At 44.4% G+C, this 144,179-nt stretch overlaps 1 protein-coding gene across 1 annotated transcript; it reads left to right on the top strand.

The window, feature by feature from the left end:
* Positions 1-50,227: 50,227 nt before the first annotated feature.
* Positions 50,228-137,621, top strand: LOC110532240 (multiple epidermal growth factor-like domains protein 6). The gene is made up of 34 exons (XM_036988181.1): positions 50,228-50,629; positions 76,375-76,497; positions 79,382-79,507; positions 82,774-82,896; positions 83,023-83,145; positions 83,534-83,671; positions 83,817-83,939; positions 84,437-84,559; positions 84,832-85,005; positions 88,137-88,268; positions 88,725-88,853; positions 89,046-89,174; positions 90,710-90,844; positions 91,263-91,397; positions 106,544-106,669; positions 107,996-108,127; positions 108,221-108,349; positions 108,888-109,019; positions 109,205-109,333; positions 109,519-109,647; positions 111,332-111,460; positions 112,382-112,510; positions 119,893-120,021; positions 128,089-128,217; positions 128,471-128,599; positions 130,629-130,760; positions 131,023-131,151; positions 131,398-131,526; positions 131,647-131,775; positions 132,130-132,258; positions 132,363-132,491; positions 132,684-132,812; positions 133,045-133,173; positions 135,724-137,621. The coding sequence occupies exons 1-34, from the start codon at positions 50,461-50,463 to the stop codon at positions 135,798-135,800; spliced, it is 4,416 nt and encodes a 1,471-aa protein (XP_036844076.1). The 5' UTR covers positions 50,228-50,460; the 3' UTR covers positions 135,801-137,621.
* Positions 137,622-144,179: the final 6,558 nt, after the last annotated feature.

Raw genomic sequence — 144,179 nt, 5'->3', positions numbered from 1 at the left:
TCCAATGTGAATTATTTTAAGAGATGGGCGGGTCTAAGGCTTTAGAGGGTGTGAACTATGCTAAATGGGCGTAAACAAAGAGCAGCACTGTAGCTGTTATATGTGAAAGGTTATCTTTATTATACAGTAATAGGCAAATGTAATACTGTAAATGGTTTGCCTACATGGGTAACTTGGTGAGATCCTTTTCAGAGAATCCATTTTTAGCAATTTGGTGAAAGTATTCCTTTTCGAAATATATGCTTCCTAAAGATTAAAGTAGAGCAAGTGAGAAAATCACAGCAAAATGTTTGAATGTCTTTTTTACCCAAAATGTGATTATACATTTATCAACATTTAAACCAACATTACTTCCCCATGTTTCCTCCAACTACAGTGTATGTATGATATACCATTTTGAAGCTCTGAGTCTGTGCTAAAATCCAATGTAAAAAACGCCATTTCAAATGTTGGAACATAAGACTGAAAAGAGATGGTCGGTCACAAATACCGTATATATAACTCTAGAAAATATGGATTGCAGCTCCATATTGAAACACTCAGTGTAAAAGCAAAGTGAACAAATGTGTACCAGAGATGTTCTGTAGTGTTCCCCTGTAACAGTCTTTGTTAGTACTCTGGATGGGTTTTAACAGGATGATAATGGTCCTTTTCCTCAGAAGATGCTGGTCCGTGTTTTCCCTGATGGTCTCTCTCTCTATGAAAGTGTGTGAGAAAGAGGTCCTGGTATGAAGCCAGGGTCTGAGGAGGCAGCTAGCCTAGCTAGCGCTCTGCCTTTTTAAGTGCCACACTTTTATATGAGGTGTCACGGGGGCCGTGAGACGTCCACTTCTTCCACAGCTGCAAGTCCTCAGCAGAATGGGGGGTGCGTGTATGTGTGTGTATTTGGGGAATGTGTTCCATCACTCTGTTCAGCAGTGGTCACTGACCTTAGATTACAGCTTTGATCAAGTTACTCCAGTGTTTCCTAAACCGGTCCTTGGAGACCAACACGACCGACCCTCAGCAGTCCACATATTTGTTAATCCCAAACAATAGCAAAATGTATTCAACTAATCAAGGTCTTGATATGTTGATTATTTGAATCAAATCAAATCAAATTGAATTAGTCACGTGCGCCGAATACAACAGGTGTGACCTTACAGTGAAATGCTTACTTACGAGCCCCTAACCAACAATGCAGTTAAAAAAATATATGAATAAGAAATAAAAGTAACAAGTAATTGAAGAGCGGCAGTAAAATAACAATAACGAGACTATATACAGGGGGGTACCGGAGTCAATGTGCGGGGGTACCGGTTAGTTGAGGTAATATGTACATGTAGGTAGAGCAATTGAAGTGACTATGCATAGATGATAACAACAGAGAGTAGCAGCAGTGTAAAGGGGGGGGGGGGGGGGGGGGGGGGGGGGGGGCAATGCAAATAGTTTGGGTAGCCATTTGATTAGGTGTTCAGGAGTCTTATGGCTTGGGGGTAGAAGCCTCTTGGACCTAGACTTGGCACTCCGGTACTGCTTGCCGTGATGGAGCAGAGAGAACAGTCTATGACTAAGGTGGCTGGAGTCTTTGACAATTTTTAGGGCCTTCCTCTGACACCGCCTGGTATAGAGGACCTGGATGGCAGGAAGCTTGGTCCCAGTGATGCACTGGGCCGTATGCACTACCCTCTATAGTGCCTTGTGGTTGGGGGCGGAGGAGTTGCAATACCAGGCAGTGATGCAACCAGTCAGGATGTTCTCGATGGTGCAGCTGTAGAACCTTTTGAGGATCTCAGGACCCATGCAAATATTTTCAGTCTCCTGAAAAGGTGTGCTAGTGCTGGCTGGAGTACTTCAAATATGTGGAAAGTCTGGGGGTTTGTGATCCACTTTGAGGTTCGTCTTTGACTTCCTCTGGGCCTGCTATAGGGAGGACAGGATGTTTTTCTTTAGAATTCCAAGAACCTTCTCCCAGGAATACCGGGACTAATCTAACATGCATCTCAACAACAGCAGGCAAGCTAGCAGACAGACAGTCAGTTGTGTCAGTTATCTGCCATCACCTCTAGGCCAGTAAGACCATGACCAATGAGAGCACTCCTAACGGGACTGTAGGCGGAAATCAACCGCAATACTACGAGAGAGCAGAACAAGTAATCAGGGAGGTGATGGATGAGAGGAAAGTCAGGGCAGTCAGGTCATGGCCAGTCCTAACCACCATAAATGGACTACAATGGTTTTAGGGGTTTGCCAACCTCTACTGCCACTTTATTAAAAACTTCAGCTCCATTCCCTTTCTCTTACCTCTCTATTCAAGTCCTGTGCCATAAATTGGTGTGGAGTCCTGCACCAGATGAGACCTTCCGCCTACTGAAGGGGTATTTTACATCAGCCCCGTTGCTGAAACACCCAGATCCTACGCTGCCCTTTGTGGTGGAGGTGGATGCCTCAAAAGGGGGCATGGGTTCCGTCCTGACCCAACACCAAGGTAACCAACAGAAATTGTATCCATGTGCATACTACTCTAAGAAACTCTCTCCTGCAGAGAGGAACTATGATGTCGGCGACCTGGTGCTCCTGGCGGTGAAGTTGGCATTAGAGGAGTGGAGACACTGGCTGGAGGGCGCCAAGGACCCATTTCTCATCCTTACGGACCATCGGAACCTGGAGTACATATGGACCGTGAGACGGCTGAACCCGCCCCAAGCAAGGTGGGCCCTTTTCTTCACTCGATTCAACTTCACCCTGTCATATCACCCAGGTTCAAAGTACATCAAAGCCAATGCCTTGTCCCGTCTCCACGATTCAGGAAAGGTTCCTGTCCTGAGTGCGCCCATCACTCCGCCCGAATCATTGCCCTGTGCTTTGGGATGTAGACGTGGACATCTTCCAGGCTCTAGAGAGGGAACTGGAGTCTGCTACCTGCCCTCCGGCGCGCACCTACGTCCCCACGGAGGCAAGGGATCGACTGTTGACCTTCCATTCCATCTCCGCAAAGTACTGGTGGGCACCTTTGCGCAGGACTTTGTTCGCTGCATCAACTCCTGTTCCGTATGTGCCCCAAACCAAATCTGCCCGCCACACTCCAGCAGGGAAACCTTCCCCTTTCCATGCCTCAGCGGCCTTGGTCCCATCTGTCTACAGATTTCATCACTGATCTTCTCCCGTCTGATGGTTTCACCACTGTTATGGTTGTTGTGGACAGATTCTACAAATCCTGCCATTTTATCCCTGTCTCTGGTCTCCCTACTGCTCTCCAGGTTTCTGAGGCACTGTTCCAGCAGGACTTCTGGCACTATGGCCTTCCGAAAGGCATCGTCTCGACCGTGACCCCCAATTCACGTCTCGAGTATGGAGAGCCTTCTTGGAGAAGCTGGGGGCCATGGCCAGCCTCACATCTGGATGCCAGCCTCAGCCCAAAGGGCAGGTGGAGAGGACCAACCAGGAGCTGGGAAGGTTCCTTCAGAGTAATCCTGTCTGGGGGGGGGGGGGCAACCCAGACAGGATGATCACATCAGTGACTCAACCCACTCAAGTGATGCACCCCTCCTAGGGACGGCATGAAAGAGCACCAGTAAGCCAGTGACTCAGCCCCTGTAATAGGGTTAGAGGCAGAGAATCCCAGTGGAAAGAGGGGAACCGGCCAGGCAGAGACAGCAAGGGCGGTTCGTTGCTCCAGAGCCTTTCCATTCACCTTCACACTCCTGGGCCCAGACTACACTCAACCATATGACCCACGGAACAGATGAGTCTTCAGTAAAGACTTAAAGATTGAGAGCGAGTCTGCGTCTCTCACATGGGTGAAAATGGAGCTCTATAGGAGAAAGCCCTGCCTCCAGCTGTTTGCTTAGAAAATCTAGGGACAAATAGGAGGCCTGCGTCTTTTGACCTTAGCGTACGCGTAGGTATGTACGGCAGGACCAAATCAGAGAGATACAGTGGGGGAAAAAAGTATTTAGTCAGCCACCAATTGTGCAAGTTCTCCCACTTAAAAAGATGAGAGAGGCCTGTAATTTTCATCATAGGTACACTTCAACTATGACAGACAAAATGAGAAAAAGAAATCCAGAAAATCACATTTTAGGATTTTTTATTTATTTATTTGCAAATTATGGTGGAAAATAAGTATTTGGTCAATAACAAAAGTTTATCTCAATACTTTGTTATATACCCTTTGTTGGCAATGACAGAGGTCAAATGTTTTCTGTAATACTTCACAAGGTTTTCACACACTGTTGCTGGTATTTTTGCCCATTCCTCCATGCAGATCTCCTCTAGAGCAGTGATGTTTTGGGGCTGTTGCTGGGCAACACGGACTTTCAACTCCCTCCAAAGATTTTCTATGGGGTTGAGATCTGGAGACTGGCTAGGCCACTCCAGAACCTTGAAATGCTTCTAACGAAGCCACTCCTTCGTTGCCCGGGCGGTGTGTTTGGGATCATTGTCAGGCTGAAAGACCCAGCCATGTTTCATCTTCAATGCCCTTGCTGATGGAAGGAGGTTTTCACTCAAAATCTCACGATACATGGCCCCATTCATTCTTTCCTTTACACGGATCAGTCGTCCTGGTCCCTTTGCAGAAAAACAGCCCCAAAGCATGATGTTTCCACCCCCATGCTTCACAGTAGGTATGGTGTTCTTTGGATGCAACTCAGCATTCTTTGTCCTCCAAACACGACGAGTTGAGTTTTTACCAAAAAGTTATATTTTGGTTTCATCTGACCATATGACATTCTCCCAATCTTCTTCTGGATCATCCAAATACTCTCTAGCAAACTTCAGATGGGCCTGGACATGTACTGGCTTAAGCAGGGGGACACGTCTGGCACTGCAGGATTAGAGTCCCTGGCGGCGTAGTGTGTTACTGATGGTAGGCTTTGTTACTTTGGTCCCAGCTCTCTGCAGGTCATTCACTAGGTCCCCCCGTGTGGTTCTGGGATTTTTGCTCACCGTTCTTGTGATAATTTTGACCCCACGGGGTGAGATCTTGCGTGGAGCCCCAGATCGAGGGAGATTATCAGTGCTCTTGAATGTCTTCCATTTCCTAATAATTGCTTCCACAGTTGATTTCTTCAAACCAAGCTGCTTACCTATTGCAGATTCAGTCTTCCCAGCCTGGTGCTGGTCTACAATTTTGTTTCTGGTGTCCTTTGACAGCTCTTTGGTCTTGGCCATAGTGGAGTTTGGAGTGTGACTGTTTGAGGTTGTGGACAGGTGTCTTTTATACTGATAACAAGTTCAAACAGGTGCCATTAATACAGGTAACAAGTGGAGGACAGAGGAGCCTCTTAAAGAAGAAGTTACAGGTCTGTGAGAGCCAGGAATCTTGCTTGTTTGTAGGTGACCAAATACTTATTTTCCACCATAATTTGCAAATAAATTCATTACAAATGCTACAATGAGATTTTCTGGATTTTTTTTCTCATTTTGTCTGTCATAGTTGAAGTGTACCTATGATGAAAATTACAGGCCTCTCTCATCTTTTTAAGTGGGAGAACTTGAACAATTGGTGGCTGACTAAATACTTTTTTGCCCCACTGTATTTAGTGCCTAATGGCTCTCCAAACCAGTTTTTTTTTATTATTCATTCATTATTATTCATAAATACTTTAACCCTAAATAATATACAAGATCAGAGTATTTTTTTTATTCACCAATTGGTGCTGAAAAGAAGATGAATATGTCTGTATTTACATGGCTTTCTTTCATTGATCAATTAATATTCTGAACTGTTCTCTCAATATATTCTAGTGAGTCTGTCGAGAAAATTGGAATTAAAGGTACACCAAATTTTAAAAGGATGGCTTTAGATACATGTACTGAAAAACCTATTGAATGAAAACTCCACAAGAAAATCTATTGGCCAGGAAGTGGGACACTTTTCAGCTGTTGAATTACATTTATTCAGCGAGCGCAAGGGAACCACTCCTTCAAAGCCCGTTACGCGCCTGCACAAGGTAAATCAAATATAATTATATTTGTCACATGCTTCGTAAACAACAGGTGTAGACTAACAGTGAAATGCTTGCTTACGAGCCCTTCCCAACAATGCAGAGAGAAAGAAATGAAATTGTGAAAAAATGAAAAATAATAACACAAGGAATAAATAGTCTCAATACTAACTACTCAGAAGTGTGTAGGAAAGGCGCAAAGTCTGCCCAAACTGAATTAGAACCAGAAGCACCATGGAAATAACAAATCTCCTTCTTGACTGTTTTATATTGATTCATGTTCTTGACCTTGGAGGCATCTCCCACGTATCTTCCATGCTTTTGCTAATGGATGGTTTGGGAGAGCCAAAGAACACAAGATCTCACAGTTACAAACTCCTTGGCCACACTGGAGAAGGCATCATTTTACTCAGTTATTGTTTTTGTACAACATCTGGTGGTTAGCATGCACTTCATTGTGGGTTGGTTCTGCTAGCATCTAATCTGCTTCCATTATAAACCCCTGAAAGGAGGATGTCATAACCTTCATGTCATAACCATAAATCAAATCAAATCATCAAATCAAATTTTATTTGTCACATACACATGGTTAGCAGATGTTAATGCGAATGTAGCGAAATGCTTGTGCTTCTTGTTCCGACAATGCAGTAATAACCAACAAGTAATCTAACTAACAGTTCCAAAACTACTGTCTTATACACAGTGTAAGGGGATAAAGAATATGTACATAAAGATATATGGATGAGTGATGGTACAGAGCAGCATAGGCAAGATACAGTAGATGGTATCGAGTACAGTATATACATATGAGATGAGTATGTAAACAAAGTGGCATAGTTAAAGTGGCTAGTGATACATGTATTACATAAGGATGCAGTAGATGATATAGAGTACAGTATATACGTACGTATACATATGCGATGAATAATGTAGGGTATGTAAACATTATATTAGGTAGCATTGTTTAAAGTGGCTAGTGATATATTTTACATCATTTCCCATCAATTCCCATTATTTTATTTTATTTTATTCTTTTTGAATTTTACCCCTTTTTCTCCCCAATTTCGTGGTATCCAATTGTTGTAGTAGCTACTATCTTGTCTCATCGCTACAACTCCCGTACGGGCTCGGGAGAGACGAGGTTGAAAGTCATGCGTCCTCCGATACACAACCCAACCAAGCCGCACTGCTTCTTAACACAGCACGCATCCAACCCGGAAGCCAGCCGCACCAATGCGCCGGAGGAAACACCGTGCACCTGGCCACCTTGGTTAGCGCACACTGCGCCCAGCCCGCCACAGGAGTCGCTGGCGCGCGACTCTAGGCCAATTGTGCGTCGCCCCACGGACCTCCCGGTTGCGGCGGGTGGTTAGCCCTTAACCACTGCGCCACCTGGGAGGCCCTCAATTCCCATTATTAAAGTGGCTGGAGTTGAGTCAGTGTGTTGGCAGCAGCCACTCAATGTTAGTGGTGGCTGATTAACAGTCTGATGGCCTTGAGATAGAAGCTGTTTTTCAGTCTCTCGGTCCCAGCTTTGATGCACCTGTACTGACCTCGTCTTCTGGATGATAGCGGGGTGAACAGGCAGTGGCTCGGGTGGTTGTTGTCCTTGATGATCTTTATGGCCTTCCTGTAACATCGGGTGGTGTAGGTGTCCTGGAGGGCAGGTAGTTTGCCCCCGGTGATGCGTTGTGCAGACCTCACTACCCTCTGGAGAGCCTTACGGTTGTGGGCGGAGCAGTTGCCGTACCAGGCGGTGATACAGCCCGCCAGGATGCTCTCGATTGTGCATCTATAGAAGTTTGTGAATGCTTTTGGTGACAAGCCGAATTTCTTCAGCCTCCTGAGGTTGAAGAGGCGCTGCTGCGCCTTCTTCACGGTGCTGTCTGTGTGAGTGGACCAATTCAGTTTGTCTGTGATGTGTATGCCGAGGAACTTAAAACTTACTACCCTCTCCACTACTGTTCCATCGATGTGGATAGGGGGGTGTTCCCTCTGCTGTTTCCTGAAGTCCACAATCATCTCCTTAGTTTTGTTGACGTTGAGTGTGAGGTTATTTTCCTGACACCACACTCCGAGGGCCCTCACCTCCTCCCTGTAGGCCGTCTTGTCGTTGTTGGTAATCAAGCCCACCACTGTTGTGTCGTCCGCAAACTTGATGATTGAGTTGGAGGCGTGCGTGGCCACGCAGTCGTGGGTGAACAGGGAGTACAGGAGAGGGCTCAGAACGCACCCTTGTGGGGCCCCAGTGTTGAGGATCAGCGGGGTGGAGATGTTGTTGCCTACCCTCACCACCTGGGGGCGGCCCGTCAGGAAGTCCAGTACCCAGTTGCACAGGGCGGGGTCGAGACCCAGGGTCTCGAGCTTGATGACGAGCTTGGAGGGTACTATGGTGTTGAATGCCGAGCTGTAGTCGATGAACAGCATTCTCACATAGGTATTCCTCTTGTCCAGATGGGTTAGGGCAGTGTGCAGTGTGGTTGAGATTGCATCGTCTGTGGACCTATTTGGGCGGTAAGCAAATTGGAGTGGGTCTAGGGTGTCAGGTAGGGTGGAGGTGATATGGTCCTTGACTAGTCTCTCAAAGCACTTCATGATGACGGAAGTGAGTGCTACGGGGCGGTAGTCGTTTAGCTCAGTTACCTTAGCTTTCTTGGGAACAGGAACCATGGTGGCCCTCTTGAAGCATGTGGGAACAGCAGACTGGTATAGGGATTGATTGAATATGTCCGTAAACACACCGGCCAGCTGGTCTGCGCATGCTCTGAAGGCGCGGCTGGGGATGCCGTCTGGGCCTGCAGCCTTGCGAGGGTTAACACGTTTAAATGTTTTACTCACCTCGGCTGCAGTGAAGGAGAGTCCGCATGTTTTCGTTGCAGGCCGTGTCAGTGTCACTGTATTGTCCTCAAAGCGGGCAAAAAAGTGATTTCGTCTGCCTGGGAGCAAGACATCCTGGTCCGTGACTGGGCTGGTTTTCTTCTTGTAGTCCGTGATTGACTGTAGACCCTGCCACATACCTCTCTCTAACCACATCAGGCTATGTCATACATCAAATACACTGTAGATTGTGATACAGTATATTGATGATTTCAGAGATACATGCAGTGTACAGCAGATGTACAATATAGGTGGTTAAGAAAAAATAACCACCCATGTTTTAGCCCACATATTATGGAAATAATATCCCTCCTTGCGCCAGGACTTCCCTGCTTAGGGCAGGTACTGCACAGGGATGAGGTATTGTGGACAGTGATTAGTCCTGTAATCTCATCTGGAATTTGAATCTCTCCTAATATGTGGTTGAACCAGTGTGCATCCTATAGGAATCACACAGTTTCACACTTCAGGTTTAGACTTGAAAGTCTTGTCTGCTCAAAACATGTTAAGCATGCAACTCACCCCATTCTGTCTTGTAACTGCTTAGTTTATGCTTGAAAATTATATTTTATGGAAACAATACACAAACTTCATGCTGATCACTATCTCAAATTCCAGTGAGTACTCTTGGTTAAGAGTACTCACCTGGCTTCCGGGTTAAACGAGCAGTGTGTCAAGAACCAGTGCGGCTTGGCAGGGTTGTGTTTCAGAGGATGCATGGCTCTCGACCTTCGCCTCTCTCCCAAGTCCATACGGGAGTTGCAGCAATGGGACAAGACTGTAACTACCAATTGGGGAGAAAAAGAGGTAAAAAGTAAAACATACAAATATACATGCAACATGTAAAGTGTTGGTCCCATGTTTCATGAGCTGAAATAAAATATCCCAGAAATGTCCCATATGTACAAAAGCTTATTTCTCTAAAATGTTGTGCACATATTTGTTTACTTCCCTTTTAGTAAGCATTCCTCCTTTGCCAAGACAATCTATTTCTATTTCTAATCTATTTCACTTGACAGGTGTGGCACATTAAGAAGCTGATTAAACTGCATGATCATTACACAGGTGCACCTGCAGACAATAAAAGGCCACTCCAAAATGTAGTTTTGTCACACAATGTCTCAAGTTGAGGGAGCGTGCAATTGGCATGCTGACTGCAGGAATGTCCACTGTTCTCTACAATAAGCTGCCTCCAAGTAATTTTTTGAGAATTTGGCAGTACATCCAACCAGCCTCTCAACCGCAGACCACATGTAACCATGCAAGCGCAGGACCTCCACATCTGGCCTCTTCACCTGTGGGATCATCTGAGACCAGCCACCCGGACGACTGATGAAGCTGAGGAGTATTTCTGTCTGTAATGAAGCGCTTTTGTAGGGAAAAACTCTTTCTGTTGGCCGGACCTCCCAAGTGGGTGGGCCCATGCCCTCCCAGACTGCGCCCCTTCCCAGTCATGTGAAATCCATAGATTATTTAAATGGACTTTATTTAAAGTCAGTAAAATCGTTGAAATTCTTGCAAGTTGCGTTTATATTTTTGTTAAGTATATGTATAACTTTATAAGCTGGATTACCTGTCTTTGCAATTTAGTTAATTTTTCATTTGCGCTCATTGGCATATTTAGCTAGCAGCCTCTATGGAAATGTGCCATTACTTGTGCTAAATTTGTTAACATTCTGGTAATATACTCCCAATGGCCTTTGTGTTTTCAGCGTCCCCTTGTGTACTAAGCTGGTAAAACCATAAATGCCCATGAGGGAAGGACGGTATGACGATTTGAAAATCTGGATAACGATAACCCTAGTTACCAGGTCAAAGTATTCATTGTGAAGAGTTACCACAGTAATTCCCAAATATATCATTCAAAGATGCCTTTGAAGACTGTCTCAATACTTCTAAAGTAAAAAATGTAATCGAGGACCAAACTATGTGTCAGAGTTCCCTCATGGTCCGATGCCTTCCAATAAAGCCTTTGTATTCATTAGCATTTCCAAGGTCCTCAACCTAGCCACCAAAGTAACTCATCCAGCACTTTGACCAAAATTACAAAATAACATCCCAGGTAGCACATTTGGTTCCTTGAAAGTTGTGGGAATGTATGTTTTTTGTTTCCAATTGGTTCTGGGAACAAAGCCATAAGTTTCCTAACCGTTTTCTAAACATTCTGAGAATGGAAGTGAAAATGTCCCCTTTTCTGGGAATACTAATTACTTAGCTTAGGTTTTGGGAATGTTAACTATTTAGCTTAGGTTAACTATTTTGAACACCAAGCACAGATGGAACTTAATTTCCTTAGGCATTAATCATTCAAACACATTTCTTTATTGTTGTGGCATTGCACCAGTGAGATGCAAACCTATGATCTTCTGCTCTTTATCCATGGAATTAGTCCACTGCGCCAACAGGATGGAGCTAGAGCATGCCATGTATTTTTTAACTCATACAAAGCTGTTCATTTTAGTCTATTCAAACAGACCGTTTCAAAGGAAAAAAACACTCATTAAGATCAGCTGTGGCCAATTAGTGGGGGTGGCCAACACACCTGAACACACTTTCTTAGGGCTGAGATTCCGTTAACGGGATTGATATGACAACAGCCAGTGAAAGTGCATGGCACCAAATTCAAACAACATAAATCTCATAATTAAAATTCCTCACACATACAAGTATCTTATACCATTTTAAAGGTAATTTTGTTGTTAATCCTACCACAGTATCTGATTTCAAATAGGCTTTACAATGAAAGCACCACAAACGATTTTGTTAGGTCAGAGTCACAGAAAGTCACAGAAAAACACAGCCATTTTTCCAGCCAAAGAGTGGAGTCACAAAAATCAGAAATAAAGATAGAATTAATCACTAACCTTTGATGATCTTCATCAGATGACACTCATAGGACTTCATGTTACACAATACATGTATGTTTTGTTCGATAAAGTTCATATTTATATCAAAAAACCTCAGTATACATTGGCGCGTTATGTTCAGTAGTTCCAAAAACATCCAGTGATTTTGCAGAGAGCCACATCAATTTACAGAAATATTCATGATAAATGTTGATGAAAATACAAGTGTTATACATGGAACTTTAGATAAACTTCTCCTTAATGCAACAGCTGTGTCAGATTTCAAAAAGCTTTACAGAAAAAGCAAACCATGCAATAATCTGAGTACGGCGCTGAGACCCAACAAGCCAAAAAGATATCCGCCATATTGTGCAGTCAACAGAAGTAAGAAATAACATTATAAATATTCACTTACCTTTGATGATCTTCATCAGACTGCACTCCCAGGAATCCCAGTTCCACAATAAATGTTTGTTTTGTTCGATAATGTCCATCATTTATGTCCAAATAGCTACTTTTGTTAGCGCGTTTTGTAAACAAATCCAAAGTCACAAAGTCTAGGAGCAGACGTAATGTCAAAAAGTTCCGTTACAGTCCGTAGAAACATGTCAAACGATGTATAGAATCAATCTTTAGGATGTTGTTAACATAAATCTTCAATAATGTTCCAACCGGATAATTCCTTTGTCTTCAGATATGCAATGGAACGGGAGCTACCACTCACGTGAACGAGCATCACGAGTTTGTGGCACTCTGCCAGACCACTGACTCAAAGAGCCCTTATGAGCCCCTCCTTTACAGTAGAAGCTTCAAACAAGTTTCTAAAGACGGTTGACATCTAGTGGAAGCCTTAGGAAGTGCAATATGACCAATATCCCACTGTATCTTCAATAGGGAATGAGTTGAAAATCGACCAACCTCAGATTTCTCACTTCCTGGTTGGATTTTTTCTCAGGGTTTTGCCAGCCATATGAGTTCTGTTATACTCACAGACATCATTCAAACCGTTTTAGAAACTTCAGAGTGTTGTCTATCCAAATATACGTTATGCATATATATAATATAATATGCATATATTAGCAACTGGGACTGAGTAGCAAGCAGTTTACTCTGGGCACCTTCTTCATCCAAGCTACTCAATGCTGCCCCCGGCCAAAAGAAGTAGATAGTGGCTAGAGAGTTTTGTTGACGCTGAGAACGGAATGTATATGTTTTTAAATAACGTTTGTTGAATGTTACTAACGTTTTATTTTATTTTAATCCTTATTTTACCAGGTAAATTGACTGAAAACATGTTCTCATTTACAGCAACGAACTGGGGAATAGTTATAGAGGAGAGGAGGGAGGATGAATGTTTTTTATGCAAAGTTTTCTTAATGTTTTGGGAACATGCCTTTAAATAGAACCATGCAGAACCTGCAGAAAATGTTATGCTGAATAACTGAAATTCCCACAGAATAACGTTGTTTCTTAACATTTTCAGGAACAAATTGAGAACATTACTTTAGCACCATGAGCAAACCTGTTATATGAAGGTTGTGTGTAAAATAATCACAGGACAACCACACTCTCACCAAGCTCTAAGAAACATACACTGCATTCAGAAAGTATTCATACCCCTTGACTTATTCCACATTTTTTTGTGTTACAGCCTGAATTCAAAATGGATTAGATAGATTTTCACACCCATCTACACACAATACCTCATGATGACAAAGATAAAACAATACAGAAAAATCTCATTGACATAAGTATTCACAACACTTTGCTATGACACTCCAAATTGAGCTCAGGTGCATCCAATTTCCTTTGATCGTCCTTGAGATGTTGCTGCAACTTGATTGGCGTCCACCTGTACCCAATTCAATTGTTTGGACATGATTTAGAAAGAAACACACCTTTCTGTATAAGCTCCCACAGTTGACAGTGTGTGTCAGAGCAGAAACTATACCTTGAAGTCCAAGAAACTGTCCGTAGATCTCAGAGAAGGGTATAAAACAATTTCTAGTGTTGAGAGTTTCCAAGAGCACAGTGATCTCCATCATTGGGAATTTGAACAAATATGAAATTACCCAGACTCTGCCTAGAGCTGGCTGTCTGACCAAACTCAGCAACCGAGCAAGAGGGACCTTGGTCAGGGATGTGACCAAGAACCCAATGACCACTCTGACAGAACTACAGAGTTCCTTGGCTGAGAGGGGAGAACCTGCCAGAAGGACAACAGTCTCTACAGCACTTCACCAATCTGGGCTTTATGGGAGAGTGGCCAGATGGCAGACAATCCTGTGAAAAATGCAAATGACAGCACATCTGGCATGTGAAAGACTCAAAGCATAAGGCAAAATACACTGCTCAAAAAAATAAAGGGAACACTTAAACAACACAATGTAGCTCTAAATCAATCACACTTCTGTGAAATCAAACTGTCCACTTAGGAAGCAACACTGATTGACAATAAATTTCACATGCTGTTGTGCAAATGGAATAGACAACAGGTGGAAATTATAGGCAATTAGCAAGACACCCCCAATAAAGGAGTGGTTCTGCAGGTGGGGACCACAGACCACTTCTCAGTTCCTATGCTTCCTGGCTGATGTTTTGGTCACTTTTGAATGCTGGCGGTGCTTTCACTCTAGTGGTAGCATGAGTGAAAGCATACAACCCACACAAGTGGCTCAGGTAGTGCAGCTCATCCAGGATGGCACATCAATGCGAGCTGTGGCAAGAAGGTTTGCTGTGTCTGTCAGCGTAGTGTCCAGAGCATGGAGGCCCTACCAGGAGACAGGCCAGTACATCAGGAGACATGGAGGAGGCCGTAGGAGGGCAACAAACAAGCAGCAGGACCGCTACCTCCGCTTTTGTGCAAGGAGGAGCAGGAGGAGCACTGCCAGAGCCATGCAAAATGACCTCCAGCAGGCTACAAATGTGCATATGTCTGCTCAAACGGTCAGAAACAGACTCCATGAGGGTGGTAGGAGGGCCTGATGTCCACAGGTGGGGGTTGTGCTTACAGCCCAACACCGTGCAGGACGTTTTTCATTTGCCAGAGAACAACAAGATTGGCAAATTCGCCACTGGCGCCCTGTGCTCTTCACAGATGAAAGCAGGCTCACACTGAACACGTGACAGACGTGACAGTCTGGAGACGCCGTGGAGAACGTTCTGCTGCCTGCAACATCCTCCAGCATGACCGGTTTGGCAGTGGGTCAGTCATGGTGTGGGGTGGCATTTCTTTGGGGGGCTGCACAGCCCTCCATGTGCTCGCCAGAGGTAGCCTGACTGCCATTAGGTACCGAGATGAGATCCTCAGACCCCTTGTGAGACCATATGCTGGTGTGGTTGGCCCTGGGTTCCTCCTAATGCAAGACAATGCTAGACCTCATGTGGCTGGAGTGTGTCAGCAGTTCCTGCAAGAGAAAGGCATTGATGCTATGGACTGGCCCGCCCGTTCCCCAGACCTGAATCCAATTGAGCACATCTGGGAAATCATGTCTCGCTCCATCCACCAAACATTGCGCCACAGACTGTCCAGGAGTTGGCGGATGCTTTAGTCCAGGTCTGGGAGGAGATCCCCCAGGAGACCATCCACCGCCTCATCAGGAGCATGCCCAGACATTGTAGGGAGGTCATACAGGCACGTGGAGGCCACACACACTACTGAGCCTCATTTTGACTTGTTTTAAGGACATTACATAAAAGTTGGATCAGCCTGTAGTGTGGTTTTCCACTTTAATTTTGAGTTTGACTCCAAATCCAGACCTCCATGGGTTGATACATTTGATTTCCATTGATAATTTTTGTGTGATTTTGTTGTCAGCACATTCAACTTTGTAAAGAAAAAAGTATTTAATAAGAATATTTCATTCATTCAGATCTAGGATGTGTTCCCTTTATTTTTTTGAGCAGTGTATTATGTGGCAAAATATTCTGAGACAAAAAATCTAACTCTTTGTCCTGAATGCAAAGCGCTATCTTTGAATAAAACCAGTCACAGCTCATCACCTGTCTAACACCATCCCTACCATGAAGTATGGTGGTGGCAGCATCATGCTATGGGGAAGCTTTTCAGCGGTGGGGACTGGGAGACGGGTAAGGATAGAGGGAACAACGAATGGAGCCAAATACAGGCAAATCCTTGATGAGAATCTGCTTCAGAGTGCAAACAACTTTAGACTTAGATTTACATTCCAACAGGACAATGACCCAAAGCGTGCATCCAAAGAAATTCTGGAATGGCTTCAGAACAAGAATGTGAAAGTCCTTCATTGGCCCAGCCAAAGCCCAGACGTGAATCTCATTGAAAATCTTTGTAAAAACTTGAATATCCCCAAATCCAGCTGTGCAAAGCTGATACAGACATACCCAAAACAACTTTTTGGACCCGTGAAGACCTCTAGTGTGAATACTTATATAAATGAGATTTCTGTATTTCATTTTCAATACATTTGTAAAAATGTGTTTTCCACGTTGTCATTATAGGGTATTGTGTGTAGATGGGTGAGGGGGGGGGGGGGTATAAATGTAATACATTTTGAATTCAAACTGTAGCACAACAAAATGTGGATTAAGTCAACTTTCTGAACTCACTGTATGGTTCCCAAAATGTTATGTGCTGGATGGGATTTGAGGACATCTGGGTGATATAGATCCCACTGAACACAACCCTGGCTTGCCGCACCTGGTCCAAGGAGACTATCCTGTCTGTATGTACTGTAGGATGGGGATTAAAGGGTGACTTACTCCTACTAACCACACAATGCCACCCGTCAGGCACTCTGTTTGGATGTGTTCTCCTTGAACTTGTTGATCACTATGGGGGTCAGGAAGGAAGGTTAAGCTTGTGTGCTTTTTTTTGGAGGAGATTTCACAGTTGATTTGTTCGTGGAAATTGGGTGGGGGGGTGGGTACAGCAGGTCCTCAAATCCCTGTAGAACACGCCCACACACACAAACTTGTCACATACTTCCACAAGCCGTCTACTATCACGTTAGGCACAAACCAGTGTGTATGTGGAAACATGCTTTTCAATGTACACAAAAGTAGCTGATAAATTTAAGTTGTTTTGGAGCAGGTCCTGTAGAAAGAAGCCATAGCAGTAATTTGGGAATTCTGACATTCCTGTCTGTCTCCTAACCTTGCCTCAGGGCTCTGTGAAACCTTCCAAATGCCAGAGGTAGACTCAGAACATACAAACACTGCCCAGAAGGTTAAAGCCAACTGTCTCAGGAACATGTTTGCTTCTGTAATATAATTTAGTGCAGATAGACAGACAGTTGTTTGGCCTTCTCTGCACAACATCATACTAGTCAAAATTACTGTTGACTTGGGCTATAATGCACATCTGTATCTGATTAGATGCCTATTGGTTGGATCCTGCAGGAACATGGTGCATCCTGGGTTTCTATGCCCACAACAACGCACACTTGTACGCACACACACACAGTGTGTGTACACAATCACAGTGCTCAAAGGGAATTCCATGTTGATGCAGTTCTCATAGGAGAGATCAAACAAGCATCACGTTTTTTCACACATACAGGACTGTTTTCCATTGGTCCACTGAGCTTAAAGACAATGTTTGGTTGTTCAGGTAAAATTACTGGGTGGTTCCAAACTTCTTCCATTTAAGAATGTTGGAGCCCACTGTGTTCTTGGGGACCTTCAATGCTGCAGCATTGTTTTGGTACTCTTCCCAAGATCTGTGCCTCGACACAATCCTGTCTCGGAGCTCTAAGGATAATTCCTTTGACTCCATGGCTTGGTTTTTGCTCTGACATTTACTGTCAACCGTGAGACCTTATATAGACAGGTGTGTGTGCCTTTCCAAATCATGTACAATCAATTGAATGTACTGTACCACAGGTGGACTCCAATCAAGTTGTAGAAACATCTCAAGGATGGTCAATGGAAACAGGATGCACCTGAGCTCCATTTTGAGTCCCAAAGCAAAGGGTCTGAATATTTATGTAAGTAAACATTTCTAAAAAACTTTTTTCACTTTGTCATTATGGGACATTGTTTATAGATTGATCAGGAAAATAAGTAATTGAATTCATTTTAGAATAAAGCTGTAATGTAGCAAAATGTGGAATAAGTCAAGGGGTCAGAATACTCTCCGAATGTACTGTAGGCTACTGAATATAGGCTATTAACATTGCAGTTCAAGCAGCTATTGTTTGCTCCCTTATGTTATTGAAAATTGTAATATTACGTTTTGGATACAGGTTAATAATCGTAGATGGATTTAATGTGATAAACAAGTGACTTGCATGGACACTTGGTTTTGTTAAGTCATTTTAGTTAGTCAGTTTAGTTTGTGGCATTGTGAAACCAACCGGAACAAATTAGAAAAAAATACAACGTGACAAATAATCTAACTCTGATTCGAACTATAGTTTAGAAAAATGTGTGAAAATGCCCATAAAAAGGGGTCTCAAAGGAGCATAGGGGGTTTCAAGGGTGTTTGTGTGTGTCTCAGTCACCAAATCTCAACCCAATTGAAAACTTATGGGAGACTCTGGAGCCGTAGCTGAGACAGCATTTTCCACCACCATCAACAAAACACCAAATTATTGAATTTATCATGAAAGAATGTTGTCACATCTCTCCAATAGTCACATCTCTCCAAGAGTTCCAGACACTTGTAGAATCTATGCCAAAGGTATAGGAATGGGTGACAATGTATCAGTGTTGAAGAATGTTATTTATGTCATTTAACATTTGCTTTCTGATGTTGAAATTACTGTAGGATTGGCAAGGCTTTATTGCGTTATCCAGCTTCCACATTATCCATATCATATGATCATAGACTTACACAAAATAGACCAGTCTGTGGAGGACTCTTATTCACTTACAGCTACAGTGAGTCTGTCTAATGTTGGCTTGACTCATCTTGTCTGGAAACGCTAGCTATGATACTTATATATGTACAGTACCGCGAATCAATACCAGACTCCCTTGTGGACTCTCAGGTCCTGCAGCACTTGGACGTTGGCTCGGCCGTCTTGAGGAAGTTTTGGAGATTTTTTTTCATTTGAAGAACTGAGAGAGATGACGCCTATAGGAAATACTCCAGCGATTTGTCATGACATTGAGCATAGCATATGTAGTAGATGCAGTGATGGACCCACGCATTCAACACTCTCTTTCCACTATCCTGCATTCACTCCATTTCCGCTTGATTGGAAATCCCACTCATCGCTCATCGAGCATCCTTTCCACTAAAAATCCCTCTTCGCTCACAGGAACAAAAAACTGCCGCTCCAAATTCGCTCCATTCATCTTTTATAGTCTACCATTTTAAGAAAGAAATAAATACATTTTCAAGCATTTGCGACACGCTATATGCAGCACAATCACTCAGAATTTATTTAAACTACAAAGCTTTTAAACCGGGCCTTTAGGCTGTATAAAATGAAATGCAAAAATACACTTTGAATTTAAGAACAATTTATAAAGAAAAATGCCTACAGTGCCTTTGAGTTCACTTTTAGAAACACCATAACTGCGCAATGTCGTCCAGCATAGCCTAGTGTTTTAGTTAATTTAGCCTAGTAGACGTTCTTATATTCCCATACCCTAATTACAATCAACATAAATATTCTTGATTAACAATATAATGGATTAAAATATAATACATTTAAAAATGACATTTTCCTATATGAAAATGCTGCAAGTGCATACATGATGATATGCGGCCACTGTGTTAAAAAACAAATCCCCTTGTCTCTAATCCATTGATGATCAAACACTTCAGTTGTAACTGGCTCTGCTGTGCAACATTTTTACAGACAACTTTAGACTATCCACATTATTAACAATATCCTCTGTAGAATTTAAAACGTTGCCGGTGCTGCAGCATTCACTCATTCATTGTCCTGCCATCATCAATTACACAGGCTGTCAGTAACATATTTCTTTGGTCGACTCATATCTCTGCGCATTGCTAGTGGTGTGGGGTAGGCTAAATCAATACAACATAAATAGGCCTTATTAATGTTATAGTGATTAAGGGAACAAAAAATGCTGGGCAAAGCATGCCCATACCTTAAGACTGACCGGTACTGGAGCGAAATTGGAATGAGAGAGAAGGCCGATAATCTAACATTTTTAAAAAATCCGCTTCACGCTCCAGACAAATTATGCACACTCCACCCCTTACTTCAATCCAACTGCACCTGTATCCCAGCTATTATCCACTCACATGCTCTCACTAGTATGGCTGATTGTGTAGCGTGTTATTTTGTGCCGTCTAATGGATGAAAATATGATCAACGAACTAAGCATTACTTTCGCAATGGAAATTGCTGTCTTTTTGTTACGGTGCGTGAATGAGGACCCAAAAGCGAATTAACTTAGACAGAGCTTCTTTAATTACCAAACATAGGTAGGCTCAGACGGACCGGCAGATTCCGACAGGACAAGACAAGGTTACAGCAAACATGACGACAGTCTGGTTCAGGCATGAAACACAACAAACAAGAATCCGACAAGGACAGGAACAAAAACAGAGAGAGATATAGGGACCTAATCAGAGGGAAAAAGGGAACAGGTGGGAAACGGGGTGAATGGGTAGTTAGGAGGAGACAAGGCACAGCTGGGGGAAAGAGGAGGAGAAAAGGTAACCTAACAACGACCAGCAGAGGGAGACAGGGTGAAGGGAAAGGACAGAGACAAGACACAACATGACAGTACATGACAGTACCCCCCCACTCACCGAGCGCCTCCTGGCGCACTCGAGGAGGAAACCTGGCGGCAACGGAGGAAATCCTCGATCAGCGCACGGTCCAGCACGTCCCGAGAGGGAACCCAACTCCTCTCCTCAGGACCGTACCCCTCCCAATCTACGAGGTACTGGTGACCACGGCCCCGAGGACGCATGTCCAAAATTCTACGGACCCTGTAGATGGGTGCGCCCTCGACAAGGATGGGGGGGGGGGGGGGGAAGACGAGCGGGGGCGCGAAGGACGGGCTTGATGCAGGAGACATGGAAGACCGGGTGGACGCGACGAAGGTATCGCGGAAGAAGAAGTCGAACTGCGACAGGATTAATGACCCGAGAAATACGGAACGGACCAATGAACCGCGGGGTCAACTTGCGAGAAGCCGTCTTAAGGGGAAGGTTCTGAGTGGAGAGCCAAACTCTCTGACCGCGACAATATCTAGGACTCTTAGTTCTACGCTTATTAGCAGCCCTCACAGTCTGCGTCCTATAACGGCAAAGTGCAGACCTGACCCTCTTCCAGGTGCGCTCGCAACGTTGGACAAAAGCCTGAGCGGAGGGGACGCTGGACTCGGCGAACTGAGATGAGAACAGCGGAGGCTGGTACCCGAGGCTACTCTGAAAAGGAGATAGCCCGGTCGCAGACGAAGGAAGCGAGTTGTGGGCGTATTCTGCCCAGGGGAGCTGTTCTGACCAAGACGCAGGGTTACGAAAAGAAAGACTGCGTAAGATGCGACCAATAGTCTGATTGGCCCGTTCTGCTTGACCGTTAGACTGGGGGTGAAAGCCGGAAGAGAGACTGACGGAAGCCCCAATCAAACGGCAAAACTCCCTCCAAAATTGAGACGTGAATTGCGGACCTCTGTCCGAAACGACGTCTGACGGAAGGCCATGAATTCTGAAAACATTCTCGATGATGATTTGTGCCGTCTCTTTAGCAGAAGGAAGCTTAGCAAGGGGAATGAAATGAGCCGCCTTAGAGAACCTATCGACAACCGTAAGAATAACAGTCTTCCCCGCTGACGAAGGCAGTCCGGTGACAAAATCTAAGGCGATGTGAGACCACGGTCGAGAGGGAATAGGAAGCGGCCTGAGACGGCCGGCAGGAGGAGAGTTACCGGACTTAGTCTGCGCGCAGACCGAACAAGCAGCCACGAAACGACGCGTGTCATGCTCCCGGGTGGGCCACCAAAAACGCTGGCGAATGGAAGCAAGCGTACCCCGAACGCCAGGGTGGCCGGCTAACTTGGCAGAGTGAGCCCACTGAAGAACGGCCAGACGAGTAGGAACGGGAACGAAAAGAAGGTTCCTAGGACAAGCGCGCGGCGACGGAGTGTGAGTGAGCGCTTGTTTTACCTGCCTCTCAATTCCCCAGACAGTCAACCCGACAACACGCCCCTCAGGGAGAATCCCCTCGGGGTCAGTGGAGGCTACTGAAGAACTGAAGAGACGAGACAAAGCATCAGGCTTGGTGTTCTTAGAGCCCGGACGATAAGAAATCACGAACTCGAAACGAGCGAAAAACAGCGCCCAACGCGCCTGACGCGCATTAAGTCGTTTGGCAGAACGGATGTACTCAAGGTTCCTATGGTCAGTCCAAACGACAAAAGGAACGGTCGCCCCCTCCAACCACTGTCGCCATTCGCCTAGGGCTAACCGGATGGCGAGCAGTTCGCGGTTACCCACATCATAGTTACGTTCCGACGGCGACAGGCGATGAGAAAAATACGCGCATGGGTGGACCTTGTCGTCAGAGAGGGAGCGCTGAGAAAGGATGGCTCCCACGCCCACCTCTGACGCGTCAACCTCGACAACGAACTGTCTAGAGACGTCAGGTGTAACAAGGATAGGAGCGGATGTAAAACGATTCTTGAGGAGATCAAAAGCTCCCTGGGCGGAAACGGACCACTTAAAGCACGTCTTGACAGAAGTAAGGGCTGTGAGAGGAGCTGCCACCTGACCGAAATTACGGATGAAACGACGATAGAAGTTCGCGAAGCCGAGAAAGCGCTGCAGCTCGACGCGTGACTTAGGAACGGGCCAATCAATGACAGCTTGGACCTTAGCGGGATCCATCTTAATGCCTTCAGCGGAAATAACAGAACCGAGAAATGTGACGGAGGAGGCATGAAAAGTGCACTTCTCAGCCTTCACAAAAAGACAATTCTCTAAAAGGCGCTGGAGGACACGTCGAACGTGCTGAACATGAATCTGGAGTGACGGTGAAAAAATCAGGATATCGTCAAGGTAAACGAAAACAAAGATGTTCAGCATGTCTCTCAGGACATCATTGACTAATGCCTGAAAGACAGCTGGAGCGTTAGCGAGGCCGAAAGGAAGAACCCGGTATTCAAAGTGCCCTAACGGAGTGTTAAACGCCGTCTTCCACTCGTCCCCCTCCCTGATGCGCACGAGATGGTAAGCGTTACGAAGGTCCAACTTAGTGAAAAACCTGGCTCCCTGCAGGATCTCGAAGGCTGAAGACATAAGAGGAAGCGGATAACGATTCTTCACTGTTATGTCATTCAGCCCTCGATAATCTATGCAGGGGCGCAGAGACCCGAGCTACAGACAAATAATCTTCGAGAGCCTTACGTTCGGGAGCCGACAGAGAGTATAGTCTACCCCGGGGGGGGGTGGTTCCCGGAAGGAGATCAATACTACAATCATACGACCGGTGTGGAGGAAGAGAGGTGGCCCTGGACCGACTGAACACCGTGCGCAGATCGTGATATTCCTCCGGCACCCCTGTCAAATCACCAGGCTCCTCCTGTGAAGAAGAGACAGAGGAAACAGGAGGGATAGCAGACATTAAACATTTCACATGACAAGAGACGTTCCAGGAGAGGATAGAATTACTAGACCAATTAATGGAAGGATTATGACAAACTAGCCAGGGATGGCCCAAAACAACAGGTGTAAAAGGTGAACGAAAAATTAAAAAAGAAATGGTTTCACTATGATTACCAGAAACAGTGAGGGTTAAAGGTAGCGTCTCACGCTGAATCCTGGGGAGAGGACTACCATCCAGGGCGAACAAGGCCGTGGGCTCCTTTAACTGTCTGAGAGGAATGTCATGTTCCCGAGCCCAGGTCTCGTCCATAAAACAGCCCTCCGCCCCAGAGTCTATTAAGGCACTGCAGGAAGCTGACGAACCGGTCCAGCGTAGATGGACCGACAAGGTAGTGCAGGATCTTGAAGGAGAGAGAGGAGTAGTAGCGCTCACCAGTAGCCCTCCGCTTACTGACGAGCTCTGGCCTTTTACTGGACATGAAGTGACAAAATGACCAGCGGAACCGCAATAGAGACAGAGGCGGTTGGTGATTCTCCGTTCCCTCTCCTTAGTCGAGATGCGGATACCTCCCAGCTGCATGGGCTCAGCACCCGAGCCGGCAGAGGAAGATGGTAGTGATGCGGAGAGGGGGGCGACGGAGAGCGCGAGCTCCTTTCCACGAGCTCGGTGACGAAGATCAACCCGTCGCTCAATGCGAATAGCGAGTTCAATCAAGGAATCCACGCTGGAAGGAACCTCCCGGGAGAGAATCTCATCCTTTACCTCTGCGCGGAGACCCTCCAGAAGACGAGCGAGCAAGGCCGGCTCGTTCCAGCCACTGGAGACAGCAAGAGTGCGAAACTCAATAGAGTAGTCTGTTATGGATCGATTGCCTTGACATAGGGAAGACAGGGCCCTGGAAGCCTCCTCCCCAAAAACAGATCGATCAAAAACCCGTATCATCTCCTCCTTAAAGTCCTGATACTGGTTAGTACACTCAGCCCTTGCCTCCCAGATTGCCGTGCCCCACTCACGAGCCCGTCCAATAAGGAGAGATATGACGTAGGCGACACGAGCAGTGCTCCTGGAGTAAGTGTTGGGCTGGAGAGAAAACACAATATCACACTGGGTGAGGAACGAGCGGCATTCAGTGGGCTCCCCAGAGTAACACGGCGGGTTATTGATTCTGGGCTCCGGAGATTCGAAAGCCCTGGAAGTGGCCGGTGGATCGAGGCGGAGATGGTGAACCTGTTCTGTGAGGTTGGAGACTTGGGTGGCCAGGGTCTCAACGGCATGTCGAGCAGCAGACACTTCCTGCTCGTGTCTGCCTAGCATTGCTCCCTGGATCCCGACGGCTGAGTGGAGAGGATCCGAAGTCGCTGGGTCCATTCTTGGTCGGATTCTTCTGTTACGGTGCGTGAATGAGGACCCAAAAGCGAATTAACTTAGACAGAGCTTCTTTAATTACCAAACATAGGTAGGCTCAGACGGACCGGCAGATTCCGACAGGACAAGACAAGGTTACAGCAAACATGACGACAGTCTGGTTCAGGCATGAAACACAACAAACAAGAATCCGACAAGGACAGGAACAAAAACAGAGAGAGATATAGGGACCTAATCAGAGGGAAAAAGGGAACAGGTGGGAAACGGGGTGAATGGGTAGTTAGGAGGAGACAAGGCACAGCTGGGGGAAAGAGGAGGAGAAAAGGTAACCTAACAACGACCAGCAGAGGGAGACAGGGTGAAGGGAAAGGACAGAGACAAGACACAACATGACAGTACATGACACTTTTGTCATTAAAACAAGAACCGCTGGGCCTCGAGGGAATCTTAATATCAATAATCATCAGCGATGTGATGAGTCATTTCTTCCACAACATCTGAGTCGTTTTCATTCAGATTTTGTAGCGTCACTAACACAGCATGTGCATCCATTCATTTTGGTCTTCTTGCCATTGTAAATTACCCACTCTCTCACTGTGTACTCCACGTAGGCCAGCGTAGACTGACATGAACGCTTGCATTTGGTGGACTGATATAGGGTACATACCATTTTTAGATTATAATTAGAATAAATCACTAGAATAGACTTGCTGCCCTGTTCTTCATTCGCAATTGGTGATTACATCCCCTCGCTCATCAACTTACACATTCTCCCCCTTTCTCCCCATCATAGTTTGCTTCATTTATTTCATATGTTGTTTATATGTGTGAAATGAGTTTCTGTGTAGTTTATGTTCAGTTTCCAGGCATTTATCGGGGTTATTATCAACTTGGCATGGCACCTTCAGAAGGCCTTTCTGTCGGGAGAAGGAGGGGCAATGGGGGGGAAACTGGTTACAACTCCAGTTTTGTTTGTGATATTAAGATTCTAACAACGACAGTGTGTTTATATAGACTTATTTAGGACAAGTCAAGGATGGAGGGGGGGCATGACTTATAAAAATAAATAATGATATGAGCAGTCCAAATGACCTCATCAGCAGTTCTAGTGATAACATTTTTGTCGGTGGCCATGGTGATGGAAGAAAGACACAAATGTAGGTCCTTTTGCCAACACAGTCAGAGTGTTTGTGGATGCTTTCCTTGGAGATACTAAGGAAATATCCTGAACCAGGATATTAACTTTCAGGACATACCGGAAAGGAATTCTCAGGATATACCGGATAGGAACTCTCAGGACATACTGGAGAGGATCTTTTTATACTTAATCTGCACAAATAGCTGCTTACCCCTCAAAGAGGGTGGAAAGGCTACAGTACATGAGAGATCAGGGGTACTTAGCTCTACACCCTTAAAGCATTAAAACATTAAAACAGGTTCTAACCAGTTCTCACAGCCTATGTGTCTAAGATAGGGGAGTGATAAGATCTCAGTCATGCAGTGAGTTTCAAACACCAGGGAGGTTGTCTAATGCCTCACAAATAAGGACACCTTTTGATAGAGGGGTAAAAAAAACAAACAGACATTGAATATCTCTTTGAGCATGGTGAATTTATTAATTACACTTTGGATGGTGTATCAATACACCCAGTCACTACAAAGATACAGACGTCCTTCCTAACTCAGTTGCCGGAGAGGTGTTGCTCAGGTGTTTCACCATGAGGCTCTTTGAAAGAGTTACAAAGTTGAATGGCTGTGATAGGAGATAACTGAGGATGTACTGTAGTTAATCCACAATATTACCATTGTAGTTAATCCACAATATTAACCTAAATTACAGAGAATAAAAATATTCCAAAACATGCATCCTGTTTGCAAAAAAAAAAATGGAAAGGAAATTAACTTTATGTCCTGAATACAAAGCGTTATGTTTGAGGCAAATCCAACACAATATATTGCTGAGTACCACTCTTCATATTTTCAAGCATGGTGGTGTCTGCATCATGTTATGGGTACGCTTGTCATCAGCAGGATAATAACATAATACACAAGTCAAAATATACAGTACAGTCAAAGGTTTGGACAACACAACTGATTGGCTCAATCACATTAAGAAGAAAATAAATTCCACAAATTAACTTTTAACAGGGCACACATGTTAGTTGAAATGCATTCCAGGTGACTACCTCATGAAGCTGGTTGAGAGAATGCCAAGAGTGTGCAAAGCTGTCATCAAGGCAAAGGGTGGCTACTTTGAAGAATCTAAAATCTAATATCTATTTGGATTTGTTTAACACTTTTTTGGTTACTATATTATTTAATGTGTTATTTCATACGTTTGATGTCTTCACTATTATTCTACAATGTAGAAAATAGCAAAAATAAAGAAAAAACCTTGAATGAGTAGGTGTCTTCAAACTTTTGACTGGTACTGTAAATCGGCTTAAAAATCTATGGGAAGACTTGACAACGGCGGTCTAGGAATAATCAACAACCACCTTGACAGAGCGTGAAGAACGTTTAAAACATTATGCAAATATTTTACAATCCAGGTGTTCAAAGCTCTTACAGACTTACCCAGAAAGAGCGATAGCTGTAATCACAGCCAAAGTTGCTTCTACAAAATAATGGGGTATGAATACTTATGTCAATGAGATATTTCTCTATTTCATTTACAATGAATTTTCCCAAATTTCTAAAAACATGTTTTTATATTTTCAATATGGGGTGTTGTGTGTAGATGGGTGAGAAAACAAATATTGAATGCATTTTGAATTCAGACTGTAACAACAAAATGTGGAATAAGTCAAGGGGTGTGAATACTTTCTGAAGGCAAGTCATACACTGTCATACACTGTAGGTCATACTGTAGGTGACACAATATTTTGCAGTACACTGCTGTAAAAAAGCTCTCTTTAGTGATCATGTTGAAACTTTGTAATCTCACCAATTGATCGTAAAGTAGGTTATGAGACAATATGGCTGACAGCTTACAGTAATTTGGAAAACAGACAACCACAGAACTAAATATGATTGTTGCATTTGTCAAGTTCCTGTCATGCCCTTGTTACTGGCTGTAATTTTGGCTACCCAGCATTTGTGGGTAGTTTGTTTCGGGCAGCATGTGATTTATTATATTTATTCTTGAAATGAGTGTTCTGCAAATGTACCCATACCTTCCATTGGTTTTATATTCCAGAGTTACAACAGTTTCCAAATTAACTACATTAGTTGGCAAAAAAGGGGATTTGGTTATTACTATAACTCATTAATAGGAAAAGCACCCTTTGAGGTTTAGTTTAAACTTGACTCATGTTACTCCACTTCACTCACACTACTGTGACAGAGCCATAGGGACCGGTTCAATTGTTAAAGCCGCTTTTGTCGTGGAAATTCGAATTCATTAAGGAGGCGAGACAAGGGGCAGTCAGCAATTAAGTTATTTCTTCATTCAAAACGTATTAAGGGAGCAGGTCACACCACCCACACAAGTGAATAGACTGAGAGCTCAGCGATTCAGAGTCTGGGCTTGCCTTGTATAGCCCAACCCTGTTACATTTCCTTAATCCACCACAACCGTCTCAATGTGTCGAACCAACCGATATCTACTGGATCAGCTGGCCATATTCGGAGTCCTCTGTGTTCTCCTGTGAGTACTAAAAATGGTTTGTTCTTAGAATAGACATAAGTAGACTTCATTCGGAACAGAGATACCTCGCTCCGAACATGCAAGTTTCAGAATACAGAGGGTGGGGGTAAGAACACGAGATGTGCACAGCCGTGGTGGATTAGGTATCAAATCAAATCAAATCAAATCAAATTTTATTTGTCACATACACATGGTTAGCAGATGTTAATGCGAGTGTAGCGAAATGCTTGTGCTTCTAGTTCCGACAATGCAGTAATAACAAGTAATCTAACTAACAATTCCAAAACTACTGTCTTGTACACAGTGTAAGGGGATAAAGAATATGTACATAAGGATATATGAATGAGTGATGGTACAGAGCAGCATAGGCAAGATACAGTAGATGGTATCGGGTACAGTATGTACAAATGAGATGAGTATGTAAACAAAGTGGCATAGTATAGTATAAAGTGGCTAGTGATACATGTATTACATAAGGATACCGTCGATGCTATAGAGTACAGTATATCCGTATGCGTTTGAGATGAATAATGTAGGGTAAGTAACATTTATATAAGGTAGCATTGTTTAAAGTGGCTAGTGATATATTTACATCATTTCCCATCAATTCCCATTATTAAAGTGGCTGGAGTTGAGTCAGTGTCAGTGTGTTGGCAGCAGCCACTCAGTGTTAGTGGTGGCTGTTTAACAGTCTGATGGCCTTGAGATAGAAGCTGTTTTTCAGTCTCTCGGTCCCAGCTTTGATGCACCTGTACTGACCTCGCCTTCTGGATGATAGCGGGGTGAACAGGCAGTGGCTCGGGTGGTTGATGTCCTTGATGATCTTTATGGCCTTCCTGTGACATCGGGTGGTGTAGGTGTCCTGGAGGGCAGGTAGTTTGCCCCCGGTGATGCGTTGTGCAGACCTCACTACCCTCTGGAGAGCCTTACGGTTGAGGGCGGTGCAGTTGCCATACCAGGCGGTGATACAGCCCGCCAGGATGCTCTCGATTGTGCATCTGTAGAAGTTTGTGAGTGCTTTTGGTGACAAGCCGAATTTCTTCAGCCTCCTGAGGTTGAAGAGGCGCTGCTGCGCCTTCTTCACGATGCTGTCTGTGTGAGTGGACCAATTCAGTTTGTCTGTGATGTGTATGCCGAGGAACTTAAAACTTGCTACCCTCTCCACTACTGTTCCATCGATGTGGATAGGGGGGTGTTCCCTCTGCTGTTTCCTGAAGTCCACAATCATCTCCTTAGTTTTGTTGACGTTGAGTGTGAGGTTGTTTTCCTGACACCACACTCCGAGGGCCCTCACCTCCTCCCTGTAGGCCGTCTCATCGTTGTTGGTAATCAAGCCTACCACTGTTGTGTCGTCCGCAAACTTGATGATTGAGTTGGAGGCGTGCGTGGCCACGCAGTCGTGGGTGAACAGGGAGTACAGGAGAGGGCTCAGAACGCAACCTTGTGGGGCCCCAGTGTTGAGGATCAGCGGGGAGGAGATGTTGTTGCCTACCCTCACCACCTGGGGGCGGCCCGTCAGGAAGTCCAGTACCCAGTTGCACAGGGCGGGGTCGAGACCCAGGGTCTCGAGCTTGATGACGAGCTTGGAGGGTACTATGGTGTTGAATGCCGAGCTGTAGTCGATGAACAGCATTCTCACATAGGTATTCCTCTTGTCCAGATGGGTTAGGGCGGTGTGCAGTGTGGTTGAGATTGCATCGTCTGTGGACCTATTTGGGCGGTAAGCAAATTGGAGTGGGTCTAGGGTGTCAGGTAGGGTGGAGGTGATATGGTCCTTGACTAGTCTCTCAAAGCACTTCATGATGACGGATGTGAGTGCTACGGGGCGGTAGTCATTTAGCTCAGTTACCTTAGCTTTCTTGGGAACAGGAACAATGGTGGCCCTCTTGAAGCATGTGGGAACAGCAGACTGGTATAGGGATTGATTGAATATGTCCGTAAACACACCGGCCAGCTGGTCTGCGCATGCTCTGAGGGCGCGGCTGGGGATGCCATCTGGGCCTGCAGCCTTGCGAGGGTTAACACGTTTAAATGTCTTACTCACCTCGGCTGCAGTGAAGGAGAGACCGCATGTTTTCGTTGCAGGCCGTGTCAGTGGCACTGTATTGTCCTCAAAGCGGGCAAAAAAGTTATTTAGTCTGCCTGGGAGCAAGACATCCTGGTCCGTGACTGGGCTGGGTTTCTTCCTGTAGTTCGTGATTGACTGTAGACCCTGCCACATGCCTCTTGTGTCTGAGCCGTTGAATTGAGATTCTACTTTGTCTCTGTACTGGCGCTTAGCTTGTTTGATAGCCTTGCGGAGGGAATAGCTGCACTGTTTGTATTCGGTCATGTTACCAGACACCTTGCCCTGATTAAAAGCAGTGGTTCGCGCTTTCAGTTTCACACGAATGCTGCCATCAATCCACGGTTTCTGGTTAGGGAATGTTTTAATCGTTGCTATGGGAACGACATCTTCAACGCACGTTCTAATGAACTCGCACACCGAATCAGCGTATTCGTCAATGTTGTTATCTGACGCAATACGAAACATCTCCCAGTCCACGTGATGGAAGCAGTCTTGGAGTGTGGAGTCAGCTTGGTCGGACCAGCGTTGGACAGACCTCAGCGTGGGAGCCTCTTGTTTTAGTTTCTGTCTGTAGGCAGGGATCAACAAAATGGAGTCGTGGTCAGCTTTTCCGAAAGGGGGGCGGGGCAGGGCCTTATATGCGTCGCGGAAGTTAGAGTAACAATGGTCCAAGGTCTTTCCAGAGTTAGGTGAAAACAGCAACTTACACAAACAGAATAACAGGATTGTACATACCAATCATTTAAAGTAGTGCTAATACAAATTTTTCCCTCACAATTTGCAGAAAGATTCAATTGTTCCTGCACCGCACGACAAGGCACCCTTTCAGAACATTCCAAATGAATGTAGGTTCAAACAGTTAAAGATTTTAAATATACTGAACAGAACAGAGAATATGTTCTTATAGGTCGCATGCTCATCTAGAAAGTATACATTCTAAATTGACTCATGTAATGGCCGTTGAAATTCAAACCAACTGTCCTCTCTCTCTCTCAGCAATCCAATCCTTTTGACACTATGAATGACTCTGAGCTAGAGCAACTCCTCTAGGCCAGACAGACTCTGACTCACAAATGAAAAAAGGCAGATCCCATTTAGTTCTATTATAGGGCTTCCACTGACTAAGCCCACTCGCAGTGCCCACAGTCCCATTAATGGGACATTTATTCCAACAGAAAGTGTGCATCAGGGTTGATTTTAGGCACAGGGAGAGAGGAAAGACTGGTTTTGGCTTGGCCTGGGACAGGACAACGTGGAGATGGCTCAGTCCAGTTTTCAAATGAACTTTATTAACAAATGCCATACCATATACAAACAACAAAAGGAATAGTCACATACTTCTCAGTCACAAATACAAACTTCTTAAAATACTTGTTGGAAACTATTCCAGTTGCAAGAACAGTATTGTGATACAGTATTAGTGAACTGAAAGTCACTCTCCGTATGATCAAGCTCACATCAGTGCTGTGCAAATTCCAGACTAATCAGCCTTGGGTAGATTCTGGCACAAACTTATAAAGTTTTGTTCATTAATGTTAAGGTTTTAGTAGAACACTCTAAATTACCCTAATCTTCAGTAGTTTGGTTTTATTTCCCCAGTGGACTTATGTTGATTTCTTCCACTTTTTTTAGTGGTGGCTAATGAGTGAAATCATGCCCACCCCTTGACAAGTTTGATGGTTTTGTAATAAGTCCGTGGCCACATTGGTATTTTGTGTGCGAGAATTACAGATGGAGTAAGTGTGTGTTACGCATGCAACTCGTACAAAAAGTAGAAGGATGAGTTGTTATTTTGTGTAAATGCATGTCTGGCCATGACATAAAGATGCTACGCAACCCCCTATCAGGAAATAACATTGATTGCTTTTTCAAATTTTTACAGTGTTAGTTTCATCAGCCGTTGTACAATATGATACAAAATTCAGGAAAACTGAATTTTGACTGCACTGGGCCTTTAAACGTAAGACGGTACAGAACATTGATCACCACATCCCATGGAACTGAATGAAACACTCTTATAAACTGGCTTCTATACTCTAACCCCATAAGACGATTCAGTGTGGAAGTGTTTTACCATGTAAAACGTTTTATGATTTATATGGGCCTCACACTTAATTTGGGCCCTTCACACAAGTCCTGTATTGAGCAGAGGATAACATCAAACCTGTGCACTGGAATTGACTTCTACATATCCATACACATCCATAACTCACTCTCCACACTCTCCTCCTAGCGTAGCTTATGAAAGCGATATCACATGTACATAGCCCAGGAGGTCTATGCAGCTCATGCATGTTTCCCCCGATAAATCAAAGTAACTAGTGGATTTGTTGAGCTTTTGGGTGCCAGGAAAGCAATGAAGCTATATTATGTTTCCTAGACAAAGCCCTACTGTATTTTTATGACGCCAGGCCCGAACCAGTGCCAGGACATCTTTGCTGTGATGAATGCAGACCTGCTCGGACTGTGTTTACTTAAAATGTGAATTGATTGCTTTCTGTTCCCCGCAGTGCTAACTGAATGTTGTAGAGAAATGTTATGCCGAGGTGGAAGTTATTTCAAAGAGTAAAGAGTCATGGCACAAAGTAGGAGTTATTGTATAGAGAGACCAAAATAAACGGTTGCATTGATAAAGAGTCCATATTTTCCTCCCTCCGTCTAGGTGTCATTGACTTTAGTGCTGTATATCAGTGGAGGCTGCTGATGGGCGGCCGGCTCATAATAATAGCCGGGACGAAGCTAATGGAATGGCATCTATCACCTGGAAACCATGTGTTTGATGTATTTGATACCATTCCACGTATTCTGCTCCAGTCATTACCTCGAGCCCGTCCTCCCCAATTAAGGTGCCACCAACCTCCTGTGATGTACATGTATTCTTTTTATGTTATATTCTTTGTTAAACCGGGTAGTATCAACTTTTGTTGTAATATCAGCCACTGTGAGAACCCCTTTAAAAGGATTTTATAGCGATACATCAATCTTGATAAATGTGACCGACTGGGTTTGAAGCTGGGTTCACTTGTCTGCGCACTGTCTCTGTCTCTGTTTGTGTGTGTGTGTGTGTGTGTGTGTGTGTGTGTGTGTGTATGCATTTCAGTGAGACATAGATCATTTTGGTGTGTGCTTTGGCATGTCTCTGCGTTACCTTGCACTGACCTGATAGTGTGACCTGTTTGGGAGATGAAGAACATACTGCTATCCAAACTAGACTGGAGGAATATATTTTGGGCCGGCATGTGAGGTACATTCTGTTCCATTTGATTTCTGTGTTTGTGGCCGTGTCACAAATCTGGCTTGTCTACTGCTTACATCACTTAAAATGTATACTGTGTACTAATCGTACTACATGCTATTTAGAAGGGACAGTTTAGTACAACAAATATCAACAGGCTACTCATCCACACTGAGAAGGCGTCATTAAATCAAATTGTATTGGTCACATAGAAGGCGTCATCGAATGAGCAATTGCGCTTGTTCCCCGCCATTCATTCATTTTTGTAGAGTGCTATTCTGATTAGCAGCTGTTGTCGAACACACTTGAGTGTGAAAAGACAATTCTCTGTGCATCGAATTCTACTAGATGAAAAGCCTAAATGAGTATGACATCCAGGAACTCCGCTCCAGACATTACCACGAGCCCGTCCTCCCCAATGAATGTGCCACCAACCTCTTATGGCGTGTACTTGTGTGTGCATGCCAGGAACACAGACCTGTCTTATTACATGTGTCCACCAGTATAGGTTTGGGTCCTGGAGAACTGGCTGTAAGATTCCCTTGTTCCCTTCTACTAAGGCATTGTGGAATCTTTTATGGCTGGGACGTTCTTGAACAACAGCAATTTCATTTTGACCATTCAAGTTCTTTGGCCTGAGTCGTCAGTGAACAATTTACGCTTTAATCAAGTGAATGTTGATGGATCTGGTTGCTTACAGAATCTATCATTAGTGATAACAGAGGGACCTTAGCTAGGAGCAGTAGCAGAGATACACATGCCTCAATCCTTATGCTTAGAAAGCTTTACATTCATTAACAATGTACAGTTCCTGTATACACTTGTCCTCGTTAGCTAACAAGCTAAACAGTGATATGTCGCAAATGTTCGGATTGAACCCTTGACCTTGATGTTGCCAGCACCATATTTCAGTCAATTGAGCCACCTGGAAAACTATGATATTGTACATCAGAGTTTGTTGGACTGTATGAAACTAAAAGACACTTTTGCTCCCTCAAGCTTCTTCATCGACCTGGCCAAGGCTTTCTCAAATGAATGCCTCGCCTGGTTCACCAACCACTTCTCAGATAAAGTTCAGTGTGTCAAATTGGGGGGCCCGTTGTCTGGACCTCTGGCAGTCTCTATGGGGATGCCACAGGGTTCAATTTTGGGCCTACACTTTTCTCTCTATATATCAATGATGTCGCTCTTGCTGCTGGTGATTCTCTGATCCACCTCTACGCAGACGACACCATTCTGTATAAATCTGGCCCTTCTTTGGACACTGTGTTAACAAACCTCCAAACGAGCTTCAATGCCATACAACACTCCTTCTGTGGCCTCCAACTGCATTTAAATGCTAGTAAAACTAAATGCATGCTCTTCAACCTATTGCTGCCTGCACCCGCCCGCCCGTCCAGCATCACTACTCTGGACGGTTCTGACTTAGAATATGTGGACAACTACAAATACCTAGGTGTCTGTTTAGATTGTAAACTCTCCTTCCAGACTCACATTAAGCATCTCCAATCCAAAATTAAATATAGAATCGTCTTCATATTTCTCAACAATACCTCCTTCACTCATGCTGCCGAACATACCCTCGTAAAACTGACTATCCTACTGATCCTTAACTTCGGCGATGTCATTTACAAAATAGCCTCCAACACTCTACTCAGCAAATTGGATGTAGTCTATCACAGTGCCATCCGTTTTTTCACCAACGCCCCATATGCTACCCACCACTGCGACCTGTATGCTCTCGTTGGCTGGCCCTCGCTACATATTCGTCGCCAAACCCACTGGCTCCAGGTCATCTATAAGTCTTTGCTAGGTAAAGTCTCGCCTTATCTCAGCTCACTGGTCACGATAACAACACCCACCCGTAGCACACACTCCAGCAGGTATATCTCACTGGTCATCTCCAAAGCCAACACCTGCTTTGGCAGCCTTTCCTTACAGTTATCTGCTGCCAATGACTGGAACAAATTGAATATCTCCCTCTCTAACTTTAAGCATCAGCTGTCAGAGCAGCTTACCAATCAGTGTACCTGTGCACAGCCCATCTGTAAATAGCACACCCAACTACCTCATCCCCATATTGTTATTTATTTATTTTGCTCTTTTGCACCCTAGTATCGATGCTTGCAAATCCTCATCTGCACAAAGCTAAATTGTAATTATTTCGCCTCTATGGCCTATGTACTGCCTTACCTCCCTAATCTTACTACATTTGAACACAGTGTACATAGACTTTTTCTCTTGTGTTATTGACTGTGTGTTTGTTTATCCCATGTGTAGTTCTGTGTTGTTGTTTTTGTCACACTGCTTTGCTTTATCTTGGTCAGGTCGCAGTTGTAAATGAGAACTTGTTCTCAACTGGCCTACCTGGTTAAATAAAGTTGAAATAAAGTAAATTATACAGTATTGCATTCTCACTGGATTTTCTCTGTTGAATTACCAAACTTCCCTGACCATTGAATCCTACATACATCAATATTCAATAACAGAGCTATGGATGTGTTCCCTTCTGATTATGCAGCTTAGACAAGTGGCAGAATGCACAGATTGAAGCAAACAGTTGTGCTCATTTCTTCTACAGTCATGCACATATTAAACAGATATGTTTTTTTCCTAATGGTTCGATAAAACGAGCTGGAAAATATTTGCTCCTAATGTTGGAAAATGGAATGTGCACCGTGCAGCCATTTCTCTGTCATCTACTTTGAAAAGGTCAGGAATTGGCGCCAGCTAACTGGAGGTTGTGGTTTTTCAGATCGCTGTCTGTCGTTTCCATCGCCAGTGGTGGGATTCTTGAAATAGAATGAAACGGTTTAAGTCATTTGCCAGGATTCAAAGTTGTTTATGGAAGCTATTTGCCATTGAGTTTTGTCTATTATTATCTGGCATTGGATAGTCCTCGTTACTGTACAAGATGTTTCTGTTTGAACCAATCCATTTTCAAAATGACCTTCAAGGATGTACAATAGCAAATTTCCCTGTGAAATCTACGGTAGGAAAAGCAGTATTGTAATAATCTGTGTGATCAAGGCTGAGGACCGAGGAGTTGACTTTGACCACGACTCAGCATAAAATAAATAACGTTTAGTCAGAAGTCTTATGACCTATATTGAAGGCCCAGAGTTTTTCCTGGTCAGGTCACATGGTCAGCAAAGCTCTGGGCCCTACTCACAAACTCCCAAAACCAGGGATTCCCAAACCTTTATGGTCCGCGACCCCAGTTTCATATCAACATTTTCTTGTGAACCCATCATGTAAAAAAAGTTAGGTAATGTTTACTTTTTTTATTTGGGCCATGACAATCTATCAGTCTGACAGCATTTTGACAGTATTTCAATTTGAAGACAGTGTAGTTTGAAGTGACTAAAATGCATCAGAAAGGTATTGGTGGTTATGGTACCGGTACCCCCTGTATACAGTGCATTCGGAAAGTATTCAGATCCCTTGACTTTTTACACATTTTGTTACGTTACAGCCTTATTCGAAAATTTATCAAATAGTTTTTTCCCCTCATCAATCTACATACAATACACTATTGATACAAAGCAAAAACAAGTTTTTAGAAATGTTTGCAAATGTACAATATATATGTTTTTATATTCACATTTACATAAGTATTCAGACTCTTTTACTCAGTATTTTGTTGAAACACCTATGGCAGTGATTACAGCCTCGAGTTTTCTTGAGTATGACCCTACAAGCTTGGCACATCTGTATTTGGGGGGTTTCTCCTGTTCTTCTCTGCAGATCCTCTCAAGCTCTGTCAGGTTGGATGCGGAGCGTTGCTGGACACCTATTTCCAGGTCTCTCCAGAGATGTTCAATTGGGTTCTTAAGGATATTCAGAGACTTGTCCCAAAGCCACTCCTGTGTTGTCTTGGTAGTGTGCTTAGGTTTGTTGTCCTGTTGGAAGGTGAACCTTTGCCCCAGTCTGAGGTCCTGAGTGCTCTGGAGCAGGTTTTCATCAAGGATCTCTCTAGTCTCTCTGACTAGTCTCCCTGTCTCTGGCACTGAAAAACATCCCCACTGTCACACCCTGATCTATTTCACCTGTTATTGTGATTGTCTCCAACCCCCCCCCCCCCCCCCAGGTGTCACCCATCTTCCCCAATATCCCCTGTGTATTTATATACGTGTTCTCTGTTTGTCCGTTGCCAGTTCGTCTTGTTTGTCAAGTCAACCAGCGTTTTTGTTCTCAGCTCCTGCTTTTCCCAGGCTCTCTTTTCCTCGCCCTCCTGGTTCTCCTGCCTGCCGTCCGGTACCATTGCCCCACCTCTGGTTACTGACTCCTGCTTGCCTTGACCTGTATATCGCCTGCCCCTGTTGGAATATTAAACCATTGTCAATTTGACGTGTCTGCATCTGGGTCTTACCTTGATTCCTGATAGTACGAACTGGCCATGACTGATCCAACAGACTCGGGCCAGCAGCACAACGCCATCTCCACCCAGGGAACCACCATCGGTAGGCACGAGGAATTGCTTTGTGGTCTTATGGAGGGGGTCCAAACGTTGGCTGAACGCCATGACAGGCGTTGGACAGTTTGCTGGAGCAATTCCACGGGTTGTCTGGGAGGCCGGCTACCATGGTGGTAACCCCCACAGCTCCTCAGCGACTCAGCTGCTAGCAGCGCGGTCTCATCGGTCACTCCACCTTCTCAGGAGCCCCACTTACCTTCTCCGGAACGCTTCAATGGAGAGCCGAGCACCTGTTGGGCGTTCTTAGCTCAGTGTGCTCCCGTCTTCGAGCTTCAGCCCTCCTCCTTCCCCTCGGATCGCTCCAAGATAGCCTACCTCATCACGCTAATGTCTGGGAGGGCTCTCACCTGGGCTAATGCCGTGTGGGAACAACAGCCGGCCATTTGCGCTAGTCTGGAGGGGTTTTGTGGGTGAAGTGAGAAAGGTTTTTGATGCCCCGTTCTCTGGGTGAGAGGCTGCCCGGCAGCTAATCCAGGTTTGGCAAGACTCCCACAGTGTAGCTGATAATGCGGTGGACCTCATGTTTTCAGCGGAGAGTGCTTGGAATCAAAATGCACTGTTCGATATGTTCCTGCACCACGTCTCGGAGGAGGTCAAGGACAGCTTGCACCCTGGGAGTTACCTACGGAGCTCGATTCCCACATTGCTTTGACCATCCGTATCGATGGGCGATTATGGGAATGAAGGAGGGAGAGGAAATTGGATTTCGCTCGCACGCCCAGGGATCCCACCTTGCCTCCGAGTCATCCCGGAAGCTCCCGACAGTCTCGATGCCCAGAGAACCCGATGCTTCCCAACTTGCCCCGAGGGCTGCTGAAGACGGCAGAGTCACCGCTTCCTGAGCCAATGCCACTAGGCAGAGCTGGGTTATCGCCAGCAGAAAGGCAATACAGGATCGACACGAAGAGTTATCTGTATTGCGGGACTCTTGGTCATTTCGTGTCCTATTGTCCTTTAAAAAAAACTAGCTCACCGGTAGGAGCGAGTACTCTGGTGGGCCATATGGAGAACATTCCTGCTTCTCCTGGTCACACCCCTTTTCAGCCATTCTGCTGTGGGGAGACCAGTCCAAATCTTTCGCGGTTCTCATTGACTCTGGGGCCAACGAGAGCTTTTTGGATGCTACCCTGGGGTTCGAGCTTAACATCCCCACTCAGCCCCTCTCCATTCCCATGGACGTTAGAGGGCTGGACGGGTGCTCTGTAGGCCAGCCCTCTAACGTCCATGGGAATGGAGAGGGGCTGAGTGGGGATGTTAAGCTCGAACCCCAGGGTAGCATCCAAAAAGCTCTCGATGGAGAGGGGCTGGCTCCAGCAACACGATCCCCTCATTAATGTACTTGGTGTTTTACAAAATAGTGCTATCTTCTGTATACCACCCCTACCTTGTCACAACACAACTGATTGGCTCAAACACATGAATTAAGAAGGAAAGAAATTCCACAAATGGATTTTAAGCAAAGCACACCTGAGAGTGCGAGGAGGAGGCATTGGACGTACTGGGCTGTGGAGGCGCACTGGAGGCGTACTGGAGACCTGGTGCGTAGAGCTGGCACAGATGGTGTCCTTCCTTCACCGCATGTGTCTACTTCCATGGAAGGCTTTCATCTCCTGCCATTATCTCTTCTCAAGTCCAGGATGTCCTTACCTCCTGGATATCCTCCCAGGCCCAGGATACCCTCTCCTCCTGTGCACTCTGCTTGGTCCTGGTGTGGTGGGATCTTCTATCACGATCGTCGTGGTAATCATACTCGGAACAAGGTGCAGCGTATGTAGATTTCCACATGTTTATTAAACGAAACTCACAAAAACAATACAGCGCAACGTGACGTTCTGTAGAGCTCACAGGCATCAACACGAAAACAAGATCCCACAAAACAATGGGGAAAGGGCTGCCTAAATATGATCCCCAATCAGAGACAACGATAAACAGCTGCCTCTGATTGGGAACCATACCAGGCCGACATAGAAATAAATTAACTAGATCACCCACCCCAGTCACACCCCGACCTAACCAAAATTGAGAATTAAAAGGCTCTCTATGGTCAGGGCATGACAATGATTCCGTATGTGTTATTTCATAGTTTTGTTGTCTTCACTATTATTCCACAATGTAGAAAATAGTAAAAAGAAAGAAATCCTTGAATGAGTGGGTTTGTCCAAACTTTTGACTGGTACTGTACATGCCTACTTTCAGACCCTATGATCTGTGAACCGTACATGATACAGACAACACCTTGGTGTAACGATTCTCTTCTTGTGAAGTAGAGGCGGACCAAAGCGCAGCGTGGTGGTTGTTCATTGTATTTATTGACGACACTATACATGAACAAACTAACGGAAAAAAACAAGAAACGTGAGAACTCAAAACAGCCCTGTCTGGTGCAAACACAAAAACAGGAACAATCACCCACAAACACACAGTGAAACCCAGGCTACCTAAATATGGTTCCCAATCAGAGACAATGACGAACACCTGCCTCTGATTGAGAACCATATCAGGCCGAACATAGAACTAGACCAAAACATAGAAAAACAAACATAGACTGCCCACCCAACTCACGCCCTGACCATACTAAATAAATACAAAAACAAAGGAAATAGAGGTCAGAACGTGACAGTACCCCCCCCCAAAGGTGCGGACTCCGGCCGCAAAACCTTGACCTATAGGGGAGGGTCTGGGTGGGCGTCTGTCCGCGGTGGCGGCTCTGGCGCGGGACGCGGACCCCACTTCGCCATTGTCTCAGTCCGCCTTATTGTCCGCCTCCGTGGCTTACTCACCATGCCCACCCCTCTCAATGACCCCACTGGACAGAGGGGCTGCTTGGGACAGAGGGGCAGCTTCTCGGGACAGAGGGACAGCTGCTCGGGACAGAGGGACAGCTGCTCGGGACAGAGGGACAGCTGCTCGGGACAGAGGGACAGCTGCTCGGGACAGAGGGACAGCTGCTCGGGACAGAGGGACAGCTGCTCGGGGCGGAGGGACAGCTGCTCCGGGCGGAGGGGCTCTAGCGGCCCCTGGCTGACTGGCGGCACTGGCGGCCCCTGGCTGACTGGCGGCCCCTGGCTGACTGGCGGCACTGGCGGCCCCTGGTTGACTGGCGGCGCTGGCGCTGGGCTGACTGGCGGCACTGGTGGCCCCTGGTTGACTGGCGGCACTGGCGGCCCCTGGCTGACTGGCGGCACTGGCGGCCCCTGGCTGACTGGCGGCACTGGCGGCCCCTGGCTGACGGGCGGCATTGGCGGCTCCTGGCAGACGGGCGGCACTGGCGGCGCTGGGCAGACGGGCGGCACTGGCGGCGCTGGGCAGACGGGCGGCACTGGCGGCGCTGGGCAGACGGGCGGCACTGGCGGCGCTGGGCAGACGGGCGGCGCTGGCGGCGCTGGGCAGACGGGCGGCGCTGGCGGCGCTGGGCAGACGGGAAGCTCCGATGGCGCCGGGCAGACGCGAAGCTCTGGCAGAGGCGCCGGGCAGACGGGAAGCTCCGGCAGAGGCGCCGGACAGGCGGGAGGCTCCGGCAGAGGCGCCGGACAGGCGGGAGGCTCCGGCAGAGGCGCCGGACAGGCGGGAGGCTCCGGCAGAGGCGCCGGACAGGCGGGAGGCTCCGGCAGAGGCGCCGGACAGGCGGGAGGCTCCGGCAGAGGCGCCGGACAGGCGGGAGGCTCCGGCAGCGGCGCCGGACAGGCGGGAGGCTCCGGCAGAGGCGCCGGACAGGCGGGAGGCTCCGGCAGAGGCGCCGGACAGGCGGGAGGCTCCGGCAGAGGCGCCGGACAGGCGGGAGGCTCCGGCAGAGGCGCCGGACAGGCGGGAGGCTCCGGCAGAGCTGGAGAGGAGGAAGGCTCTGGACGGATGGGCCGGAGAGACAGCCTGGTACGGGGAGCTGCCACCGGAGGGCTGGGGTGTGGAGGTGGTGACGGATAGACCGGGCCGTGCAGGCGCACTGGAGCTCTTGAGCACCGAGCCTGCCCAACCTTACCCGGTTGAATGGTCCCGGTCGCCCTGCCAGTGCGGCGAGGTGGAATAGCCCGCACTGGGCTATGCAGGCGAACCGGGGACACCGTGCGCAAGGCTGGTGCCATGTAAGCCGGCCCAAGGAGACGCACTGGAGACCAGATGCGTAGAGCCGGCTTCATGGCACTTGGCTCGATGCCCACTCTAGCCCGGCCGATACGCGGAGCTGGAATGTACCGCACCGGGCTGTGCACCCGCACTGGGGACACCGTGCGCTCCACAGCATAACACGGTGCCTGCCCGGTCTCTCTAGCCCCCCGGTAACCACAGGAAGTTGGCTCAGGTCTCCTACCTGGCGTAGCCATACTCCCTGTTAGCCCCCCCCAAAAAATTTTTTGGGGCTGACTCCCGGGCTTCCATCCACGACGCCGCGCTGCCTCCTCGTACCAGCGCCTCTCCGCTTTCGCCGCCTCCCGTTCTTCCTTGGGGCGGCGATATTCTCCTGGCTGAGCCCAAGGTCCTTTACCGTCTAATTCGTCCTCCCATGTCCATACCTCCTCGCGCTGCTCCTGCTGCTGCTTTCTCCTTTGCCCATTACCACACCGCTTGGTCCTGTTGTGGTGGGTGATTCTGTAACGATTCTCTTCTTGTGAAGTAGAGGCGGACCAAAGCGCAGCGTGGTGGTTGTTCATTGTATTTATTGACGACACTATACATGAACAAACTAACGGAAAAAAACAAGAAACGTGAGAACTCAAAACAGCCCTGTCTGGTGCAAACACAAAAACAGGAACAATCACCCACAAACACACAGTGAAACCCAGGCTACCTAAATATGGTTCCCAATCAGAGACAATGACGAACACCTGCCTCTGATTGAGAACCATATCAGGCCGAACATAGAACTAGACCAAAACATAGAAAAACAAACATAGACTGCCCACCCAACTCACGCCCTGACCATACTAAATAAATACAAAAACAAAGGAAATAGAGGTCAGAACGTGACACTTGGTGTCATTATAATCCCAATAGTGTGCTCTAAAATATGGAGTATTGTCTCGCCCTGACTTTAGTTATCTTTGTTTTCTTTATTATTTGGTTAGGTGTGACAAGGGTGGTTTGTTTAGTTTTGTATCGTCTAGGGGGTTTTGTATGTCTAAGGGTTTTATCTAGTCTAGGTGTTTATATGTCTATGGTTGCCTAGATTGGTTCTCAATCAGAAGCAGCTGTTTATTGTTGTCTCTGATTGGGAACCATATTTAGGTAGCCTTATTCCCTGATTATTTTTTGGGTTGTTATGTCTATGTGTAGTTGCCTGTTTCAGCACTCATTGTTCATAGCGTCACGTTTGTTTTGTTGTTTTTGGTTAGTTTGTTTAAGTGTTCTTCGTTAATAAAAGAAGAATGTATTCTAATCGCTCTGCACCTTGGCCTCCTCTATACGACGAACGCGACAAGTATTTATAGATTCCGTAATACAATTTTATATGCAAATGTATTAAACATTAAAACTATTAAAAGTACTCGTTTTTGATTTTGTTAATTTTGTGACATATTATTTTAAGCATTATACTCTACAAGTACATCCACTTTCCAGAGTGGGCTCTCTGCTGCTTTTAAAGTTATAATACATTTTATAAGCACAACCAATACTGTGAATGTGAAAATGGATTCAAAGGGAACTCCCTCTGCTGGTGTTTTGCTGAATATGCAATCCTACAATAGGGATGTGAGCGGTTAATTACTTATAATGTAATTCCCCTGATATCAAATGGAGGATTTCTTTAAAAGTACTAGAGAGCCCACTCCTGAAATGTTTTGTGTTTTAAATTAAGAGTAAATTGTTCGAAACAATGTCTAAAAGTAAGCTAAATCAAGATGCGGTTCATGTTTAATAAATGAATGTAGACATACTCCATATTTTAGAGTGTAATGGGTATAATGAAAACAAGATGTTCTATGTACCATGTACGGCTCACGGATTATAGGGTCTTACAGGAGTTATGTACATGTAGACAATAAACATATAGACCAGCGGTTCCCACCCCATGGGGGTACTTGAAAAGACTCATGAGTCCATGGGGTTACTGGTAAAATGCACACGAGTGGGTACTTCAGGCAAACTCCAGGCAGAGCAAAATTCAGTTGGTGGTACAATAACCAAAAAAGGTTGGGAACCACTGCGATAGTCCATATAGGTTTAAAAAGGGCCTAAAATAGCCATTTTAATCAAGATCTTCTCAAAAATTGTGGGAATTGTCAAAACAATCTGTGACACCAAAAATATTGCTCTATTACAGTAGGAAAAATAGGAATCCCAACAGTAGGAATCCCAACATCCATCTAAAAAAGGCAAAGGTTTGAAAAGCTGTAAGCCATTAAAATTAAGAATGTCCTGTCTGGTTTACATTAACTCTTGGCTTTTTGGGGTTGAAAGAACTGCAAAGTTTTCTTTCCTTGGCCTCATTAATCAAAAGAAGCCTTCAGGAGCTGTGTCCATGTGCCGTACTCTATTACAGGAAGCAGGAGTGTTTGTGTGTGGGTTTGGGTTTGTATGTAGGTGTGTGTGAGAGAGTAATGCACACATGTACTCCTGTATACACACATAGACATGCGCAAGCAAGCACACACACGGCAAGGAATGAATCATTTGTGGGGGATCACTGTGGGGAACAATCTATACTGAGCCTATAGCCATAGTAGAGATGTACTGGTGCTACAATGATCGTGTGTGTGTGTGTGTGTGTGTGTTTGCACGTGTGTGTGTTTGTGTGTGTCCTATTTAACCCTTGTGTTGTCTTAAGGGTCAAAAATGACCCACCACTATGTTTAACAGCAGAGAAAAACTCCTAAATGATATTTTTTCAACTTGAAATTGGATGACTTTTCAAAGAGTGACCCCAACATTAGAAAATGTGAAACATCACATTTGTTAATATTTCCATGAAAGCTGTACACCAGCATGGTACAAAGATTATTTTAGGGTAATTTTTGACCCGGCAGTTATAAAATAATTTAAACCACACACACACACACACACACACACACACACACACACACACACACACACACACTCACAAACACACACACACACACTCACAAACACACACACACACACACACACACACACACACACACACACACAATGAGAAATTGAGATTGTGTGCTACTGATTGAACTCAGACAAAACTGAAACTTTCTTGTGCATGTGCAGCATCTCCCCTCCACAACCACACACATGACTCAAGTTCACAGACAAAATAAACAACATTTCAGACAAGATAAACAACATTTCCTGCAAAATAAAAACGTCTTGAAAGCATTGTTACCTAATGGGGAATGCAGTCAGGGGCAATAAAGGTGATGCAGATGACAGTCCCCTGAGTTCTCTCTTTGCTGAAGCCATGAGTGCACTTTTCAGTGCCCAACAGGTCGTAGATCTGATTTTTTCAGATGTCCAGGAGGAATAAGAGAACAATGATTCAGGAGCGGAGGAGGTATCTGAAGAAGGAGATGGGGAAGAATACAACCTAGAGCACGATGCATCATCTTCAGATGAAGAAGAAATCCCCCAAGCTGAAAAAGAGACATTTTTGTCAAAGAACAGCAGAATAACATGGTCCTTGTCACCATATGACGACCAGGGCAGGATGGCAGCACAACATGTCATAAGGATGACCCCAGGGCCCACAAGACATGCAGTTGCCCAGGACATCGCCTCAACATTCTACATGTTCATTACACCAGCCAATTAGAGTTGATTGATTTATGTTCTTCACGTTTTTGTTTTGGATCTATTATCTTATTTCATTTGTATTTATTGATGTTGTTTATACACTTTGTGGGTGGGGGCAATGGTTCAAACATGAGACTAGTATTTTGTAGTTGAATTCCTCATTGTATGGTATATAAGTGTATATCTCTATGTTGCCAAAAAAGTTCAAGACTGTTGTTGTTTCCCTTCAATACAATGCATTCAAAACTGCTTTCTGCACATTTCTGCTACTTTCTTAGGCTATACAAGTGCTCTCTTGCTAAAATAAAAATTATGTTTACACCTATGCAGTACCTTTAGCAATAATAATAATAAAAATAAACCTCTACTTTACTAAAGAAAACAATTATGACAGGTGTGTTGTAATAAAAACGAGTGGCGTCCACTGATTAAATGCTGTCTTTCTGCATTGTGAAGAGGGAAAACTCAGATATTCACAAAATGTGTGAATGACAGGTTGTATCTTCATGCAAAATAGATTTGGAATTTAAAATTCAGTGAAGATGCTTTATTTTAAGGGTTTAGTGAAGGCGGGTCATTTTTACCCTTAGGACAAGGGGAGTATACAGAATGTTAAGACTACACACGGGTTAAGTCCAGACCTGTTGGCTTGAGGACAGCACCTATAAAAGATAGGACAATACCATGGAAATGACAGAGGATCCTTGAGTCAAAGCCATTATCAAAATCTCAATGCTCTCACTTCAAATCAGGCCTTTAGCCTAATCAATGGCGGTGCATTAAGGAAGGTACGAACCAGTATGAAGTGAACAGCCCAAATCTCTTAATAATCAGGTCCGACTGGCTGCTGATCTCTGTCTAAAATGTCGCAGAGTACCTGGTGTGTATCATAGACTTATGGTACACCAGCCAAGCATTTGCATTATGGTATCCATATAAGAACAGCCTCAGGATGTGTGACACCATTGTGGGGAATACTGCCTGCCTGCTATATCCGCAGCATCATCAGCACAGCAACGCTTGAGGCTTGAGGCATGTGTTCCAGTGTATGTCCTATTAAGAGACGTGCGTCAAAGGAAGCGTATGCATTCAGGGAAGTGGTTCATGGACTGTTGATTTTCTTCTTCGGGATAGGTGGGTCCCCCACGGGACAGTTGAGCTAATGTAGGCTAATGCGATGAGCTTGTAAGTAAGAAGAACATTTCCCAGGACATATACATATCTGATATTGGCAGAAAGCTTCAATTGTTGTTAATCTAACTGCACTGTCCAATTTACAGTAGCTATTACAGTGAAATAATACCATGTTATTGTTTGAGGAGAGTGCACAGTTATGAACTTGAAAAATGATTAATAAACCAATTAGGCATATTCGGGCAGTCTTGACACAACATTTTGAACAGAAATGCAATAGTTCAATGGATCAGTCTAAAACTTTGCACATCCACTGCTGCCATCTAGTGGCCAAAATCAAAATTGCAACGGGCTGCATAATACATTATGGCGTTTCTCTTGCATTTCAAAGACGATGGTACAAAAAAATACATTTTCTTTTACCAGATTGAATGTGTTATATTCTCCTACATTCATTTCACATTTCCACAAACTTCAAAGTGTTTCCTTTCAAATGATATCGACAATTTGCACATCTTTGCTTCAATGCCTGAGCTACAGGCAGTTAGATTTGGGTATGTCATTTTAGGTGAAAATTTAAAGTAAAGGGCGGATCCTTATGAGGTTGAAGATGTCAACTTCCTTCATCCAGGACACACTGCTTTTCAAACCGAACACACTCCTGAAAACTGCCATCTTCAACAAATGCATGAACTTTTCAATCCCACTTGGCCGCACTCGGACCACAATGAACTTTCTGTTTATTTCCTTAACTGGCCCAGATTTGACTGCTATCTGGGACATAGTCCACATCCTAAAAGCTAGTGATTTCCAGGTAATGAACAGCCTGTAAAATAGTATTTTAGTTCCAATGTTCTTCTATAAGTCTCCTACTGTACATGCAGCCGTGTACTTAAGGATTTGTTATTCTATAGATGAGCTCACATATGGCTTGCCTGGCACATCACTTGAGCACGCTATTACCTATAATTTCCCTCACTCAGCTGAAGTTGGCCCTTCTCTCGCTGCTCCCATCCAAGCACAGCAGTCGATGATTGATTACGTAAAAAAATAGCCCTCGCAATTCCCACAATTCCTTTCATGTCCAAAATGGCATTGACGTCTTGATTTATGTCAGGAAGTGTCCGTGTTGAGTTAGTGCAGTGTAGGTAGTGTAGTGTCTTGTCCTCGACAAACGTAATGTCCTTCAGGGGTAGCTACTATAGTTTTTTGGTCAGATGAGTGTCTTGTAATAGCTGTGTTCTTTGTGTGTGTTCTTATGAGAATGTTCCAGTGGTTAGTGCTTTGGAAGCTCCCTTCTGTGGCTCTTGGTTCCCCCTGTTGCTACTTTTTCTACATGGGAGACTGAAACTAAGCTACCGACAGTCGCAATATGGGCTCTTCAGATGGCCCAATAATGAACAGAGTCGGTGCTCTCTCACAGAGTGCAATGTAAGGGTTACTCTGGAGACTTTAATACACTGGAAAGCATTACAGGTCCATTAGCAGTAAGTAATCATGCCTTTTCTAGCCTGGAGCCCTTGTATCAGTACCATTGATGCACAGTCCATCAGTTTGCTAGTAGCATGGATAGACGCTAGACTATATTCAACAGGTCACCTTTCTCTCCTTGTTTTCCTGACAGTCCTGGTAACAGAAGCGAGGAGTTGATTCCCTTATCTCTGTCTCTTCGCATATTACTCCCTCCAGATCCTCTGTTCTGCTCTCTTTCTCTCGTTCTCCTTTCAAGGCCTGCAACAACGGTTAATGTAATAACACCGGAAAATGTACAAATCTTTCTATTTGTAATAACATTTCAATGTTTTTATGTAATAAACCTGGTAAATGTAATAACTTGCCAGTAAATGTTGAACTGTAGGCTTAATAATGTTTTTATGTACTACTTCCCTCAATTTGATGCACATACCACCACCCACTGCCAATTATGACACAAACAAACTCATGCACATCACACAGGAATACTCATTCATAGAGACACTCACGAGCACACATTGAAATGTACACATGCACAGTCACACACACACGCACGCACGCGCACACACACACACACACACACACACACACACACACACACACACACACACATAAAAAAAGACCTGAATGAGTCTGTAGGCCATCATTTTAAACATATAATCTGCCATCGTTACCTGCAAACAATAATGAGTCGTTCGGACATCCTGGGACGTCACGAAATGGTCGCCTGGAGGTTTTGTGAAGTTCCCAGTTTGATTGAATCTCCCCTTTCCACAGTGGGGTGACATTAGCTTTAACCCAAACGGTTCAGACGCTACAGACAGAAGTTAGCACATCGACGGTACCGACTTCACATGGTCGTAGAGCTAAACAGAGAACACCATGGTGTCCGTGAGAGTCTCCCCTTTCCATAACACTGGCAGATGTGGTGGATTGAGACAAATCCAATGCAAACCTGATATCTCTAGCTTAAACTGAGGATATTTATGGGGATTTTTTTGTTGTGTCACTTCAATTCACTCTAGGGGGGGTTGACCTCTGTCTGGTGAGCTCTGTGTAATACTTTGGATAAAGTTGTGACATATAAGGCGGCAGGTGGCCAGGGATAGGGAGAGAGACTTTTATTGTGGTTTAATTCAACATCTGGGAACTCTTTTGGACTGTGTCGTTCATCACCCTGGGAAGATTATTACCTTACTTTGTTATTTGTGTGGGGATGGTTGTGAACGGGGATGAACAGAGCCCCAGGCCCAATGTGTGAGAATCTAAAAGTAACAGTGTGATAATGGTTTTCTGTCTCATCCCCATTGGGTAGTGAGATGAGGTGGGCATGCTGTTACTGTTGACTTCCTTTCTGCGTTCTCTTCAGTAATCACTTCCATTCACATGTCCTCATTTCTGCTTGCTGGACAAGCTGTAAAACCAAAATAGCAGTCTCTTTCTATCTCCCTCCTACTCCCCCCCCCCCCCCCCCCCCCCACTCTATCCTTTATTGGCAGGTTAATACCTCCACGGTGATCCCTTTTCATGAAGATAATATGTTGACCTCTGCTGTAATACTTCCATATTTTCCTTTTATTGCATTTTCATCTTACCTGTGACGAGCCAGCTAGCTGTCAAAATCCCAGTTACATGTACAGGCCTACTCAAGCTCTCCCATTGCCATGAAATCAGTGTGATTTACAATATGTTTCTCTATGGAATTAGGAGTTACAGGATAGAGGGAAAGGTGTGACAGTGCTTGGCTTCTCTGATGTGATGTCACCTCGGTGAATGTTCCTGTGCGGTCCAGTTGTTAGAGTTCCTCTGTACAACTCTGTCTCTGTCACTGTACCTGAGGGGGCAGGGAGGTGGGAAGAAGGAGGGAGTAACAAAGGAGCAAGGAGAGTGGACCTGTTTTTGGGGAGAGGGAGAGAGGGAGAGGGGGAGAGAGGGAGAGAGGGAGGAGCTCCCAAGCAAAAGAGAATCACATACAACATGTTTGTCAAAGCTGAGAGAGTTAGAGGGAGAGAGAAAGAGGAAAGAGAAAAGGGGGAATGCTGTCTGAAATACTAAAGAAAATGACTCAACTGGTGCGGTGATCATACCTCCTTCGGAAATGATGCTATCGACAGCATGGTCCAGGCTCTATCTCTCTACACATCGTAGTTCTCTTAGTTCTTTGTAGACACTTATCTCTTACTTTCAGTGCTGTTTAGACCATGGCTTCCATAGGATGGTATATGGTGGTTCTAGTGGGCTTTGGGAGTCAGTTAAGCCCTAGTTGGGGAGCTAATAACAGGCTTGGCAGATACCGCTACCAGCGCAGGAACTGCTTCACCTGTTTTTATGGATACAGTGGCTACAACACGGGACACACGCATGGTGCAGGTGAGTGAGAAGTATGTGCTGTGTGCACAGTGCTCTACCATAGTAGTGACTTTGATGGGGGTGGGGGCCATAAACAATTTGAAGTCATCATGAGGGGCAGCAGTGGCTTGAGGGTCTGCGTACCCACATACATACCCACAGATGCAGTCAGAGCCGGCCCTAGCCTTTTGGGAACCCTAAGCGAATACATTCCACTCATTTTGCCATGGGGAGAGGAAAAAACTGCTATTTGAACTCTCAACTGTAAGACTGGAAAAAATATATAGAATAATTGTGGCTTAAGCCTACAAAGTTGCCCTTCCCTGATATAGTATATCAGTCTGGCAGTACTGTATGATGATAGACAATGTCACTTGCATCTTCTGGAATGCAAGAGAACCCCTAGTCTGAGAGATTATAATTCTGAATCATGGCGTCTGTGTGTGTTGACATCTGACATGTCACTAAATTATCAGTGTGGGCTTTAGCTTCCATCCATCTCCACACCCCTAACGGGGCTTGAACCAGGGACCCTCTGCACACATCAACAACAGCCACCCTCGAAGCATCGTTACCCATCGCTCCACAAATGCCGCGGCCCTTGCAGAGCAAGGTGAACAGCTACTTCAAGGTCTCAGAGTGAGTGACGTCACCGATTGAAATGCTGTTAGCGCGCACCCCGCTAACTAGCTAGCCATTTCGCACTTCTACGCTGCACCTTGGTCTACTTCTTCAGACGAACGTTACATGTACACTGCAAATTGACCATAACTGAGCCCAAAAAAGAGATTGTATTTGAAAATAACAATAGTTTTCCTACCTTGATAACATTGAGACATGATCACGTCTCTTTTTTATTTTGGGGGAATAGTTGGTGAACAGATTTCCTAAAGTAAATACATGTTTTGGTGAATCCTGGTGATTTTAGTATTTTTTTTATTTCTTTTTTTATAAACATTTTCCAAATTCCGGTGTGTCGGTGCCCTAACCCAACTGTAGATGGTGTATCCTGTGTCAGCATCAGGGGACGGTGAGAGGGTGAGATGTACACTGAGTATACAAAACATTAGGAACACCTGCTCTTTCAATGACGCAGACTGACCAAGGGTATCCAGGTGGAAGCTATGATTCCTTATTGATCTAATATGTTAAATCCACATCAGTTTAGATGAAGGGGAGGAGACAGGTCAAAGAAGGATTTTTAAGCCTTGAGACATGGATTGTGTGTGTGTCACTCAGAGGGTGAATGGGCAAGACAAAAGATTGAAGTGCCTTTGAACGGGGAATGGTAGCAGGCACACCGGTTTGAGTGTGTCAAGAACTGCAACGCTGCTGGGTTTTTCACGCTCAACAGTTTTCCGTGTGTATCAAGAATGGTCCACCACCCAAATGACATCCAGCCAACTTGACACAACTGAGGGAAGCATTGGAGTCAACATGGGCCAGCATCCCTGTAGAACGCTTTTGACACATTGTAGTCCATGCCCCGACGAATTCAGGCTGTTCTGAGGGCAAAAGGGGGTGCAATGTTTTGTACACTCTGTATGTCAAGGGAGTTTTCACATCTAGTCCTCTTTAAAAGAACCCATCTCAGTCCTCTTTAACCTCTCTAGGGCGTCCCACCTGGCCAACATCCAGGGAGATTGCAGAGCGCCAAATTCAAATACAGAAATACTCATTATAAAAATTCAGAAAAGATACAACTATTTTACATAGGTTTAAAGATTCACTTCTTATTAATCCAACCACGGTGTCAGATTTAAAAAATGCTTTACGGCGAAAGCATTCCTTACAATTATTTGAGAACATAGCCCAGCAGACAAATCATTACAAACAGTAACCAGCCAAGTAGAAAAGTTACACAAGTCAGAAATAGAGATAAAATGAATCACTTGCTTTTGAGGATCTTCATATGGCTGCACTCAGAAGACATTCATTTATTCAATAAATGTTAGTTTTGTTCAATAAAGTCTCTCTTTATATCCGAAAACCTCCGTTTTGTTTGCGCATTTTCTTCAGTAATCCACAGGCTCAAACGCAGTCACAACAGGCATACAAAAAAAATCAAAATTGGATCCGTAAAGTTCATAAGTTCATAATATTCAATCCTCAGGTTGTTTTTAGCCTAAATAATCGCTAATATTTCAACCAGACAATAACGTTGTCAATATAAAAGGTAAACAAGAAGGGCACTCTCTCGGTCGCGCGCATGAAAAAGCTCTGTGACACGACAGGGTCCACTCATTCACACTGCTCTTACTCCCTCATTTTTCAGAATACAAGCCTGAAACAATTTCTAAAGACTGTTGACATCTAGTGGAAGGCATAAGAACTGCAATTTGAGTCCTATGTCAATGGATACTGTAATGGCATTGAATAGAAAACTACAACACCAACAAAATTCCTACTTCCTGAATGGATTTTTCTCAGGTTTTTCGCCTGCCAAATCAGTTATATTACACTCACAGACATTATTTTAACAGTTTTGGAAACTTTAGAGTGTTTTCTATCCAGATCTACTAATTCTTCTGGGCCTGAGTGAAGGCAGTTTAATTTGGGCATGCTTTTCATCCACAATTCCAAATGCTGCCTCCTGCCCTAGAGAAGTTAAAGTGAACTCTGGGATAAAAAAGGCAAACAAACTCAGTTCTCTTTGTATTCACTCTGCCCTTGCATTTGCATTTGAACTCTTTTGCCAGTTCACTTCAGCTATTTTGTGGTCTGAATCATCTTCGTATTCACATTGCTATGCTTATAAAGAAACCAATATCTTTTTTCAACATTCACTCAATGCATTCTGGGTTTTAACAAAGTGCACGACAAGCCATTCCATCAGAATATGTTATCGGACAGCTAGATACAGTTGAAGACAGAAGTTTACATACACTTAGGTTGGAGTCATTGAAACAAATTTTTCTACCTTTCCAATTTTTCTACCTCTCCAAAAGTCATTTAGCACACCTACTTTGTGCATGACACAAGTAATTTTTCCAACAATTGTTTACAGACAGATTATTTGACTTATAATTCACTGTATCACAATTCCAGTGGGTCAGAAGTTACATTAAGTTGACTGTGCCTTTTAATCAGCCTGGAAAATTCCAGAAAATGATGTCATGGCTTTAGAGCTTCTGATAGGCTAATTGACATCATTTGAGTCAATTGGAGGTGTACCTGTGGATGTATTTCAAGGCCTACCGTCAAACTCAGTGCCTCTTTGATTGACACCATGGGAAAATCAAAAGAAATCAGCCAAGACCTCAGAATTCTTGTAGACATCAAGTCTGGTTCATCCTTGGGAGCAATTTCCAAATGTCTGAAGGTACCACGTTCATCTGTACAAACAATAGTACACAAGTATAAACACCATGGGACCACGCAGCCGTCATACCGCTCAGGAAGGAGACGTGTTCTGTCTCCTTGAGATGAACGTACTTTGGTGCGAAAAGTGCAAATCAATCCCAGAACAACAGCAAAGGACCTTGTGAAGATGCTGGAGGAAACGGGTACAAAAGTATCTATATCCACAGTAAAACAAGTCCTATATCGACATAAGCTGAAAGGCCGCTCAGCAAGGAAGAAGCCACTGCTCCAAAACCACCATAAAAAGCCAAACTACGGTTTGCAACTGCACATGGGGACAAAGATCATACTTTTTGGAGAAATGTTCTCTGGACTGATGAAACAAAAATAGAACTGTTTGGCCATAATGACCATCGTTATGTTCGGAGGAAAAAGGGGGAGGCTTGCAAGCCGAAGAACACCATCCCATCATGTTGTGGGGTGCTTTGCTGCAGGAAGGACTGGTGCACTTCACAAAATAGATGGCACCATGAGTAGGAAAATTATGTGGATATATTGAAGCAAAATCTCAACATATCAGTCAGGAAGTTAAAGCTTGGTCGCAAATGGGTCTTCCAAATGGACATTGACCCCAAGCATACTTCCAAAGTTGTGGCAAAATGGCTTTAAAAAAATTACTTATTCAAATCAAATCCAATTTGATTTGTCACATACACATGGTTGGCAGATGTTAATGTGAGTTTAGCGAAATGCTTGTGCTTGTAGTTCCGACCATGCAGTAATATCTAACAAGTAATCTAACAATTTCACAACAACTACCTTATACACACAAGTGTAAAGGAATGAATAAGAACATGTACATAAAAATATATATGAATGAGCGATGGCCGAACGGCATAGGAAAGATGCAGTAGATGGTATAGAGTACAATATATACATATGAGATGAGTAGTGTAGGGTATGTAAACATTATATAAAGTGGCATAGTTTAAAGTGACAAGTGATACATTTATTTCATCCAATTTTTTATTATTAAAGTGGCTAGAGATTTGAGTCAGTATGTTGGCAGCAGCCACTCAATGTTAGTGATGGCTGTTTAACAGTCTGATGGCCTTGGGATAGAAGCTGTTTTTCAGTCTCTCGGTCCCAACTTTGATACACCTGTACTGACCTCGCCTTCTGGATGATAACGGGGTGAACAGGCAGTGGCTCGGTGGTTGTTGTCCTTAATGATCTTTTTTCTCACAGCTTATGAAGCTCTCTTAGCCTATAGATCACATTATCGCAAACAAGTAATCTTGAACTAAAAACCTGTGCATCCTTGATGCACATCATCATCTTCTCTCTTTTGTGGCATCAATGTGAGGGTTTATGGCAGGGGAACAGGTGTTGCAGTAGTCAGGTGTGTTGTGTAGGATTGATGACAAGCGAACCTGGGGGGCTTTGTTTTCACATTGCCCTAAAAAAGGGAACTTGACCACCTCTCGATATGATCTCAGTTCAGTTCGGTTCTCTTTAGGGGCTCTTTGAGGGGTCTGAGTTCCTTTGTAGTGTTCACACTGCCCCCAAAATTAAGCAAACCACACAAATTGGCTGAAAGGGACTAAGTGTGAAAACACCCTTCAACTAGATATTAGAGTTATAGACTACCTGGCATATTCAATCTGCAGATGCAGCAGTTTCTTTGACTTGGTGAATTCCTGTGATCCTCCTGATTTATGACAGATGGAGTTCAGTTGCTTTTTGAATGCCTCTTATCATTGTCCAGTAAGAGTATGGCAAGCACAAAGAGATCCTGGCACCACACACACCCATGCATGGACACACACAAGAACTCACACATGCACACACATTCATGTGTGCACACACACGCCCGCAATCACACACACGCCAATGCTACTTCCCAAAACGAAGGTTCGGCTGCACTCCATACCTCTAATCCTGAAAAATGTTGTGATATTGGACGCCGGGGACCACAGTCTTGTAGGTTGCCAAACTGCGTACTTGATCTGAGCCATGTGTGTTCCATCTCTGGTCGTGGTTCCAGTTCCAAACATGTTGATGCTGGCTGTGAGTGTGGGAGAGACCCCAGGGCAGCTGTTTAGGACATTACAACTGAGTTGTGTTGTGCTAGTCAGTGTGAATTTCATGGCTGTTGGTGAGAGGTCAGTGACTTGAGGCCAGATACACATTGAATGACTGTGAGGGAGGCAGCAGAGGCCAATGGCTCCAATCCATATCAATAATCCTCTCATGTCAAGAACAACATTCAGAGATTGTTGTATGGTAAACAGCTAGGCTAGCACAAGTGGGTGGTTTGATGCTCTTGCTGCAGTTGTTCTTTCTCTCTGTCTTTTCTTCTGTCAAATGTGCCTCACGTCATCTACTGATTGAGAGAGGATCAAGTCTATCAGTGCAGTCGATGCCCCCTGTAGCATGAGCGAACTGTTCATGCCTCTTGTCTGACTGCTCCACTTACTCATTGCTAGCTATAGCCTGACATGAGGAACCACTGCACTCATTGGGAGTCTGGGATGTATCACCACTTATGCTGCACAGAAGTTAACACACTTGAATAATGCAACATGGTATGTAGCAATGTTGAAACTGTTAATTACTGTTCTCAAAACAATGTCCAGTACAGGCTAGAACACTACAATGCAAGAAGATACCGGTAGCTTCCATCTTTGTAGGCTAACTTTCCTTGCTAGCTTACAGCTGAAGCCAACATCAATTCACTACCCCAGTACTATGTTTGTGATAATATGTAAACCATAATGCTAAATATGCTGATTTGTCAGCAAAAAAAACATTATTCATCTCTCCTAGTCGAGATCATCTTTGCTGGGGCCTCGAATTGGCTTTGTGTGTGAATGGCCTAATGGGTCTTAAAGAGACAGCGCACACTTTTTTAAAATAAGAGATTGCTTCTTCTATGCAAATGTTGATAAGTCCCAAATGGAAGGTTAACTGATTGTTTTTCATTTGTAGCCACATGAAATCAGCCAAAACAAGCTAAATAACGCATGCACACGCTCTTATTGAATATGTATTCACCTGTATTGTGAATAGGCCTAGGCTACACCTTGATTTACCCAGTTTATCAATAGAGATTTACCATTCAAATGAATGATTACCATTATGCAGTTATCTTGTATAAAAAGTTTATTTAATGCATACAATCAAAAACACAAAATGTCCAATATAATGATATTGAACTCAAAGGATAGGTCTGGATCAAGTGCCATTCTGTTACTTTGGCTAAAATGTCTTATTTTGTTGACGTGGTATCATTTTGGTATCAAGTATCAGTATTGTGATGCTAAACCTGGTATCGGTATCAAAGTCCTGGTATCGTGGCCTCTCTCCTTCTCCCTCTACCTCTCTCTCTACCTACCTCTCTCTCTACCTACCTCTCTCTATACCTCTCTCTCTACTAGAGGTCGACCAATTATGATTTTTCAACGCCGATAGAGATACCGATTATTGGAGGACCAAAAAAGCCGATACTGATTAATTGGACGATTTTAAAAAATGTATTTGAAATAATGACAATTACAACAATACTGAATGAACACTTATTTTAACTTAATATAATAAATCAATAAAATCAATTTACCCTCAAATAAATAATGAAACATGTTCAATTTGGTTTAAATAATGCAAAAACAAAGTGTTGGAGAAGAAAGTAAAAGTGCAATATGTGCAATGTAAGAAAGCTAACGTTTAAGTTCCTTGCTCAGAACATGAGAACATATGAAAGCTGGTGGTTCCTTTCAACATGAGTCTTCAATATTCCCAGGTAATAAGTTTTAGGTTGTAGTTATTATAGGAATTATAGGACTATTTCCCTCTATACCATTTGTATTTCATTAACCTTTGACTATTGGATGTTCTTGTAGGCACTATAGTATTGCCAGTGTAACAGTATAGCTTCCATCCCTCTCCTCGCTCCTCCCTGGGCTCGAACCAGGAACACAACGACAACAGCCACCCTCGAAGCAGCGTTACCCATGCAGAGCAACCCATGCAGGAACAACCACTCCAAGTCTCAGAGCGAGTGGCGTTTGAAACGCTATTAGATTGCACCCCGCTAACTAGCTAGCCATTTCACATTGGTTACACCAGCCTCATCTCGGGAGTTGATAGTCTTGAAGTCATAAACAGCGCAATGCTTGATGCACAACGAAGAGCTGCTGGCAAAACGCACGAAAGTGCTGTTTGAATGAATGCTTACGAGCCTGCTGCTGCCTACCACCGCTCAGTCAGATACTTGTATGCCTGTATGCTCAGTCAGATTATATGCAACCCAGGACACGCTAAATAAACTAGTAATATCATCAACCATGTGTTGTTAACTAGTGATTATGATTGATTGATTGTTTTTTATAAGATAAGTTTAATTCTAGCTAGCAACTTACCTTGGCTTACTGCATTCGCGTAACAGGCAGTCTCCTTGTGGAGTGCAACGAGAGGCAGGTGGTTATAGTGTTGAACTACTTAACTGTAAGGTTGCAAGATTGGATCCCCTGAGCTGACAAGGGGAAAATCTGTCGTTCTGCCCCTGAACGAGGCAGTTAACCCACCGTTCCTAGGCCGTCATTGAAAATAAGAAAGTGTTGTTAAGTAACTGACTTGCCTAGTTAAATAAAGATTAAATAAAGGCGTAAAAAAAAAAAACGGCCAAATCGGTGTCCAAAACTACCGATTTCCGATTGTTATGAAAACTTGAAATCATCCCTAATTAATCCGCCATTCCGATTAATCGGTCGACCTCTACTCTATACCTCTCTCTCTACCTCTCTATGCACAACTGACCCCCAGGTATGTGCACCAGATACATTTCCTAACTCGGCTATATCCAGAATGCTGCAGCACCAGAGCAAATGCTTTAACCCCTACTCCAGGCTAAGCTGTTGCATACATTTGGCTTTTCAGTCATACCAGATCATGTCCCACTTTTACTCACAGTGGTGTAATCATGCTCTAATGATTCTGTGTGAAACAGTGCTGCTGTTTATGTCCTCGCTGACCGTGTGTGTGAGTGACACAAATGCACGCACACAAACACACACACACACACACACACACACACACACACACACACACACACACACACACAAAGGGGCATTAATTTAGCCTCCCGTCAGCGCTCCGGGCCACAGCTATTAAAATTCTTTGCCGATCTCTCGGGGAGGTGGTCTTCGTTAGCCTGTAGAGTTTGCATGTGCTCGATTGGTACACTGTTTGGGAGGCACAATTTTGTATACACTGTAAATATTTAGGGGAGACAGAGGTTGGTTGTCACACATTTTGCTCTCGTGTGTATTTCACAGCACCAGTCTGACTTTTCAATATTAGGATAAAGAACAAGGTCTTGGGTTGAAATGGGGATGATTTTTATCCTCGTATCTTATTCCAACGTGAAGTTATAAGCCATCAAACACACTCTGTCCACTTGTAACAACCAGCGCCCTCGCGTGGTTGGTTGTCACACAGTATGGGGTTGGCTGTCACAATGTTTGCTAGTAGCTTATAGCATACAGTCTTAGAAATAGCCACTCCTTTCTTTGGTCTGTTGATATTCCTAACAAAAGTCAGAATTTTACGATGTGAGAATAACATTTGTAGGGTGTATACGAGTGTTTGCACACTTGTGGGTGTGTGTGACAGAAATTAAGGGGGCTCTTTATAGCACACACACAAAATATACAGTGCCTTGCGAAAGTATTCGGCCCCCTTGAACCTTGCGACCTTTTGCCACATTTCAGGCTTCAAACATAAAGATATAAAACTGTATTTTTTTGTGAAGAATCAACAACAAGTGGGACATAATCATGAAGTGGAACGACATTTATTGGATATTTCAAACTTTTTTAACAAATCAAAATCTGAAAAATTGGGCGTGCAAAATTATTCAGCCCCCTTAAGTTAATACTTTGTAGCGCCACCTTTTGCTGCGATTACAGCTGTAAGTCGCTTGGGGTATGTCTCTATTAGTTTTGCACATCGAGAGACTGAAATTTTGTCCCCTTCCTCCTTGCAAAACAGCTCGAGCTCAGTGAGGTTGGATGGAGAGCATTTGTGAACAGCAGTTTTCAGTTCTTTCCACAGATTCTCGATTGGATTCAGGTCTGGACTTTGACTTGGCCATTCTAACACCTGGATATGTTTATTTTTGAACCATTCCATTGTAGATTTTGCTTTATGTTTTGGATCATTGTCTTGTTGGAAGACAAATCTCCGTCCCAGTCTCAGGTCTTTTGCAGACTCCATCAGGTTTTCTTCCAGAATGGTCCTGTATTTGGCTCCATCCATCTTCCCATCAATTTTAACCATCTTCCCTGTCCCTGCTGAAGAAAAGCAGGCCCAAACCATGATGCTGCCACCACCATGTTTGACAGTGGGCATGGTGTGTTCAGGGTGATGAGCTGTGTTGCTTTTACGTCAAACATAACGTTTTGCATTGTTGCCAAAAAGTTCAATTTTGGTTTCATCTGACCAGAGCACCTTCTTCCACATTTGGTGTGTCTGGCTTGTGGCAAACTTTAAACAACACTTTTTATGGTTATCTTTAAGAAATGGCTTTCTTCTTGCCACTCTTCCATAAAGGCCAGATTTGTGCAATATACGACTGATTGTTGTCCTATGGACAGAGTCTCCCACCTCAGCTGTAGATCTCTGCAGTTCATCCAGAGTGATCATGGGCCTCTTGGCTGCATCTCTGACCAGTCTTCTCCTTGTATGAGCTGAAAGTTTAGAGGGATGGCCAGGTCTTGGTAGATTTGCAATGGTCTGATACTCCTTCCATTTCAATATTATCGCTTGCACAGTGCTCCTTGGGATGTTTGAAGCTTGGGAAATCTTTTTGTATCCAAATCCGGCTTTAAACTTCTTCACAACAGTATCTCGGACCTGCCTGGTGTGTTCCTTGTTCTTCATGATGCTCTCTGCGCTTTCACAGTGCAGGTGCATTTATACGGACACTTGATTACGCACAGGTGGATTGTATTTATCATCATTAGTCATTTAGGTCAACATTGGATCATTCAGAGATCCTCACTGAACTTCTGGAGAGAGTTTGCTGCACTGAAAGGAAAGGGGCTGAATAATTTTGCACGCCCAATTTTTCAGTTTTTGATTTGTTAAAAAAGTTTGAAATATCCAATAAATGTCATTCCACTTCATGATTGTGTCCCAATTGTTGTTGATTCTTCACAAAAAATACAGTTTTATATCTTTGTTTGAAGCCTGAAATGTGGCAAAAGGTCGCAAAGTTCAAGGGGGCCGAATACTTTCGCAAGGCACTGTATACTACCAAATATATATTACTGGTCAAAAGTTTTAGAACCCCTACTCATTCAAGGGTTTTTCTTTATTTTGACTATTTTCTACATTCTAAACTTTTGACCGGAAAGGTAGCTCTTTATTCCCTCTTTTCAAGAAACATAATTGTTCATAGATACTCCCATAATTCAAACATTTACAAAGAAAATACCAATAATGCATTTATTTTCTTTCTATGATAAACACATAAATTCCCCTCACCTTAGTGTTTAGTCATGCTAACACAAATTGACCAGGTGGATGTTTTTTCAAATAATTCAAACATTTGAACCTTAAAAATATTACACAATTTAGATTGGGAGTATTTACCGCTGTGACAACTAACCCCAGTCTCCCCTAGACTACAGTCAATTCGGAAAGTATTCAGACCCCTTGACTTTTTCCATATTTTGTTACATTACAGCCTTATTCTAAAATGGATTAAAAAAAACTTTTCCTCATCAATCTACACACAACACCCCATAATGAAAAAGCAAAAACAGGTTTTAAAAATGTTTGCAAATGTATTAAAAATAAAAAACAGAAATAACTTTACATAAGTATTCAGACCCTTTGCCATGAGACTCGAAATTGAGCTCAGGTGCATCCTGTTTCCATTGATCATCCTTGAGATGTTTTTACAACTTGAATAGAGTCCACCTGTGGTAAATTCAATTGATTGGACATTATTTGGAAAGGCACACACCTGTCTATAGAAGGTCTCACAGTTGACAGTGCATGTCAGAGCAAAAACAAAGCCATGAGGTCAAAGGAATTGTCCGTAAAGTTCATAGACAGGATTGTGTCGAGGCACAGATCTGGGGAAGGGTACCCAAACATTTATGCAGCATTGAAGGTCACCAAGAACACAGTGGCCTCCTTCATTCTTAAATGAAGAAGTTTGGTACCACCAAGACGCTTCCTAGAGCTGGCCGCCCGGCCAAACTGAGCAATCGAGTGAGAAGGGCCTTGGTCAGGGAGGTGACCAAGAACCGATGGTCACTCTGACAGAGCTCCAGAGTTCCTCTGTGTAGATGGGAGAACCTTCCAGAAGAACAACCATCTCTGCAGCACTACACCAATCTGACCTCAATGTTACAGTGGCCAGATGGAAGACACTCCTCAGTAAAATGCACATGACAGTCCACTTGGAGTTTGCCAAAAGACACCTAAAGACTCTCAGACCATGAGAAACAAGATTCTCTGGTCTGATGAAACCATGATTGAACTCTTTGGCCTGAATGCCAAGTGTCACGTCTAGAGGAAACCTGGCGCCATCCCTACAGTGAAGCATGGTGGTGGCAGCATCATGCTATGAGGATGTTTTTCAGCGGCAGGGACTGGGAGACTAGTCAGGACTGAGGGAAAGATGAACGGAGTAAAGTACAGAGATATCCTTGATGAAAACCTGCTCCAGAGCGCTCAGGACCTCAGACTTGGGCGAAGGTTCACCTTCCAACAGGACAACAACCCTAAGCAGACAGCCAAGACAATGCAGGTTTGGCTTCGGGGCAAGTCTCTGAATGTCCTTGAGTGGCCCAGCCAGAGCCCGGACTTGAACCCAATCGAAGAGACCTGAAAATAGCTGTGCAGCGACTCTTCCCATCCAACCAACAGAGCTTGAGAGGATCTGCAGAGAAGAATTGGAGAAACTCCCCAACTACAGGGGTGCCAAGCTTGTAGCATCATACCCAAGAAGACTCGAGGCTGTAATCGCTGCCAAAGGTGCTTCAACAAATTACTGAGTAAAGGGTCTGAATACTTTTGTAAATGTGATATTTTTGTTTCTAAAATAAAATCTTAAAAAAACACACATTTATTTCTCTGTCAATATGGGGTAATGTGTGCAGATTGATAAGGGGAAAAAACTATTTAATCCACTTTAGAATAAGGCTGTAATGTAACAAAATGTGGAAAGAGTCAAGGGGTCTGAATACTTTCCGAATGAACAGTTTGTACTGTATGCAGTGTAGTATGTCCTTTAATTCACTGAAATAGGCTAGTATACACTGAATGTAGAAAACTTCAGGAATACCTTCCTAATATTGATTATTTTGCCCTCAGAACAGCCTTAATTCATCGGAGCATGAACTCCACAAGGTGTCGAATGCTTCCCACAGTTGTGTCAAGTTGGCTGGATGTCCTTTGGGTGGTGTACCATTCTTGATACACACGGGAAACTGTTGAGCCTGAAAAACCCAGCAATGTTGCAGTTCTTGACACACTCAAAACTCTGAATGGCACACATACACAATGCCTGTCTCAAGTGTCTCAAGGCTTAAAAATCCTTCTTTATTAACGTGTCTCCTCACATTCATCAACATTGACTGAAGTGGATAAGGGATCATATCTTTCACCTGGATTCACCTCAACAGTGTTTGTCGTGGAAAGAGCAGGTGTTCCTAATGTTTATGTACTCAGTGTATGTTCTGCACAGGCACAGATAAACATAATTTTATGGAAATGGCCTGTTGGCTGTTGTTTCTTGTTTTCCTGCTTTAAATATAATCAAATCCAATTTGATTTGTCTCATACACATGGTTAGCAGATGTTAATGTGAGTGTAGCGAAATGCTTGTGCTTCTAGTTCCGATAATGCAGTAATAACCAACGAGTAATCTAACCTAACAATTCCACAACTACTACCTTATACACACAAGTGTAAAGGGATAAAGAATATGTACATAAAGATATATGAATGAGTGATGGTACAGAACGGCATAGGCAAGATGCAGTAGATGGTATAGAGTACAGTATATACATATGAGATGAGTAATGTAGGGTATGTAAAAATTATATTAAGTGGCATTGTTTAAAGTGGCTAGTGATACATTTTTTACATCAATTTCCGATACTAAAGTGGCTGGAGTTGAGTCAGTATGTTGGCAGCAGCCACTCAAGGTTAGTGATGGCTGTTTAACAGTCTGATGGCCTTGAGATAGAAGCTGTTTTTCAGTCTCTCGGTCCCTGCTTTGATGCACCTGTACTGACTTCGCCTTCTAGATGATAGAGGGGTGAACAGGCCATGGCTCGGGTGGTTGTTGTCCTTGATGATCTTTATGCCCTTCCTGTGACATCGGGTGGTGTAGGTGTCCTGGAGGGCAGGTAGTTTGCCCCCGTTGTGCAGACCTCACTACCCTCTGGAGAGCCTTACGGTTGTGGGCGGAGCAGTTGCCGTACCAGGTGGTGATAGAGCCCGACAGGATGCTCTCGATTGTGCATCTGTAGAAGTTTGTGAGTGCTGTTGGTGACAAGCCAAATTTCTTCAGCCTCCTGAGGTTGAAGAGGCGCTGCTGCGCCATCATCCCAATGCTGTCTGTGTGGGTGGACCAGTTTGTCCGTGATGTGTACGCCGAGGAACTTGATACTACCCTCTCCACTACTGTCCCGTCGATGTGGATAGGGGGGTGCTCCCTCTGCTGTTTCCTGAAATCCACAATCATCTCCTTTGTTTTGTTGACGTTGAGTGTGAGGTTATTTTCCTGACACCACACTCCGAGGGCCCTCACCTCCTCCCTGTAGGCCGTCTCGTCGTTGTTGGTAATCAAGCCTACCACTGTAGTGTCGTCCACAAACTTGATGATTGAGTTGGAGGCGTGCATGGCCACGCAGTCGTGGGTGAACAGGGAGTACAGGAGAGGGCTCAGAACGCACCCTTGTGGGGCCCCAGTGTTGAGGATCAGCGGGGAGGAGATGTTGTTGCCTACCCTCACCACCTGGGGGCGGCCCGTCAGGAAGTCCAGTACCCAGTTGCACAGGGCGGGGTCGAGACCCAGGGTCTCAAGCTTGATGACGAGTTTGGAGGGTACTATGGTGTTAAATGCTGAGCTGTAGTCGATGAACAGCATTCTCACATAGGTATTCCTTTTGTCCAGATGGGTTAGGGCAGTGTGCAGTGTGGTTGCGATTGCGTCGTCTGTGGACCTATTGGGGCGGTAAGCATATTGGAGTGGGTCTAGGGTGTCAGGTAGGGTGGAAGTGATATGGTCCTTGACTAGTCTCTCACAGCACTTCATGATGCTACGGGGCGGTAGTTGTTTAGCTCAGTTACCTTAGCTTTCTTGGGAACAGGAACAATGGTGGCCTTCTTGAAGCATGTTGGAACAGCAGACTGGGATAAGGATTGATTGAATATGTCCGTAAACACACCAGCCAGCTGGTCTGCGCATGCTCTGAGGAAGAAGCGGGAATGCCGTCTGGGCCTGCAGCCTTGTGAGCGTTAACACATTTAAATGTTTTACTCACGTCGGCTGCAGTGAAGGAGAGCCCGCAGGTTTCGGTAGCGGGCCGTGTCAGTGGCACTGTATTGTCCTCAAAGCGAGCAAAAAAGTTACTTAGCCTGTCTGGGAGCAAGACATCCTGGTCCCATACGGGGCTGGTTTTCTTTTTGTAATCCGTGATTGACTGTAGACCCTGCCACATACCTCTTGTGTCTGAGCCGTTGAATTGCGACTCTACTTTGTCTCTATACTGACACTTAGCTCATTTGATTGCCTTGCGGAGGGAATAGCTACACTGTTTGTATTTAGTCATGTTTCCGGTCACCTTGCCCTAGTTAAAAGCAGTGGTTCGCGTTTTCAGTTCCGCGTGAATGCTGCCATCAATCCACGGTTTCTGGTTTGGGAATGTTTTAATCGTTGCTGTGGGTATAACATCGCCAATGCACTTTCTAATGAACTCGCTCACCGAATCAGCGTTTTCATCAATGTTGTTGTTGGACGCAATGCGGAACATATCCCAATCTACGTGATCGAAGCAGTGTTGAAGCGTGGAATCAGATTGGTCGGACCAGCGTTGAACAGACCTGAGCGCAGGAGCTTCTTGTTTTAGTCTCTGTCTGTAGGCTGGAAGCAACAGAATGGAGTCGTGGTCAGCTTTTCCGAAAGGAGGGCGGGGGAGGGCCTTATATGCGTCGCGGAAGTTAGAATAACAATGATCCAGGGTTTTACCAGCCCTGGTAGCACAATCGATATGCTGATAGAATTTAGGGAGTCTTGTTTTCAGATTAGCCTTGTTAAAATCCCCAGCTACAATGAATGCAGCCTCAGGACATGTGGTTTCCAGTTTACATAGAGTCAATTAAAGTTTGTTCAGGGCCATCGATGTGTCTGCTTTTTGGGGGATATATATGGCTGTGATTATAATCGAAGAGAATTCCCTTGGTAGATAATGCGGTTGACATTTGACTGTGAGGAATTATAAGTCAGGTGAACAGAAGGACTTGAGTTCCTGTATGTTGTTATGATCACACCACGTCTCTTTCTGTCAGCGCAATGGGTGAAGAAACCAGCTGGCTGCACCGACTCCGTAAGCGTCTCTCGAGTGAGCCATGTTTCCGTTAAGCAAAGAACGTTACAGTCTCTGATGTCTCTCTGGAATGCTACCCTTGCTCGGATTTCATCAACCTTGTTGTCAAGAGACTGGACATTGGCGAGTAGTATGCTAGGGAGTGGTGCGTGATGTGCCCGTCTCCGGAGCCTGACCAGAAGACCGCTTCGTTTGCCCCTTTTTCGGCGTCGTTGTTTTGGGTCGCCGGCTGTGATCCGATCCATTGTCCTCGGTGGAAGGTAAAACACAGGATCCGCTTCGGGACAGTCATATTCCTGGTCGTATTGATGGTGATTTGACGTTGCTCTTATATTCAGTAGTTCCTCCCGACTGTATGTAATGAAACCTAACATTACCTGGGGTACCAATGTAAGAAATAACACGTAAAAAAAACAAAATACTGCACAGTTTCCTAGGAACGCGAAGCGAGGAGGCCATCTCTGTCGGCGCCGGAAGTTAAAAGGGATTTATTATTAAAAATGGTGATGTCTGAGCGTGTGTGCCTGCGAGTGAACTTGTGTTGAGCGGGTGTGTGTGCACACGCCAGTGTGTAAAGTCTGCGTGGCATGTTTCATGAATCGCCATTTTCCATCAGTGTTGATGTGGCTTTGGATTTGATCTTCCTGTTGGCTGCGTCTTATAAAAACCTGTCACGTCTTGCATATGCTAGCAGCTTAATAAAATTACTCTAAGCCATATGATTGATAACATGTGGAAACAGCTATCATCTCTCAAATTGAAATGTGTACTGACCACTATGTTTTGGAGGCTTAACATTCATGACCCGTGAACAGCCATTTTGTCTGCCAACGTTTCGTTTGAGATTCATCTTCATGTTTCACCCTGTAATTATCTAGAGGATATAAGGTTATGGAACTGGCGCTTAGAGCAGATTTAGTTCAGTTGTAATGTGAAGAAAAGTTCATGCGGTTACCCTCCCCTCCCTTATTTTTTAGTCTCTCAATTGTTTTGTTTGGTAAAAAGGAACTCATGCCTTTGTCGATTGGGGGAGAAAAACATATAGCATGTCAAAGTGCCTACCTCCTTAAGACAATGATTGACAACCCAGATATCTTGCCGGCAGAATGTAAATGGGGTTGCCAGCGCAATGTGAGATAAATTAGTAGTGCCTACTGTATATCAGCTCAGACGCCCCATCAGCACAAGGCTGCTCGCCATCAGAGTACGGTGGACCTCAGGGGTCAGACATAGTTATTTATCTCCTGGAGTAGAATAGGCAGGACTTTAATCATCATCACAATAGTCCTGAATGCAAGTAAGGCTTCTGATGAGCCCTTTTATCATCATGGGCTGCCTCAGAGAATGTGCCAGACTGTCTGTTGAGCTGTCTGGACACGCTTGTCTTTGTCCGTCAGAGGGAGACTGACGTTTAATCAAAGCTGCAGTCTAGTGCCCCTATTGACTGTACTCTTATACCTCACATTACCCTCCTCTACCTTACATCGCCCAAATGGGGTTGTCTGGCACTGCTTTGTGTTTTTCAAGACAGGCCACTCGTTCCATCACTGCCAAACGGCAATATTCCACAATTTTTCAACCTTATATTCATTATCTCCAGCACCATACCAGTGTCTACATATACTGTATTAAAATGGCCATATGGGTAGAGCATGGAAGAATCATGACGTTGTGTTTTTTCTTATTATCCATAATTGGATTCTATATGTATAACAGTTGGTGATATGTGTCAGTCAACTTGAAATATGAGTGTTTCACTTTGAGTAACTCCTTGTTTGGCTCCTGATGGTTAAAGCAATGAAACTAAGGTCCCTGACCATTCATTTCTCACCCTCTTTGTGTTATTTTTCTGCTTTCATCTCTTGCCGTTCCACTAATTAATCCAGACATATCTTTGTTTTTATTTGGATTCTCTCTCTATCCAATTGGTCTCAAGGCCCTTCAGCAGTAAATTGTCCCTTGGCTGTGAAAAGTAGCAAGATGTTCAAATCCTTATACATTAACATGCTGTAAATGGGTCTCTGAGCTCCACATTTTGGGCAGAACTATTACATGCTTCTGGCCATGTGAAACAGATAACGTCTGGCACTAAGAGTCTCTTGGCTGCAAGGCTTTCTTGGAGGTAAGTGATTAAATGGCGTAGCAATGACCCCCCCCCCCCCCTCCCCTAGCTGGTGTTCTGTATGGGGAAACAAATGGCTGTAAATACAATCTGAGGATGAAAGAGACAGCTTCGTGAATAAATACATTTATTTTAGAAAGTTTCCTTTGTCTGTTAATGGACTTTCAAGTAATTCAACTGACAGCCTTGACCTCACCCAGACACATCACGTGGATTACTTGGCCAAATTCTACATGTAATGCAAATATTCTCTCATGTGTACATTTGTTTGCATTGGCTGGCAGCAAGGTTTTTGTTGGATTTGATATTTGTCCAAATGTTCAAATATATACTGAGCAAAAATATAAACGCTACATGTAAAGTGTTGGTACCATGTTTCATGAGCTGAAATATAAGATCACAGAAATGTTCCAAAATTTGTCTCAAATTTTGTGCACAAATTAGTTTACTTCCCTGTTAGCATTTCTCCTTTGCCAAGATAATCCAGCCACCTGACAGGTGTGGCATATCAAGAAGCTGATAAAACAGCATGATCCTTACACAAGTGCACCATGTGCTGGTGACAATAAAATGCCACCTCTAAAATGTGCAGTTTCGTCACACAACACAATGCATCAGATGTCTCAAGTTTTGAGAGAGCGTACAATTGGCATGCTGACTGCAAAGAATTGAATGTTAATTTCTCCACCATAAGCCACCTCCAACTCCAGAGAATTTAGCAGTACTTCCAACCGTCCTCACATCCGCAGACCACGTGTAACCACACCAGCCCAGGACCTTCACATCCGGATTCTTCACCTGTGGGATCGTCTGAGACCAACCACACGGACAGTTGATGAAATTGAGGAATATTTATTTCTGTAATAAAGCCCTTTTCTTGGGAAAAACTCATTCTGATTGGCTGGGCCTGGCTCCCCAGTGGGTGGACCTGGCTCCCAAGTGGGTGGACCTGGCGCCCTAACAGGCCCACCCATGGCTGCGTCCCTGCCCAGTTATCTGAAATCCAGAGATTAGGGCTTAATGAATGTATTTAAATTGTTCCATGTTGCGTTTATATTTTTGTTCCGTATAGATTGATACATAGATTGAACTTTGCTGTAACTCCAAATCCCTTATGGTACCAAGATAAATCCAGTAAACATAATTTGGCTGATCACTTCAGGCATTTACTGCTTATCACAATGCCCAGTTTTAATGGCAACTGGGCCACTCTCCACTCCTGGGCCTCTTGAGGCCGAAGCCAGACCTTTCCTCCTGGCTTTAGTAACGTCCTCTGAAGTCTCTTTCAGGCCTTGCCCCCAAGTGGACCCTAAATATAGCTCCAGACCAGAAGATAGAGGACATCAGAGGACATCCAACGGTCTTTGTTTCAAAAGCCAAATACCTCCTCATAGCCTATCTCTCATTCTGACATTCGTCTTGTTTTGGTGGTCTCTGGTTTTGTTGAAGTTGGAAGTAGGGGATGTCTGCGTCACAGATGGTTTCTCATAGGCTTGAAAGGCGAGCCGTGTGACCACAGTGCCTTGAAATGATAACAGTAAAGCGTGTCGTGGAATGCTACTGGACTTGACATTGTGGAACGATGGCTGTATTTCAAAGAAACTAAGGAAACCATGTTTGTTCTCCATAAATCTTGAATGGGGAATAAGCTCTCGTCTTATTAAGAAAATGTCACTTCATTGCTTTGATGGCGTCAGCAACTCTCTTCATAGTGACATACTGTATTTGTTATGACTGCTTTTTTCTGCAATATGTATATTGTGCATTGTATGGATGTGGCTCCTTAGAAGAACAAATGTGTAGCTTATAGAGCTAAATCTACTCTGCAGGAAACGATTACGTTTTTGATAGCTGCAGGTTTGTGCTGAGTATGTATTTTCCCTATGGTAGTGCTCTTTGAAGCGGTGATATCCAGAAGAGAATGTCTTCAAACGGGCCCCTGAAGGACACTTAATGTCATAGGAGCCTCTGGATAAAGTTTTAATAGAGGCACAGAGAACCCTTATGAAAAAAGATTGCAGTCAGAGTGCAGTATAACTGCAGTACACTGGAATACAACTGCAGTTAGTGAGTGAATTATAACCACAGTATGCTACAAATACTGCATCCAAAATAACAATTTTCTTACTGCAGTAATTTAGCAGTGTAACTGTAGTTAAAGTGCAGCATAACTGCAGTTCAACTGCAGTACACTGCAGATATTCTGCAATTACTGCGTCCAAAATACCACAATCGACAGCAGTTACTGCACTTTAACTGTAGTTTCAAAACCGCAATATATTTTTGTAAGGGAATCATTGACCTCTGGCCTGTGAAGGACAGATAAAACTGGTTGTTATGGAGAGGAACTGGATGATGTTTACTGCCTTTGAGGAAGCTTGCATGAGGCCATATGTTAATTTTCCAGTGCCATTCCTAATCCAGGTGTAAGGTAAATTTGTGTTGTAATAAATGGGGTAGATATACTCCATTTTAGCATTGCTTGCACTGATCTGTCTCGTATCTCGCAAAGACTAATGGGATGGATCAAACGTAGTTTGGCTACAATGTGGTGTCTAACATTAGATAATATTACCTAGGTGACATCGTCTGCTGAACCCCATTTCTGCCTCAAAGCTGTCTGAATTAATCATGGAGCTAGCATAAATCATGCTGGGACTGTATGTCGACAACTTCAGTGTAATTTAAGCAAGCCTTTTATGTCAATAAAGATAGAGCTAGAAAGCTAACTAGCTATGTCAGTAAACTAGCTAAGAAGTTATTTGTGCAGGAGATAGCCACCACTTTGATCATTTCTTTCTCAAATTTGCAAACTATTAAATCGCTGTCACAACGTGTTTAATCATTCAGTATAAACGCAACATGCAACAATTTCAAAGATTCTACTGAGTTACAGGTCATATAAGGAAATCAGCCAATTTAAATCAATTCATTAGGCCCTAATCTATGGTTTTCACATGACTGGGGATACAGTTATGCATCTGTTGGTCACAGATACCTTTAAAAAAAAGTAGGGGCGTGACCACCAATTTGCCTCATGCAGTGCTACACATCATCTTCTACGCATAGAGTTGATTAGGCTGTTGATTGTGGTCTGTGGAATGTTGTCCCACTCCTCTTCAATGACTGTGTGAAGTTGCTTGATATTGGCGGGAACAAGCTGTTTTACACATCGAGCCAGAGCATCCCAAACTCAATCGGTGACATGTCTGGTGAGTATGCAGGCCATGGAAGAACTGGGATATGTTCAGCTTCCAGGAATTGTGTACAGATCCATGCGACATGGGGCTGTGCATTATCATGCAGAAACATGAGGTGATGGCGGTGTGTATGAATGGCATGACAATGGGCCTCAGGATCTCGTCACGGTATATCTTTGAATGTGCATTCAAATTACCATTGATAAAATGCAATTGTGTTTGTTGTCTGTAGTTTATGCCTGCCTATACAATAATCCCAGCGCCACCATGGGGCACTCTGGTGCGTTGACATCAGCATACCGCTCGCCCACATGACGCCAAACAAATGGTCTACGGTTCTGAGGCCGGTTGGATACACTAGAAAATTCTTTAAAATTATGTTGGAAGCAGCTTATGGTAGAGAAATTAACATTAAATTCTCTGGCAACAGCAGCTGGTGAGAATTCCTGCCGTCAGCATGTCAATTGCTCCCTCAAAACTTGATACATCTGTGGCATTGTGTCGTGTGACAAAACTGCACATTTTAAAGTGGCCTTCTATTGTCCCCAACACAAGGTGCACCTGTATAATGATCATGATGTTTAATCAGCTTCTTGATATGCCACACCTGTCAGGTGGATGGATTATTTTGGCAAAGGAGAAATGCTCACTAACAGGGATGTTAATTGGGCTGCAATCCCGTTACCTGGATGATATGACAACAGCCACTGAAAGTGCAGGGCGCCAAATTCAAAACAACAGAAATCTCACAATTAAAATTCCTCAAACATACAAGTATCTTATACTCTTTTAAAGGTATTCTTGTTGTTAATCCCACCACAGTGTCCGATTTCAAATAGGATTTACGGCGAAAGCACCACAAACGATTATGTTAGGTCAGCACCGAGTCACAATAAAACACAGCCATTTTTCCATCCAGAGAGAGGAGTCACAAAAACCACAAATAGAGAAAATGAATCACTAACCTTTGATGATCTTCATCAGATGACACTCATGGGACTTCATGTTACACAATACATGTATGTTTCCAAAAACAGCCAGTGATTTTACATAGCCACATCAATTCATCAGAAATACTCATCATAAATGTAGATGATAATACACGTTATACACATGGAATTATAGATATACCTCTCCTTAATGTAACTGCTCTGTCAGATTTCAAAAAAACTTTACTGAAAAAGCAAACCATGCAATAATCTGAGACGGCGCTCAGAACAATCAAGTCAAAATAGCCGCCATGTTGTAGTCAACATAAACCATAAATGACATGCTAAATATTCCCTTACCTTTGAGGATCTTCATCAGAATGCACTCCAAGGAATCCCAGGTCCACAATAAATGCTTGATTTGTTCGATAATGTCCGTTATTTATGTCCAATTAGCTACTTTTGTTAGCGCGTTTGGTATACATATCCAAATGCTCGTTCTGGTCAGCGTTACGTCGGACAACATCTTCAAAAAGTTATATTACTGGTCGAAGAAACATTTCAAACTAAGTACAGAATCAATCATTAGGATGTTTTTAATATTAATCTTCAATAAAGTTCCAACCGGAGTATTCCTTTGTGTTTTCAGGAGCCATGGAACGCAGGTCGCTATCATGTGCAATGCGCGCAGCCAGAAAATGGCTGACTGCCAGACACCTGATTCATTCTGTTGTCATTCAGTCCCACAACACAGTAGAAGCCTCATTCACATTTCTATAGACGGTTGACATCTGGTGGAAGCCCTAGGAAGTGCAACATCATTAATATCTCAAGCGTGTTTCAATGGGAACTGTGTTGAGTACATACCAGCCTCAGATTTCTCACTTCCTGTTTTGATTTCTCCTCAGGTTTTTGCCTGCCATATGAGTTCTGTTATACTCACAGATATCATTCAAACAGTTTTAGAAACTTCAGAGTGTTTTCTATCTAATACTAATATGCATATATTAGCAACTGAGACTGAGGAGCAGGCCATTTACTTTGGGCACCTTATTCATCCAAGCTACTCAATACTGCTCCCCAGCCATAAGAAGTTAACAAATTCGTGCACAACATTTGAGAGAAATACGCTTTTTGTGCATATGGAACATTTCTATGATCTGTTATTTCAGCTCATGAAACATGGGACCACCACTTTACATGTTGCGTTTATATTTTTGGTCAGTGTAGCTAGCTAATTATTCTGCCTTATTCATGGAGAGTCATATAAAAAAATAGGAAGTATGTTTTCATTGTTAAATGGCTGATGGTCTGGAATATTACAATTTGAATATGAGATCTACATCCTACAAGACAGTTCGCTTGAAGTACAAGCGTTGTCAAGATGCCGTAGGACTTCTGTGGTTAGAGGGCTGGTTGTGTGTGTGTGTGTGTGTGTGTGTGTGTGTGTTTACCAGCCCTGCAGTACTTTCTTTGCTAACTGTCCTGGCCTTCGTCCATCTGTCTCCAGTTACCTCCTGGCCCTGTGAGATTGGCATGCGCCTGTATTTATTGCTGATTGCTCTGTGTGTGTCCAATGGCTTCTCTGTAAGTGGCCTGCAGGGCTTCTGGTGCTTAGGCAGGACTGGTGCCAGAACTGGTGCCAGAACAAATCAGTTGGAAGGATATTTGATTTAAATAGGGGGCGCTTTTTTTTTTGGACCTCCGATGTCTGCAAGTGCTGCACACATTTTTTTTTCAAACTAGAACTGCTGGGACCCCCCTTCAAGCTAATGCCATACTCATTTTGTCCAGACAGCATCAGATACAGTACAGTCGTTTTGAGAATGACACAAATACTAATTTTCAAAGTCTGCTGCCTCAGTTTGTATGTTGGCAATTTGCATATACTCCAGAATGTTATGAAGAGTGATCAGATGAATTGCAATTAATTGCAAGTCCCTCTTTGCCATGCAAATTACCTAAATCCCCAACAAACATTTCCACTGCATTTCAGCCCTACCACAAAAGGACCAGCTGACATCATGTCAGTGATTCTCTCGTTAACACAGGTGTGAGTGTTGACGAGGACAAGGCTGGAGATCACTCTGTCATGCTGATTGAGTTCGAATAACAGACTGGTAGCTTCAAAAGGAGGGCGGTGCTTTGAATCATTGTTCTTCCTCTGTCAACAATGGTTAACTGCAAGGAAACACGTGCCTTCATCATTGCTTTGCACAAAAAGGACTTCACAGGCAAGGACATTGCTGCCAGTAAGATTGCACATAAATCAACCATTTATCGGATCATCAAGAACTTCAAGGAGAGCGGTTCAATTGTTGTGAAGAAGGCTTCAGGGCGCCCAAGAAAGTCCAGCAAGTGCCAGGACCGTCTCCTAAAGTTGATTCAGCTGCGGGATCGGGGCACCACCAGTACAGAGCTTGCTCAGGAATGGCAGCAGGCAGGTGTGAGTGCATCTGCACACACAGTGAGGCAAATACTTTTGGAGGATGGCCTGGAGTTAAGAAGGGCAACAAAGAAGCCACTTCTCTCCAGGAAAAACATCAGGGACCGACTGATATTCTGCAAAAGGTACAGGGATTGGACTGCTGAGGACTGGGGTAAAGTCATATTCTCTGATTAATCTCCTTTCCGATTGTTTGGGGCATCCGGAAAAAGCTTGTCAGACAAGGTGAGCGCTACCATCAGTCCTGTGTCATGCCAACAGTAAAGCATCCTGAGACCATTCATGTGTGGGGTTGCTTCTCAGCCAAGGGAGTAGGCTCACTGACAATTTTGCCTAAGAACACAGCCATGAATAAAGAATGGTACCAACACATCCTTCGAGAGCAAATTCTCCCAACAATCCAGGAACAGTTTGGTGACGAACAATGCATTTTCCAGCATGATTGAGTATCTTGCCATAAGGCAAAAGTGAAAACTAAGTGGCTCGGGGAACAAAACATCGATACTTTGGGTCCATGGCCAGGAAACTCCCCAGACATTAATCCAATTGAGAACTTGTGGTCAATCCTCAAGAAGCGCGTGGACAAACAAAACCCCACAAATTCTGACAAACTCCAAGCATTGATTGTGCAAGAATGGGCTGCCATCAGTCAGGATGTGGCCCAGAAGTTAATTGACAGCATGCCAGGGCGAATTGCAGAGGTCTTGAAAAAGAAGGGTCAACACTGCAAAGACTCTTTGCATCAACTTCATGTAATTGTCAATAAAAGCCTTTGACACTTATGAAATACTTGTAATTATACTTCAGAATTCCATAGTAACATCTGACAAAAATATCTAAAGACACTGAAGCAGCAAACTTCGTGGAAATTAATATTTGTGTCATTCTCAAAACTTTTGGCCACGACTGTACATGGGCTACACATACTGAGACAGAGGGGTGCTGTTTTGCTCGCTTGGATGATTTATCTGAGATTGATAGGTCTTTCTGTCCCAAGGTACGATAGGGCAGGCCAGGCCCCCTAAGCCCCGCTCATAATGCCGGCCTTGGGCTTAGGCAGAGCTGTTCCACCACAATTTACTGTTCTTTACTATTAACGAGTGATTACACTGATTTGTCATTTCTCTCCCACAGATATTGATGAGTGTCAGGTCTATAATGGGGGCTGCCAGCACCGATGTGTCAACACCAGGGGCTCGTACTACTGCGAGTGCAACCCGGGCACCCGTCTGCACACAGATGGCCGGACTTGCATCGGTAAGATCCAGGGGAGGGTGTGGAGGGGTCACCTGAGGTCAAAGGGGTGAAGGGTGTGAGGGAGGTTTGGGATGAATCAGGTGGATGTGGTCCAACGTGGATGTATTCTGTTGTTGCCCTCACCGTCTGGAAGCTAGGCCACGGGAGAAGCTGGGACTCACATCAAAGCAGTGAAAGAGGGGTCTCCACCTTCTGCTTGTGTCAAAAGGGGGAATCAAAGAGTCTGTTGTGCTGGCAGAAGACAAGCTTTCCCACTGTTCCCCAGCAGCCCTGTCAGAGCAGGTTTGTGTCTGGGCATATATAGTAGTGCAGTGTCTCCCCCTCTTCTTTCTCTCTCTCTCTCTCTCACATATGTGTACATGCGCACACACACCCTCTCGCTTAGATCTCATCTGTTTTCCTCTGCAAGTTCCAGTGATGCATCAGAAAGCTTATTTTAATTCATACAACAACAGCGTGTCAGGATAACTCTCTCTCTCTGATTGATTAGGGAGCATTACCGCACAGCGGGCCAGACGTCAATTCAACGTCTTTTCCACAGTGGTTTAACGTAATTTCATTGAAATGATGTGGAAACAACGTTTATTCAACCAGTATGTGCCCAGTGGGTGGGAAGCCCCGAGGCCTGTTGAAACACAGTTGGCTTTGACCAGAGCTGGTCTGGATGAAATGTTAGTGTGCCTGTTATTTTTCAATGAGTAATTACCACAGAGATACTCCAAATGGGCCCTACATTACACTACCTCAGTTTGTGAATAGAATTCTGCAGAGTGATGACTTAGAGTGCAGGTGGCCAACCCCTTTTCCTGGAGAGCTACTGGGTGTGCAGGCTTTTGTTCCAGCCTGGCACTAACATACCTGGTTCAGCTAATCAAGGTCTTACAGCTATTTAGTAGAAACAGGTGTGTTACTGTTAAAGCTGAGCTGGAACAAAATGTGCACCACTTAGAGCTCTCCAGGGTTGGCCACACCAAATGCTGTCCTCTCAGCTCAACTACAAAAACTTTCAATCACATTGCTTTTCCTTTTCACCATTGAAGAGGCAGACCATGTGCTTTGACACACGCGCTCATTTTAGATTCCCTGTAGTCTTATGCACATCATCTGTGTGCAGTCCAGAAGCGCAGAATCAATAGAGTTATTTATTTAGATTTTAATCAGGCTGCTTTGAAGGCACAGAAACCTCTGATGGCGTGATGTGTCAAACAAACCGCCTCGTCATTCTCACGTTGTTTTTCACCAGGCCTCATTTTCCTCCTTTAAATGAAAGGCAGCTGATGAACTCAAGGATGATCCAAACAGTAGAAAACATAAGATATCCCTAACAAACTGTGTGTGATATGGCTTACTGAAAAAAACATGAGTAGTGTGATCCTACTTCGCAAAAGTTTAAATTAAAGACTCACTCTTGATAATGCTTAATTTCCTTTCAATGAAGTCCTCCCTTTCCCTGAACAAAGTGTCGACCCATGTACGTCTGGCCTTTTAGATTATGAGCCCTAAGTAGTCTCAACTGTCCCCTAGCATTCCCCTAGCATTCCCCTAGCATTCCCCTAGCATTCCCCTAGCATTCCCCTAGCATTCCCAGATGAACCAAACCGGCCAGGAAAGCATGTCTCTCTCCCTCTTCACACTAGAGTGCTCTGGAGCCTCGCTCCACTAAGAGCTCTGTTCCTGTGATTCCTCCTGAAACCAGGAGCAAGTACTATAGAAGCTAACTGCAGACAGTCAGTCTCATTGGATTTTAGCACAGTCAAAAGAGCCAACTCATCCATCATTAGGAAAATGATTGTTCTTTGAGAATCAGTGAAACTTGGACCAACGCTATATCGCTACCTGGCTCACATATTGGCTATGTGGAGTGTTGATTGATTTACAAACAATGGGGAGCAAATGGGCAATCTATCTTCCCAAGCAACACTGTCCGCTGACTCATGTTGGCTTCCCCTGGGCACGTTGCCAGTCAGGGGAAGACCTGATACTTTCCACTGATAATCTCCTCCATAAACATAGGCCCTGTCCAGAAACAACCCATTTCCCCTATACCACTCTAGGTATCTGACAGGACTAGGTGTAAGCAATATTGGTTAAGCCACTACCATATTGCTTATATCTATCCATTCCTGTCAGATATACTGTACATAAGGTTCCAATGGCCTAGAGGTTAGCGGCAGGGGTTGTTTCTGTACAAGGTCCACTGCAATGAGCCACGTAAGTACCCCCTGCTGTCCGTACGCTTATTGGCCCAACACGATGGCTCGCTGATGGAGCGGCAAAAAATGAATTATCTCCGGCATTTCTCTCCATGTTATTATTGGGCTTTTCTTCCGAGATAGCAATTGAAGGGGAAACAGATTGGAGCAGAGGGGACTGTGTCTGCGACCATCACATTCCAAGGGTGGAGTGGAGATGGGGTACATTTTTGTTTTTGTTTTGAAACTGGGACTCCCTTTTCTGAGTTCATCCAAATGAAAATGGAGGATCTACTTCTCATAAAGAGATACAGTTCACCTTGGGTTATGATACATCCAATGTTTGAAAAGATCTCGTGGTGTCTCGCTCTTTGTGAGAAAACATAGACGAACACTTGCTCCTGCTGTCAGAGAAAGCAGACCTACTGTACTTGTAATGTTCATAACAATTACTAGTCATTGTTAGGGCCAAGAGTTTATCCTGCTCTCATGAAAAACTCTGGGCCTGTGTCAATGTAGGTCATCGGAAACAAAAAACAATAGTGGTCAAATTGTGTCTGTCTGCATTAGACTTTGAGCGCATCGAAACAGGTATTCTTTCTTCATATGATAATAAATTAACTTTATTTGTGTACTATACATCACCTTTAATTGTTGATCTGTTGTCGCTCTCTCTGTGTGTTTGTCTCCAGCCGTCCGATCCTGTGCCGTCAGCAATGGAAGCTGTGAGCAGAACTGTGTGCAACTGTCCCCGGCTCACTACCAGTGTCGCTGCAGACCCAACTATCAGCTCGCAGAGGACGGCAAACACTGCATACGTAAGTGCCGCTAGACTGCCATAAAAAAAATTCCTGTCCGTGTAATATTCCATATGTTCAATATGAATCATAAAGTCATGTCCAGACACAGATCAGGTTGATGGTTGTTTATCTAGAAGTGTTGCATGGCTCACACATGTGTGTTCTGTGGTTGACTGATAGCAATGATCCACCATGAGGTGTCGCATTAGGCTAGTTTTGTCAAAAACAATGAAATCAATGTTACTGCACTGTTGTGCCTAAACTTTATAGTGGATGTGGGTGTGCACGCAATTTCTCAGTCCATCTTGGCCTTGAATCTCCATGCAGCACAAACTTTTTTGTCTTTGTTTGCCATGTCAGGGATGAGGTGAAATTACAAAATGCTGACTGTGCTGGCTATGCTAGCTGTGTTGACTTCGTTGGCTGTGTTGACTGTGCGGACTGCGTTGACTGTGTTGGCTTTGTGGTCTGTGCTTCAACAGCTCACTTCCTGTCTGTCTGTCTGTCTGTCTGTCTGTCTGTCTGTCTGTCTGTCTGTCTGTCTGTCTGTCTGTCTGTCTGTCTGTCTGTCTGTCTGTCTGTCTGTCTGTCTGTCTGTCTGTCTGTCTGTCTGTCTGTCTGTCTGTCTGTCTGTCTGTCTGTCTGTCTGTCCGTCCGTCCGTCCGTCCGTCCGTCCGTCCGTCCGTCCGTCCGTCCGTCCGTCCGTCCGTCCGTCCGTCCGTCCGTCCGTCCGTCCGTCCGTCCGTCCGTCCGTCCGTCCGTCCGTCTGTCTGTCCTGTCATGGGGCCGAATAAACCTGATGCAATTCCGTGACTTTAACTCCAGCCTGGTGTTTTCCGTACCAACTTCACATTATTTTCTCAAACAAGGCTCATGAAAACCGTGGACAAACACTGCATCCTCATAAAAGTAGCACTTTAAACAAACTCAAATGTACATGTGGCCATCATTGTTTCCCATGCCCATTTGGTATGACCGCATAAAGGCGTTTCATGGCATGCAATGAATTTCAAACAGACTTAAAGACTGGAGACGGCACTGATTATGTTCATCAATACTGTACTTACTAGCTTGTGTTAATGACTACTAGGCCAAACTATAGCACCCAGATTTCCTCCTGCTAAAGATACAGTAGATAGAGGACACAGCTGTGCTGGAGTGGTTGGCTTCAGATATCGTGCCTGGCAGTCCTCAGTCCTTACCCAAAGCCCATTGGCAGCTCAGATCCTTTAACTTCAGACGGTTCTTACTGTGGTCGACAAGTAGATCTCAGATATATCATGTCGTATTTTATATATCAAGACATATGGACGTATTTAATATTCTTGGAATTTCACATTTTCAACAAAAAAAAGCACTTTGAGAGATGTCAATGCTATTCTAGATCCAATAGGATTGAAGTTATATTAAATGGTTTTGATACCAGACATGCATTAGCCCAATTTTAGCACTAAAGCGGGGGATGCGTTTACATAAATATATTAGGATGTAATATAGAGAATGCAGCTATTTGGGAGTGAACACTGTAATAACCCTATATGTTAAATTACTGTGCACTTTGGAAGGCTTTGAAATTCCTCCTGTCTTGTATCAGACTCCAAGGTCTGAGAGAGAGACCAGTCCGACTAGGCCGTCATCGCCTTGGCGACCTCTGACCAATGGTCTGTCGTGCCAGCAGAATGACTGGTTAATGCAATCATCAGGAGGCTTACCAGAGTTCCGCTGTTGTTATGGTTACCGAACCAGATCCAAAAGCGACATATAGAAACGCATTAAATAGTTATCCACCTAGGGTGGATTTCAAACAAACCTGCATTGTGAAAAAGTTACTGTTACTGTTACTGCTGTATCAATTCTATCTATGGGCAGATGTGGACGTCTTCTACCTTTTCTGATTTTCTGTCCCTTTACAATATATGAAGCCATCTCCATTTCTTGCTTAGCTAGATGTGCACTGTCTAACATCGTCTTCCATACATCAACAACTAACTACCAAGAAAAAAATCTAAAAAGTTTTAAAAAGTGCATAATTCTAGTAAGTGGAGCTCCTTGGAAATTCACTCTTCAGGGGTGCAGACATGAAAGTAATTATGGCCTGTTCTGCACAGAGAAAGTAACTACGACCCCATTTAACCACATTACCCATTTACTCTCTTAAATCCACAGGGGAGAAGCTAGCAAGAGGAAATTAAGTGCGTGTGTGTATCTGTCAGTCTGTGTATGTTGTAACGGTTTTGACTTGAGGTTATTGTTTGTAGGGGTGCCAGGTAGGTTGTGCCCACCAGAGAAAATATAGATTTTTCCTTTTGGTTTGGGAGGGAATGAGTCCAGTCTGGTCTGTCAAGTCAACACCAATACAAAGAACTCATGTAAAAGTCAGGATGGTCATACACTTTTCAGAAATAACTTCAAAACAACTGTGTTCTTTCGCGTGGGTTGTATTTCCAACATAAATGATCACACACATAATAATATAACAAATAATGAGCTCTGGTTCCTCCAGAAAAGTCCCATACTTCGGGCCTAAAAGAGTCCAGCCCGGTAAAGGTAAATGAGTTCAGTGAACTCAAGTGACCTTAGTCACGCAATGTTTGTCCGTTCATAAAGTGTAGCGTAAACCCAGTCTCAATCATACAATCAAAATATAAACTATTTTACCACACAACCATGAAGAATATCACATCTCAATACGTATTAAATCATCACGGTATACATCACTCTAAAGCAAATGAAATACTGTATGCAAAATAGTTCTAGTCAGTCGGCCAGTCAGACAATCCAATCCAATCCGCCAACAGATCTCCAGAGGTGAAAGGCCATGAAGAACCAACAGAGAACAACAGATGTGTAGTCCAAAGGAAGCAATGAGTGGATCCGATCCTGGTTAAACTTGCGACTAGGCTACAAAGCACACTTTTAAATACAACAAAACAAACAGAGTAAAGAAGCTTCGGAACTGAGGGTTGGACACATCCTCATTCGCTTCTCCATCACCACCCCACTTTGAGCAGCTGATGCTGGCTATTTAATTGGGAATTAAAAGGGAAGCGCCCTATTGGAAGGAGAAGCACTGAGACGTTCAAGGCCGTCTCAATGTGTGTGTGTATGTTGCTTATGTGTATTATGCATATGTCTCTATTAGTCAGAGAGAGAGAAGGGCTGACAAGTGAATATTATGAAGTGTGTGAGTGTGTGTGTGTGTGTGTGTGTGTGTGTGTGTGTGTGTGTGTGAATGTTTCTTTCAATGTTCGTGTGTGTACTCATCCCATGTAACTGTATTTCAGTAAGAAACCCCTGTGCAGACAGAAATGGGGGCTGTATGCACACCTGCAAGAATGACGGAGGAAGAGCTCAGTGCAACTGTCTTCCCGGATACATACTGGCACAGGATGGCAAAAACTGTGAAGGTAAATATCCATCATTTTCTAAATGAGTCTGGTGATGATTTTATTGGTTATGGTGGTGATGAGGATTATGATGATAATGCTAAAAAGCAAGTAGTTCAAAGTTGTGTGTGTGTGTGTTTGTCCCAGACATTGATGAGTGTGAGACCGACAATACTGCTTGTGCCCACGGTTGCCATAACACCCAGGGCTCCTTCACCTGTGTCTGTAACCCAGCATACGAGTTGGGTGCCGATGGCAGGAAATGCTATCGTAAGTCAACTCCCATTCACTCTGTCAACTATCATTTTCACTCAGTCAACTTCCATTCTCTCTTTCAACTCTCATTCACTCAGTCAACTCCCAATCACCCTCAGTCAACTCACATTCTTTCTCAGTCTTCTCACATTCACTCTCATTCAACTGTTATTCACTATCAGTCAACTCCCATTCTCTTTCAGTCAACTCACATTCATTTTGTCAACTCTCATTCACTCAGTCAATTCCCATTCATTCTCAGTCCTGTTATTCACTTTGTCAACTCCCAATTTTTCTCATTCAACTCTAATGCTAGTTCGAATGTCTGCGCAGATCAGCAGAACTTCACAATGCAATGATAATCCTATATTCTGGGCATGTGGCCATATTTCTTTCTCTTAAGGAATCGAGATGGAGATCGTGAATGGTTGTGAGACTACCAACGGAGGCTGTTCCCAAAAGTGCCAACACTCCACCCTTGGACCTGTCTGCAGCTGTCACCACGGTTACCACCTGGACGACGACCTCAGGACATGTGTGGGTGAGCAAAGAGCAGTTTGATCGATATGGAGTGATTTTTATCTGCAAATAATTTAGAATTTTACATGAATTCAAAGTTATTGAAAAAATTGGCACTAAAATCTCTCCATAGACAGACTTGTCAACAACGACTGTGTATGTTTCAGACTTGGACGAGTGTGAGGTGGGAAGCTCGTGCTGCGAGCAGGACTGTACCAACTATCCCGGGGGTTACGAATGCTACTGCAGGGCTGGCTACCATCTCAATTCGGATGGGTGTGGCTGTGATGGTACGTTCTATTAAGCAACATAACTTCCTTGATCAAAATTGGATCAAATATGTTTTTTTATTTTTTTTATATATATCTACACAGTGTTATGACTTACTGCTTACTTAAAGACATCAACAGAATCTAAATCTGTCAAGATTGTAATAGTTGGCTCTTCCCAGTGTACTGTACACAGTATGTATACCACAAGGGGGCAAATTGGATGGTGCCAATAATCACAGTCTTGGCAGATTTTAGTTCCGTTGTTGATGTTTCTAAGCAGGAAGACACCCCGCTGTTTTACGATGATGTCATGTCATGATGATGCTGAACCTATGGTGCTCTTTAATGCCATTTTCTGTGCTGTTTTAATAAGGGTGCTTGCTTCAACTTAAACTGTACATTTGCCTCTAACAATTTAAACCTCTGACACTACCATGAAATATATTTTAGACTGCTGAAGCAAGCACATACATTTTCTTCAGGAAATCTGCATTTTCTGGTTGTTGATGTTGCAGATGTGGATGAGTGTCTGGTAGACAACGGAGGCTGTGACCATACCTGCCAGAACACAGCCGGCTCCTTTCAGTGCTACTGTCACCTAGGATACCGGCTAGATGAGAACCGTGTCTCTTGTATTCGTAAGTGGAATAGATATGAATCCTGTCTTGGTGGTAGTCAGGTAGAAATAATATATTGGGCCAGGAGTTTTCCTGACCTGATTGTAACCTGACTAGGAAAAAATCTGGGCCTTAGTGGTAGGCTATAACTGGCAGTAAGTTAAAGGCTATAGCTAGGGCCCAGAGTTTACAAGCAACAAATTGCTTTATGTTAATAAGTGGCATGCTCGACTGGATTTTAGTTTGGAGAGAAAGTGTGCAAGGAGAATGACTGTTGTACTTTCTCCCTCCAGCCCTGGAGGGGGCAGTAGAGGCATTGGAGTGGAGCAGTCGCATCGCAGTAGAGCGCCCTCTGCCCCAGATAACCCTGCTGGGGGATTACTTACAGCCGCTAGAGCGTTATGACGACTACGAGGAGGACAACCTGGGAGAGCTGCGGGCCCAGAGCACCCTCACCCAGACCTTTGGTATACATACACCTGTAGTAACATCTACATAAGGCTGTCGTAACACCTATACAAGCAGCTTATAAGCAGTTCCTTCACAGCTTGTTTGCACCAATGTAGAATTTGGTTATTTTTTAAGATTACTCCAAGTCCTTTTCCCAATATGTATCTACGTATACTGTACCAGTCAAAGGTTTGGACACACCTACTCATTCAAGGGTTTTTCTTTATTTTTACTATTTCCTACATTGTAGAATAATAGTGAAGACATCAAAACTATGAAATGACACATATGGAATCATGTAGGAACCAATAAAGTGTTAAACAAATCAAAATATATTTTCGATTATAGATTCTTCAAAGTAGCCACCGTTTGCCTGTAAGGGGTGCGTACTGGTGGCAGAGAAGTCAGGTGCAGGAGAGCAAAAACTGTTTACGGCGCAGTTTAATAATAAAAATCACTGTAAACAAAACAATCAATACAATGGGTACAAAACCCATCGCACACCAGAAATAACGTGCACAAGCACTTACAATAAACAATTCCGGGTAAGGAAATGGGGGAACAGAGGGTTAAATACACAACATGTAATGATGGAATTGAAACCAGGTGTGTGGGGGGTCTGCGCAGACCTCACTTTCTCGGTGAGGCACGAAACGAGAGCGGACACCCTCTCACGGCCCGAAGGAGCAGGGTGGACGGTTGCCAGGTATAAGTCTAGCTGCAACAGTTCGCAGCCGTCCCATCGTATTCCTGGGGAAGGGAGAGACGAATCCCACTGGGACCAGGAGAAGGGAGGGCGTGTAGTGGAGACCCCGGTTGTGCTGGTGGAGGCGCTGGTAGAACTCCCTGTCTCTCCCAGCGGTCCATTGTCTAGACAACCCGATCCATGGCGGTGCCAAGATGGTGGAGGATTTCTGCGTGCTCCCGGACGCGCTCCTCCACCCATATACCCGGGGTACCTGCTACTGCTGACTCCATAAGTTTGGTCCGTAATTCTGTAAGAGGTGTGTACTGGCGGCAGAGAAGTCAGGCGCAGGAGAGCAAAAACTGTGTTTCAATGGCGCAGTTTAACCTGTTGCGACAAGCAATCCCGTAGCCGGGAGCGTAATTATAGCCTCAAGCTCATTAGCATAACGCAACGTTAACTATTCATGAAAATCGCAAATGAAATGAAATATATATATTGGCTCACAAGCTTAGCCTTTTGTTAACAACACTGTCATCTCAGATTTTCAAAAAATGCTTTTCAACCATAGCTACACAAGCATTTGTGTAAGAGTATTGATAGCTAGCATAGCATTAAGCCTAGCATTCAGCAGGCAACATTTTCACAAAAACAAGAAAAGCATTCAAATAAAATCATTTACCTTTGAAGAACTTCGGATGTTTTCAATGAGGAGACTCTCAGTTAGATAGCAAATGTTCAGTTTTTCCAAAAATATTATTTGTGTAGGAGAAATCGCTCCGTTTTGTTCATCACGTTTGGCTAAGAAAAATAAAACGAAAATTCAGTTATTACAACGGCAAACTTTTTTTACAAATGAACTCCATAATATCGACAGAAACATGGCAAACGTTGTTTAGAATCAATCCTCAAGGTGTTTTAACATATCTATTCGATGATAAATCACTCGTGGCAGTTTGGTTTCTCCTCTGTTCAAAATGGAAAAATGCACGCACCTGGAGATTACGCAATAGTTTCGACGGAGGACACCGAGCGGACACCTGGTAAATGTAGTCTCTTATGTTCAATTTTCCAATGATATGCCTACAAATACGTCACAATGCTGCAAACACCTTGGGGAAACGACAGAAAGTGTAGGCTCATTCCTTGCGCATTCACAGCCATATAAGGAGACATTGGAACACAGTGCATTCAAAATCTGGCTCACTTCCTGAATGAAATTTCATCTTGGTTTCGCCTGTAGCATTAGTTCTGTGGCACTCACAGACAATATATGTGCAGTGTTTTCTTTCCAAAGCTGTCAATTATATGCATAGTCGAGCATCTTTTCGTGACAAAATATCTTGTTTAAAACAGGAACGTTTTTCATCCAAAAATGAAATACTGCCCCCAGAGTTTCAAGAGGTTAATAATACAAATCACCGTATTTAGAACAATCAATACAATGTGTACAAAACCTGTCGCACACCAGAAATAACGTGCACTAGCACTTACAATAAACAATTCCGGACTAGGACATGGCGGGAACAGAGGGTTAAATACACAACATGTAATGATGGAATTGAAACCAGGTGTGGGGGAAGACAAGACAAAACAAATGAAAAATGGATCAATGATGGCTAGAAGACCGGCGACGCCGACCGCCGAACGCCGCCCGAACAAGGAGAGGCACCAACTCAGGCATTCTCTCAGCCAGCTTCATGAGTATTTTCTTCTGCCAGATCTATTGTGTTATATTCTCCTACATTCAATTCACATTTCCACAAACGTCAAAGTGTTTCCTTTCAAATTGTATCAAGAATATACATATCCTTGCTTCAGGGCCTGAGCTACATCCAGTTAGATTTGGGTATGACATTTAGGCGAAAATTGAAAAAAGGGGGGCTATCCCGCATTAAAAATTCTTGATATTTTCCTTGATTGACTGACCTTCATGTTGTAAAGTAATGATGGACTGTGGCTTCTCTTTGCTTATTTCAGCTATTCTTGCCATAATATGGACTTGGTATTTTACCAAATAGGGCTATCTTCTGTATACCACCCCTACCTTGTCACAACACAACTGATTGGCTCAAACACATTAAGAAGGAACGACATTCCACAAATTCACTTATAACAAGGCACACCTGTTAACTGAAACGCATTCTAGGTGACTACCTCATGAAGTTGATTGAGAGAATGCCAAGAGTGTGCAAAGCTGTCATCAAGGCAAAGGGTGGCTACTTTGAAGAATCTCCAATTTAAAATATATTTTGATCTGTTTTACACTTTTTTGGTTACTACTTGATTCCATATGTATTATTTCATAGTTTGGATGTCTTCACTATTATTCCACAATGTAGAACATAGTAAATCTAAAGAAAAGTCATGGAATGAGTAGGTGTGTCCACACTTTGACTGCTACTGTATATTATTTTACTTCTTCTTCCTCTTCCTTCTTCTCCTCTTCTTCCACCTCCCCAGTGTGTCTAAACAACACGTTTGGTTACGACTGCAGCCTGACGTGTGACGACTGTTCCAACGGTGGCGTGTGTGACATGGAGGAGGGCCACTGTGACTGTCCTGATGGGTGGACAGGCGTTGTCTGCAACCAGAGTGAGTGAAGCCATGCAGAGAAAACAAAACATCAAAACATCAACAGGGTTTAAACCCTCAAAGTCACAGGTGATGCTGATCACCTGGGAATGTATTTACTAGGAACTAAACAAAGGAAACCAATGTAAACATGGAGGGGACTGCAAAACATTTCCTTTGCAAAAAGTTTTGCAACAGTTTGCTATGGTGTACACTCATGAATACACCCCTGTTGTGTTACTAGTCATCTAAGTTCGAACCAAATGTTTCTCTATCTATTGCTGGGTGAAGCTATAAAAGTGGCCTACCTTATGTTTAAATGGAGTTCACATTCTGTCAGACATAATCATCCTACAGAAAATTTCGTATTTTGATGATGTATCTACTGTGTATAGCTTTGTTGAGAGAAATAACGCCCTACCTCTGTCTCTGCTTCTCTCACCCTCTCTCGCTCTCTCTCTCCTTCCCTTTGCCCAGCTTGTCCAGAGGGCACCTTTGGCAGGAACTGCTCCTTCAGCTGTAAGTGTAAGAATGGTGCCACCTGTGACCCTGTAAACGGGCACTGCCGCTGCCCGCCTGGCATCAGCGGGGACATGTGCCAGGATGGTGAGTTGGCAAAGATTCATGTTATCATGCAGCATTGGATCAAAATGGCATTGCTTTCTCTCAAAAATGTACAATTTATTTAGCTCACAATTGAACCAATGGAATTGTCCTAAAAGTGCAACTCTTAATATTGGTGCACATTATAATATGTTGTACTTTCTACTCTTGCCTCTGTGTCTCTGTGCTCTGTAGGCTGTCCTAAGGGCCTGTATGGGAGACTTTGCAATAAGAAGTGTAACTGTGCCAATAACGGGCGCTGCCATCGTACCTATGGAGCTTGCCTGTGTGATCCCGGGCTCTACGGGCGCTTCTGTCATCTAAGTGAGTGGAATGATGTCTCGTTGCCTCTCTACCTCTACCTGTAGTTTCTTTCACTCTATTTCCTTTATGTCAGTGGTGGTGGTCATTCTATATGTTTTGCCATGGTGTGGATAGTTTTTGTTTGTTGCCATTTTAAAGAAAATGTCCTGCAATTATATGCATTTTGATATGGGGTGGAGAGAACATTTTGTGGTTTTAAAGCTAATTTCCTACATTTCTCTCCATTTTGCCATGTCTTATATGTGTTCATGTGACACTGTATCTGAGTGGCTCAAACATTAGAACATTTTCTCCCTGAATGTCAAAACCAATGGGCAAAAACACCTAGCTATAAAACGTTATCTGACCTCGGCTAGTTGATCTGGACATTTCTGACAAGTTATAAATAGCTCTCTAAGGTCTGCAATGACTGTCGTGACAAAAGGACAACTGATGAGGCGCTACCCAATTTAGAAATTGCACCTTGTGCATTCTACTATTACAACTTTCAAGAGTAAGTTGAAAGTCAGACTGAGTTCCTTAAAAACCCAGCATGCTCCACAGTTTGGGAACCACTGCTTTATGTAATCCTTTCACTCCCTGTAGCTATTTCTCTGATTGCCAGGACCAGTGATTACCTCAAGGAAGGACTCATTCCTGGTACATCTGGATCTTACTGTGAACTGGGGCTGTTCGGCCACTAGGATTGCTGATCTAGGATCAGGTCCCCTCTGTTGTGATCAATGTGATCTAAAAGGCTAAACTGATCCTAAATCAGAACACCAACTCTAAGATGCTTTATTTGATTTGAGTTATTAGGATCCCCGTCATCCGACTTCAATGGTGAGAGCTCATCTTACTGGGGTCCAACACACAACGGAAAATACATTACAGACAAAAGACTTTACAATTTACACACGTTTAAAAACATTAACGTGTGTGTGTGTGTGTGTGTGTGTGTGTGTGTGCGCATCTATCAGTTACACATACATGTCAGTACATACACACAACAAGTAGGTCACATGGGGGAGAGGTGTTGTGCCGTGAGGTGTTGCTTTATTTGTTTTTTTTAAACCAGGTTTGCTGTTCACTTGTGCTATATTAGATGGAGTTCCGTGCACTCATGAACCTGTATAATACTGTTAGTTTCCTCGAATTTGTTCTGGACCTGGGGACGGTAAAAAGACCCCTTGGTGGCATGTCTGGTGGGGTAAGTGTGTGTGTTAATAATGTGTGTAAGTTGACTATGCAAGCAATTTGGACAAACATTAATGTTTCTTATGAATACAAGAAGTGATTGTCAGTGTTTCCTCAACTCTTAGCCAAGAGAGACTGGCATGCATAGTATTAATATTAGCCTTCTGATTACAATGAAGAGCAAGACGTGCTCATATTGTCCATATGACTGGACAATAATCAAGATAAGATGAAACCCATATTTATGAATAAGGGCCTCGGACCTCTCTTCCCCTGCACTACCATGTAAACAGTTGGGCAGTGTGTACCCTATCAGGCCTGCAGTCCTGTTTAACGCTCGGTGTGCCGTCTCTCCCCAGCGTGTCCTAAGTGGGCGTTCGGCCCTGGCTGCTCGGAGGAGTGCCAGTGTGTCCAACAGAACACCCTAGAGTGCCACCGCAACCATGGCCTCTGTGTCTGCAAACCAGGCTACCAGGGAAAGAACTGCCAGGAGGGTCAGTGGTCCAGAAGATGTTCTGCACACACGCATGAGCGTACCCAGACACAAGCATACACACACATGAGCGTACCCAGACACAAGCATACACACACATGAGCGTACCCAGACACAAGCATACACACACATGAGCGTACCCAGACACAAGCATACACACACATGAGCGTACCCAGACACAAGCATACACACACATGCACATGCACACATACACGTATGTGCACATGCACACATAAACACACACACGCATTCACATATACATATACCTATGTACATGCACGCACACACACACAGACAAACAAACAACCACAACACGCATACATCAATGGAATGGTTCTATCTGGCTTGATCTCGGTCCAGGAAACGGGCCCTAAATGTGTAACCAGTACCTTTAACCCACTTTTGCTCCTCTCCTCTAGAGTGTAATAGAGGATACTATGGTCTGGCCTGCAAGAGGACATGTCAGTGTCCATCTGGGGTACCCTGTGATCATGTGACAGGGGAGTGTCTGAGCCAGTGCCCACCTGGCTTCCATGGGGACAACTGTGACCTAGGTGGGTACAGTGCATGGCATGCCAACACAGACCAATGATGAATACTACTTTCTTGTCCATGTATTGGGAACAGAAATGTGTATTTCTTGTTTTTTATAACTCCCTCAGGCGAGACAACATAAAAAGCTTGCAGACATGCACACAGACACACACACACACTCACTCACACTTGCACACATGCACAGTATGGCATCTAAGTCTATTGCACTCATTCTCTGTCATGGCTAGATTCCAAAGCGACTGGTTTCATGTTTGTTTTTGCTAGTTTTCTCATGGTGTTTCTCATGGACTCAGTCTTTCATACACACAGTAGTTGCAGCTGTTTATGAGTTCGTCTTCTTTTAGATGTGGTACTCAACACTGGTCTTCTGTTTTCCCCTCTCTTGAGGTTTGTGCTGAGCAGTTACACAATAATCAACAAGAGACGGATGGGGTGTCTCCAACTCTGGTCCTAGAGAGCTACTGGCCTGGGTGTGCAGGGTTTGGTTCTAACCCAATTCCAACAGACCTGCTTCACCTAGGGCCCTATAAAATATGTGTTCCGGACAGAATCACGGAATCCAGAAAATAAAACTAAATTCAACAATATTAAAAAATGTATTCAAAACAACTAGTAGAAAATCAACTAAATGTATTGAACTTATTCGAAAATGCATGGATTTTGCGATCATATGAGCTCTACAGAGACATTGCTAACCAAACAAAGGTATCTTGCTGGTGCTTACTTGCATATATTCTATTTTTCTAAGACCTCAAAAGTGGTCTCCTGATGTGGTTTAAAGTCAAATCATTTTTGGGTAACAGTTAAGTACCTTGTTGTGAATTGTTTTCAATTAACATTGTCAAAAAGAAACACAAATAGCTTCATAGCTAAGGGCAATTTCTCAAGTAAGACTTTTGCTAAGACTGCCTGGCAGTGATCTGAAAAGGTGCTGTTATTAGTAGAGGTTTGGAACTCTTTCTTATTGGTCTATTTAACTAATTTACTGCATGGTGATGTCATCATGGAAAGCCAAAACTCCATCCCACCAAAACAAGCTGAAATTTCAGGCAGTCTTTTCAAACAGCTCTATAAAATAAAATATAAAACGCAGGTATATCATATTTTTGACTGCACTTGGCCGTTAAACATTTTTGTGGACTTTTGTGGACATCATTTTTTAGTTTTTCTATAAATTAAAGTGTGATTTTGAGAGTGAATACCTGAAAGATTGGAATAAACACAAAACGGAATCAGGCAAACATTTTTTTTAACGTATAGGGTACTATTTACCTAATCAAGGTCCAGACTGAAGAATTACCTGTACTAGCTGCACGTCAGAACCTTGATTATTTGAAACATGTGTTAGTGCTGGAGTGTAGCTCCCCAAGGACAGGAGTTGGAGACCCCTGTATTGGAGTCATTAGGTCTGAGCAGATGTGCTCATTATGGGGTGACATTTTGACAATGGAAAAAAGCAGAGCTCACAGCACCCCCACACCAACTGACGTACAGCACCCTAGTTATGATCCAACCTGTGAGCCTCAACCCCGGTCTCCCCTACTGGGTTGTGGGTGGGTGGCTACACTTGCAAGCAGCTATATGAGTGTGGGGCTATGGTACTTGACCTTGGATACCTCCAAGGGGGATGGTCTGGGAACCGGGGCTGTCCGTTGAGTCTCCTTCCTCCATCCATCCTTCCATCTTTTAACTTATCCCTCTGTCTTTCCCACAATGGTGTCTGGCTAATAGGATGGTCATTGTGTAATGAATGTACTCAAACTCTGTGGGAGAATAAGGTGACGTGTGTGTGTGTGTGTGTGTTTACATACATGCATGCTTGCATCCATGAAATTGTGTGTGTTTGAGGAGATGCACTTACTGCATAAGTGAGTTCCTATATTGGTGTTTTGTGTCTGAGTGTGTATGTAGCTATGCATGCGGGTGTGTGTCTACAGTGCCTTGCGAAAGTATTCGCCCCCCCCCTTGAACTTTGCGACCTTTTGCCACATTTCAGGCTTCAAACATAAAGATATAAAACTGTATTTTTTGTGAAGAATCAACAACAAGTGGGACACAATCATGAAGTGGAACGACATTTATTGGATATTTCAAACTTTTTTAACAAATCAAAAACTGAAAAATTGGGCGTGCAAAATTATTCAGCCCCCTTAAGTTAATACTTTGTAGCGCCACCTTTTGCTGCGATTACAGCTGTAAGTCGCTTGGGGTATGTCTCTATCAGTTTTGCACATCGAGAGACTGATTTTTTGTCCCATTCCTCCTTGCAAAACAGCTCGAGCTCAGTGAGGTTGGATGGAGAGCATTTGTGAACAGCAGTTTTCAGTTCTTTCCACAGATTCTCGATTGGATTCAGGTTTGGACTTTGACTTGGCCATTCTAACACCTGGATATGTTTATTTTTGAACCATTCCATTGTAGATTTTGCTTTATGTTTTGGATCATTGTCTTGTTGGAAGACAAATCTCCGTCCCAGTCTCAGTTCTTTTGCAGACTCCATCAGGTTTTCTTCCAGAATGGTCCTGTATTTGGCTCCATCCATCTTCCATCAATTTTAACCATCTTCCCTGTCCCTGCTGAAGAAAAGCAGGCCCAAACCATGATGCTGCCACCACCATGTTTGACAGTGGGGTGCGGTGTTCAGCTGTGTTGCTTTTACGCCAAACATAACGTTTTGCATTGTTGCCAAAAAGTTCAATTTTGGTTTCATCTGACCAGAGCACCTTCTTCCACATGTTTGGTGTGTCTCCCAGGTGGCTTGTGGCAAACTTTAAACTACACTTTTTATGGATATCTTTAAGAAATGGCTTTCTTCTTGCCACTCTTCCATAAAGGCCAGGTTTGTGCAATATACGACTGATTGTTGTCCTATGGACAGAGTCTCCCACCTCAGCTGTAGATCTCTGCAGTTCATCCAGAGTGATCATGGGCCTCTTGGCTGCATCTCTGATCAGTCTTCTCCTTGTATGAGCTGAAAGTTTAGAGGGACGGCCAGGTCTTGGTAGATTTGCAATGGTCTGATACTCCTTCCATTTCAATATTATCGCTTGCACAGCACTCCTTGGGATGTTTAAAGCTTGGGAAATATTTTTGTATCCAAATCCGGCTTTAAACTTCTTCACAACAGTATCTCGGACCTGCCTGGTGTGTTCCTTGTTCTTCATGATGCTCTCTGCGCTTTTAACGGACCTCTGAGACTATCACAGTGCAGGTGCATTTATACGGAGACTTGATTACACACAGGTGGATTGTATTTATCATCATTAGTCATTTAGGTCAACATTGGATCATTCAGAGATCCTCACTGAACTTCTGGAGAGAGTTTGCTGCACTGAAAGTAAAGGGGCTGAATAATTTTGCACGCCCAATTTTTCAGTTTTTGATTTGTTAAAAAAGTTTGAACTATCCAATAAATGTCGTTCCACTTCATGATTGTGTCCCACTTGTTGTTGATTCTTCACAAAAAAATACAGTTTTATATCTTTATGTTTGAAGCCTGAAATGTGGCAAAAGGTCGCAAAGTTCAAGGGGGCCGAATACTTTCGCAAGGCACTGTATGTGTGTCCGTTTATGTGTGTGAGTCAATAACAGACAGAAACAACCAGAATAGTTTAATTGAAACACCAAGCTGGAGGTGAGTTTCTTGTCATCTGGAAGCCATTAAGCGATCAGACCCTTGCATCTCCAGTCAATTAGAAATATCGGGGAGTGAGGGGAATCGTGCTGGCCTACCTCCTTTAATTTCCCTCTGTTTTTCTGCATCTCTCTTAATGGTATGTTTTTCAACCTTTCCCCTCTAATTTAATTTGGATACTCTGGGCACTCTGGAGGGGAAGGATACCCTCAATCTGTAAATTAGTACAGGGTCTCAGAGAAAGTTGCCAGAGGGGATGGCCACTGTTTTACGGGCTCCTAACCAATTGTGCTATTCTGTGTATTTTTTTGTCCATTGTCTCTTATAACCAAAAAGAGCTTCTGGACATCAGAACAGCGATTACTCACCTCAGGCTGGACAAATATTTTTTCTTCAATGACTCTGAGGCAAAAGATTTACGGCTCCTCTCGGACCAGGACCAATTCCCCGTCATTCCCATGAAGAGGAGACACCGATACAGGATTCGCAGATCCGGGTGCTAGATGAGAATTTGTCGGCGAGTGGATAATCTGCCTTTACCATCCGTCCTACTGGCAAACATGCAATCACTGGAGAATAAACTGGATGAGCTCCGTTCGAGACTATCCTACCAAAGGGACATTAAAAACTGTAACATCTTCCGGGATTCATCCGATGGCATTAAGGAGTACTGTAAACCACTTCAGTCACCGGCTTAATCAATAAGTGCATTGATGACGTCATCCCCACAGTGACCCAACGTACATATCCCAACCAGATGCTGTAGATTACAGGCAACATCCGCACTGAGCTAAAGTCTACAGCTGCCGCTTTCAAAGAGCGGGACACTGTTATAAGAAATCCCGCTATGCCCTTCGTCAAACCATCAAACAGGCAAAGTGTCAATACGGGACTAAGATTGAATGTGTCTACGATTGTCGGAAATGGCAGGGCTTGCAAACTATTACGGATTATAAAGGTAAACCCAGCCTCGAACTGCCCAGTGACGCAAGCCTACCAGACGAGCTAAATGACTTCTATGCTCGCTTCGAGCAACACTGAACCATGCATGCGATCACCAGCTGTTCTGTACGACTTTGTGATCACGTCTCTCCGTAGCCTATGTAAGACCTTTAAACAGGTCAACATTCACAAGGCCAGACAAATGATCAGGATGCGTACTCAGAGCATATAACTGTCTTCACTGACCTTTTCAACCTCTGCCTGACTGAGTCTGTAATACCTACATGTGTAAAGCAGACCACTATAGTCCCTGTGCCCAAGAACACCAAGGTAACCTCCCAAAATGACTACCGACCTGTAGAATTCATGTCTGTAGCCATGAAGTGCTTTAAACGGCTGGTCATGGCTCACATCAACACCATCATCCCAGAAACCCTAGATCCACATAAAATTACATACCGCCCCAAAAGAGCCACAGATGACGCAATCTTTATTGCACTCCACACTGCATTTTCACACTTAGACAAAAGAAACACCAATTTGAGAATACTGTTCGTTGACTACAGCTCAGCGTTCAACACCATAGTGTCCTAAAGCTCATCACTAAGCTAAGGAACCTGAGACTATACACCTCCCTCTGCAACTTGATCCTGGTCTTCCTGATGGGCTGCCCCCAGGTCGTAAGGGTAGGTAACAGCACATCTGCCATGCTGATTCTCCACACGGGGGCCTTTCAGGGGTACGTGCTTTGTCCCCTCCTGTACTCCCTGTTCACCCACGACTGCGTGGCCGTGCACAACACCAACACCATCATTAAGTTTGCAGGCGACACAATGGCGGTAGGCCTGATCACCGACAACGATGAGACAGCCTATAGGGAGGAGGTCAGAGACCTGGCAGTGTGGTGCCAGGACAACAACATATTCCTCAACGTGAGCAAGACAAAGGAGCTGATCGTGGACTACAGGAAAAGGAGGGCCGAGCACACCCCCATTCAAATCGACTGGGCTGTAGTGGAGCAGGTTGAGAGATACAAGTTCCTTGCTGACCACATCACAAGCAAACTATCATGGTCCAAACACACCAAGATAGTTGTGAAGAGGGCACATCAACGCCTATTCCCCAACAGGAGACTGAAAAGATGTGGCATGGGCACTCAGATCCTTAAAAAGTTCTACAGCTGCACCATCGAGAGCATCCTGACTGGTTGTATCACCACTTGGTATGGCAACTGCTCGGCATCCAACCATAAGGCACTACAAAGGGTAATGTGTTACGGTGCGTGAATGAGGACCCAAAAGCGAATTAACTTAAACAGAGCCTCTTTAATTACCAAATATAGGTAGGCTCAGACGGACCGGCAGATTCCGACAGGACAAGACAAGGTTACAGCAAACATGACGACAGTCTGGTTCAGGCATGAAACACAACAAAGAAGAATCCGACAAGGACAGGAACAAAAACAGAGAGAGATATAGGGGACTAATCAGAGGGAAAAGGGGAACAGGTGGGAGAAGGGGTGACGAGGTAGTCAAGAGGAGACAAGGAACAGCTGGGGGAAAGCGGGGGAGAAAAGGTAACCTAACAACGACCAGCAGAGGGAGACAGGGTGAAGGGAAAGGACAGAGACAAGACACAACATGACAGTACATGACAGTACCCCCCCACTCACCGAGCGCCTCCTGGCGCACTCGAGGAGGAAACCTGGCGGCAACGGAGGAAATCCTCGATCAGCGCACGGTCCAGCACGTCCCGAGAGGGAACCCAACTCCTCTCCTCAGGACCGTACCCCTCCCAATCTACGAGGTACTGGTGACCACGGCCCCGAGGACGCATGTCCAAAATTCTACGGACCCTGTAGATGGGTGCGCCCTCGACAAGGATGGGGGGGGGGGGGGGGGAAGACGAGCGGGGGCGCGAAGGACGGGCTTGATGCAGGAGACATGGAAGACCGGGTGGACGCGACGAAGGTATCGCGGAAGAAGAAGTCGAACTGCGACAGGATTAATGACCCGAGAAATACGGAACGGACCAATGAACCGCGGGGTCAACTTGCGAGAAGCCGTCTTAAGGGGAAGGTTCTGAGTGGAGAGCCAAACTCTCTGACCGCGACAATATCTAGGACTCTTAGTTCTACGCTTATTAGCAGCCCTCACAGTCTGCGTCCTATAACGGCAAAGTGCAGACCTGACCCTCTTCCAGGTGCGCTCGCAACGTTGGACAAAAGCCTGAGCGGAGGGGACGCTGGACTCGGCGAACTGAGATGAGAACAGCGGAGGCTGGTACCCGAGGCTACTCTGAAAAGGAGATAGCCCGGTCGCAGACGAAGGAAGCGAGTTGTGGGCGTATTCTGCCCAGGGGAGCTGTTCTGACCAAGACGCAGGGTTGCGAAAAGAAAGACTGCGTAAGATGCGACCAATAGTCTGATTGGCCCGTTCTGCTTGACCGTTAGACTGGGGGTGAAAGCCGGAAGAGAGACTGACGGAAGCCCCAATCAAACGGCAAAACTCCCTCCAAAATTGAGACGTGAATTGCGGACCTCTGTCCGAAACGACGTCTGACGGAAGGCCATGAATTCTGAAAACATTCTCGATGATGATTTGTGCCGTCTCTTTAGCAGAAGGAAGCTTAGCAAGGGGAATGAAATGAGCCGCCTTAGAGAACCTATCGACAACCGTAAGAATAACAGTCTTCCCCGCTGACGAAGGCAGTCCGGTGACAAAATCTAAGGCGATGTGAGACCACGGTCGAGAGGGAATAGGAAGCGGCCTGAGACGGCCGGCAGGAGGAGAGTTACCGGACTTAGTCTGCGCGCAGACCGAACAAGCAGCCACGAAACGACGCGTGTCATGCTCCCGGGTGGGCCACCAAAAACGCTGGCGAATGGAAGCAAGCGTACCCCGAACGCCAGGGTGGCCGGCTAACTTGGCAGAGTGAGCCCACTGAAGAACGGCCAGACGAGTAGGAACGGGAACGAAAAGAAGGTTCCTAGGACAAGCGCACGGCGACGGAGTGTGAGTGAGCGCTTGTTTTACCTGCCTCTCAATTCCCCAGACAGTCAACCCGACAACACGCCCCTCAGGGAGAATCCCCTCGGGGTCAGTGGAGGCTACTGAAGAACTGAAGAGACGAGACAAAGCATCAGGCTTGGTGTTCTTAGAGCCCGGACGATAAGAAATCACGAACTCGAAACGAGCGAAAAACAGCGCCCAACGCGCCTGACGCGCATTAAGTCGTTTGGCAGAACGGATGTACTCAAGGTTCCTATGGTCAGTCCAAACGACAAAAGGAACGGTCGCCCCCTCCAACCACTGTCGCCATTCGCCTAGGGCTAACCGGATGGCGAGCAGTTCGCGGTTACCCACATCATAGTTACGTTCCGACGGCGACAGGCGATGAGAAAAATACGCGCATGGGTGGACCTTGTCGTCAGAGAGGGAGCGCTGAGAAAGAATGGCTCCCACGCCCACCTCTGACGCGTCAACCTCGACAACGAACTGTCTAGAGACGTCAGGTGTAACAAGGATAGGAGCGGATGTAAAACGATTCTTGAGGAGATCAAAAGCTCCCTGGGCGGAAACGGACCACTTAAAGCACGTCTTGACAGAAGTAAGGGCTGTGAGAGGAGCTGCCACCTGACCGAAATTACGGATGAAACGACGATAGAAGTTCGCGAAGCCGAGAAAGCGCTGCAGCTCGACGCGTGACTTAGGGACGGGCCAATCAATGACAGCTTGGACCTTAGCGGGATCCATCTTAATGCCTTCAGCGGAAATAACAGAACCGAGAAATGTGACGGAGGAGGCATGAAAAGTGCACTTCTCAGCCTTCACAAAAAGACAATTCTCTAAAAGGCGCTGGAGGACACGTTGAACGTGCTGAACATGAATCTGGAGTGACGGTGAAAAAATCAGGATATCGTCAAGGTAAACGAAAACAAAGATGTTCAGCATGTCTCTCAGGACATCATTGACTAATGCCTGAAAGACAGCTGGAGCGTTAGCGAGGCCGAAAGGAAGGACCCGGTATTCAAAGTGCCCTAACGGAGTGTTAAACGCCGTCTTCCACTCGTCCCCCTCCCTGATGCGCACGAGATGGTAAGCGTTACGAAGGTCCAACTTAGTGAAAAACCTGGCTCCCTGCAGGATCTCGAAGGCTGAAGACATAAGAGGAAGCGGATAACGATTCTTCACTGTTATGTCATTCAGCCCTCGATAATCTATGCAGGGGCGCAGAGACCCGTCCTTCTTCTTGACAAAAAAAAACCCCGCTCCGGCGGGAGAGGAGGAGGGGACTATGGTACCGGCGTCAAGAGCTACAGACAAATAATCTTCGAGAGCCTTACGTTCGGGAGCCGACAGAGAGTATAGTCTACCCCGGGGGGGGGGGGTGGTTCCCGGAAGGAGATCAATACTACAATCATACGACCGGTGTGGAGGAAGAGAGGTGGCCCTGGACCGACTGAACACCGTGCGCAGATCGTGATATTCCTCCGGCACCCCTGTCAAATCACCAGGCTCCTCCTGTGAAGAAGAGACAGAGGAAACAGGAGGGATAGCAGACATTAAACATTTCACATGACAAGAGACGTTCCAGGAGAGGATAGAATTACTAGACCAATTAATGGAAGGATTATGACAAACTAGCCAGGGATGGCCCAAAACAACAGGTGTAAAAGGTGAACGAAAAATTAAAAAAGAAATGGTTTCACTATGATTACCAGAAACAGTGAGGGTTAAAGGTAGCGTCTCACGCTGAATCCTGGGGAGAGGACTACCATCCAGGGCGAACAAGGCCGTGGGCTCCTTTAACTGTCTGAGAGGAATGTCATGTTCCCGAGCCCAGGTCTCGTCCATAAAACAGCCCTCCGCCCCAGAGTCTATTAAGGCACTGCAGGAAGCTGACGAACCGGTCCAGCGTAGATGGACCAACAAGGTAGTGCAGGATCTTGAAGGAGAGACAGGAGTAGTAGCGCTCACCAGTAGCCCTCCGCTTACTGACGAGCTCTGGCCTTTTACTGGACATGAAGTGACAAAATGACCAGCGGAACCGCAATAGAGACAGAGGCGGTTGGTGATTCTCCGTTCCCTCTCCTTAGTCGAGATGCGGATACCTCCCAGCTGCATGGGCTCAGCACCCGAGCCGGCAGAGGAAGATGGTAGTGATGCGGAGAGGGGAGCGACGGAGAGCGCGAGCTCCTTTCCACGAGCTCGGTGACGAAGATCAACCCGTCGCTCAATGCGAATAGCGAGTTCAATCAAGGAATCCACGCTGGAAGGAACCCCCCGGGAGAGAATCTCATCCTTTACCTCTGCGCGGAGACCCTCCAGAAGACGAGCGAGCAAGGCCGGCTCGTTCCAGCCACTGGAGACAGCAAGAGTGCGAAACTCAATAGAGTAGTCTGTTATGGATCGATTGCCTTGACATAGGGAAGACAGGGCCCTGGAAGCCTCCTCCCCAAAAACAGATCGATCAAAAACCCGTATCATCTCCTCCTTAAAGTCCTGATACTGGTTAGTACACTCAGCCCTTGCCTCCCAGATTGCCGTGCCCCACTCACGAGCCCGTCCAATAAGGAGAGATATGACGTAGGCGACACGAGCAGTGCTCCTGGAGTAAGTGTTGGGCTGGAGAGAAAACACAATATCACACTGGGTGAGGAACGAGCGGCATTCAGTGGGCTCCCCAGAGTAACACGGCGGGTTATTGATTCTGGGCTCCGGAGATTCGAAAGCCCTGGAAGTGGCCGGTGGATCGAGGCGGAGATGGTGAACCTGTTCTGTGAGGTTGGAGACTTGGGTGGCCAGGGTCTCAACGGCATGTCGAGCAGCAGACACTTCCTGCTCGTGTCTGCCTAGCATCGCTCCCTGGATCCCGACGGCTGAGTGGAGAGGATCCGAAGTCGCTGGGTCCATTCTTGGTCGGATTCTTCTGTTACGGTGCGTGAATGAGGACCCAAAAGCGAATTAACTTAAACAGAGCCTCTTTAATTACCAAACATAGGTAGGCTCAGACGGACCGGCAGATTCCGACAGGACAAGACAAGGTTACAGCAAACATGACGACAGTCTGGTTCAGGCATGAAACACAACAAACAAGAATCCGACAAGGACAGGAACAAAAACAGAGAGAGATATAGGGGACTAATCAGAGGGAAAAGGGGAACAGGTGGGAGAAGGGGTGACGAGGTAGTCAAGAGGAGACAAGGAACAGCTGGGGGAAAGCGGGGGAGAAAAGGTAACCTAACAACGACCAGCAGAGGGAGACAGGGTGAAGGGAAAGGACAGAGACAAGACACAACATGACAGTACATGACATAATGTGTACAGCCCAGTACATCACTGGGGCCAAGCTTGCTGCCATCCAGTACCTCTATACCAGGCGTTGTCAGAGGAAGGCCCTAAAATTAAAGACTCCAGCTAACCAAGTCATAGACTGTTCTCTCTGCTATCGCACGAGAAGTGGTACCGGAGCGCCAAGTCTAGGTCCAAAAGGCTTCCTAACAGCGTCTACCCCCAAGCCAAATGGCTACCCGACCATGTGCATTCACCACCTTTTTTACAGTGCCGTTACTCCCTTTTTATTATCTATGAATAGTCACTTTAATCAATCAAATGTATTTCAATCGAATATATTTATAAAGCCCTTTTAACACCAGCCGATGTCACAAAGTGCTATACAGAATCCCAGCCTAAAACCCCAAACAGCAAGCAATGCAGATGTAACCCTACCTACATGTACATATTACCTAAATGACCTCGACTAACCTGTACCTCCGCACAGTGACTCGGTACCGGTATCTCCTGTAGATAGCCTTGTTGTTATTATTATTTGTTATATATCATTTTTTAAATGTTATATGTATATATATTTTCTTTAAAAAAAAACCTCTGCATTGTTGGTTTTAAGGGCTTGTAAGTAAACATTTCATGGTAAGGTTGTATTCTGAGCCTGTGAGAAATAAAATGTCTCTCTTTCAGTGTCTTTGTCTCTTTGTCTCTCTCTCTCTCTCTCTCTCTCTCTCTCTCTCTCTCTCTCTCTCTCTCTCTCTCTCTCTGCTGTAATGAGTGTGGATACTTTATGAAGCCACTGTGTACAGTGCCTTTGGAATGTATTCAGACCCCTTCCCTTCCTTTTTGTTATGTTACAGCCTTATTCTACAATGGATTAAATTAAACATTTTCTCAAAAATCTACACACACAATACTCCATGTATTGTGCATTATTTATATTTATATTTTTTTGAAAATGTATTAAAACTAAAAAACAGAAATACGTTATCTACATAACTATTCATACCCTTTGCTATGAGACTCAAAATTGTGTTCAGGTGCATTCTTTTTCCATTGATCAGCCTTGAGATGTTTCTACAACTTGAATGGAGTCCACCTGTGTTAAATTCAATTGATTAAACATGATTTGGAAAGGTACACACCTGTCAATATAAGGTCCCACAGTTGATGGTGCATATCAGAGCAAAAACAAAGAAAGTGTCTGTAGAGCTCCAAGACAGGATTGTGTCGAGGGACAGATCTGAGGAAGGGTATCAAAACATGTTTTGCAGCATTGAATGTCCCAAAGAACACCATGGTCTCCATCCTTCTTAAATGGAAGAAGTTTGGAACCATCAAGACTCTTCCTAGAGCTGGCCGCCCGGCCAAACTGAGCAATCGGGTGAAAAGGGCCATGGTCAGGGAGGTGACCAAGAACCCGATGGTCAGTCTGATAGAGCTCTAAAGTTCCTCTGTGGAGATGGGAGAATCTTCCAGAAGGACGACCATCTCTGCAGCACTCCACCAATCAGGCCTTTGTCGTAGAGTGGACAGACTAAACACCAATCTGACCTTTATGTTACAGTGGCCAGATGGAAGACACTCCTCATTAAAATGCACATGACAGTCCCCTTCAAGTTTGCCAAAAGACACCTAAAGACTCTCAGACCATGAGAAACAAGATTCTCTGGTCTGATGAAACCAAGATTGAACTATTTGGCCAGCAACTGTTCAGAGGAGACTGCGTGAATCAGTCCTTCATGGTTGAATTGCTGCAAAGAAACCACTCCTAAAGGACACCAATAATAAGAAGAGACATGCTTGGGCAAAGAAAAGTGAGCAAAAGACTCCAGGCTGTGTAAGGGCTATTTGACCATGAAGGAGAGTGATGAAATACTGCATCAGATGACCTGGCCTCCACAATCACCCAACCTTAACCCAATTGTGATGGTTTGAGGTGAGTTGGACCGAAGAGTAATGGAAAAGAAGCCAACAAGTGCTCAGCATATGTGGGAACTCCTTCAAGACTGTTGGAAAAGCATTCCAGGTGATGCTAGTTGAGAGAATGCCAAGAGTGTGCAAAGCTGTCATCAAGGCAAAGGGTGGCAACTAAAATCTATTTTGATTTGTTTAACACTTTTTTGGTTACTACATGATTCCATATGTGTTTTTTCATAGTGTTGATGTCTTCACTATTATTCTACAATGTAGAAAATAGTCAAAATAAAGAAAAACTCTTGAATGAGTAGGTGTGTCCAAATTTTTGACTGGTACTGTATATCTCCATCCCTTTCTCTCTTTCTTTCTCTCACTCTCTCTCTGTACACCCCCATCACTCTCTATCCCTCCCTCTCCCTGGCATTTATCGATTCAATACATTTTACTGGTGCTTACACATCCCTGGTTTCCCATGTAAATCAACATTAGCAGATGGGGAATTGCTGGACATTCTGTGCTAGATACAGTGCCTTGCAAAAGTATTCAACCCCCTTAGTGTTTTTCCTATTTTGTTGCATTACAACCTGTAATTTAATTTCATGTAATGGACATACACAAAATTGTCCAAATTGGTGAAGTGAAATAAAAAAAATAACTTACATTTATTTTATTTTATATTAAAACGGAAAAGTGGTGCTTGAATGTGTATTCACCCCCTTTGCTATGAAGCCACTAAATAAGATCTAGTGCAACCAATTACCTTTAGAAGTCACATAATTAGTTGAATAAAGTCCACATGTGGAATCTAAGTGTCACATGATCTGTCACATGATCTCAGTATATATACACCTGTTCTGAAAGGCCCCAGAATCTGCAAACCCACTAAGCAAGGGGCACCACCAAGCAAGCGACACTACGAAGACAAAGGAGCTCTCCAATCAGGTCAGGGACAAAGTTGTAGGTTAAAGGTCATATTTAAGGTTTTAGGTTATATTTAAGGTTATAAAAAAATATCAGAATCTTTGAACATCGCACGGAGCACCCTTAAATCTATTATTAAAAAAATGAAAGAATGGCACCACAACAAACCTACCAAGAGAGGGCCCCCACCAAAACTCACAGACCAGACAAGGACGGCATTAATCAGAGAGGCAACAAAGAGACCAAAGATAACCCTAAAGGAGCTGCAAAGCTCCACAGCGGAGATTGGAGTTTCTGTCCATAGGACCACTTTAAGCTGTACACTCCACAGAGCTGAGCTTTACGGAAGAGTGTCCAGAAAAAAATAAGCAAACATGTTTGGTGTTTGCCAAAAGGCATGTGGGAGACTCCCCAAACATATGGAAAAAGGCACTCTGGTCAGATGAGACGCAAATTGAGCTTTTTGGCCATCAAGGAAAACGTTATGTCTGGCGCAAACGCAATACCTCTCATCTCCCCGAGAGCAACATCCCCACAGTGAAGCATGGTGGTGATGTTTTTCATCAGCAGGGACTGGGAAACTGGTCAGAATTGAAGAAATGATGGATGGTGCTAAATACAGGGAAATTCTTGAGGGAAACCTGTTTCAGTCTTCCAGAGATTTGAGAGTGGGACGGAGATTCGTCTTCCAGCAGGGCAATGACCCTAAGCATACTGCTAAAGCAACGCTCAAATGGTTTAAGGGGAAACTTTTAAATGTCTTGGAATGGCCTAGTCAAAGTCCAGACCTCAATCCAATTGAGAATCTGTGGTATGACTTAAAGATTGCTGTACACCAGTGGAACCCATCCTTCTTGAAGGAGCTGGAGCAGTTTGCCTTGAAGAATGGGCAAAAATCCCAGTGGCTAGATGTGCCAAGTTTATAGAGACATACCCCAAGTGACTTGCAGCTGTAATTGCTGCAAAAGGTGGCTCTACAAAGTATTGACTTTGGGGGGTGAATAGTTATGCATGCTCAAGTTCTCTGTTTTTTTGTCATATTTCTTGTTTGTTTCACAAAAAATATTTTGCATCTTCAAAGTGTGCATGTTGTGTAAATCAAATGATAGAAACCCCCCCAAAATCTATTTTAATTTCAGGCAACAAAATAGGAAAAATGCCAACTAGGGTGAATACTTTCGCAAGCCACTCGAGATCCACCATTCACAAGCAAAGGGGGATTTCAGACAAACTTGACAAAGGAAACGCATATGCTATCCAACACCCATCCACATATATTTCCTACATATTAATCTAATCAAACATATTCATCCAAATTCAGTTCAATTGAGGGTAGCCAAACAGTTGTGTGAACATAAAATAGTATAGTGTGTTTTCCGTCTGTATATCATCCTACTATCTGTCAATAAATCATAAATGTGTGTGTCTTCTTTCACAGACTGTCCAGAGGGTTACTACGGGGCTGGATGTAACCAATCGTGCCACTGTTCTGGCTCCCCATGTGACAACATGACAGGACAGTGTCACTGTCTTGCCGGGATGAAGGGACAGCACTGTGAAACTGGTAAGGTTGGGAGGCGACATGCTAATTGGGCGTGTCGTGTAGGGCCATGGGGGAAGAGGAACTTGGGCGGAGGGTGCAAGGAGTTCCAATCAATAAATCAAAAAGTATTTTCTCTTTTTTCTTTACGTGTACTGCACGAACATCAGGAAGGAAAAGGCGGGACTCTATCCTAAAAACATGAGATTGTATTATCTACTTCAAATTCAAATCATGACGTTTCGGCCGTCAATGCCGTGGCCTTCAGCTATCCAAAGACATTTGTCTGGCACTAGGTAGATAGAATATTAACTGTACAAAAAATAAAGCTGTCACTGATTAAAAAAACTCAACCTCCCAAGGCGTTTGAAAAACAAGGAAAACTGTAGGTAGAGGAACCAGTCCTCCTAGAACCAGTCCTCCCATCCTCTTCTGGCTGGCTGGGCATAATGACAAATCCCATAGGAATATCCTCCTGGCATACTGGCATGGAAAAATCCCTGTGCCGCAGTATCGGCCGCAGTCTGTCCTCTTTAAAAGCTCTCTTCAATTCAACATGGGCTGCGCACGAAAGAGCAGGACGTGTGTTCTATTCAACATTGTGATGGCACATATCTCTCTCCAACTGCTAACCATAGTAAAACAACCAAGAAAACATGCTGTGATTGCATCTTTAATGTTTTTCCATTCTGGTCCGTTTGAAATTCTCTTGGACATTGTTGGGAATACGAGCTCCTTGGAAGAGGTGATGGAATTGAGCCTGGCAGTTTTAGAGAAGAGAGAGTACTTAAAGGCCCAGTGCAGTCAGAAACGTGATTTTCCTGTGTTTTATATATATTTCCACGCTATGAAGTTGGAATAACACTGTGACATCTTGAAAATGATAATACCGTTTTAGTGTAAGAGCTGTTTGAAAAGACTGCCTTCAATATCAACTCGTTTTGGTGGGAGGGAGTTTTGGCTTTCCATGGTAACATCACCCTGCGGTAAATGTGTTGATAGGCCAATAAGAAAGAGTTCCAAACCTCTGACAATTACAGCTAATTTACTGTTTTTCTCTCCCCACTCAAACCACTCCTAGACAGTCCTAGCAAAATTCTTGATTGAAAAATTGTTTTTTCCTATTTGGGACACAGCACTTTATGATTTGATTTAGATTTTCAAATAAGCCATATGAGAATCAGTACTCTGTTCATTCTTTATTCATGGAACACTAGTTAGAATAATAATGCTGAGTAGTACTAGCCCCATTTGAAGAATAGAACATTTCATTCACAAGGACAGCTTTGGAGGCTTTTTTTCTCTAACTTTCTTTCTCTCTGTCCCTCTCTCTCCCCTCATGTCTGTTAGAGTGTGAGGAGGGTCGTTGGGGTGTGGGCTGCTCAGGCTCATGTCCCCACTGTCAGAACAGGGGAGTGTGTGACAAACACAATGGAGTGTGTTTCTGTCAACCTGGATACATGGGCACCTTGTGTCAGAGCGGTGAGAGAGACACCCGCGCACACACAAACACACACACACTAGTCACCACTCCTCAGACTAAGTATAATTGACCACACATTCTCTCTTTCGTAGCCTGCCCGGTGGGTAGATTTGGCCTGGGTTGTCGGCTACGTTGTTTGTGTGATAACGGTGGGCTCTGCCACCCGAGGACGGGCAACTGTGCCTGTCCTGTAGGATGGACTGGACCCAGCTGCAGCAGAGGTAAGTAAGGATGATTGATTGTGTGACCCACAATCCTCACTGGAGTACCTTATGGTCCGTACTAGACCTGGATTCAAATACAATACTATTTGAAATCTTGGCTTAATTCCTTGGCTCAACGGAACCAATAGAAGAGTCGCAAAATTGCAAAACCTTGCCCATCTTGCGCTCCAGGCAGGCTGAAGTAGTTGAACCCAGGTCTGCTCCCACCACAGCTTGTAATAATAGTTATAATAACATTGTAGTTAATTAGTTGGTTCCTTCTTTGATCATGACTGTTTAGGTGAAAAGGTGTGGAAAAAATGTGAGATGTGTGACTTATTTTACTTTTATTTATCTAGGCAAGTCAGTTAAGAAAAACTTATTTTCAATGACGGCCTAGGAACAGTGGGTTAACTGCCAGTTCGGGAGCAGAACGACAGATTTGTACCTTGTCAGCTCGGAGTTTGAACTTGCAACCTTCCGGTCACTAGTCCAACGCTCTAACCACTAGGCTACGCTGCCTTGTGTTGACCTCTGACCTTTGTCTCCATGGCAGCATGTGATGCTGGGCGCTGGGGGGCGGACTGTGCTAACATGTGTGAGTGCCCGGGCAGCGATGGCAGCTGTGACCTCATCACGGGGCAATGTCGCTGTGAGACGGGCTACACGGGACCCCGCTGCCAACAGAGTAAACACTTACAGTATATATCCTTGTGTATGCTTGTGCACGTTCATGTGTGTGTGTGTCAATTTGTGTGTAACTGTACATACACTAGCTGGATTGGAGACAATGCCTGAACAAAGTCATTAGCAGGGGAAAGTGTTTTAGTTTCTCTCTGAGCTCTCTCTCTCTCTGCCCTGGCACTGCCACAGAGTGCCCAGAAGGCTCGTTTGGCATAGGCTGTAGACACATGTGCCAATGTGCCAATGAGGCGGCCTGTGAGCATGTTAGTGGAGCCTGCACCTGCCTCACTGGTTGGACCGGCACATACTGTGAAAAATGTAAGTGTGTGTTTGCGTGTGTGTTGGATAACTAATTTGAGTATCTGAGCATGCTCACATGATATGTTGAGCTGTGTAAGGTCGTAATTAATTGACTTGCCTATATAAATAAAGGTGACATTTAAAAAAATGTGTATGTGTGTGTGTGTGTGTGTGTGTGTGTGTGTGTGTGTGTGTGTGTGAAGCATGTCCTGACGGCTTCCATGGGCTAGAGTGTCAGCAGCAGTGTCAGTGTTCTAACGGGGGCCGATGTGACCACCTGACGGGTGCCTGCCACTGTCCAGACGGCTGGGTCGGACCACAATGCAACATCAGTGAGTCCCATTGGCCTTGGTCCTCTATGCAAATTCCATCCTGCCCAACCATCCATCCATACACATACAGAACACACGGCAGGTAGCCTAGCAGTTAAGAGCTTTGGGCCTGTAACCAAAAGGTCACTGGTTCAAATCCCTGAGCCGACTAGGTGCCCTTGAGCAAGGCACTTCACCCGAATTGCTCCTGTAAGTTGCTCTGGAAGAGAGCTCTGCTAAATGACTCAAATGTAAATATTTAACACACTAGACAAAGGCACACAAATGAATTATGTTAGGAACCATATGAGATCTGTTCTATTGCATTATAGTTTATTTAAGCTACTTTCAATAGTTCAACTCAGCACCGTAATCAGATTGTTTTAATTTCTCCAATAATGAAATGTTCCACTAACATCACATTAAGAGTTGTTTGTGTGAGAAACTGTTATGGAACACCCCTTTAAAAGAGATTCTCTGGTACTTTTGTATACTTTTTAGCCAGTAGTTCTGAAAGTAATGCTCGCGAGACAAAAGTGGTCCCCAACAATGTATTACTACATCACATATGTGCAGATATGTTCACTGTCATTGCTCTTCTTTCGCTCTGCTGTGTGTGGATCTTGCTATCTGTCACTCAAATGGCAAGTGGCTGAAGCTCATTGGCTAGAACTCAAATTTCTAGGGGGCTGGTCCAAGTGGGGGAAAATGACGCAGCACAGTTTATAGAAAAACAGTCGCTTTCAGACTAGGGATGTTGTGGCTAATTGAGGTAAGACAATAATTTCATAGATTATGCATGTATGAACCACACATTGACACATCCAGCCCCAAGCGGGAGGTTTAAAAAATACTTAGTAGTCGCCAAAGTTCCGGAGCAGGTCTTTAACAGCTTGAACAGAACCAAACATGCATCAAACCAATATCCGTGGGATTTCTTTAGCCACTAGATAAAAGAAAAGAGAAACAGAAAAACTGGTGGCAGTAGATTTAAGGAAGTGGTAATGACGTGTCTGGTGAATACCCCTCATGTTCCCCGCTTGCATGTGTGTGGGCTCCCGAGTGGCACAGCGGTCTAAGGCACTGCATCTCAGTGATAGAGGTGACATTACAGACCCTGGTTTGATCCCAGGCCTTATCACAACCGGCTGTGATCTGGAGTCCCATAGGGCGGCGCACAATTGGCCCAGCGACATCTGGGTTAGGGAAGAGTTATGCCGGGGTAGGCTATCGTTGTAAAATAAGAATTTGTTCTCAACTGACTTGCCTAGTTAAATAAAGGTTGAATAAAAATACATAGATGTGGCATTGCATAATCCCCTGGATCAACATAGTCATTTTCCAGTTCTGACTGGTAATAGGGTGCCACCAGGAGGGCCATACTTAGGGAATTGGAGGCCCCAGGTATAGGCCAGTTTGAGGCCCCTGCCTAGAGTCTCCTCTAGCCTTATGGAGGACCTTAGTAAGATTTGGTTGTCTAATGGTAAGAGGAGGGCCTACGCCTGTGTGTGTGCGCCTGTGTGTGCCCCTGTTTGTGTTCCTGTGTGTGCGTGTGCCTGTGTTTGTGCATGTGCCTGTGTTGTGTTGTGTGGAGAGCCGAGCATGGCACACAACTGTCACAACACCCTTTGTATCTGTATACAGTTACAGTATGTTATGGCTGTTTTCGTTCCCCCTAACTTTCTGTGCCCTGTTCCTGTTGTAGCATGCCAGGCAGGGTGGTTTGGCCGTGGGTGTGAACACACCTGTGAATGCCGTAATAATGCCACCTGTGACCCTGTGAGTGGGCAGTGCCAGTGTACGCCAGGGTGGATCGGCCCCAGCTGTGAGAAAGGTACTGTCAGTGTGTGCGTGTGTGTGTGTGTGTGTGTGTGTGTGTGTGTGTGTGCGTGCGTGCGTGTGTGTGTGTGGTATAAAAATAAAATAATATTAACTGCCAGTTAAGTCCCAATTCAAGTAACAGAGTTGACGGTAACAGGATTGACCTTGCGTCTTAAATCAGCCATAAATCCCCTTGTGACAGGGGGGATGGAAACACGTGTGCTACAGGAAGGGACATGCAAGCTGAACATTTGTATTATTTTGTATGTTCTATCCCGTGTCTATCTATGGGCAACAGGGTTGATGTGTTATGCTTGACGTGTTATGCTTGATGCGCTGTTTTCCACCAGAAAATCCCAGAAATGTTTCAAAAAAGCAGAACTAGCTCACCTGATTTTACACTATGATTTTACTGTTATGTTTTCAATGTTTCTTTTGAAAAAAAAGAAGAAAAATTAGGAATAGTTTCACCATATTAAAACGAGAGTTCAGTTTTTATAAAAGGGTTGGTCTTAAAATGAGATGGAAATTAATCACTTGTCACATGAAAATAAATTATATTATTCAGAAGTGACTTTTTCAAAGAAACAAAAATAACTACGGCTTTACAATGATGGGGAAAATCTTTGATGGGGTTAAGTGAGTTAGTCTTCCTCAAAGTTGTGAAAATAAAGAATTTTGGCACTTTGGCAAGTCTTGATTCATATTCAAAATCTGATATATTGGATTTTCCATGTGGTGTTTGTTAAAAAGGCACTTCATTTAATATAACAGGCTTTTAAAATTCCATTTTGGTGGACAATTTCTACTTACAATATCAATGCATGTGTGCCTGCGTAACAGAGAATGTATTATTTTGCCTACAAAATTGTGTACGTTTGAAATATGGTGGGAATCTAGCTTGTGTTTACAGCGATGTGTATCTTTCTTTCAGAATGTGTCGAAGGCTTTTATGGACAAGACTGCCAGCATCACTGCCTGTGTCACAACGGAGGGGTGTGTGATCAGTTCTCTGGGCGCTGCTCGTGCTCCAACGGGTGGACTGGGGCAGCCTGCGAACTGGGTAAGTGGTGGATCAACTTCCAAGACCAAATAGGGAAGAAGGGGGGTTGGGAGAGTTCCAATGCACTTAGGCCCTCTACAATAGTTAAAGGGATATTGCGAGATTCTGGCATTTAAGTCCTTTGTTCTACTTACCTAAAGTCAGATGAACTCGTGGATACCATTTGATTGTCTCAGCCTTCTGTATGAAGGAAGTTAGCGGTTTGCATTTGTGCAATGACTGAAAGTCTACAGGGACGGTAAATGCCAGAATCTCGCAGTATCCCTATAATACAGTAGCAGATAACGTTGTAACTTGTCATAATGCAATAACCTTTTAACAGGGTAATGTAATAAGTTGTCAGGTAATGTAGGCTAATAGACATGTCGAACAGATAGTGTGATATTTTTTCCACTGTAGTAAGTTGGTGTGTTATCCTGTGGTAAATTACGTTATTAACAACCTTTTGGATGAATAATTCACTTCAAACGGATCATGTGATATTCCAAAATCACTGTCGTTAAGATTTACATCATTTCTTTTCCTGGTGATTCGCTGATCTGTCCGCTATATGTGCTGGCTAGACCGAGTTACAGCTATGTATGCCATACAGACACCAAGTCCAGACATAAGTCCTTAATAGAAGTCTGACTTCAACCTCCTGTATGTGCCCCTCCCCCTCCCATTGTACTGTATCTCAGCACATTTTCGAACAATGGCTGCAATAAGTGGTTCTTCCAATCACAAACGGTTGTGGTGGTGTAGATGAGAGCCATCAAAGGTGAATTCACAGTTCTTAACTGGGCACTTACAGTGCATTCGGAAAGTATTCAGACTCCTTCCCTTTCTCCACAATTTGTTACGTGATATTTCCTTTTTTAAATGTTTAATACATTTGAAAAATGGTATGCATAGGTGTCCGAGTTGTGTGCTAGTAGTATACAACAGACACCTCGGTGCATTCAGCAAGTCAACCTTTGTTACGATGTATTGAATGGCATCCGAATTGCAAGTCAGTTGGTGTGTTAAACAAATACATTTACTGTAAGTAGGCTTTACATGACAAGGGAAGTGGGTTATGGAGGAAGCAAAAGAGAGAAACCATATCATTTGTTGTGTCATTTCTTACCAACGGGCTGTGGGGAAAAACATGTCAACTACCGACTGCCTTAAACAGAATAAAACAAGTATTGGCATTGAGAATGTTGATGCCAAACCATGCAGATCTGTGACATGAAATAGTCTAACACCTCACACACTGAAGGGTGATAACTTGAGAGAAGCAAACTGCTCCAGATAAAACATGCTATTACCAGGATCTAATCTTCTCATTCTCCTCTTCATCTTTAATGTTGGCATTCAACCCCAGTGTTTGACCATAGACGTTGCTTACAGTCTGTTGCTCGGATGTGTACCAGTATAGCTCTCTCATCATGGCCTCTTGTGTGTGACGTCTTCTTTCAAAACTCACTGTTTTCGAGAGAGAAGCTACATTATGGCCAGATTGGTCACAAAGATCAGATTATGCAGTTATACAGAATAAAAAAATGTAATACATCGAACATCTTCCTCCTCAAGGCAGCTGAATCAACAACCTTGTCCTCCTGGAGTTCTTTTGTTACATGGTGACTTGTTCACTTCTTCATGAGCCCAGATTGCAGAGGGGTCTTCCGCATAGAAGAGCTCAAGGAGCAAAGTGAAACTGTATCATTTGAATGTTTGTTTAATGTCTCTGACTGTCCATTACATTATTATTATTTTTACCTTCACACAAAGTCTTTCAGGTGTATAGGTCTTCGGATGGCCCTACCAAGCTTTGTGTGGGGAGTGTTGATTACATCAGGAGGTGCTTGACCTGAGATGTTTGAATCTTCTTGTTGAGGTGCAGCGTTCACCTCTAGGTTGCGTTGGGCGTCAACTACTGCTCTGTTTACTGGCTCTGTGCCAGGCTCCTCAACAGTAGGGAAATCCTCCTCCATTGCTCTGCTCTTCCTCAGGTGTCTCCCGTTCCTCCTGAAGACTTGTCCCTGTTCTGTCTTCACCTCGTAGGACTCTCGCTCAACAGGTCTGCCTACTGTGGCCCTCTGCCACCACTGTTTCTGTCCTGTGAGTAGCTGAACTCTCACCCTGTCACCTCGCTGCAGCTCTGTGAGGTCCTTAGCAGAGGTGTCGTATTACTTTGCCTGTCTCTGCTGTTTTTCTTTGAACTTCTCCAGTTGACAGTTTGCCATCACAGGTCCCAGAAGATTTTCACTCATTATAAGTAGTGTCTTTTTACGTCTTCCCATGAGCGCCATTGCAAGGCTGCTGTCTGTTCCTTGTGAAGGGTATTTCTGTGATCCAGCAGGGCCAGGTACGGGTCAGCACCTGCTCTCTTTGCTTTTTCCATCAGTCTTTTGGCTGGTTTTCACTGCAGATTCCACTTTTCTATTTCTGTGTGGGTATCCTGGAGATTATGTTTTACGTGTAAATTCCCAAGCCTTGCTGAAACTTCGGAACTCGTCTGAAGAGTACTGGGGACTATTGTCTGAGTAAAGGATGTCAGGTATCCCGTAGCGTGCAGAGTGTGTCTTCAGTTTTCGAATGACTGTTTTTGACTATGTGTTCTCCAAATGGTCTACTTCCCAGAAGTTGGAGAGATAATCAACTGTGACCATGTAGTCTCTGTCGTTGAACTAGAACAGGTCAGTCCCTATTTTTTCCCAGGGATGCTTTGGTGCTTTGTGTGACCTCAGCGTCTCTTTCTGCTGCTTCACACCCCATGCAGTGCAGGTGCTACATCGTGCCATATATCTTCTCAGCTCCTCAGCATATCTTCATGCCCAGCCAGTAGACACGCTCGCGAGCCCTTCTCAGACATCCCTCGATTCCTATGTGTGAGGAATGGATTCTCTGCATTATCACTGACCTGGGGGCATTAGGCACAACGACTCGCTCACCTCTGAAGACAACTCCACTTTGCACACTCTGTTGTGAAAATACATGGCTTCTTCCAAGGGTACATGTTCTTTCACTTCAGGCCACCCCTGCAGGATCACATTTTTCAGTGTCTGGATCTCCCGGTCCAGCTCAGTGGCTCTCTGGATGTGCTTTAGTCTCTCGCTTGACACAGGGAGGTAGTGTATCATATTGATTGATTCCACTTCGACCTCCACATGGCCTCTGTTCTCTTGTTCTGTGAGGTACCAAGCAGGGCGGCAGTCTGTGAGGTGCCTGAGCAGGGCGGCAGTCGGCCAGCACCATATGTTTTCCCAGAACGTATCGGAGACTGACCTCGTAGTTTTGGAGTCTCATGAGCATGCATTGTAGTCTTTTTGGTGCGCTGAGGAGAGGCTTTGTCATGATGCTCTCTAGAGGCTTGTGATCTGACTGCACTTCCACAGTTCATCCATGTGTGAATTGGTGGAACCTCTCCATGCCAAACACCACTGCAAGCAGCTCCTTCTCTATCTGTGCATACCCTTTATCAATCTCTGTCAGGGTTCTGCTAGCAGCCCCTTCTCTATCTGTGCATACCCTTTATCAATCTCTGTCAGGGTTCTGCTAGCAGCCCCTTCTCTATCTGTGCATACCCTTTATCAATCTCTGTCAGGGTTCTGCTAGCAGCCCCTTCTCTATCTATGCATACCCTTTATCAATCTCTGTCAGGGTTCTGCTAGCAGCCCCTTCTCTATCTGTGCATACCCTTTTTCAGTCTCTGTCAGGGCTCTGCTGGCGTATGCTATTGGTTGTCCTCCATGCATCAAGGCTGCTCCTAACCCACTCTCTGAAGCATCACATTGTAGTACAAACTGCTCTGTTGGGTTGTAGTATTTCAGCACAGGGGTCTGTGCACTGGTATCCCTGATTTTATTGAAAGCTTGTTCATGTCTCTCTGACCACTCCCACAGTGAGTCCTTGTGTGTTAGCTGTCGCAGTGGCTCGCAGAGCCTCGTGGCGTGGCTGCAGAACTTGGCTAGGTAGTTTACCCTGCCCAGGAAGCGCTGCACATCTGTAGGCCTAGGCATCTGTCTGATGGCTGTCCCTTTTCCTGGGTCCACTTTCAACTCCTCTGATGTTACCAGGTGGCCAACGTAAGGCATGTCCTTCAGCCTGAGCTGCAGCTTCTCTGGATTCAGCTTGATATTGAGCCTCCTGCATCTGTCCAGGAGCATTCTCAGGTTTTTGTCATGGTCCAGAGTCTCCGCTTCATCGTTGTCTCCTTCTCCCACAATCAGGATGTCATCTGCAATGATTTTGACTACTGGAAGAACTTCCATTGCCTGGTTCAACTTCCTCTGAAATATCTCTGGGGCTGGACTGATTCCCATTGGCATGCGCAGCCACCTATAGTGTCCCATGGGAGTAGAGAACATGGTGAGAGAGCTGGATTCCTCCTCCAGTTCCACATGCCAAAATCTGTTTTTACATCGCAAACAGAGAACACGTGTGCTCTGTTCAGATCTGGCAGTGGGAAGTGGGTAATGGCTCCTCTTGAGCACCTTGTTGAGAGGTTTTGGATCAATACACTTTTAGTTTTCCAGACGGTTTCTTCACTACGATCAGGCTGCTAATCCAATCTGTGCTTTTTTTCAGCTGCTTTTATCATCCTTCTTTTCTCTAGACCACCAAGCTCCTCTTTGAGTGGTTTATATAGTGCTACTGGCAATCTTCTCTTTGGCAGCTGGACGGGCCCAGATGAGAGTTTAGACAAATATCTCACTTCCAGCTTCAGTTTGCCGGGTAAGCATCCATCTCCCTGGGATACATCAGAGTACTCCTGTTACCTTTGCTCTTTTGTCCAGGATCCTGTTGTTTTCTTGATGGGCAGGATGTTGTGATGCTGCACAGTAATAAACTCCATTGCCTGGATAGCCTTACTGCCTAGAATGGGCCTGTGCACATTCTTGTTGACTATGATGAACTCAACTCGGTAGGATTTCTTATTGCGTGGATTGATCACTTTAAGTGTAGATTTCCCCAGTGGCGTCAGAGTTCTCTTGTTAAACATCACCGATACCTGACTGCAGAGCTCTAGGTGACTGGCTTTTGTGAGGTTTGCAGGGATGACGTTACAACTAGCACCACAATCTAGCTGAAATCTAACTAACTTTTTGTTGACCAGCATGGTTGCAAAGAGAGCTGCATTGGGGTCTGTGGTTTTCTTCTGTACCATGTTGATGCTCTCTGACTTTGGCCCTAGTGTGACGCAGAGAACATCCTCACCGCTCTGAGTCAGCTGATGCATTTTCCATTGCCAGGACTCTGTTTCTCTTGCTGATCTCTGCACTTGCAAACTGTAGAGAAGTGATAGTTTTTTTCACAGGATTGACATTTTTCTCCATGTGCAGGGCATTTTTCCTTTTTTCTCTCATGGTTCCATCACAGTATCTGCATTGTATAATGCTCTGTCCCTATGTAGGGTCTCCTCTCCCTCTGTAGGGTCTCCTCTCCCTCTCTGTCCCTTTGTAGGGTCTCCTCTCCCTCTGTCCCTCTGTAGGGTCTCCTCTCCCTCTCTGTTCCTTTGTAGGGTCTCCTCTCCCTCTGTCCCTCTGTAGGGTCTCCTCTCCCTCTGTCCCTCTGTAGGGTCTCCTCTCCCTCTGTCCCTCTGTAGGGTCTCCTCTCCCTCTCTGTTCATCTGTAGGGTCTCCTCTCCCTCTGTCCCTCTGTAGGGTCTCCTCTCCCTCTGTCCCTCTGTAGGGTCTCCTCTCCCTCTCTGTTCCTTTGTAGGGTCTCCTCTCCCTCTGTCCCTCTGTAGGGTCTCCTCTCCCTCTGTCCCTCTGTAGGGTCTCCTCTCCCTCTGTCCCTCTGTAGGGTCTCCTCTCCCTCTGTCCCTCTGTAGGGTCTCCTCTCCCTCTCTGTCCCTCTGTAGGGTCTCCTCTCCCTCTCTGTTCCTCTGTAGGGTCTCCTCTCCCTCTCCCTCTCTGTTCCTCTGTAGGGTCTCCTCTCCCTCTCCCTCTCTGTCTCTGTCTCTCTGTAGAGTCTCCTCTCCCTCTCTGTCCCTCTGTAGGGTCTCCTCTCCCTCTGTCCCTCTGTAGGGTGTCCTCTCCCTCTGTCCCTCTGGAGGGTCTCCTCTCCCTCTCTGTCTCTCTGTAGGGTCTCTCCTCCCTCTCTCTCTGTAGGGTCTCTCCTCTCCCTCTGTTCCTCTGTAGGGTCTCCTCTCCCTCTCACTCTCTTCCAGTGCTAATGCATGCACTGCTACAGGGCCCTGCACTTTTATGACTTTAGCTCTCTGTCTGGACAGTTCTGTAGCTCTTCCAATCTGTATGCATTTTTCTAAACTGAGATTAGTCTCTCTGAGTAAGCGCTTTCTTAAGTGTGGGTCACACGTGCCACACACAATCCTGTCCCTGACTAGAGAGTCTGTGATTACTCCAAAGTTGCAGGTGGCCACTAGAGTCCTCAATTCAGTGAGACATTTGTCTAAACTCTCATCTTGGCCCTGACTTTGCATGAAAATATGATATATCTCAATTGTTTCATTTTTCTTGGGATCACAAAAGGCATCCATTACTTCCTCAACAAAGATATTTTTTTTGTACTGCCCACACAGTGGGTCTCACAAATCTCTATGCCTTTTTCCCCAATGAGATAATACAGTAGCTTCACTTTTTAGTCATCAGGTTTTTCTCCCATTGTAAGAGCCATGTACAAATTGGATTCCTCTTTCCATCTTTTCCAGGTCCGTGCTAAATTACAATCATCAAAGTCTAATTTTACCCGAGGTTTCAGTGCATTTTCCATGGCAATTTATTTGTAGAATGTAATGTTAGCTACTCACAAATCTGCTTGTATCCAATAGCCAGCTAGCTTTTAGCATATTATTATTTTGTTTCTATGTCTGTGACCTCTGTGCTGTTTTATGTGGAATCTTCTAAAAACAAAGAAAAAGTTTTCCAATTGTCCACACCTTGGAGCATTTTCTAGATTAAAGGAATTGAAAACATGATTAGATAAGCCTAAAGTAAAAAATAAAAAAAAGTAAAAAGTAATAACATAATGGATTTTTGTCATTTCCACCACAGTTAAGTTTGTGATGGAAATTATGCTTCTACTGTTTTTGGAGAAAAATGACAGACTGCTTAGCATTCTTTGGCAAGTATTACAGCTAGCATATACAGGTAGTTTACACCTAAATACATAAAATATATTTTTAAAAAATCGAAATTCTACCACAAATTAAATAAATTTATAGCCTGTTTGGAAATGACTGACAATAAAAATATTCACTACACAAGTAATATTTACCTAGATTTTTCTTCAACTTCTGGACTTCACTTCTGGAACAACTGTCTCCTGCAGCCATGTGCTTCAATGTCACAATACGTTTCCATGGTAACTAAGTTAACATTCTCGTGACAAAACTTTATTAATGAGGAATTATTCTTGTCTCTCTTCCTGTCTCTCTCTCTCGCTGTCCCCAGAGTGTGCCCATGGCTGGTTTGGGGCGGATTGTGCTCAGCCCTGTGAGTGTTTGAATGGTGGTGTGTGTGACCATCGCATTGGAGAATGCAGTTGTGGCCCAGGCTGGGTAGGACAGCACTGTCAGACAGGTAAGGAATAAGAATCCTAACCTTGTTACTGTAAAATGACATTCTCCAAGATGGCGTAGCAGCAAGATGTTTGTTTTTGTCCCGTGTAAATATTCAGCTATTTTTTTTTTAGACCTAACTGGAACCTCCATCAGAAACTAGCCTTCAGAATCTAGCTAGCTAATTAGCTACTAGCTATTTAGTCTTTGTTAGCCACTGCTAGCAGTTTTTACCTTTAGCACAGACACCAGCCGCTTTAGCCCGGATAACCCGGATAATATCTGCCCTGAGCATATCGGACTGCTTTTTTCCCCCCACTACATCACCGGATTCCTGCCGCAAGCTCTGGACCATTACACCGGATCATCGCAGCTAGCCAGCTGCTACCGAGTGGCTATCGTGGCTGACACCCTTGTCCAGAAGCAAGCACCAGGTAGCCTGGAGCTAGGCCAATTCTCCCGGCTAGCAAACGAAGTACACCAACTACAATACCTCTCTTTCCAATTGGCCTGGACCCTTTTTTGACACGGAGCCCCGCCGATCCATCACAACTGGTCTGCTGACGTATTTCGGCCGATGTGCTCTCAACCGGCCTCTGCGTCGTTGATGTCGGTGAGGACCCAGCTACTAGCCCTGGCCTGCTAACTCTCAGAGCGTCGTGTCTCCCGCTGTTTTGTCCATTGCTGCTTATTGGACACTGTGATCACTCGGCTACACAGTTGATGCCTACTGGACTGTTCATGTTGTTTATCTGCTTAGCCCTCCCAATGAACACCTGTAATTGCTTTATGCCTCCCTCTAATGTCAATATGCCTTGTATACTGTTGTTTAGGGTAGCTCTCATTGTTTTGTTTTACTGCAGAGCCCCTAGTCCCGCTCTACATGCCTCGGGTCAGCTCCCTTGCCCCACCCCCCACACATGCGGAGACCGCACCTAGCATAACTGATGCCTCCAGAGATGCAGCCTCTCTCATCATCACTCAATACCTAGGTTTACCTCCACTGTACTCGCATCCTACCATGCCCTTGTCTGAGCATTATGCCCTGAATTTATCCTCTACGCCCAGAAGTCTGCTCCTTTTACTCTCTGTTCCGAACGCACTAGCAGGACCCTTATCATACTCCTCCTCTGTTCCTCTGGTGATGTAGAGGTTAACCCAGGCCCTGTGTGTCCCCAGGCGCTCTCTTTTGTTGACTTCTGTAACCGGAAAAGCCTTGGGTTCATGCATGTTAACATCAGAAGCCTCCTCCCTAAGTTTGCTTTATTCACTGCTTTAGCACACTCCATCAACCCTGATGGCCTAGCTGTGTCAAAATCCTGGCTTAGGAAGGCCACCAAGAATTCTGAAATGTCCATCCTCAATTACAACATTTTCTGTCAAGATAGAACTGCTAAAGGGGGCGGAGTTGCAATCTGCTTTAGAGATAACCTGCAGAGTTATGTCCTACTATCGAGGTCTATGCCCAAATAGTTCGAGCTACTACTTTTAAAAATCCATCTCTCCAGAAATAATCAGCTTGTTACAGACCCCACTCCCAGCTGTGCCCTGGACACCATATGTGAATTGATTGCCCCCCATCTATCATCAGAGTTTGTACTGTTAGGTGACCTAAACTGGGAAATGCTTAACACCCCAGCTGTCCTACAATCTAAGCTAGATGCCCTCAATCTCACACAAATTATCAAGGAATCTACCAGGTACAACCCCAAATCCGTAAACATGGGCACCCTCTTAGATATCATCCAGACCAACGTGCCCTCTAAATACCTCTGCTGTTTTCAACCAGGATCTCAGTGATCACTGCCTCGTTGCCTGCGTCCATTATGGGTCCACGGTCAAACGACCAACCCTCATCACTGTCAAATGCTCTCTAAAACACTTCTGCGAGCAGGCCTTTCTAAACAACCTGGCCCGGGTATCCTGGGAGGATATTGACCTCATCCCGTCAGTAGAGGATGCCCGGTTGTTCTTCAAAAGTGCCTTCCTCACCATCTTAAATAAGCATGCCCCATTCAAAAAATAAGAACAGATATAGCCCTTGGTTAACTCCAGACTTGACTGCCCTTGACCAGCACAAAAACATCCTGTGGCGCACTGCACTAGCTTCGAAGAGTCCCCACGATATACAACTTTGCAGGGAAGTTAGGAACCAATATACACAGTCAGTTAGCAAAGCAAATGCTAACTTTTTCAAACAGAAATGTACATCCTGAAGCAAAGTTTTGGGACACTGTCAAGTCAATGGAGAATAATAACACCTCCTCTTAGGCTAGGAAACACTGTCGCCACCAATAAATCCAGGATAATCAAGAATTTCAATAAGCATTTCTCTACGGCTGGCCACGTTTTCCACCTGGCTATCCCAACACCAGCCAACAGCTCTGCACCCCTCGCAGCAGCTGATTACAGCTTTGCACACTCTTGACATTCTCTCAATCAGCTTCATGAGGAATGCTTTTCCAACAGTCTTGATGTAGTTCCCTCATATGCTGAGCACTTGTTGGGTGCTTTTCCTTCACTCTGCATTCCAACTCATCCCAAACCATCTCAATTGGGTTGAGGTCTGGTGATTGTGGAGGCCAGGTCATCTGATGCAGGACTCCATCACTCTCCTTCTTAGTCAAATAGCTCTTACTCAGCCTGGAGGTGTGTTGGGTCACTGAAGTTGGAGACTTACAGTATACAGTGGGGCAAAAAAGTATTTAGTCAGCCACCAATTGTGCAAGTTCTCCCACTTAAAAAGATGAAAGAGGCCTGTAATGTTCATCATGTGTACACTTCAACTATGACAGACAAAATGAGGGAAAATAATCCGGAAAATCACATTGTAGGATTTTTAATGAATTTATTTGCAAATTATGGTGGAAAATAAGTATTTGGTCAATAACAAAAGTTTATCTCAATACTTTGTTATATACCCTTTGGCAATGACAGAGGTCAAACGTTCTCTGTAAGTCTTCACAAGGTTTTCACACACTGTTGCTGGTATTTTGGCCCATTCCTCCATGCAGATCTCCTCTAGAGCAGTGATGTTTTGGGGCTGTTGCTGGGCAACACAGACTTTCAACTCCCTCCAAATATTTTCTATGGGGTTGAGATCTGGAGACTGGCTAGGCCACTCCAGGACCTTGAAATGCTTCTTCGTTGCCCGGGCGGTGTGTTTGGGATCATCGTCACGCTGAAAGACCTAGCCACGTTTCATCTTCAATGCCCTTGCTGATGAAAGGAGGTTTTCACTCAAAATCTCACGATACATGGCCTCATTCATTCTTTCCTTTACACGGATCAGTCGTCCTGGTCCCTTTGCAGAAAAACAGCCCCAAAGCATGATGTTTCCATCCCCATGCTTCACAGTAGGTATTATGTTCTTTGGATGCAACTCAGCATTCTTTGTCCTCCAAACACGACGAGTTTTTACCAAAAAGTTATATTTTGGTCTGACCATATGACATTGTCCCAATCTTCTTCTGGACCATCCAAATGCTCTCTAGCAAACTTGAGATTACAGGCTCAAAATGTCCAGAAACAAAGTACTTTCTTTTGAAACTTATCAGTCTATTCTTGTTCAGAGAGATGAAGGCTATTCCATGCGAGAAATTGCCAAGAAACTGAAGTTCTCGTACAGTGCTTTGTACTACTCCCTTCACAGAACAGCGCAAACTGTCTCTAACCAGAATAGACAGAGGAGTGGGAGGCCACGGTGCACAACTGAGCAAGAGGACAAGTACATTAGAGTGCCTAGTTTGAGAAACAGAAGACTCACAAGTCCTCAACTGGTAGTTTCATGAAATAGTACCCGCAAATCACCGGTCTCAATGTCAACAGTGAAGAGGCGACTCCGAGATGCTGGCCTTCTAGGCAGAGGTCCTCTGTTCAGTGTCTGTTCTTTTTCCCCATCTTAATTTTTTATTTTTATTGGCCAGTCTGAGATATGGCTTTTTCTTTGAAACTCTGCCTAGAACTTTGCACCTTTCTAGGCAGTTTTTCCTAGCCACCGTGCTTCTACACCTACATTGCTTGCTGTTTGGGGTTTTAGGCTGGGTTTCTGTATAGCACTTTGTGACATCGGCTGAAGTAAAAAGGGCTTCATAACTAAATGTTATTGATTGATTGATTGATTGAACGTTCAAGCCTCCTTGGGTGCTGCCATATATTTACATTAGAAGTGCCTATCCAAGAAGGCTCAAGTTAATTGGGCACAGATAACGTGACATCAAATCACGTTATATCTAAGTTATATCATAGCTTTGATTGGACATGTCAACATCATACTGTCACGTCCTGACCATAGAGAGCCCTTAGTTTTCTATGGTGTAGTAGGTCAGCGCGTGACTAGGGGGTGATCTAGTATATATATTTCTATGTTGGTGCTAATATGGTTCCCAATTAGAGGCAGCTGTTTATCAATCATATTTAGGTAGCTATTTCCCCACCTGTGTTTTGTGGGATATTGATTGTTGGTTAGTGTGTTTGGGCACTACGTCCTCAGGGTCTTTGTAAGTTTAGTTTTTTAGTTATTTTCACTTAAATAAATATGTGGAACTATACTCACGCTGCACCTTGGCCCGCTCATTTCCAAGATCGTGACAGAATATCCCACCACAACAGGACCAGGAGAAGAAGGTATCCTGGAAGAAGGTATCCTGGACTTAGGAGGAGATCTTGGATGGGAAGAGATCCTGGTCAGGATAGCCTTCCTTGGCGGGAGTCGCCAAGAAGCATGGAAGGACAGCGACGACACCGGGGACCACGGTCACAGAAACCCCAAGATTTTGGGGGGGGAGGCACATGGAGCTGGCGGTAGAGCAGCGGAGAGTGCCAGAGCCTGTTTGGGAGTCGGATGATAAATTTTATGAAAGATTCCGGAGAGAGGTGGTAGCGATGAGTATGCTGCCATACAGGCGTGCTGAAGAGCGTGACACCAGTCCGGTGCCATCTGCACTGGTTTCACGCATCTGGCCTCCAGTGCGCCTTCCCAGTCTGGTACGTCCTGTGCCTCCTCCTCGCACTCACCCTGAAATGTGTGTCACCAGTACGGTGCAACCTGTACCGGCCCCACGCATCAGGCCTCCAGTGCGCCTTCCCAGTCTGGTACGTCCTGTGTCTCCTCCTTGCACTCACCCTGAAGTGCGTGTCACCAGTCCGGTGCGTCCTGTGCCTGCTCCCCGCACCAGGCCTGAAGTGCGTGTCACCAGTCCACTGCCACCTGTACCGGCTCCACCCACTCAGCCTCCAGTGTACATTCACAGTCCAGAGCTTCCGGCGACGATCCCCAGTCTAGAGCTGCCAGCGACGGTCCCCAGTCCAGAGCTTCCGGCGACGGTTCACATTCCGGAACCCCCTGCGACGGTCCACGGTCCGGAACCTCCTGCGAGGGTCCACGGTCCGGAACCTCCAGCGACGGTCCACGGTCCGGAACCTCCAGCGATGGTCCATGATCCGGAACCTCTGTTGCAAAGCAATCCCTATTTGGCTTCCCCTGCCTGCTATTCGGTGGAGAGTGTGTGTGGTCCAAGTCTGGGTTTAATGGTATCTTTTCCAAGCTTAAAAATATAAACATTCACATGCAACACCATGGGTCAGACAAGGTTGAATACATTGGCCATGCTGTCAAGCCAGAATTACTTCTGTCACGTTCAAAACAACTGAAAACTCGGAACTGGGAAATCTCAGACTTCCGTGAGTTCAAAACAACAGGGAACTCGGAAAAAAAACAAGCTCGGACTGGGAAAATACGTTTTGAACAGTCTTTCAACTCTTTCTCTTTCTAGAGCTCCAACCTGAAGTTCACTGATGTCATAGTTCAACCTTGTTTTTTTCTGAGTTCCCAGTTGTCTTGAAAGCACCATCAATCTAAAGAGTGACAGACTTTGATGACAAGGATGACAAAACATGCCCACATGAAGGACCGTCGAGCCACAACTGTCTTGTATGCTGCTGCATAAGTGATGCAAGATCCCAAGGGGATACGTATACTGTAGCTAAGAAAGTAATACTAAGTGTATGTTGTGATATTAGTAGCCCATGTGCTTCACCCTAATAATTTGGTCTCTTTCCTTCTCAGAACTTAGCCTTCTGTTCTGACTTGGTGGTGCAAATCTAGCCTATAGCCTGTTTTAGAGAAATGTCATAATTTAATATTGTTAGAGCTTTTATTGTCTGCTTATATGCCCCCTTTATTTATTATTCGGTTCTGAGTTGGTGAACAGGGAAAATACTGTAAGAACGGCCCACGTTCTGAATTCTGTCGCAGTACATTTAAAAAGTGCCAAAGAAATACTTCAATTGACTACGTCCGTCTTAGCTCGCTCATTAATGTCTTAATCAAAATTACAGATTGGCTCGTATCCGCTCATCGTTCCCTTATGCCACTGTAACGGATGTGAAACGGCTAGCTTAGTTAGCGTGGGCGCTAAATAGCGTTTCAATCAGTGACGTCACTTGCTCTGAGACCTTGAAGTAGTAGTTCCCCTTGCTCTGCAAGGGCCGCGGCTTTTGTGGAGCGATGGGTAACGATGCTTCGTAGGCGTCAGTTGTTGATGTGTGCAGAAGGTCCCTGGTTCGCGCCCGGGTATGGGCGAGGGGACGGTTTAAAATTATACTGTTACATTGATGCTGTTGACCCGGATTACTGGTTGCTGCGGAAAAAGGAGGAAGGTCAAAAGGGGGGTGAGTGTAACGGATGTGAAACGGCTAGCTTAGTTAGCGTGGGCGCTAAATAGCGTTTCAATCAGTGACGTCACTTGCTCTGAGACCTTGAAGTAGTAGTTCCCCTTGCTCTGCAAGGGCCGCGGCTTTTGTGGAGCGATGGGTAACGATGCTTCGAGGGTGACTGTTGATGTGTGCAGAAGGTCCCTAGTTCGCGCCCGGGTATGGGCGAGGGGACGGTCTAAATTTGTACTGTTACACCACAGTTTGTACGTCTCGCAATAGAAACCACATTTGTTTAAGCAAGTCAGCCATATCAGTTATGTTTTTTTTAAAAGGCAGTAAATGAGTTGTGTTGTCTAGGGCCTTTGCTGGCATGCATCCCCACAAATAATGTTGAGCTTTCCCCACCAAGATTGACATGCTACAATCGACACTGGTCATGGAGATGGTGCTTTTTGGGACAGTTGAAAAGCCAGCATTTAAAGAAATGCTGCAGGAACTTGACAAACAGTTACCGTCGAGAAGATACTTTTCACAAACAGCTGTTCCCAATTTGTATGAGAAAGTGATGGAAGAAATTCTCCAAGCACTCAAGGACATACCCAATTTCTCTCTCACAACAGATATGTGGTCTAGTGCAGCCACGAACCCGTACATGAGCCTGACTGCTCATTACATCGCCAGTGATTGGCCTCTCAAGTCCCCCTGGGAATACTTATGTGACAGCATCGTCAGTTAAGCCCATTCTACAACTTTAAATGGCTGTCATTGAAAATAATAATAATAATAACCTTAAATAAAGGTTAAATAAAAAAATATTTTTAAAAATAGCACCGCTCCAGAGAAAGTGTTCAGCACAGCAGGGAACATCTCTGTCCAGTCTTCACTGAACCCCGATAAAGTAAACATGCTGGAGTTTCTTGCTCGGAACCTCAATGCAATGCTAATGTCTTCTTATCACTCCAGTAAACATGCACACTTTTGGCCGACGTATCAATATCTTTAGGTAATATGTCGTTCAGAGAGCGTTTGCACATTGGGAAGATGTCGCCGAGACATCAGATAGACAGAATAGTCTTGACAATATGCCTAAACTGCATCTTCCCGAAGTATCCTGCATACATCGTGCCTATGTTGTGCAGATCGATGTGTGCTATCTGTACATTGCTTTCTGGTGCTTTTTAATTTGTTCAATCAATACAATTCACATTTTTAAACAGTGAATGTGTTTGTGTATGCTTAATCCCAACAGCGTAATAGATTGTCTTTGATAATGGTGATGGTGGTAGTGGCCTATAGAAAGCTTTTGTCTCCAAGCCAAGGCTAAGAGCTACGCCCAGCAGTTCAATATGAGAAGCAGCAGTGCAGAGGAGCATAAGCACTTTGACAGCAGTTCAACGTGTTTTTGTTTTATGTGCACTTGTGTCCTAAACAGCGTGTGAGGCTGGCCTGTTTGGCCCAGGGTGTGAGGAGCGGTGTCGATGTAACCATGGGGATATGTGTGACCAAGTCAGCGGTGTGTGTGTGTGTCCTCCTGGCTGGAGGGGACCCAAGTGTGACAGAGGTAAGGCCAGAGTGCTGATCTAGGATCAGTCTTGCCTTTTAGATCATAATGAATAAGATTACATGGACAAGGGGACACCTGATCATACATCAGCAAACCTACTCAGAGGCGCTTTATGAATACAGGTCCTGACATATAGTCAAATATGAATGTATAGTAGCTATTTATTACAAGGACCTGTATATACTGTAAATCACAACAGACTGTATTTATTGACTTCATTGAACATGTGTAATTTCCCCGTTCACCACAGCCTGTTTACCTGGCTCCTATGGGAATGACTGTCTGAGCGACTGTAACTGTCCCCACGGTACTTCCTGTAACCATGTGTCTGGCAAATGTGGCTGTCCCCCTGGATTCACTGGCAATGGCTGTGAGCAAAGTGAGTGACTTGGGGAAGCTGAAGGAGAGTGAAGATGTATTGTACTGTTTCCCTTGTTTTGTGTTGCATTGAGCAAAATAACAGACTCTGCAATGACACATGCAACCTAACAAGTTAGCATTCGTTTGGTGATAGATTGTGGTGTGTCATAGTGTAAGTGCCCGTAGAGGGAGCTCTGGTCTAGCCTAGAAGCTAGAGCCAGAGGGATAGGAGAATAGAGTAATCGAGAACTGAATGCTATGGCCATGTTTGAATAGTTCAGAAATGTATCCTTGGTTCCTTGAGGTAAGCACAGATCTAGTATGCTTTCACCATCACCAATCCAACCATTGCAGATCCATGATAACCTCAAGGAAATTAGGAAGGAAGGATGCATTTCTGAAGTATTCGAACAGGGCCCATGAGGTAGATATGCATTGTATGTAATGGTGGTTCTGCATGAAATGACAGTAAATATACATGTTTTCTTATTACCGCTACAGTAGGCATAAAGAACATTTGGAAAGTACTCAGACCCCTTGACCTTTTCCACATTTTGTCACGTTACAGCATTATTCTAAAATTAACTAAATTGAATTTTTTCTTCATCAGTCTACACACAATACCCCAAAATGACAAAGCAAAAACAGGTTTTTAGAAACGTTTGCACATTTATTAAAAATAAAAAAACAGAAGTATTCAGACCCTGTGCCATGAAATTGAGCTCAGGTGCAACCTGTTTCCATGGATCATCCTTGAGATGTTTCTACAACTTGATTGGAGTCTACCTGTGGTAAATTCAATTGACTTGACATGATTTGGAAAGGCACACACCTGTCTATATAAGGTCTCACAGTTGACAGTTCATGTGAGAGCAAAAACCTAGCCATGAGGTCGAAGGACTTGTCCGTAGAGATCCAAGAAAGGATTGTGTCGAGGCAAATATCTGGGGAAGGGTAATAAATTTCTGAAGCATTGAAGGTCCCCAAGAGCACAGTGGCCTCCATTCTTAAATGGAAGAAGTTTGGAACCACGAAGACTCTTCCTAGTACTGGCCGCCCGGACAAACTGAGCAATCGGGGGAGAGGGCCTTGGTCAGGGAGGTCACTCTGACAGAGCTCCAGAGTCCCTCTGTGGAGATGGGAGAACCTTCCAGAAGGACAACCATCTCTGCAGTACTCCAACAATTAGTTCTTTATGGTAGACTGGCCGTACAGAAGCCACTCCTCAGTAAAAGGCACAGCCCACTTGGAATTTGCCAAAATGCACCTAAAGGACTCTCAGACCATGAGAAATAAGATTCTCTGGTCTGATGAAACCAAGACGGAACTCTTTGGCCTGAATGCCAAGAGTCACATCTGGAGGAAACCTGGCACCATCTCTACAGTAAAGCACTGTGTTGGCAGCATCATGCTGTGGGGATGTTTTTCAGCAGCAGGGACTGGGAGACTAGTCAGGATTGAGGCAAAGATGAATGGAGCAAAGTACAGAGAGATCCTTGATAACCTGCTCCAGAGCGCTCAGGACCTCGGACTAGGGCGAAGGTTCACCTTCCAACAGGTCAACGACCCTAAGCACACAGCTAAGACAACGCAGGAGTGGCTTGGGGATAAGTCTCTGAATGTCCTTGAGTGGCCCACCCGGACTTGAACCCTATCGAACACCTCTGGAGAGACCTGAAAATAGCTGTGGAACAACGCTCCCCGTCCAACCTGACAGCGCTTGAGAGGATCTTCAGAGAAGAATTGCAGAAACTCCCAAAATACAGATGTGCCAAACAAACTTGTAGCGTCAAACCCAAGAAGACTCAATGTCGTAATCACTCCCGGAGGTGCTTCATTTTTAATACAATCACTAACATTTTTAAAATCATGATTTTGTATTGTCATTGTGGGGTAGATTGATGAGAAGAAAAAGCAATTGAATCTATTTAGAATAAGGCTGTGACGTAACAAAATGTGGAAAACGTCTAGGGATCTGAATACTTTCCGAATGCACTGTACCTGTGTTGTATGGGACTTGATGTGTGTGTTGTGGGTTTCTCTGCCAGCATGCCAACCTGGCACATATGGGCTGAACTGTAACCAGGTGTGCCAGTGCTCTGGCACCAACCAGCTGTGCCACCCTGTCACCGGCTTCTGCTTCTGCGCCCCGGGTTACCATGGCAACAACTGTGATCAAGGCAACCACCCCACACACATGCACAGACCGCCACACACTTCCTTAACCAATGTCACGAAGGAATTCCACTGTTGAAAGTTTGTTAGCTTACAATAGTCATAGTTAGGTTCAGGGGTTTTTCCACAATGTGACCTGATCAGGAAAAACTCTTGGCCCTAGTTATGACATCAGCTGATCAGAACAAAACGTTGCTCTTACCAGTAGGAAATGTGTTAACCATAATAACTACCACAACTAGGTCCTGTGTGTGTTTGCCTTGACAGAGTGTGACATGGGATGGTATGGCCCAAACTGTGAACGCCCGTGCCAGTGTCTGAATGCCGGTGTGTGCCAGACCACCACGGGCACCTGTCAGTGCCCATCGGGGTACATCGGAGCAGACTGCAACACCAGTGAGTGCCAACGTGTGCCAGGGGAATGGGCATATCCATAGGGTATTGACAGAAGGAGGGGAGGAGTGGACATTCACATATAATACAATGATATTTACATAGTATTTAGTTCAACATTAGAAAGTAAAATGGTAATTGCATAAAATGGCAATTGCATGTATTTTTGATCCTATAACACAAGCAGTACCATATAACATTTGGTATGGTCTCCTCTCTTTCCCCTACCTTTTCCTATGGTTCTACCAGCATGCCCATCAGGGCGCTATGGGCAGGACTGTGCCAGGGTGGCCCTGTGTGGCGAGGGGGCACGAAGTGACCCAGAGATGGGCAGGTGTGTGTGCAAGGCGGGCCAGCGGGGAGAAGACTGCAGACAGGGTAACACGCACACATATTTCTGTTTATTCTTGCTCCACAATGACTGTAATCAATGTAATAAACCACCCCGTCAAGTTTTATTGACATTCTATAGTGTGTGTGTGTGTGTGTGTGTGTCAGATTGTGCCCAGGGCTGGTATGGGGAAGACTGTGGCCAGCACTGTAACTGCAGTAACGGTGGTGTGTGTGAACTGGTCTCTGGAGGCTGTACCTGCGGACTAGGCTGGACCGGACCCAGTTGTGATACAGGTGACCTCACCATACATAATATTTTAAATCTTTCAATGTCTTTGCTTATTTGCTTAATCCAACCTGGAGAGCCAGGTAGGTGATGTTTGCAGAGACACTTATATTGGTTCAATTGCATCAGACAAGCTCAATCAAGCACATACACAGTGTTTCATTTATTTCAAATAGTATTTAAACCCCTGTCGTGACAACCATGTCAACAGCTCACATTTCACATTTTCCTCATTGTGTTGTTTTGTGAATTTGATGTGAAGACTCCATTTGAGTGCCCCTGATATCATGAGCCCGTGACACCATTCCATCGTTTACCCATGACAAGGTGTTGTATGTGTTTTCTGTTGCTTGGTCATTCAGAGTGCCCATCAGGGAGTTACGGAGCCAACTGCAAACTGCAGTGTGATTGTCATAACAACGGGACATGTGACAGAGTGACGGGAGAGTGCCAGTGTGACCCGGGATACTATGGTCACCTGTGTGAACATGGTGAGGCAGGGCCATTCAGTCTGTCTTATGTTCTGTTGTTCCTATGTCCTGTTTGATGGTCTGAAGTTCTAATATTCTGTTTGATGTTCTAATGTTCTGTCTAGCCTGCCCTGCTGGTTTCCATGGCCACCGCTGTCAACGCCAGTGTAAGTGCCGAGGCCTCGCCCCCTGTGACCCAAGCACAGGGCACTGTCTCTGCCCTACTGGTTACCATGGATACCACTGTGAGAAAGGTGAAAAGCAGTTTAACAGTCAGAAATAAGGATTAGGCTGAGATTTAGTAGATACAATTGCTGATCAAATGGGACTGTTACATGCCCCAGTCATAGTCTTTTACCTGCAATGCTGAAGGATGGGGATTACTTTTCATTCTCATATCCATGTGTGCCATGAATGCTCCCCCTCCCTCTCATTCCCGGTTACAGAGTGTGAGCAGCGTCATTTCGGGGTGGGCTGCAACCAGTCATGTGACTGCGAGGGGGACACCCCATGTGACCCCATGACCGGCCACTGTCTGTGCCCCACAGGAAAGATGGGAACGCGCTGTGACACAAGTAGTTGTTTGTTTCTTTTTATCTAATATTGAAGTAGTGTGATTTATCAACATTCTTCAAATGACTATGGGGTGGCTCCTAACTTCCACTTAAGTCAAATGTTCACTGAGTCTCCCATTTAACATCAATGCAGTTTGACTTAAAGTCAATGTAAGGATTCAAACATGCCAAACAACACTACAATGTAAAAGTGTTGTCGCACTTCTTGTTTCCCTGTCTGGGTTGTGTCCAGATTGTCCAGTGAACCAATACGGCCCGGACTGTTCTGAGAGCTGTGAGTGTAGGAACGGGGCACGGTGTGATCCACGGAACGGCCGCTGCACCTGTCTACAGGGCTGGATAGGACCTACCTGTCAGGAAGGTACGTGTATTAATAAGGTGACAGGACAGAGCAGGCACGGATGTGGCAGAGCATTATGGGTACTGTAGTACGTGCTACACTAAGAACTGCATGACTAGGATAAACATCCCACTGATTAAGGCGCTATACAAAAACACACGCTATACAAAAACACACAGAGATATTTCAGGTATAAATCAAGCAGATGGCAATACAATATATGAACAGTGGTGTAAAGGACTTTTAAGTAGATAAAAAAACATGAGCTGGCGAACACCCAGAATAATAGTTTGTGTGGAGGTGCTGACTATCGGCAAATAAACTATAAACTATCAAAATAAAGTTGCACACTCCATGTGTAATCTCCCAGCAATTTAATTGGTAAATACCCACTAAATTGCTGGGAGATTACACATGGAGTGTGCGACTTTCTTTATTTTGATAGTGTAAAGTACTTAAGTAAAAATATTCGAAAGTACTTCTTGGGGGTATCTGTATTTTTGACAACATTTACTTCACTACACTACATTACATTTTGAATGCTTAGCAGTACAGGAAAATTGTCTAATTCACACACTTATCAAGAGAATATCCGTGGTCATCCCTATTGCCTCTGATCTGGTAGACTCACTAAACACATGCTTCGTTTGTAGATTATGTCTGAGCCCTTGGCCATCCGCAAAAAAAATTTGGTTTGCTCAATATAAGACATTTTAAATTATTTATACTTTTACTTTTGATACTTAAGTATATTTTACCAAATTCATTTACTTTCGATACTTAAGTATATTTAAAACAAAATAGTTTTAGACTTTTACTCAAGTAGTATTTTACTGGGTGACTTTCACTATTACTAGTGTCATTTTCTATTAATAACCTCGACAGGATAGGTGTCCCTATACCAGGACGGTTAAGCTAACGTGTACTAATGTGATTAGCATGACAGTTGTAAGAAACAGCAAACTTTCCAGGACATAGACATGTCTTATATGGGCAGAAAACTTTAATTCTTGTTAATCTAACTGCACTGTCCAATTTACAGTAGCTATTACTGTGAAAAAAATATCATGCTATTGTTTGAGGAGACTGCACAACAACAAAAAACATTTATCACGGCAACTGGTTTGATACATTCACCTCTGAAGGTAAATAATGTACTTACATTCAGTAATCTTGCTCTGATTTGTCATCCTGAGTGTCACTCCCTGACCTTAGAGAGCCGTTTTATGTCTCTATTTGGTTAGGTCAGGGTGTGATGTGGGCTGGGCATTCTATGTTTTGTTTTCTATGTTTCTTTATTTCTATGTTTTGGCCGGGTATGGTTCTCAATCAGGGACAGCTGTCTATCGTTGTCTCTGATTGGGAATCATACTTATGTAGCCCTTGTTTCCCTCCTTTCAGTATGGGTAGTTGACTTTTGTTAGTGGCACTATAGCCCTGTAAGCTTCACGGTTGTTTCTTTGTTTGTTGTTTTGTTGGCGACATTTTAAATAAAAGGAGAATGTACGCTTACCACGCTGCACTTTGGTCTTCCTTCAACGACAGCCGTGACACTGAAGGTCCCAGAGATAAAATGTAGCATAGCTTTGATTGATAAAATACATTTTTGTATTCAAATGTAGGAACTGGGTTCTACAGTTTGAGTCCCTGCTGTCTCTGGCTCTACACCCACCCCACCCCGCCCGGTCATCTAGATGTGTGACAGTTAGTGTATAAGCTAATGATCCATCATGGAGTCTAAGCAAGAGAGGGTCAACTCACTTCTAGTCCTTAGGAAACTATGCAGTATTTAGTTTTCTGATGTATTATTTATTGTTAGATTCTGCTGCACTATCAGATCTAGAAGCACAAGCATTTCGCTACACTCGCAATAACATCTGCAACCATGTGTATGTAACCAATAACATTTTATTTGTATGACATTCCTGAGAGTGTGTAAACTTACATTTTGTATTACCATATCATTTTTGTATGTTCTCTATAGTTATGTACTTGAAAATGTATCAATTGACCAATTCAGCACATTTGGGCAGACTTGATACAAAATATTGTCCAGTATTGCCATGCTTCACTGGATCAATCTGAAACTTTGCACACCCACTGCTGCCATCTATTGTCCAAAATCTAAATTGTGCCTAAACTGCAATAATACATTATGGCCTTTCTCTTGCATATCAAAGATTATGAAAAAAATGCATGTTTATTTCATTGTATTATCTTTTACCAGATCTAATGTGTTATATTCTCCTACATTAATTTCACATTTCAACTAACTTTAAAGTGTTTCCTTTCAAATGGTATCAATAATTTGAATATCCTTGCTTCAGGTCCTGAGCTACAGGGAGTTAGATTTGGGTATGTCATTTTAGGCGAAAATTGGAAAAAAAGGTACGATCCTTAGGTATCTTTACTTTTACTCAAGTATGACAATTGGGTACTTTTTCCACTACTGTAAATGAATAAAAGAACATAAAAGATGACATTTTTAAAATGATAGTGAAAGCTGTTTCATAAGAATTCAGTCTAAAGAAAAGAACGCTCTTTCTTCTCTTTCTGTCTTCTCGTCTGCAGGAGGGTCCTCACGTCTCCACAGCAGTCCCAACAGAAACCATGAAAATAAGCACTCACACACTCCTGTTCCAGTATAGCACCCCCTACTGACTGACCCCCAGCTGGGGATTACTGGTCACCTCTAGAGGCCACCGAGTTCGAAATTGAACTGACACACTCAAAACAATAGACTGTTTATACAGAGATGGGAGTGCAATGGCATGGACTTGATGAACTAAATACCAGTAGGTGTCAACAGATAATTTGTACCGAGACATTCTATTGATGTCAGCGCCGGGACCTATGAACTGGTAGATGCCATTTATGGAGTTGTCTAATCGCAGACATTGATGAAACAATGGAGTTCACATATAACACTACACTTGACGTCATAGGATTGATTATTCTACACTTCACGCTACGGGGTTGACTCTTCTACATTTTGCTTGATGGGGTTGACTATCCTACTCTTCACGTTACAGGGTTGACTCTGCTACACTTCACGCTACGGGGTTGAATCTGCTACATTTTGCTTAACGGGGTGGACTATCCTACTCTTCACGTTACAGGGTTGAATGTGCTACCCTTCACGTTACAGGGTTGAATGTGCTACCCTTCACGTTACAGGGTTGACTCTGCTACACTTCACGCTACGGGGTTGACGCTGCTACACTTCACGCTACGGGATTGACGCTGCTACACTTCACGCTACGGGATTGACGCTGCTACACTTCACACTACGGGGTTGACGCTGCTGCACTTCACGCTACGGGGTTAACTCTGCTACACTTCACGCTACCGGGTCGACACTGCTACACTTCACGCTACGGGGTTGACGCTGCTACACTTCACACTACGGGATTGACGCTGCTACACTTCACACTACGGGATTGACGCTGCTACACTTCACACTACGGGGTTGACGCTGCTACATTTCACGCTACGGGATTGACGCTGCTACACTTCACACTACGGGGTTGACGCTGCTACACTTCACGCTACGGGGTTGACGCTGCTACACTTCACGCTACGGGGTTGACACTGCTACACTTCACGCTACGGGGTTGACACTGCTACAATTCACGCTACGGGGTTGACGCTGCTACACTTCACGCTACGGGGTTGCCGCTGCTACACTTCACGCTACGGGGTTGACGCTGTTACACTTCACGCTACGGGGTTGACGCTGCTACACTTCACGCTACGGGGTTGACGCTGCTACACTTCACGCTACGGGGTTGACGCTGCTACACGTCACACTACGGGGTTGACACTGCTACACATCATGCTACGGGGTTGACGCTGCTACACTTCACGCTACGGGGTTGACACTGTTACACTTCACGCTACGGGGTTGACGCTGCTACACATCATGCTACGGGGTTGACGCTGCTACACTTCACACTACGGGGTTGACGCTGCTACACGTCACACTACGGGGTTGACACTGCTACACATCATGCTACGGGGTTGACGCTGCTACACTTCACGCTACGGGGTTGACACTGCTACACTTTATGTGACTGGGTTGACTCTTCTATACTTTTTGTTATGGGGTTGACTCTGCTATACTTCATGTTATGTGGTCGACTCTCAAAAGGTACTCAAGAGTTACCAGACACTGGTACACATTTTCTAGTTTGCCCTGTATAAGAGGACATTTCTGGGTCAAATTCCAAAAAGGACAAAGTTATGCAGAGGTTTGCGGCATTATTTACTGTAAAATTCAGTTAAGTTGTTGAAAATCATGTACCATGCTTAACTGTTGTGTGCATTTGTCTGTACATTGCATGTATGTAAATGTGTTCACGTCTACAATAAAATAATGTTGTACTTATACTCTCACGATATGATAGTACCTCTTTGGAAGGAGGTTTTCACATTGAGATTTGCTTTTTGTTTATAAAATATGTTGTACTTCGGAGTAATATCATTGAAGTTGTAGTCCTGCTCATTGGCTTCTCCAAAAACAATAGTTTACACACATGATCCATATGTTCTCTTTGCTGCCACCACACTATACAGACTCCTATGACACAGTTGATTTAACGATAAGAAACCATTCAGGATAAAGTTCATCTGAATGAAATGTTCTCCAGTATTTAGAAAGTCTGCACCCAGTATTGATGATGTGCACAGTCATACACACTGGTCAATAGGCTTTAGTCCATACCCCTTATACTCTATTTTACCAGGCAAGTCAGTTAAGAAAAAATTCTTATTTTCAATGACGGCCTAGATATAGTGGGTTAACTGCCTTGTTCAGGGTTAGAACGACAGATTTACTTTGTCAGCTAGGGGATTCAATCTTGCAACCTTTTGGTTACTAGTCCAACACTCTGACCACTAGGCTACCTGCCACCCCAAGTAAGCTACAGCTCCTCTGTCACGTTCGTTGTACGGAGAAGACCAAGGCGCAGCGTAAGATGAATACATACTTTAATGAAGAACACTTAACAAACTATACAAAACGACCGTGACACTATAATATAAATGTGCCTACACATGCAACTAGACATAGACAATAACACACGAAATACCCAACGAAGACTGCTGCCTAAATATGGTTCCCAATTAGAGACAACGATAAACAGCTGCCTCCAATTGTGAACAAATCTAGGCAACCATTGACATACATAAACACCTAGATAGTAAACGACCCCATTAACCTACAAAACCCCTAGAGAGTACAAAAACACATACATCACCCATGTCACACCCTGACCTAACCAAAACAATAAAGAAAACAAAGAATACTAAGGTCAGGGCGTGACATCCTCAGCGAAATGGAGGGAAAAGTACTGTGGTTTTCAATAAAGCAATTTTCAGATTGTATTATGTATACTTTAAAACATAACTCAAACCAGAAGTAACGCTTTAGACTGCATTTAAATTGGAATCCCACTGCTTTTCAAGCTCATATTCATCATCTCATGCAGTCTAAGAGCAAATACCCTTAGGCTGCATCTGCCCTATATAGAGCCAGGGATAGCAGAAGGAAGTCATGTACAACTATTCTACAGATGCTATACATTTACTTAGCCTGATCCCAGATCTGTATGTACATTAGCAAACCCCTCTGACTGTATGTATGGGAGCAATAATCACAAGAGTTTGCTAAAGCATATACAGGTATGGGACAAGGATAAAAATGATAATCTTGGTCATTGCCAGCCAGTGTGATCAAACTGCATCATCGAGTGCAATATGAAGTCAAGGTGTTCTACATCCCCCAGAAGCCTCTGTCACCATCTTCTGGTGGCTCTCCACATTACATATTGTGACAACAAGTCAACATGAATTCTTAGAATTGACTGCCAGCATACACTGGAAAGGGCTAAATATATTTTAGCCTACATTCCTAGCTTTTTATATATATACACACACACACACACACACACACACACACACACGCACACACACACACACACACTACCGTTCAAATTTTTTTGCTCCTTTAAAATAACTTCAAAGTATTCAGTAATACAATGTAGACATTGTTAACGTTGTAAATGACTATTGTAACTGGAAACAGCAGATTTTTAATGGAATATCTACATAGGCGTACAGAGGCCCATTATCAGCAACCATCACTCCTGTGTTCCAATGACACGTTGTGTCAGCTAATCCATTACCAAATCAGTTTTGGATTTGTTAAAAAAGTTTGAAATATCCAATAAATGTCGTTCCACTTCATGATTGTGTCCCACTTGTTGTTGATTCTTCACAAAAAAATACAGTTTTATATCTTTATGTTTGAAGCCTGAAATGTGGCAAAAGGTCGCAAAGTTCAAGGGGGCCGAATACTTTCGCAAGGCACTGTACCATTGAGTGGTGGCTACAAAGTCTAAGATCTTTGTAAATAAGATGATACAGAATTTTGTACAGGAACTAGTCACTGTCAGCTGGTGAAGTTAGCATAGGGTTACTAACGTGTGCCAGGTTATTTGATGGGACCATAGGGCTAACGTGTGCCAGGTTATTTGATGGGACCATAATGCTATCGTGTGCCAGGTTAGTTGATGGGACCATAGGGCTAACGTGTGCCAGGTTATCTGATGGGACCATAGGGCTAACGTGTGCCAGGTTATCTGATGGGACCATAGGGCTAACGTGTGCCAGGTTATCTGATGGGACCATAGGGCTAACGTGTGCCAGGTTATCTGATGGGACCATAGGGCTAACGTGTGCCAGGTTATCTGATGGGACCATAGGGCTAACGTGTGCCAGGTTATTTGATGGGACCATAGTGCTAACGTGTGCCAGGTTAGTTGATGGGACCATAGGGCTAATGTGTGCCAGGTTATTTGATGGGACCATAGGGCTAACGTGTGCCAGGTTATTTGATGGGACCATAGGGCTAACGTGTGCCAGGTTATTTGATGGGACCATAGGGCTAACGTGTGCCAGGTTATTTGATGGGCCCATAGGGCTAACGTGTGCCAGGTTATCTGATGGGACCATAGGGCTAACGTGTGCCAGGTTATTTGATGGGACCATAGGGCTAACGTGTGCCAGGTTATTTGATGGGACCATAGGGCTAACGTGTGCCAGGTTATCTGATGGGACCATAGGGCTAACGTGTGCCAGGTTATCTGATGGGACCATAGGGCTAACGTGTGCCAGGTTATCTGATGGGACCATAGGGCTAACATGTGCCAGGTTATTTGATGGGCCCATAGGGCTAACGTGTGCCAGGTTATCTGATGGGACCATAGGACTAACATGTGCCAGGTTATCTGATGGGACCACATACAGTGTAGGGTTCTATCATGTGCAAGTACCTCAACAATTTTAATTGGCTGATGCCCATTTTGAGGTTCGCAAGTATGGCCCTCTAGTATTAAATTACAATTACATTGTTTACAACCAATGGAGTTAAACAAGATTTGGGAGTTCTGATGAGGTACAACAGTTGAACTAAGCTCATGAGGCATTTAGTTATATTCTTCAATAATCAATTACTATATATCATTAATTAAAAAATCTAAAAATGATGTACCAATCACAGACTGCAACTTTAATCTACATAATTTGGGCATGCTCAAATTAGTTTCAAATTAAATTAGAATTTAATTAAACACAAAAAATACAATGTTATAACAACTCTTCAAAAGTACTGGTGAGCTGTGGAAATAATTTTATTTTTGATGAAGAACAATTCATTTAATTATTATGAAGAACAATAATAATTATTCATTCATTCTCCTCATATAGCAGTTATACTGCTGACACCAGCTGGCTAAAGATCTGAATTGTGGACCTGTGAACTTTTCTGTGTTTGATATCTCTTGTGCCTATGTCAGATGACATTATGTAGTATTTATTCACGAGTGATTAATAATGAAGTTAAACTGATTCTCTTCTGTACAGCGTAATCCTGTACTACTCCAGTGGCACATTGTGTAGATTGTAATTTACCAGCTCTTACAAAGGAAAGCAATAATGTTTTGGGTATGATAGTGGGATGATACTCTCCTGGATAAACCATGCTATATATGAGTTATTTAGCAGTATTTGGACTGAAATAATGAAAAAAAGGGATGGTTTGGCATCCAGTCCCAGCACACATGACGATGCAATCAGAGGACTCTTGTGGGGGGAGGCGGGCTGATTGTAAATTGAAACTCATCACCGTTGGATTTATTCTATTCCAGTCATTACAGTAAGTCCATTCCTGCCGAGATCTCCGCCCACCAGCCAGCACTGGATGTAATACCTCTAAACGGCCGTGACGCAAAAGAAGAATGCCCTGGTACAAATGCACAAATGCATGACCCTCCTCCGCCACCTAGTGGATAAAGCAAAAGATATGGTGCTAAAAAGAGGCTGAAAATGCATTTGAGTTGTGTCGGTAAGTAGTCTTCACTCTCCTACAATACAGTTGAGAAAGAGGCGAGAGGAGAGGGTGCAAGGTATCAATGAATTGAGATAAATCCCTTTATGTCACTCTACTTGTAGTTCAGAACAACAACAGTAGAGGGCAGCAGAGGAACATGGTCAGAGCAGACTTGAAAATCAATAAAAACCTCTGAGATAATAGCTCTCCATTCAACAGCTGGGTTTATGAAAATTGTAAATTCTTGTTTAAAATTGTGCCAATAATTCCATAGTACCATACCATCACTGTCATAGTCAAATATAAATTACGGATACAAATGTCTATTTTATAGTGTTGTTATTTCAGCCAACATGTACTCAATATAGTTAGAAAAACATCAGTCTGGAAAATCACCAGGAATTCAGCTACTAAGCACTTTTTACATCACCAATTCCACCCCTGGCCATTCAGTCATTTTACACTGTTTGATCTTCGTTTATTTTCCATAATGTGCAAGTTTGGCTCACACAATTAATAATAACATGTCTACAAACAATGAGGTTTGAGGTCAATCTAGTTGATTATCTGGAGCAAAACACCAGTCTCAACGTCAACAGTGAAGAGGTGACTCCGGGATGCTGGCCTTCTAGGCAGAGTTACAAAGAAAAATCCATATCTCAGACTGGCCAATGAAAATAAAAGATTAAGATGGGCAAAAGAACACAGACACTGGACAGAGGAACTCTGCCTAGAAGGCCAGCATCCCGGAGTTGCCTCTTCACTGTTGACGTTGAGACTGGTGTTTTGCGGGTATTATTTGTATTTTATTTTTTATTTTACCCCCTTTTCTCCCCAATTTTGTGGTATACAATTGTTAGTAATTACTATCTTGTCTCATCGCTACAACTCCTGTATGGGCTCGAGAGAGACGAAGGTCGAACGCCATGCGTCCTCTGAAACACAACCCAACCAAGCCGCACTGCTTCTTAACACATTCTTAGCATCCAACCCGGAAGCCAGCCGCACCAATGTGCCGGAGGAAACACCATGCACCTTGGTGCATGCACTGCGCCCGGCCCGCCACAGGAGTCGCTGGTGCGCCTTGAGACATATCCCTACCGGCCAAGCCCTCCCTAGCCCCGACGACGCTAGGCCAATTGTGTGTCGCCCCACGGACCTCCCGGTTGCGGCCGGCTGCAACAGAGCCTGGGAGCGAGCCCAGTCTCTGGTGGCACAGCTAGCGCAGCGATGCAGTGCCCTAGACCACTGCGCCCCCGGGAGGCCCGCGGGTACTATTTAATGAAGCTGCCAGTTGAAGACTTGTGAGGCATCTGTTTCTCAAAATAGACAATCTAATGTACTGCCCTCTTGCTCAGTTGTGCACCGGGGCCTCCCACTCCTTTTTCTATTCTGGTTAGAGCCCGTTTGTGCTGTTCTGTAAAGGGAGAAGTACACAGTGTTGTACGAGTTTCCAGCTACAATAGTCATTTACAAAATTAACAATGTCTACAATGTTTTTCTGATCAATTTGATGTTATTTTAATGGACATAAAAATATCCCTTTCTAAAACAAATACATTTCTAAGTGACCCCAAACTTTTGAACGGTAGTGTTAAAACTGTATTTACATTATGACGATGATGATATTAGCAGCTACAGTTGAGGTACAGCACAGCTACACCTCGTTGTATAATACTGACAACTTTTATATTCAAATTTTTAGCAGTTTAATAATCTATAGTATAATAGAAAAGAATAGTATAACATTAACAGGCAAATTTATAATAATATACAGAATCACCATAACCTTGCTGGAGTCAATGCTATATGATATTGTATACCTAAAAATGTGTAACACTAGGTTGCCTCCCATTAGAATACACAAATACTGTAAATGTAGTACATCTTTTTGATCTATATATCAATCTTCTCTTTGTTTATCAACTATTCACTCTGTTATATGTACAGTGTACAGTCCCGCAGCATCATCGTGAACCACACACCCCAGCCACAAGCTGTTCACTCCCTTACCGTCGGGAAGACGGGGCATGAGGTCTCATACCAACAGGCTCAGAGACCGTTTCTATCTACAAGCCATCAGGCTGCTGAACACTTGAACTGGACTGACCACCTGCTCTGATTCTCTGCAACTTAGCACACATGCACTCACTCACACACACACACTCACACTCACACACACACACACATCCCAATTGCTGCTACCAGATTCTTATTTACTATTGCTAATACTGCACAATTTAAAGACTTGCCTCCCAATCCCCCTGTCTCTGTGTAAATATTGTACAATAAATTGTGCCTTCCTAAAATGTTTATTCTATTCTACTGAGCCATTTACTTTATGTTTGTATTCTAATATTTTCTTATTTCTTATTGTTGTTGCATTGTCGAGAAGGGACCTGCAAGTAAGCATTTTGTTGGATGGTGTATACCATGTGTACAACAAACTTGAAATAAGACATGTGAGTTGCTGGGCAGTCTGTGATAGCTCTGTTGATCCACACAGTATATTTGTACTCAGCAGTACCCTCTACTATTTCATTAAAGGAATGACTCTCCACAGGCTATTTATGGTCTGTCCTGTACTGTACTGGGTCCATTGACAATTGGAGCTTTAAAACCCAGGCCAATCCACACC

This window comes from Oncorhynchus mykiss, chromosome 9 (genome assembly GCF_013265735.2).
Source record: "Oncorhynchus mykiss isolate Arlee chromosome 9, USDA_OmykA_1.1, whole genome shotgun sequence".
Classification (NCBI taxonomy): domain Eukaryota; kingdom Metazoa; phylum Chordata; class Actinopteri; order Salmoniformes; family Salmonidae; genus Oncorhynchus; species Oncorhynchus mykiss.
The sequence above is the reverse complement of the archived record's forward strand: the minus strand, read 5'-3'. Positions and strand labels throughout refer to the sequence as shown.

What these genes read in the sequence shown, in the direction of transcription:
- LOC110532240 (XM_036988181.1), top strand. Translation starts at nt 50,461, where the DNA reads ATGGCTTCCATAGGATGGTATATGGTGGTTCTAGTGGGCTTTGGGAGT. An exon ending in GGGCACCTTGTGTCAGAGCG is followed by an intron (nt 108,128 to 108,220) that starts GTGAGAGAGACA and finishes TCTCTTTCGTAG; the next exon opens with CCTGCCCGGTGGGTAGATTT. An exon ending in CGGACCACAATGCAACATCA is followed by an intron (nt 109,648 to 111,331) that starts GTGAGTCCCATT and finishes TTCCTGTTGTAG; the next exon opens with CATGCCAGGCAGGGTGGTTT.